At 41.9% G+C, this 144,179-nt stretch overlaps 3 protein-coding genes across 4 annotated transcripts in view; all 3 read left to right on the top strand.

The window, feature by feature from the left end:
* The window catches only part of adam19a (ADAM metallopeptidase domain 19a), a 139,030-nt gene extending 125,033 nt beyond the window's left edge, over positions 1-13,997 (top strand). For both annotated transcript variants that reach the window (XM_084042497.1, XM_084042496.1), the window contains exons 17-23: positions 379-456; positions 6,874-6,982; positions 7,620-7,761; positions 8,766-8,868; positions 9,630-9,878; positions 11,367-11,578; positions 13,384-13,997. In XM_084042497.1, coding sequence (XP_083898623.1) covers positions 379-456; positions 6,874-6,982; positions 7,620-7,761; positions 8,766-8,868; positions 9,630-9,878; positions 11,367-11,578; positions 13,384-13,435 — 945 coding nt within the window. In that variant the 3' untranslated portion in view covers positions 13,436-13,997. The remainder of the gene's footprint in view (positions 1-378; positions 457-6,873; positions 6,983-7,619; positions 7,762-8,765; positions 8,869-9,629; positions 9,879-11,366; positions 11,579-13,383) is intronic.
* A 38,151-nt stretch (positions 13,998-52,148) lies between these two features.
* On the top strand, positions 52,149-87,007 carry LOC311034503 (uncharacterized protein; the record flags this gene model as incomplete). The annotated part of the gene is made up of 28 exons (XM_084042382.1): positions 52,149-52,500; positions 55,345-55,602; positions 58,135-58,274; positions 62,289-62,418; positions 62,783-62,922; positions 63,277-63,406; positions 64,623-64,759; positions 74,460-74,589; positions 74,955-75,094; positions 75,265-75,394; positions 76,537-76,676; positions 76,851-76,980; positions 77,810-78,076; positions 79,379-79,657; positions 79,799-80,101; positions 80,194-80,454; positions 80,591-80,833; positions 81,310-81,417; positions 81,903-81,918; positions 82,018-82,115; positions 84,665-84,762; positions 85,226-85,279; positions 85,436-85,451; positions 85,555-85,652; positions 85,931-85,981; positions 86,106-86,159; positions 86,251-86,308; positions 86,390-87,007. The coding sequence occupies 28 exons, from the start codon at positions 52,149-52,151 to the stop codon at positions 86,470-86,472; spliced, it is 4,044 nt and encodes a 1,347-aa protein (XP_083898508.1). The 3' UTR covers positions 86,473-87,007.
* A 5,126-nt stretch (positions 87,008-92,133) lies between these two features.
* Positions 92,134-110,597, top strand: LOC311034609 (CD276 antigen-like). Its single transcript, XM_084042498.1, has 11 exons — positions 92,134-92,167; positions 102,670-102,705; positions 102,802-103,143; positions 103,865-104,128; positions 106,162-106,449; positions 107,717-107,995; positions 108,533-108,835; positions 109,057-109,317; positions 109,448-109,690; positions 109,909-110,025; positions 110,464-110,597. Exons 1-11 carry the CDS (start codon positions 92,137-92,139, stop codon positions 110,481-110,483), a joined length of 2,184 nt encoding a protein of 727 aa, XP_083898624.1. The 5' UTR covers positions 92,134-92,136; the 3' UTR covers positions 110,484-110,597.
* Positions 110,598-144,179: the final 33,582 nt, after the last annotated feature.

Raw genomic sequence — 144,179 nt, 5'->3', positions numbered from 1 at the left:
GAGATTCAATATACACTTTATTGCTAACAGAAAATATGTTCAAAGGCCATTGGACAATGAAATATGTTGACGGTTCTCTCGTATGCACAAACCTGAAACCCACACTGTTATGAAAGATTGTCAAGAGAAATTTTCAATACATTCAATAACTGTCCAAACACGTGCACTGAGGGTCTGTGGTTCACCTCCTGTTTGTTTCACCTTCTGCCTCCTAACATCATTATATCACATATTCCTGCTGCTCCTGTAGATGCTGGAAGTTCACCTTTCCCCCCCCGAGTGTCAGTGTGTGTGTGTGTGTGTGTGTGTGTGTGTGTGTGTGTGTGTGTGGTAATGTGCGCCACAGTGTTTGTGATCATTGTGTTTGTGTCACCACAGGTGTGCAGAGATCGCCGTTGCCAAAACGCCTCTTTTACTGAGCTGGAAACCTGCATTGCACGATGTCATGGAAACGGGGTATGTGTGCACACACACACACACACACACACACACACACACACACACACACACACACACACACACACACACACACACACACACACACACACACACACACACACACACACACACACACACACACACACACAGAGAGCTCTCTAATCTTCTTGTCACAATGTGTCCTTGGGCCAAGGTAGATCTCAGTGCTCTCAGCCAGGATCTTGTAAAAGACAAGAAAATGTATTAACTTCTATTTATTGCAGTGTTACAACCCCCCCAGGGCACATAATGTAGAGTTATTCAGTTCATGAGCCAATAACCCAAGTTGAGGTGTAAAATATGTTGGGTTTAAACTGCAGTTAATATAACATTGGAGCAGATTTAGATTGGGGTTGTTCTTCAGTGGGTTCTGAGACGACCCCTTGAGTAGCTGCTGGACGGACTGACCTTATACATTGAATATCAGTAGCTGACAGTTAATAATTTTGGACCCAAGCTGTTGTTCCTTAGAAATGCAGTTCCACCGACAAGAGACAAAGTGATGACTCAGAGTAGAGAGAGTGTTCCATGATAGAACAGCAATGAGACATCACACTGACTCATGTCCTTGTGTCCTGTCTGAATAAGGTAAAACAGGAATGTGACATCACACTGGCTTGTGTCCTTGTTGCCTGGGTGAATAAGGTAAAACAGGAATGTGACATCACACTGGCTCATGTCCCTGTTGCCTGGGTGAATAAGGTAAAACAGGAATGTGACATCATACTGGCTCATGTCCCTGTTGCCTGGGTGAATAAGGTAAAACAGGAATGTGACATCACACTGGCTCATGTCCCTGTTTCCTAGGTGAATAAGGTAAAACAGTAATGAGGCATCATACTGGCTCGTGTCCCTGTTGCCTGGGTGAATAAGGTAAAACAGTAATGAGACATTATACTGGCTTGTGTCCCTGTTGCCTGGGTGAATAAGGTAAAACAGGAATGAGACATCACACTGGCTCGTGTCCCTGTTGCCTGGGTGAATAAGGTAAAACAGGAATGAGACATCACATGGGATCATGTCCTTGTTGCCTGGCTGAATAAGGTAAAACAGGAATGAGACATCACATGGGAATCATTGTCCTTGTTGCCTGGCTGAATAAGGACAATAGTTTATAGATATACTGTACTGTTGTATGTGCCTAGCCTGTAAGCCTTATCTCATAAAGCGCTTTTATAATCCTTACTGTACATCCATGGCATACAGCCACACTAGTGTTTCAGCTTGAATGATACTGCTTATGAAAAAGATAACAAACAAAACTTCAAGGTCATTCTATGTCTTATCTGCTTCGGCGTGGAATAAACTCCCATTACACCTGAGACAGGCAGCCTCTGTAGATAGCTTTAAAGCACAGCTCAAGACCTATTTCTTCACTCTTGCTTTTAGTTGATTTTTAAATCTCTGTGTTGTTATTCATGTCCTCACTGTTTTGCCTGATTCACTGCCTTTTTTTTGCTAATACTTTTTCTGTAAAGCGCTTGGGCTTTATTCTTGCTCTGTAAAGCACTTCTGAGCTGCATTTCATGTCTCGAAAGGTGCTATACAAATAACGTTTATTATTTGTATTGTTATGGGGGATTATGTAAATGTTGAACATGAATTTGAACAGCTAATCAGGTTTTCTAACAATGTGCAAATCTAATGAAATTACCACAGTTCTATTCGCTTTGATCACACATGAAAACCTCTGGCTGTGGGATCAGAATTGTACACAGACTGGATACAATCCACTCACATTGTTTGAAGGAAAGAGAAGGAACAAATGAAAGAAAAATAAATGTCAGCACATGACCATCCATGAGATAGTTGGTATTTTCAGGCCATGCATGGAGACACAAAAATGAGTTTCTTACAAGACAGCTCCCAGTACAGCATTAAACTGTGGTTGTACTGGACAGCTCCCAGGTGTTAATGTAACTGTGTTAACCCATTCAGACCTGAGGCAGCGTCTAAAAAAATTCAAAATCCTAAAAATTATTCGGAAAAAAATATTTAAAAATATTTTTCACGATTTTTCAAAAATAGCAGATCTACAAGCTCGTAGCGCGGCACTCGGTGCCGCGCTATGAGCTTGTATATCTGCTATTTTTGAATAGCCAAAGACATCTAAAGTGACACAGATGCGTTCCAGGTATCAATGGGTTAAATAAAGGTTAATTATAGTTATAGACAGGGGTGCACATAACTGGTGCGCAGGTGCGCATGCGCACCCAAAATAAAAAATGCGCACCACATCAGGCAACGCGAGGCGCTTTTGCGCACCAACAGCTGGGACAGGAATTTCCAAGCTTTTATTTTTTAGCAAAACTAAAAAATAAAAGCCTGGAGATCGAGGCTAGGAATTTACTTCCTGAAGCCACACCCCCCCCCCGTTGACAAAACTGTCCGGTGGGCACCGTGCTGAACCCCCCCCCCCCCGTTGACAAAACTGTCCGGGCTGAACCCCCCCCCCCCCCCCCCCCCGTTGAAAAAACGGGACGGGCTGAAACCCCCCCCCCCCCCCCCCCGTTGACAAAACGGGACGGGCGCCATGCGCACCAAGTCACATGTCCAGGTGCTCTTCTGCGTACCAGACCTAAAAAGTTATGTGCACCCCTGGTTATAGAAGCCTCCCTTCCAGTCGACCATCAATGTTCTCCAGACAGTTTAGTGTAATCACACTCATTGTTATTTGATTAGAATTTGAAATGTTACGAGACAGCAGGCCAGGCGCTCTCCCCCTTTCAATCCCCCCTCGTTCTTTACTGTGTTTAACGGGGATTGTTTGACCCTCTCTTGTTCGCCCTCTCCTTCAGTTTACTGTTTTTTACAGTTTTACTTTGTTTAAAGGTAGGGTAAGTGATTTGCGTTGGTTAAAATAATTGTTAAACAGCTCTATATTCTGATAGTACTCATTGCTATAGAGTGTTTGTTCAGTATTAGGAGTCTCCTTGTCTCTCCACCTCTTTATTAAACAGAAAATGCATTTTCGTTTCAGTTTCAGTTTCATTTCCAATTTTATCCAACCAGGACAGAGAACTCAATCAGGATATAGATTAAACAAGTGAAATTGGAAGTGATGACACTAAGAAATGAGCAGACAAAATTGGAACGGGAACACTATACAAATTAAGCTTAAAAATGGGTACTTTCTCCTGATTGGCTGAGATTTTGACACCTACCGAAAAATGTATTTTCTGTTATTAAAGAGCTGGAGAGACAGGGAGACATCTGTTACTGAAAAAACACTCTATAGCAATGATTACTATCAGAATATAGTATTTTAACCTTTTAACAAAATACTTTTTGTTTTAACCAAAAAATATCACTTACCCTACCTTTAATGGACATTCTGTCTCTCTCAAGGCAGCAAATAAGGAAAATGTCTCTGCGTAGAGATGATCTAAAAAAAAAACAATAATAAATAGTGTGGGCTTCGGCCATGGGCCATGGCCGAAGTCTTGCACTGGTGTCTTGCACCAAGTAACAACTGGATGTGCACAACATAGCTCTGATGGTGCGGTCACACGGGCAGATTAACCCATTGAGACCTGAAGCCGATTCTACATGTCTCCTAAATCCCAACAGTTTTCTGAAAAACATACGTTTCTATATCAGTGGTGCTCAATCTTTTTCATGTCATGGACCCCCAAAATGATATGTGTTTGGCCGCGGACCCCCATCAAAATATTTAGTTCCGGGGACCCCCAGAAGCAACGATTTGAGTTAAAAATGTTTGCTTTGAAAATATATATATTCAGAAGATTTGCACACATTTTCACGATTTTTCAAAAATAGCAGATCTACAAGTTCGTAGCGCGGCACTCGGTGCCGCGCTACGAGCTTGTATATCTGCTATTTTTGAATAGCCCAAAGTGTAAAATAATGCTTTTTAGCTCAAATCTAAAAATGGCACAGTTCCAGGTCTTAATGGGTTAAAAGATACAAAGATACAAAAATACACAGCATCTTTGTTTCTTTGTATCTGTGTTGCTCAACGTGGTCGCTGACGTCATCAAACGTGTGGACATCGGAGCTACAGTTGTATCTTTGTATCTGGAAGTTGAACCCAGCTCAACTTGAATTTGTAGCTTTGTACCTTTGTCGCTAGAGCTACAGCTTCAGGTTCAGGTCTCAGCTAACAATGTCGGATGTATCTTTGTATCTACATGTCGCTGGTTTCCATTGAAAATGAATGGTAGCATGTATCTTTTAATCTGCCCGTGTGAACGCACCATCATACAGTAGAATTGTGCTCAGAATTGTAGTAAATTTACTACTAAACAAGGGAAGAAAGGCAGACAGACAGAGCTTCCTTGCATGCTGATTTGAACAGATAATCATTCATACATACATCAAGTGGTCTGATTAATAGATGTGTTGAAACAAAAGCCTTGTTGTGTTGTTTTTAGCCTTTTTTGGTTAAATCAATACATTTCATTTCACGGTCAGTCACTTCATCCTGGTGCAGTAGGCTATAATAGTTGGTCAAATATTAGCCTTGTGCCTATGCACACAGCCTGAGGGGTTGGGGGGGATGCGCTAATATAGCAAAACTGGACACCTTCAGTTCTAAATTGTCCTCTGCGCCCTTGTTTGTGTTGTCTGTTCACACATCATTGTATTGCTGATAGCCATTTTTTTTTTGTTAGAAATTGGACTTGTGAGAGTGGTTTTAATGCAACGCATTTCACTTTTACTAAAGTATGTTTGCGACGAAAATGTGTTACTTTACATTTGGGCCAAATGTAAACGCGTACAAATAATGTTTTTCAAATGATTTGGGTAATTCCACCTGTTATGTTTATTGTTTAGCCATTTTCTATTAGATGCACCTTCTATTGTTTCATTCTCCTAGAAAGAGAACTTCAGAGTCTTGTGTATTGCTTTATTTTTGTTTTAGGCCATATTTGAACTTCCGCATGACTAGCTTATAGTTTATTTCTATTGGACAAGCACTCATTTGATATTTTAGACTTTTCAATTAGGTTCTAATTATTTAAACAATACATTAAATCAGATGAAGTAACTCAGTACCCCAGTAGTCTTTTGATAATAATTACTCTAGTAATTATTTGGATGACAAAGTTTACGTCTACTTGGGTCATTATTATTTTACTACAGTTTTTAGCTACTCTACCTTTGGTTGCAATGCTCACTATAGATAAATCTTGACTGTTGTGGGTCCATTTCAGACCTTCAGGATCATGGATTCAATCATGACCAATCAAATGATCTATTTTCATGACCTTTAAGAGTGCTTCAGTGTGTTCAGTACAACAGTGTTTGCCACAGTCAAAAGTCCCCCGAAACACGCACTCGCGCACACACGCACGCACGCACGCACGCACGCACACACGCATGTGCCCACACACGCACACACACGTGCACGCGCCCACATACACACGCACGCACACACACGCACGCACGCACACACACACACACACACACACACACACACACACACACACACACACACACACACACACACACACACACACACACACACACACACACACACACACACACACACACACACACACACACACGCGCTATCAACAGCACATTGGTGTGTGAAACAATTATCAGCCAACAACTTGGAGCCTTTCACGATGTCTGAGTCATTAGGAGATAAATAGGCGTGTTAATCAGTGATGTGGTTAATTACATCTTGACGTAATTGTAGTGAGTCATCACTTTATCCTTCATTTAGGAGGTGGTGTGGTTATACAGTAGAGAGATTCATCAAACAGAAAACACTTTATCTACAGAAAAACATTTTCAATTATAACGCAAGACCATTTTCAGACACTTGACGTCATTGATTACTTCATGTCATGTGGCAAAATAAACTGCTTTTTCTTTCATTTGTATGTCTCCCTGTGTTTGAATTTCCATCTCTGTTCAGCAGCTAGCTAGGCTTTGACTTTTGGTTTCCAGTAGGAGATATTTATGCGACTGCACAGATGAAATGGAATAGATGGGGGAGGCTTTATTTTCTACTCATTTTCAGAGCTTCTGAAGTTCACACTGTTAACCCCTAACCCTAAGTAAAAACATTAGAACATTTTGGGAGCCAACACGTGTACAGTAGAGACTGGTAAACAACATGTCTGCCTTGAGATACAAGTAAACAACATGTCTGCCATGAGAGACTTGTAAACAAGCTCCACAAATGTGTCTGACATTTCCTTCAGGCACGCTTGCTGTACAACACTGTTCTGAGACTCAGCACGTACTGTGTGTGTGTGTGTGTGTGTGTGTGTGTGTGTGTGTGTGTGTGTGTGTGTGTGTGTGTGTGTGTGTGTGTGTGTGTGTGTGTGTGTGTGTGTGTGTGTGTGTGTGTGTGTGTGTGTGTGTGTGTGTGTGCGTGTGTGTGTGTGTGTGTGTGTGTGCGCGCGTGCGCGTCTGCAGGTGTGTAACAGCAATGGGAACTGTCACTGTAATGGCGGTTGGGCACCCCCGTTCTGTGAGAAACCCGGTCTCGGAGGCAGCGTGGACAGTGGACCAGTCCAATACAACAGTGAGTCTCTCTCTCTCTCTCTCTCTCTCTCTCTCTCTCTCTCTCTCTCTCTCTCTCTCTCTCACACATAAAGAGCACGACACAAGCGTACAACTAAGTGTAACTCGTGCATAACTATCTCTAAACCTAACCTAAAACTAACCCCCAACCTGAATGTTTTTTCTAATTGTAAACGTATCCCCCCTAGCCTGACACTCAGCCTGAATTTTCATTTCGTTTCACTCCATTATTCAGTCTGAAAGCCCTCTCAATGCAGCCGGTTGCTGAGATGGGGGCGTGGCCAAAGTTTTTTTTTTCAAAGACTCTTTGGCGATTGGTTCGTACTGGATTATCCCGATCCCGATTCGTCGATCAGATTTTCAACCGAGGCTGAGACCTCCTATGAGAGCGTCACCAGACCAGAATCGCCTGAACATATTTTTTTAATGGCAGTGGCTAGCGATTCACGGGCTGGAGCCAGGCTATATCCCCCCCCCCCAAAAAAAAGATTCTAACATAAAACAACCATTCCTCTTGTGAGGGCCAGGAAAATGGTCTTCACAATATCTATTTCTCAAATTCTACTGTACTTTTGGAGACGTTTGGTCCTCACAAGTATAGTAACACACACACACTCTGTCCCTGTATGTGTTCTCAGGTCAGGTGGGCATGGTGGTGGGTCTGCTGTTCACCTTCCTGTTCCTGCTGCCTGCCGTCCTGACGCTCTTCTACTGCTACAAGACCAAGAGCTCCTACCTCCACAGGTGGCTCTCACAGAGGGAGAAGAGCAACAAGACCAGGTTACAGCAGTGGTTCTCAAACTTTTTCATGTCAAGGACCCCCCCCCCAAAATGATATGTATTTGGCCGTGGACCCCCATCTCAAAATATTTGGCAAAGATTTGAGTTACAAATGTTTGCTTTAAAGAATATATATTCAAAGGTTTGCGCACATTTTCACGATTTCTCAAAAATAGCAAATCTGCAAGCTCATGGCGCGGCACTCGGTGCCGCGCTATGAGCTTGTAGATCTGCTATTTTTGAGTAGCCAAATTTAGCTGAATGTGCAGAATTGGCCACCGTGCCTACTTGAGTAAAAGTATAAAATGGACTCGTATCATAAGTAAAAGTACTCATTATGCAGAATGTCCCATTTCAAGTTTTCAAATGTATAAAAAATCTTTTGAAAATAGCAGATCTACAAGCACGCGCATGTGTCTCTCTTTAGGCTCGCCCACCTGTACGCAAAACTAAGCGCCCCTGCCTAGGTGGGGTTGGCGAAAGGGCCTTTCTGTGTGGAATTTGCATGTTCTCCCCATGTTCTCTCTATACTGCCTCCCCCTGGTCAGCCGGGGCGCCTGATGGAGGGGAAAGAAACTGGTTGGAATAACGTGTTCCTTCCACGCGCTACGTCCAACCGGGGAAACTCCCCCCTGTCAGGTGATAAGAAGCAACTTGCTGGCTCCTCATGCATTGAAGGAGGCATGAGCTCAGTTCTGGGCTCTCCCTAGGCTGGCAGAGGGAGAGTAGCGCCCAGGATTACATAGGCAATTGGCACTGGGTTGAAAAAATGGGTTACAAAATCATGGGATCAAAATTTAAGAACAAAAAAAAAAGGCACTAATGTGAATGCTTATATTCTCACTATGAGCCCACACACCCCGAAGAAGAAAGATACTTCTGGGGGAGTATTGGCTGGCTGAGCTACTTTCATTGAAATGAGTGGGCAGGGATTTGTTGTGCCCTCTGCAGTTCTAATGTAGCTCAATGATTATGCCTGTCTCTCACTCTCTCTCTCTCTCTAGACTTGAGGGCTCTGTGGAGAAAGAAAAAAACGGTCATTTGAATCCTGCCTTTCACCTCAAAGTGGTCGGTCCCATCAACAAAGCCAGCAGCAGCCATAAGGGGGTGAGTGCAGAGCCCTGCGTGTGTGTGTCTGTGTGTTAGGGCTGTCAACTTTCCTCAGAAATGATATTCGAATATTGGTCTTAAAAATGGCAGATATCCGCATATATTCGAATATTATTATTATTATTATTATTATAAAAAATACAAATAAAATATATATATATTTTTTGACAGAAACAATACAAAAAACAATGTATCGGATCCAATTAAACATATATTTTGTTTGTTTTTATAACTTGATACATTGTTGTTTGTATTGTCCCTGTCAATGTTTTTTTTATATTTGAATATTAATTTTCATATTCAAATATACGTATTCAAGGAATATTCAATATTCGAATATTAATTCACCAGCCCTAGTGTGTGTGTGTGTGTGTGTGTGTGTGTGTGTGTGTGTGTGTGTGTGTGTGTGTGTGTGTGTGTGTGCGTGCGTGCGTGCGTGTGCGCGCAAATCTGCTTGACATAACTTCATTGACATTGGTCCATCACCATGGCTACTGCCTCCTACACATGACTTGTGAGCTGTGTTGACGATATGTTCATGGTATTGTTTTCTTTTTAAAGATAATATATTTAGGGCTTTTTCTGCCTTTATTTATAGTTTGTAGTAGAGATGGACAGGAAACAGGGGGAGAGAGAAGGGAAGAGACATGCAGCAAAGACCGTCGGGAACGGGACTTGAACCCGCGGTGCGCCGTCAGGTTACTTATGAGCCTAAGTGCCTGTGTGCCTGGTTTTTAACCCATTCCATCTCCCACCAGCTACCTCACACCAGCAAAGAGGTGTTGCCCCTCCGCCCCGCCCCTCCGCCCAACACCACCCAGCCCGTCAACGTGGTGCGTCCGCTGCGGCCCGCTCCGTCACCGCAGGACCTCAAGGCCAATCCGGTGCGACCGCCTTTGCCGGGCAGCAAGCCCCCCGCCGGCCCACCCAAGTCTCCCGCCACCCAGCCACAGAGACTCACCCCACCCAGGAAACCTCTCCCCCTCAATCCCACCCGCTCCCCACTGGTAAGACTCCTCTAACAATCACCCCCCCACCCCTGCACGGTTTTCAGGATTCAATGAACGGCTGTAGTATAAAGCTTAATATCCATAGTAACACAGTTTTTGCTTGCTGAAAATGTGTTGCAACGTGACCTTTTCTTGAAGTTCTCTTCAGCAAATGACACTGTTATGCAAAGGAGTGTAAGTTAAACTTAACACCTAAAACTGTCACCATTTGTTATATTTAAAATGCTGAAATGTTTTTGTTGTCGTCATTGTTAATTTAATCTATGCTATAAATGTAGACCATGAAATGACAGTCAAATAAAGAGTTATTGTATGGTCATAATACATCATCTGAACCTAAATAGGAATATTAGCAGTCAAACACATAATTATTAATTATATAAAATGGAACAAAGACAAGCATTCACATCTTATAAATGAAAATTATGATTCATTAATGACCCATTCAGTGTTGGGCAATATTACTTACGAAAGTAAAATATGACTTAAAAAGATTTAAAAAGTAATAATATTATATTACTTATTACTTTGTATGAATTTTATTAAAAGAATATGGTTCCATATTGGAACAATACATATCAAGATTCAAGAGATTTCATGTCACAAGTATGTACGATGAGTACATGCACTGTGAAAAACTTGGGGTGCTCCATAATACACAATAAAAACAATAGCCTACATAGTCCGCCACACTCACATCCATGACTCCACAACAGCCACTTCAATCCTCTCCAAAACCAAGACGAGCTTATCCACAATGTTAATAATGCCTCCATAGCCATCCTGGATCCCATAGCACCCCTCAAAGCAGTCAAGTAATGATGTAGTCCTAATGTTTTCATATTGCTGGATATTAAATTATGGATAATATTAATATTTTATATTGTCTGTGTGCATGGTCGGAAGTGCCGCATGGGCTTGTGATCTTACGCCGTCTGTGTGTGACCGAACCTTCTAGACACACACACACACAAACAATTTGACATTGGTCTGCTGTTTGTGCTGCTGTTTGTGCTGTTTGAGACACAATAAAACCACACAGGCCATTGGGCCGTGGTGGATGAGGAGATTTAATGTACTACAGGCTCTGTGCATGACTGTAGTCAACGCCATCTTCTTTTCCAGAAGATGGCGTTTCCTCTTCCGGGCCTGTTTTTCATAGCTTCATTTGATTGGCTCAGCAGCAGATTTAAACTGGAAACACACGACACAGACACAGAAACGGGAATGCCAGCTCCTGGAAGAGGAAACTACAGTCATGCACAGAGCCTATGTTCTGGCTATTAATCACATTAACACACTATATAGGTACTTAGTTATCCAGGGTCTCCCTGGGGTCTGTACTTGGCAGTTATTTTTCCCTCTACACCAAATATCTTTGCCCGGAAATAGTCAATCTACAAGCTATGATGACTGCCTGTCTGTCTCTATCACTAACCAACTGTCTGTCTGTCTGTCTGTCTGTCTGTCTGTCTGTCTGTCTAGCTGGTGTCAGAGCAGCAGTCCAGACCCTCTCCGTCTCCTCCCCAGAGGCCCCTGCCTCTCAGCCCGGTCAGGGGGGCTCTGGCCACTGTGAGCCCGGGGCGGGACCCTCCCCACAAACCCTCCACCGGCGGCCTGCTGGTCATGATGCCTCCGGCCGTGGGCCCCAAGCCAGTGGGCAAAGTGTGCGCCTTCCCCCCTCTCAAAGTGCTCAGGTGGGACAGTGTGTACTGAACACACACATTTATCTGAAATGACCTTCAGTTGGCCTAGTTCCTTCTGTAACCCTTGACCGTTTGACTTAATCCTAGCAGCCAACTCAAATCCCAGTATCTATAGCAGTGGTTCTCAAAAATGTTTGTGCTAAGGACCCCCAAATTGATATGTATGTGGCCGGGACCCCCCCACCTGCCAGGGACCCCGAGAAGCAAAGATTTGTGTTAAAAATATTCGCCTTTAAAAAAAAAAGATTTCAAGATTTGTACACATTTTCAAGATTTTTCCAAAAATTGCAGATCTACAAGCTCATAGCGCGGCACTCGGTGCCGCGCTATGAGCTTGTATATCTGCTATTTTTGAATAGCCAAAGTGTAAAATATGGATAAAGGGGTTCAAATGTATGTGACGCTTTATTAACTAATTTAGCTGGGGACCCAGCAAAATGAGTTCTATAGATTCTAGACTCAACAATTCACTTTGTTTTAAAGTCCAGAGAGTCAATGATGGCAAGCCGTGACTCGTAATGCATGTATATGCCCCATGTATGTCTATGGAAGCAGGATGTCTCTCCACCACTAAAATCTTCATACCTCGCTGACTTCTCAATGTTCAAGCAGTTTGGATGAGGAGATTTAATGTACTACAGGCTCTGTGCATGACTATACTGACTGATAATACAGGGTACTTGGTTAAATTAAAACTATGCGTTTTCATACCAAGAGACCTTATCTTACGTAGATAGTAACAGTAATGGTTCTAAAACAGAATTCTTGTTTAGTCTTATACTAGACTCAGGCATATTTCTATTTCCACAGCTTAAATTTGAGCACCACAGTTAAATTATTCTGTATTTTTTTTTTATTATTTAGTTATTCTTTTTTTTACAATAGAAGATGGTTCCATCTTATGTCTCATATTTGTTGACATAATGTTATAATACACATAATTATTTTCATAAATCTTCAGACAATTCATATTTAAACTAGACAGAGTTTAACACATGTTTAACACACGTTTAACAAAACCGTATTAATTCGGTTTTGCAAATACACCCGTGGAGTGCCAACTTTCCTAAAAAACGTATATATGTTTTTTTTTATCTTTTTGTTTTTTTCGTTTATTTACATGCGGGACTGGCTAGAGCAGCTCTGGCATCACCCTAGGCGATTCTGAGAAGGAAGGGCCAGATAGATCACCGTGTCAAAAACATGGCTCCCCACCCGCTTCCGTTCTATTTCCTTCTCTAAAACCCCTATAACTCCGAAACGTTTTACGCTGGGGAAAACAACTCATTTTGCATCCGCGATCGCTCCGCCATTGTTACTCGCTTGAGAGATGTTATCGTTCCAGCCGTTAGCCAGGCCCATCGGGTAAAATGGAGGCATGCTTTTTTTTTCATGGATCGCTCGTCATGGAGTCTACAGCTTTAAACAGCACAATGGAGCTTAACGGTGAGATTCCCGGCACCGAAGGTATTCTGTTATTATGAAATTCTGGCACCCAATGTGTTAAATAGGAATTGTCTCAAGACTTCTGAAACAATTATGTTGTATGTGTATTATACAATTATGTCACAAATATTAAAGATATAGGCTAAGATGGAACCATCTTCTTTTGTATATTTTTTGTAATAATAATATTAAATACATTTTGAGCATCAACTTTTTTCACCACCACTGCTACAGCTTCATCCTAGGGGAAACACTGCGAGGCTACAACTTTGTAGCCTCGATGGCCAATCTACGTATTCATGTCAATAGTTGACCGTTGTGTTACACTTCTCTTTGTCGCCCCCTTGCAGGCCGGTCCCGGGAGCCAAACCAAACACAGCCTCGCCTCCTTTCTGTAAATGACCTCCTCCCCTTCCTCTTCCTCCTCCTCTCCTCCTCCCCCTCCTCCTCCTCCCAGTGGAGGAGGAGGAGGTGGCAGATAGCCTATTTGCACTAAAGAGACCTCAGAGGATGGACGGTGGCACGCAGAACACATCAGAGGAACAGGTTGACCCCTCCAGGAGATGAGAGCAGAGGAGAGGGAAAAAAACGGTAACAGGAGAAGTGGGCACTAAGAATAAGTGGGCACTTTGATGTAAAATTGTTTATCTCATGTTATGTAAAGCATACATGATTAGAACATGCCTGAATATTCGCCAATTAACCCCATTAAGGCCTGAGGTTCCGATTCTACAAAATGTCTTCTAAATCCCAACAGTTTTTTTGAAAAAAACGTATGTTGCTATGTCAGTGGTTTTCAAACTTTTTAATGTCAAGGACCACCCAAAATGTATATGTATTTGGCTGCGGACCCCCATCTCAAAATATTTTGTTCCAGGGACCCCGCCAGAAGCAAAGATTTGAGTTACAAATGTTCGCTTTAAAAATATATATTCAAAGATTTGGACACATTTTCTTGACTTTTCAAAAATAGCACATCTACAAGCTCGTAGATCTGCTTATATATCTTATATAGCTTATATAGCTTATATATCTGCTATTTTTGAATAGCCGAAGTGTAAAATAACGCTTTTAGCTCAAAGCTAAAAATGACACAGAAGTTGAAGGATACATTTAGGGCTGATAATGATGTACCATGCATGTTCAAATCATGTATACTTTACATTACTTCAGACCATTTTTCAAATATTAAATGTTTTAACATTCCGGACAAAAGAGCCAATTTTAGATCAAGATGCCCTCTCCTCCTTAGTGCCCACTGTTCGTGTATGCAAAAAAAAACACCTCATTTATACTCCGTAGTACGAGGGTGTTAAAAAACGCCTCATTTATACTCTGTAGTACGAGGGTGTGGCTTGTTGAAGATAACGAACAGCTGGCATGGTGCCAACATGGAGTATCAATTCATCTAAATGACCTCCACCTTGACCCCGCCCCCCCCCAGCGCGCGCCAACATTACCATGACGACCACGTTGTTGTTGCACTGAGGCCTTGCAGACTGAGAGACGCTGGGGGACACTGGGTCACACGTTGACCATTCTAAATCTTTGTATTTTTACTGAACCTTTACTGAATTTTTATAATTATTGTTGTGTGTTTACAGTGTTTGTTTTGTTTTGTTTTCATGGCGTGGCACCTACGGGTGAGCCATCTAGAAGAGGGTGTGTGTGTGTGCGTGTGTGTGTGTGTGTGTGCGTGTGTGTGTGTGTGTGTGTTAATCTCACAGGCCACTGGACCGATCAGCACCAGATATCCGTGCACGCTGCCAGCAGGCCAAGGAAGCAAATCCCTGAATGTTTTTCCACATATTGAAAGTTTTTTTTTTCTCCTTTAAAAAAAAAAAACGTTCTAAACTTTATTTTACATGTATGAAATAGTATACTGGAAGACAATGGAGGTCAGACTCCAGAAATGTTGCCCAAATATGGAGATGACTGACATCATACTGTAGTATTGACGTCATTGATTGATTGATTGATTGATTGATCGATCTATAGATGATGATGTGGATCTCTGACGTCACAGACTGGTCACATGACATCACAGATGATGTTGTCACTGACCTGTGACATCACAGACTGGCCACATGACGTCATAGATCCACAGGAAAGCCATGCCATTATTAGATCCCTGTCTTGTTCTAATTATTGTTTGTTTACAATGTGTTTGTTTTGTTTCGTTTACAGTTTGTGTTAATGTGCCAAAGAGGTGTTTGTACACCCGGGGGGTGTGTCCTGAATGCTCGTCAAACATTTGATGTCAACAAAAAGCCTTTGGAATCGAACGGACGTGTTAAATGTAACAAGTAGAGTACTGTACCTGGATCTTTCCTGTGTTTCACGCTTACTGCTGTTGCTGCTACAACACCTTAAAGCTAAATTACTCTTTACTAGAGGATTTGGTTGTGTAGTTACCTTGACAACATGGAACTCCAAATATTGGTGAGAAATCTTCATTAGTTGATATTCCAAAATAGTCTCCTGGTTGACTTACATTGCACAGTGAAACAGCTTCTCTTTTAGCACATAAACACATGCAAACGAAGCAGATTCTGACAGTTTTTAACTATATATTACAAAACAAAAAAAGTCAACGTTCTGTTGATTTTACTGTTGGAAGATCCAGTCTACATCCTACTATAATTCTAGTAACCTCTGTCTGTAGTGGTGAGTAGGTGAGTACGTGAGTACGTGAAGCTACCCGGTTCTCCTCAGTGGCTGGACCAATTGCTCTGATTTTGCACACAGCCATTGACCATTACCATCTGAACTTAACTGTGAAGCCCGTTTTTCAATTTCATCAAATCTCAGCTTCTTATTAGCGTTTTTGTGTCAAACACTGTCGCCATGGTTACGGGGCTGCCCAGCTATGGGACGAACTGCCTCCCGGGTTGCCAGATCATGTGCGCATATCCCCCCACGGATGCGTCCACCGGGTATGGCCTAGTCTTCATTCTAATTCAAATAGTAAATTCAACAGGACGTTGACATTTTATTTTGTTATATGCCATTTCGGACTTGAATTGAATAATCTATACTGACACCAAAGTATATTTTCTTATTTTCTTATGCTAAAAGAGTGACTTTGAGAGATGTGTCACTGTTCACAGTCAATTTTGGAATATTCATTTCTAGTCAAATGAGGAACTATTGAAGATATCTCACCAATATTTGGAGTTTCATTATAGCAAGGTAACTACACAACCCAAACCTCCACCAATTTTAATTTCTCCTAACGGTGATCAATAAAGGTCTATCTTATCTTTGTATAGTAACAGAGATCCATAAAGGTACATTGTGGAGAATGTGATCAATGCATAGAACATCTGGAACACACCCCTGGTCGATCATTGTTTGAATGTTTTTTTTGCAGTGTGTACGACTTTTTAATTGTTACATTAAATAATATTTTTTTCTACAAACATAACCTCTGGGTTGTGACTGAGACACAGCGTAACTTTGTGATCAATACCGTAGGTGTTTTCCCACAGTGGTTCTCAAAGTGGGGTCCGGGGACCCCCAGGTTAACATGCAAAATCAGTTAATATAGCATCAAAGTCAGTTTAAACACTTTAACCCTATGTCATGCTTTAGATATTCAAAAACTGCAGATCTACAAGATAGCTTATGATGGTTCTGGTTTTAGCTGGTCTTAACTGGACTTAGGCTGGTTTAGCGGGTTTACCAGGCTGGTCAAACTGGTCAGGCTGGTCTTGCTGGTTTGTCAGTATAGTTGGTCAGCTGGTCACCAAGTCAGGCTAAACTAGATTCTGCTGGTCGGCCAGCTGGCTGGCTGGAATGACCAGCAAAGCCAAGCTGGTAAGCAAAACAGTACAGACATGAATAACAACACAGAGATTTAAAAGAAAAAATCAACTAAAAGCAAGAGTGAAGAAATATGTCTTGAGCTGTGCTTTAAAACTGTTCACAGAGGGTGCCTGTCTTAGGTGTAATGGGAGTTTATTCCAAGCCGTCGGACCGTAGAAGCAGAATGCTGCTTCGTCGTGTTTTTTATATGACATTTCAGGCACTTTGAGTAGGCCAGCACTAGAAGACCTGAGGGGGCGGTTTGGAACATATCTAGGGAGGAGGTCATAGAGGTAGGAGGGGGCCAGACCATTGAGAGCTTTATAAACGTTAAAAAAAAAAACATTTTTAAATGAATCCTAAAAACAACGGGGAGCCAATGTAGTGATGCTAAAACTGGAGTAATATGTTCTCTCATCTTAGTTTTAGTTAAAACTCTGGCTGCCGCATTTTGAACTAGTTGTAATCTGTCGGTTGTTTTCTTTGGCAGGCCAGAGTAAAGTGCATTACAGTAATCAAGTCGAGAGAACACAAAAGCGTGGATCAACGTTTTTGCATCGTCCAATGACAGATAGGCTCTAATGTGTGCAATATTTCTCAGATGGAAGAAGGCAATCTTGATAACATGACTAATATGTGTATTCAAATTCGGTGTTGTGGTCTAATGGTCTGACTTTAAGCACGGACAGTCCATTTAATTCCCAGGCCTCCTATAGTGCATTGCTTGTGTACTCTGACATTTTCTAGGCTAAACTCAAAAGCACTAAAAGACAAATCCAGGGTAAACAGGAAAGTTAAAGAACACTTCAACAGTACTAAACACAGATGTGACACAGATGTGGCTGGGTGGTGGTGGTGTGGTCTAATCATCAGACTTTCAGCGAAGAGTTTACATTTTCTAGTCCCAGTCCTCCTATAGTTCAGTGCTGGAGTGTTGCAACTTAACTTTACTAACTGAAGGCTAACATACTCAATGTTCGAGTAATTTGGAATTTTCATGGCTAAAATGCAAATACAACGAACGCTTCAACAACACTAAGTGACATATGCTATAATTCCCTGTGAGGTACTGTAGTATAGTGGTCTAATGATCTGACTTTCAACACCAAGGTTCCATGTTCAAATCCTTGTCCTCTTATTCACCTGTTTCCTAGGCTGTGTGTTTTCCACTTCCTGTCGATTTGATCCAATGAAATCCAATGAAACTGGTCAGATGACCAATGATATCCAATGAAATCAACAGGTAGTGGAAAACACACAGCCTAGGAAACAGGTGAATAGTTTAATGTTAAATAATTACTCAAAAGCATTAGAAGACACCTGCTGAGGGCCCAAAGGTGCCTTGGACCATCGGGGGTATGTCCCTCCCCCTGTTTCCTGAGAAGTAAAGGGGGGGGGGTTATGTCTGAAATAACTCTGTCCAGCTGAAGTTTTACAGAAAGAAATTCCATAATATTTTCACTTATTCCGTTATTATTGTTTTGATAAAATAACACCTGTCTAGGCTGCCTATAGACGAATCCACAGTGCGCTGTGGTGTCAGACTCCTGCTGCAGTGTGCATTCTGATACCACAGTTATGTTTTTACGCCAGGGGAGCGCTCTGTGGATTCGTCTATATATAGCCTACCTGTAGGCTGTATAAAGTAACCTGCTGGAAGGGAAACAGTTACTTAAAAACATGAGGATTAATTAAAATAAATAGTCTTCTTCTTCTTATAACACACACACACACGCACGCACGCGCGCGCACAAATATTTGGTACATTTGTCATGTAATACCAACTGACATATTTGCCACCATTCCTCCAAACATTCTATCAATATTGAATAAAACCAGACATCCTAGACTATAGGTCCTCAAAAACAAAATATGCAAGTAACTTGTATGTTCATTTTTTTTTATTTTGTAAACCTTAACCATTATGGACACAAAAAAGCATTGACTCTCTGATGGCAGACCCCTGACCAGTGCTTGTGCCAGGTTTGGTGCAGATCGCAAGTCTGGACATTACGTTTGTGACGTCCACCGTCCAGCCAATTTTTCTAGGCAATTTTAACCAAAACATATCACTTACGTTGAATTGCCATAGCCAAAACCACTTTTCCTTTTGTTTATCCATTCAGTGAAAACATAAAGTCATCATGACATTAGGTCTACTATATAAATAAGACAACGAATAGCCTTGTGATTTGCATTAAAAAACCCATTAAAAAGTCTATGCATAGTGGGCCTAAACAGCCAGGGGAAGAATTCAGCAGAACTGACAGATCATGGTTGTTTTTTAGTTTAGTCGTATAACAGTAATAATTGGCGAAATAAAGTTTTAAACACTCAGACAAACCCTTTGAATAATTAATTTGCCTTTTTACTCTGCCTGCTGAATTGAAATATGATAATAATGGAAAAGTCACATTCACTGAGTCTTCAGTGGTGTTGTTCTGCTCTTCCTGGCAGCAAACTTAGCAATTAAATGTCCTGAAGTACTGTACTTAAGTAAAATGTTTAGGTACTTTTACTTTACTTGAGTATGTAATTGTTTCAATACTTTATACATCTACTTCACTACATCTCAGAGGCAAATATTGTACTTTTACTCCACTACAATTATATGAAAACTCAAGTGACCATGTTACTTTGTTGACTTTATTACACATACATTATTACAACACATACATTAACCACGTAGGCCTGATATATTGTCTCTGTCTGGTGGAAACCTCATACTGTACAGTATGTATGTACAAAACGGTTACTTTTCAGGATTCAAATTCAAAGTAGTAAGGTAGCAGATCTACAAGCTCAAAACGTGTCGCTTTGCGCCGCGTTTCAACTTTGCGGATCTTCTACTTTTGATGCTTTTGTGTGACCCTGTTGTATGAAAAAAAAAAGTTAGAATATGGAGATAAGAGGTTTCTGCCCGACAGTGATGATATACTTAACTACCAAAGTAAAAGTACTTTTCTCCTGCACTCACTGAATAATGAATGTGGGTTTTACTATTTTTCACACTTTTACTAATATGATATTAATGATTATGAATAAGTCACATTCACTCAGTCTACAGTGTGATTGTTCTGCTCTGCCTTGCAGCAAACTTAGCAATTAAACTTTCTTTACGAGTCGATCCCAGGAACCTTTCAATCTGGCATGCGTCTAAGGTCTTTTTCTGGATTATTTAAAACGTTTCACAGTGGTGAAAGTATTGAGATTTTTCTTTACCTAAAGAAAGCTTTTTTCAAATTAACTTGAATAAAATGTAATTTTGTCCAATCTGTATGGTAGAGTATGTTAATACAATATATCTTATACAATTTGGGTGGTTGTATTTTGTCTCCCTGCTCTTCTATTGAGACATTTACATTGCGGTCATGTCTCACCTAGACACATCTCATCTGACACAAATTCTGATGGTCAAGATTTAATTTATCCCCCAAGCTAGCAAATATGGGATACAAGAGGAAAGTTACATGCAGTGCAGTAAAAGTAACAATGCCACAATGTAGATATACTCTGTCACAAGTGAAAGTCCTGTAAGCCTGTGAGCGTGTAGATTATTTTTGCAATATTTTGAAAATCTTCGCGTGGCTGAATCCGCCATTATTTAATCGGGTGAAACAACACAACTTTCATCATTGTAATTGCATTACGGAACGTACAAATTGTTACATTTAGTGGGTTTATTTCGTCATAGCGCAACATTATGGGGAAGTATAGTAGTGCAGGTCATTGCAACAATCACAGATCTTGTGAAAAATGAAAACGGGAGCGCACAATATTCTAAGCTTTCCGCGATTCTGCCAATAATCATATATTCTTTGAGACACACATCCAGGTTTTTGACGGTTTAAGAAGGAAATCACGTGACGTTGATCCCGTTCCCCTATTCGCTCAAACTAGGACATGACGTATGTGTAGGCAGAAGAATACATGTATACTTATACTTGTTTCCATTGTGGTCCTATGTATTCAATTCATCAACATAGCATAAAAATTACAAAATAATACTGTCATCAGCAAATACAAAGGAGAAAAAAGGAACGGAAAACAGAACGGGAACAGTTTTGGACATGCAAGGTTTCCACCCGACGTGGACGATACGAGACGCACACTTGACAAACAACAGCGACTTTACGATGCTCTTTGAAGTAATAACCTCCATCTTTTCATATACAAATAATATCTATTTGATGGACATTTCAATGAAATGGGGAGCACTCTAATTGAATCACACCTGGCTCTGTGCTTTCTGTCTGTACCGTACTGTCATCATATCTCTCTCCTCAAAAGGCTTCAGCTGTCACCAGACTAATAAAAAGAATATTAGGGGCTTGGTGGAAAATGAAAGGTGCTCGGTGGAAAAAATGAAATTTCCATACATAGTGTGTATCTTGATGTATTCTGAATCGCTGCTTTCAATAACACATTTGGTGTGTTTTCCTCGGCCTCTTTCCTCATGGTCGGCTTCTGCACAAAGTCAACTTCTACTACAGTAGTGAGTGCGTCTGTGAGTTACGGAGTGACAAATGTGCCCGTCACATTTTTTCAGTTTCAAAATCGTTTATCTTCCCAAAAAGCCATATTGACATAAATAGGTGTGTAATTTTACTTCTATCCCAGGTGTTACCAACTAATTCCTGGTTGTGTTCCATTCAGGTCAAACAAGAGTCAGGGTAGAAGACAGAGTACTGCAACTTGTAATGGGTCTGGTCTTTAACCGGGAAAGCATCTGTGTCATTTTAGATTTGAGCTATACATACAGTATAGCAACATACGTTGCTTATAGGATTTAGAACAGTGGTTCGCAAAAATAGCAGATATACAAGCTCACAGCGCGTCCCTTTGTGCCATGCTGCGAGCTTGTACATCTATATTAGATTATTTTATTTTTTTAATAAAGAAAATCAGATATAGTCCGCGGCCATATATATATATATATATATATATATATATATATATATATATATATATATATATATATACATTTGGGGGTCCTTGGCACAATGTTTTTTTTTGTACTACTGCTTTAGAAAGCATTTGTAGAATCAGCCTCATGTCTTAATGGTTTAAAATACTAAGAGGAACAGTGCCCATGTACCTGTATCTACTTCTCTAGAGTGAGACGCCAGAGATGTTCATAACACCAGAGGGAGCTCCTCTGACCTAGTTCCCCCCTAGATTTGACACGAACATGGGGGAAAATGCATTCTACCACCAATTTGTGGAATGCCCATAACAACAGCCTTTAAAAGTCTCGATTCCCCATCCACTTTTAAAACTGACCTAAAGACATGGCAAAGGTATTCTTATCCCCAACTATCTTGCCCCCAGAGAGTCAAACAACTCACTCCCTCAGCGAGCTCCACGGAAAGAGGCCCATGCAATGGGGGTGGCATCCTCTGCCCCTCGCCCCCCCACACCACTTCATTCTGTAAATATACCGTTGCTGTCGGGCAGAAACCTCATATCTCCATATTCTAACTTTATGTGTTTTTTCATAAATTAACGCCCTACCTGATCATACTACAGCGTCACACAAAAGCATAAAAAATAGCAGATCTACAAGCTCGAAATGTGGCGCGAAGCGTCTGGCTTTGAGCTTGTAGATCTGCTGCTTTTGCTATTTTTGAATTTGAGTCCTGAAAAGTTTTTTTTGGACATATCAGTTTTCCAGAGTTGTTTTTTAGTGTTGTTGTTGATATGTTGTTGATGAAATTGAGACAACATGCATTGTGCATGTTGAAAACAAGCCCCCTGGGGCTACACTAATGGAGCAGAACCTTAATTAATATCATTGGTAACACCTGTAAGTAACATTACACACATCGTTTCTGTCGGGTGGAAAACTCATGTCCAAACAGTAACTTTTCAGGATTCAAATAAAAAAAATAGCAAAAGCAGATCGACAAGCTCTTTTCGGATCTGCTATTTTTGATGCTTTTGTGTGACGCTGTAGGATGTATGGCGTTAATTTACCCCAAAACACACAAAAAGTTTCAGCATTAGCCTACATAAGCTTTAGTGGAGGAGGTAGAGCAGCCGCTTGTTAACCGATCCCGGGCTCCCCCAGAGTTGGCATCGAAGTGTCCTTGAGCTAGACACTAAACCCCTAATTGCTCCTGATGAGCAGTATGGTGCTTTGCATGGTTTCCTCCGCCGTCGGTGTGTGACTGGGTGAATGTATATAGCGCCTTGAATAAAGGCGCTATATAGATGCACCATTTACCATTTTATATTTCTTGCAATGCAGTTAAGGCAAGCGGGCCTAACATGGAATACAGTAGACGATAGTCATGTCTCTCTCTCAGCTTTCCTAACTGTGCCACAATATAAAGTAATACTTAAAAACAAACTTTTCCCGTTAGTGCAAACTGTTAGTGCATTTCATTTTTATGTTTTATATATTTTGCCAAGTGATGGGAAAGTGGATACAGCCCGGTTCAGTGACTCGCGGAATCTCATTATATCCAAGGATATCGAGCTAGACTTGAGGGATGAAAATGTTTCGCTTAAAGCCTTAAATGAAAATCTTTGCAAAAATAATTCCACTGTTGAGTGCATTACCCGTCTCAATTATTGGACCTTACCACCAATCCTGTCACCGTTCCAATATGAATCACCAACCTAAAGTCTTTGAATTGGTTCTGAAATGCAGTCATTTATTTTTTTAAATCTCTGAATTTTTTCCACCTAGTTTTACAGACATTTGCTGCGTGTCACTCCCCGTCTCTCTCACCCTGTATTCTCTACAATATAATATCAATTCAAAAGGCAAAAAAGCCTAAAAACATATTATTTCAAAAGAATAATCAAATATTACGTAAGAAAGAGGAAAACATTTAGAAAATATCTGATCGGCTATTTTGTTATCTGTGGAACTTGCTTGTCAGGGTGGGGGGTCCTCAGTTCAAATATGATTATTTTGGGGGGGGTCGGGGCCTGAAAAGTTTGAGATCCACTGATCTACTGTAGCTCAGGGGGTAGAGTGGCCGCTTGGGGAAACTAAACAGAAAGGTTCCTGGCTAGATCCCCAGGCTCTCCTCCTTCAGTTAGGGTCAAAGTGTCCTTGAGCAAGACAATGAACCGATCTCCTACTTTGATATTTTTGAATATGAATCCTGAAAAGTAACAGTTTTGGGACATACTGTATGAGGTTTCCACCCGACAGAGACGATATGCAGTAAACGCACCATTTTTTTTTTTTTTTTACATTGGATTTAGATGTCACTAAACATGGTGGATGTAAAAGGCCAATTACCAAAAGTAAAAGTACTAAAATGTTTGAAAACAGCAGATCTACAAGCTCACAACGCGTCGCAATGCGACGCGTTGTGAGCTTGTATATCGGCTATTTTCAAATAGCCTAGGTATAAAATAGGCCTAAAGTGGTTAAAGTATGTTTTATAATATAATAATTAATATCTGCAAAGTAACTTGTAAATATAGCTGCAAGCAGCGATAATACGGGGCCAGTGAATAGAGAGAGAGAGAGAGACATGGAAACGGAATAGATTGAAGAGAGAGAGAGTGACATGGAAACAATAGATTGATGAGAGAGAGAGATGGAAACATAATGGTTTGATTGGACATCTCAACCTACTGCCATTAACAGGATTCGAACTCTCAACCTTCAGACTAATAGGCTGCAACACTACCTATAGTGCTATAGCTTTGTCCAGGCTGATATTGTCTGTTGACGATCATAAACTCTTGCCTTCTTTCATGAACCAAGCCCCTGTTTCACTAACACTAAGATCACTTGTTCACAAGCCATTTACCAATGAAGAAATTGTACATCTCCTCAGAACCAAAACTAATGAAAGTAGCCGATCTACAAGCTCACAAACCATGAAAAGTTGTGAGATTGTAGATCAGCTATTTTCAGAATGAAGTATGTCATACGTAAAAAACGTACTCTCAAATAAGCATTTCAGGTTATCTGTACCATTTGCACATGTATTCATTGATACAGTCATGTTGTTTGCAATTCAACTTAAATTAAGTCTACATCAAGTGAGGCTTGAACTGGCGACCTTGAGATTGTGAGGCATTCATTTAAGGGAGACGCCATTGGCCCAACAGACAAGTAACTGTGAAAAAGGAGATCACACAGATGATACAGTTTCACGCAAATAGCTGAAAAATCCTGGGTTTAAGTGTTTTTCAAACTGCTCAAAATTGCGGACAATCTAAGGGCGGAGCTTAATGGTCAAATCGATACGTGTGTTCCTCATGAGTCAAGGCACATGTGTAAGCAAGTTTCACGACTTTCGGCCAAACGAGGCATGACTTATGCCTGTTTAAAGTCTGCATTTTCAAAAAATTGCTATAGCGCCCCCTTTTGGCCAATTGGAGTAAGATTGGTTTCAGTGATATTTGGAATGACCCTGTACATTTCTGCAAAGTTTCAAAGAAATGTGAGTCTGCATGTATGTTTTAGGCACAGATGAATAATTTTCATAAAACTGTAATAGTTAAAATCTATCTCCTCCTGGGATTTTTGAGCAATCTGCACGAAACGTTTACCACTTGAACTTTGGACCTCTGCCTACAAATATTTCCAACGGATTTTCCATAAGTGAAAAAATGCAGAAGTTAGGAGCCAATGACTGTTTTTCATATAATTCAAAATGGTGGGAGATCTAAAGGTCAGAGGTCAAAAGTCAGACCACGAAAGTTGTCGGGCATGAAGAGACGCATGTGTGTATCGAAGTTTCATGGTTGTAGGTCAAACAGGGCATGAGTTGTACCTGTTCAAAGTTGGCACTTTCAATTGAGTGCTATAGCGCCACCCTTTGACGAATGAGTGTGAGAATTATTTCTTGGTAGTTTTTCATGAGCATCTACCATATGGCCGAGTTTCGTAAAAAGCGTATGCACGGTTAAGCCAGAACTGGCAAAAACAAGTATTTTTCAAACTGCTCAAAATTGCGGAAAATCTAAGGGCGGAGCTTAATGGTCAAATCGATACGTGTGTTCCTCATGAGTCAAGGCACATGTGTAAGCAAGTTTCACGACTTTCGGCCAAACGAGGCATGACTTATGCCTGTTTAAAGTCTGCCTTTTCAAAAAATTGCTATAGCGCCCCCTTTTGGCCAATTGGAGTAAGATTGGTTTCAGTGATATTTGGAATGACCCTGTACATTTCTGCAAAGTTTCAAAGAAATGTGAGTCTGCATGTATGTTTTAGGCACAGATGAATAATTTTCATAAAACTGTAATAGTTAAAATCTATCTCCTCCTGGGATTTTTGAGCAATCTGCACGAAACGTTTCGTACTTGAACTTTGGACCACTTTCTACAAAAATTTCCAACGGATTTTCCATAAGTGAAAAAATGCAGAAGTTAGGAGCCAATGACTGTTTTTCATATAATTCAAAATGGTGGGAGATCTAAAGGTCAGAGGTCAAAAGTCAGAGTGTGAAAGTTGTTAAGCATGAGGAGACGCATATGTGTATCCAAGTTTCATGGCTGTAGGTCAAACAGGGCATGAATTGTACCTGGTCAAAGTTGGCATTTTCAATTGAGTGCTATAGCGCCACCTTTGGACGAAAGATTGTGAGAATTATTTTTTGATCGTTTTTCATGACCATCTACCATATGGCCGAGTTTCGTAAAAACCGACAGCGCGGTTCAGCCAGAACTGCGAAAAGTGGCAGAAGAAGAAGTGACAGAATAATGCGAATAACAATACGTGTCCAGAGCAGAGCTCTGGCCCCGTAACTAAAGTTTTCAAATAATTGTAGTGGAATAAAAAGTCCAATATTTGCCTTTGAGATGTAGTGGAGTAGTTAAAAGTATTGAAAATTGGAGATACTCCAGTAAAGTAAACATACCTCAAAAAAACATCCGTCCCCCAGCCCTGAAATCAGAGGTTAAAACTTGTGAGGGAGGAGGAGAAGAGAAAATAAATCAGTCTCAGAACACAGAACGCCAGTGTGTGTGCAGACTAGAGCGGGGCTAAAAGGCTCTTGAGACAAGCGTTTCAAACTGCATTTCTGTCCCCATTACCTTGGTGTCTCGCCCCCCCGAGGCCGACATATTGGAGTCGTTGTCTGGCACCGGAGAGCAGTGAGGATTTACCATGGCAAACAGGTTGTTTGTAAAAAAAAAAAGCACAGAGAGAGAGAGAGAGAGAGAGAGAGAGAGAGAGAGAGAGAGAGAGAGAGAGAGAGAGAGAGAGAGAGAGAGAGAGAGAGAGAGAGAGAGAGAGAGAGAGATGTGTTAACATAAAATACACACAAAAAATACCCACCAGTTAAGGTAAACGTGAGGTAATAAATCAAATGCATACATACAGTAGTAATCTACAGTAGGATCAGTACACCTGCCTGTAGATAAAACAGGGATGGGGGCAGGGAAACAAACCTACCTTCTATGATGTCAGTGAGCATCCTGAAGGTACCCAAGGACCCACCCACCTCAGACATCAGCAACATTATGAAAATCACATCATAATTACAATTGTTCGGGTGAAATTCACCCATGGTTAGTGTTCTAGGGTAGACCAAGAACCTATCATCAGTCTAAACAGTATAATATTAAACAATTTATATCCGTACATTGAAACTATAAAGATGCCAGGTTAACAAATGAACCTGGCATCTGTCTAAATAACATGCTATCTAAATTACATTTTAACCTTTGCATGCTCGTCAAGGCTTGGGCAAGTGCTACGGAGAGTGCTACGGGCTAAGGTGGAATCTTTTTGGTGTTCTTCCTGTTTGTTTTGGTAGCCCAAAAACATCCCTGTCTACCAAAACAAACAGTGAAAACGCCAAAATACCAGCCAGAGGGCAGTGTGTAAACACCACCACACTACTCCAGTGGCTGATGACTGCTCGTAGAGAGAATGATTGGAATATATATATTTATTATTTTATTGTGTAAACACAGGGCAAAGTTGCATACTATAACTTTAATGTACACATTAACACTGAGGATTTTATACAGCAGCAAACATACAAAGTACACAAACACAGTCTACTAGTGATGTGCGGGTCGGTTTTTTCATGACCCGCCCCGCCACGGAACCCAACCCGCCTCAACCCGCCCCGCGAACCCATATATAAATCTATGGCTCAACCCGTCGTACCTATAATTCTGTAAAATCATGAAGGTTAGAAAATAATTAAGTATACACCCCAAGTGTATTCAAACTGTTTTATTGTTATTATTCTTATTAGGAATAAAGACAAAACAAGAGCATGTGATTTATTTATTTTTTTTGCGTGTGAGAGCGGCTGACCCGCTCACCCGCAGCGCGCATAATTTCCTCTGAAATCCTGACTTGACCACCCACGCCGCGGGTTGACCCGCGGGACCCAAGAGAAAAACATCTTTACATCTGTATAAACTCCAGAATTCTCATTCTCATTGGGTATCGTATAAATATTACAAAATACAACAGTATTTGTGTGTTGCGAACATAGACTGTATAAATGAGATGGACAAACCCACTCCGCTGCTTTCTACAGACCGAAAATTAAGCCGATTGTTCCAAGACTGTAGGTCCGCCATCTTTCAATACGCGTCAGAATGAGACCAGACCATTATTGGTTGGGTAGCTTGTCAATCAAGAGCGGGGGGCGGGGAATGAATGCTATTGGTTGTGTAGCTTGTCAATCAAATCATCCCGCCCCTCCTAGAGAATAGCCTACTTTATCGTCAATTTTATAATAAATAGGACCATAATTTGGCAAAACGCATATCCTGATGATTGAAAGGAGACTTTAAACTAGCGACTGGAAGCATATAGAATTTATGACAATTTTTATTACAGTAAGAAAATCTAGTCTAAAGTTTGTCAAAAAACCCATTCACTTGCGTTAAAATAAATTCTTTCTGACACCGCAGGTCGGCGCAGGGTAAAACAGCGCCACTCTGGCCATTTTGTCGGCCTCATCGTAAATATCTAAGACTTGCCCCTTGGTTGCGAACAACGAACATCCTTTTAAGAATATAAACTGGGTCTAAAGCCAGTGGTTGTAGTGTAGTGTGGTTTGTTTATGCTGCTACACTTTTATTTTTGAAATGTTTACAAAGTTCATTACGACAGCTGGGCTCTTTTATACGCGTTGTGAGTTTAAAGGAGTAGATCACCCCCCAAAATTAATTATTTTCCATCAAATACACACCCCATGAAGCCTTGAATTTATGGAGATTGTAATAATTTGATGGTCATCAATCAGTAGTAGATTCAGTAGGAGACTGCAAGTCTCCTACTGGAGACTCCGCCGGTCATCACATTATTGGCTTCGGAATGCGACAAAAACAACAACAAAAAAGATCTCCATGAATTCAAGGCTTCATGGGGTGTGAAATTGATAGAAAATAAGTCATGTTTTGGGTGAACCACTCCTTCAAGGTTGTGACAGAGATCAGGGCCTCTCTACATGACAGCAAAATTCCACATGAAATTAAATGTAAATCCCCCAATTTAGTTAAAGCTGCGATCTGGGACAACAATTTTTTTTTTTTTAACCAATCCATAAGGTGGAGTATCATTGGCTCTTTTGGGCTACATTAGTTGGGTTCTGTGATTGTTATTTACGCTCACGAAAAAGTGTAAATTGCCGATCTAGAAGTTCACAACGTGTTGCCGGGTAGGACAACTACTTTACTCAATGGAGTTGAGTAATGTACTTTAAGCATCACGGTATGTTGCAATTTCCGTCGCACAACGGAAATTGCTGATCTACAAGCTCAGAACAGATGAGGAAGAGTTACAAAGACACCTTACACAAAGAGAAACCCTTTAAACGCTCCATGTCTTTCCAACTCTAAACAATTGACTATTGACCAAGCTAGTCTGTCTACCTGTGTGTGCAGTTTTAGAAAAACGATCCAAAGGAGAGCTTTTAGGAGGCAATTAACCGTATTACATTGTTCATTTAAGTTGATTACCCAAGGCCTCTGGTCTTTGCAACAAGCACTGCTGCAAAAAAAAAACTAATAATCTAACAAAACAAAGAAACAGAAAGGTCATGCAGTTCACACAATAATAAGGAAAAACTAAAAAACGTAATACATAATTTAAATCGGTCGTTTACATGTATGCAGTCAAGCAAAAAAACATAACAGGCTGTTGTTTTTTAGTGGGCGATATCACAACAGGCAAAGAAAGAATGTATACACACAAGCTTAGAAAAGAGTCTCTGTCTGTTAGACAAATGTGACAATGCTGCCCTCCGCTGTTCAACAGTTAACATTGTAGATATACTGTTTCTCTCTCTCTATATAAAACAAAGCACACACTCTGTGCTGTGAGTGGTTCTCCATCCATCTTGGTTAAGAGGCACTGTGTCATCTGCTTTAAGTGGCCTACATACAACTGAAGGGTTTCGTTTACATTATTTGCACACAGTGTTGCACTCTGGAAACAGCCGATCTACAAGCTCACAAACGCGTTGTAGATCGGCTATTTTTGGCATGCGACACCGGGCGCGTGACTATGTATGAATCGGGCCTTGACCCTTTCAGCGCCACAGGTCTCTGAAACGCTCCACATTTAGATCAAATTCACAGTTCTGTCTGGTGCAACTTAACACAGCTTTCTTTCTTTAGTTCATTCCCCTCTGATCCACAGGTCAGGTTTTTGAGGAGGGGGGAAGGGGGGTGGACATACTATAAAAAACGTGCTGTGCATTGACGAGTAAAAGCTAAGCTAAAGGCTAAGGCAGGCAGGTGTGTTTGGGGAAGGGGGAAAGGGGGGCAAAGTTGTCCTCTCTTCTCGGGTTCTTTTTATTGTAATGTTTTTACCTGTGTGCGCTCTGAGCAGGTAGGTAGGTAGGTAGGTAGGTATAGGTAGGTATGTAGGTAGGTATAGGTAGGTATAGATAGGTAGGTAGGTTAGGTAGTAGGGTTGGGATCCCTTAGGATTTTAGCGATTCCGGTTCCTTAACGATTCTTTCTTAACAGTCCGATTCCTTAACGGTTCCCTTTAAGGATTCCTATAAATTGCATACCATAGGTCTTCTTCCAGAGATTTACAGGCACAATTTGCACAACGGTACCAAAGATGGATGTCAAAGTTGCAGGACCCATGCTCAGGTGACAGCCATGGTACCAGGGCTGACACCAAATAATGCGTAATCTTCATAACGGAACACCAACTGCACTTGCCCTATTGCACAGGCCTTATCCTGAAGGGACAAACGTGGCATATTTCCATGGGAGCAGTGTTGCTGCTTGGAGCATAAACAAACTCCACAAAGTTGCAAGACCCATGCTCAGGTGCCAGTCACACACCTCTCAGGTGTGTTGGGAAAACACTGCCCTATAGGCTATTAGGACAGATGCGTCCTGCCTTCTGTCCTATAGGGACACAACGCCTCACATTGCGAGGTGTGGCTTGTACTGTAGATCTATTTTCACATTATTTATATGTTAAATGCAATGCCTCAACTCCTATATTCGAAGTGCTTATCAGGGTGGGGGGTCCCCAGTTCAAATATGATTATTTTGGGGGGTCACGGCCAGGGGTGCATTGTGTGTGTGTGTGTGTGTGTGTGTGTGTGTGTGTGTGTGTGTGTGTGTGTGTGTGTGTGTGTGTGTGTGTGTGTGTGTGTGTGTGTGTGTGTGTGTGTGTGTGTGTGTGTGTGTGTGTGTGTGTGTGTGTGTGCGCACGCGAGAGAGAGAGAGAGAGACACAGAGAGAGAGAGAGATTGTGTGGTCAATAGCTGTCAGTGGTGTAAAGTAACTAAGCACATTTACTCAAGTGCTGTACTGAAGTACAATTTTGAGGTATTTTTTTTTCTTTACTGGAGTGTTTCCAATTTTCAGTACTTTTACTTCTACTCCACTACATCTCAGAGGCAAATATTGTACTTTTACTCCTCTCCTAACTTTAGTTACTAGTTACTTTGTAAAGCATACATTAACCACTTCAGCCATGGCTATTTTCAAAGGAGTTTTATACATTTGGAAACACGTGAAATGGGATAGTGTGCATAATGAGTACTTTTGCCTATAGTACTTAAGTATATTTTGACGCCAATACGTTTGTACTTTTACTCAAGAAAATTCTGAATTCCGGACTTTTACTTAACAGAGTATTTCTACATTGCAGTTTTGATACTTTTATGTAAGTAAAACATGTGAGTACTTTTCCACCACTGATAGCTGGTAGACACAACATCCTTGTTTAGAGGATGTGACGTGTGTGTGGTTGATCATAAGCAGTAAAGGGACATGTTTACCTATAAAATCTAAACCACAGAACCAGTACCAGCTATAAAGGAATGGGTGATTTTGTGCAATTTACACATTTCTCTCTCTCTCGCTATTTTCAGCATGTGATACCACCATACGACTGTCGACAGTCTGTTCATTTAATATTTGAATGTATGGCCTGTCTAACGGTAACAGTGTTAGCAGAATATGGGTCAGTTGTTCTGACATGGTTCTGCCCATTCAAAAGCATTCAATATGTGCACTGTTATTGTTAAACGCTCATTCAGTATGATATAAAACCAGTTTGATGTATACAATGTAATATGGTACAGCAGATGTTAACAAGATAAACTGTTCCAAAGTCATTTTAACATAATAATATACCCGTATAACACAACAGATGTTCTTAACAAGATAAACTGTTCAAAGCCAATTTAATGTATAGAATATATTACATGGTACAGCAGCAGGGAGATTAGCCTAATATTAATGGTTGATGTGAAATTCAGATAAATGATGATTATCATCAGTAAATGAAACTGTTTTGTGGTTTAGAGATGTGCAAACGTTCTGTATCTGAGCCTCCTATAAACCACAACTCTTTCCATCAACTACGACCATACTTGGCTGTTCCACACACCCCCCTCTGTTATGATGGCAGTTCTTCTACAGAAGATGACATTAAGTTGTGTATTCAATCATATATGGCTGTTCCACACAACCCCCTCTCGAATGCAGTTATTTTTATCCAACATCACAGGAAGTTGTGTTTTCATGTCCATGCCCCCTAATGTGCTGACAGAGCATTCTGTTATCTACTCTATCAACAGAGTTTAGCAGCATTCTGCACTAAACTGTGTGCGTGCACATACATGCTATACTTTACATCACGTTGTGAGCTTGTAAATCGGCTATTTTCAGTGAAGATACTTAGTGTATTATATATATATATATATATATATATATATATATATATATATATATATATATATATATATATATATATATATATATATATATATATATATATATATATATATATATATTAGGGTTGTCCGATATTGGCTTTTTTACCGATAACCGATATACCGATATTGTCCAACTCTTAATTACCGATACCGATATATGCGGGGATTATTGTGATTAGGGTAAGCTCAAATTTCATATCACACACACCATATACAGTAAGAACTCCTGTAACTTATTTATAAAGCAAAAAAAAAAAAAAAAAAATCTTTTTTTTTCAAAGACCGATACCGATATTTTCCCGATATCAATTTTTATGCTAATATCGGACATCCCTAATATATATATATATATATATATATATATATACTTAGTGTGTATATATATATATATATATATATATATATATATATATATATATATATATATATATATATATATATATATATATATATATATATACACACTAAGTATCTTCACCGAAATCAAGTTGCAATGAGTTTTGAGCTTGTAGGTCTACTATTTTCGCTGAATGTTAGTCCCATAACAGGGACGTTAGGGTTTAAGTGGTAAAATGTGTATATACTGTATGTGAATATGTGTCCATGTAGTAACTTATTGCCTCAGAATGAGCCCTGAGCTCCTGTTTGAATGTTAAATGTCTGCTTGACCTGAATGAACACTGGACCTGTGATTATAAAAAACAGTGTTGAGGTTCCAGGGACATGCACACGTTTGTCTGTTTCATTTCATCTCTGTCCTCTTTTGCCGTTCTGGCCATCACTCAGAACAGATCTCAGGTTTTTCAGTGAGAGTCTCTCTGGCTGAGCTGTGAAGTCCAGGAGAACTCCGTCCCAGAGGGGAATGTTTCATTCAATGGGGACATTTATTTTTTTTGGGGGCTTTTCTGCGTTTATTTATATATAATGATATATTTATAGTGGAGATGGACAGGAAACAGGGAGAGAGAGATGGGGAGAGACATGCAGCAAAGATCATCAGGAAGGGGACTCGAACTTGTGATGCGCTGTCAGGCTACATCAGAGCCTAAGTGCCTGGACCGCTAGGCCAGCGGTCGGGGCCCAATGGGGACATTTCTGAGTCTGTCCCACAGACTGGGGACAAATAATCACATCCCACCGTGTCATCGGAGACCTGCACCAAGATACTGGAGTGTACTGGTGCCTGTCTGGACTGGCCATCGGCAGATTGGGAACATTTCCTGATGGCCTGCCTGTGCAATCACTGAAGTGGCCTGCAGTCATAGCATGTCAGCCGAGAAACATTATGACTACAGGGCACGTCAGTGAACGCGGCTGGCCATGAAAGTTTTTCCGTATTTTGTTTTGCTGTGGCTGGGCGCAGGTGAGAACCACAGCCTCATTTAGACTTCATCTTACAACAGTGTCCCGGACTCCCGGTCGAACGCTACAAGCTCCCAATTCACCCACGACCATGAAGCTGTCAGAGAAAGAACATGTCACACCCTTTGTAGCGTCAGAAAGTCCTATACTTTTTAGCCACTACATGGATGCCTGTGGCCAGGGGCGGCCTTAATGATCTGGGGGCCCGTTTCAAGAGCTCATATGGGGGCCCCATATGCTACCCCCCCCAAAAAAAAAAAAAAAATAATAAAAAAAAAATTTTTTTTTAATTAAAAAAAAATGTGTGGACTGAAGTTGGTTTGCTTCCACAATCCATAATGATGCATTTTCGAACTAAATTAATTAGGCTATCTGCACTTCCACCATGGACAGACAGCTAAAACAACTCACTCACATGATTCACTTGAGCTGAGCCCTGATTCAATCAGATCTACATCATCTTCTTGTATGAAATTCTTGGACGTCGGCCAGCCACAGGCGGGCCCCGGACTGGGATGCGAGTAAAAAAATATAATTTTAAAAATAATTTTTTTTTTTTTTTTTTTTTTTTTTTTTTGGGGGGGGCCCCCTGAGGTTGGGGGCCCGTTTCAATTGAAACGGGTGAAACATAGGAAAGGCCGCCACTGCCTGTGGCCAGGTATTAAGTTCAGACGTGCGCTCTGTAAGAAACTGAATTCCAAACCGTACTGTTGAGTTTAACAAAGGGGGTAATTTATTCTCCGTCACTGTCAGCATACAAAGCATAAATGTAACTTAAATGCAAGGAAATATACGCCAAACAGTCCTCTCAAACATGGCTCTCAAGAGCACAGTATAAAACTGTGTGCCTCTGCCACAAGCAACACCTGCGCTTGATTACAGAACGTGTTAAATACCATGACAACCCTTGGCCTTGGCCTTGACCGCGCCCCGCAGACGCAGTGACGTCATCAAAAAAGTAAAACAACAGAAAACGTAAATATGGCTCTAACACACCAGCCCCTAATTGCTACTGGGGGAGAAAACAGAGCAATTAAAAAAAAAAAAAAATTCACAAAGAGCCATAAACCAAAACACAAAAAAACGTTCAGGTTATAAACTCAGGCAATAGTCACAATTGCAAAACCCAAACTCAAAATTGGTTTAAATCTGTATCGGCAGATTTTAGTTTGAGTCACTTTTCAACCCATTTTTATTATTTGTTCTCCCTTCAGTCTTCTGTTTTGAGCCCTTTCTTTCTTGAGCTCTGTCATCGTCCTTTGTTCCTCCTTCTTTGCCTTTTAGCTGCTGCCTTCTTGGCGGCAGGCTTCTTGGCCTTCTTTGGCTTTTTGGCCATGTCGGTTACTTTGTGCTCTTCTGCGTTGAGTGGCTCTTGCACCACCCTGTTCAGCTCGGGCTTCTTCCCCATAGCCGATTCTTCCTTCTGGCCTTTTTTCCCAGAGGAAGAGAGCACTTCACCAGCTGGTGGGTCATTTGTATCGCCTTGATCTTTGACCTCACTGACAGCCGCTGTCCTCCGTTTCTTCTTCTTTTTCGTGATAGTTGAGTCTACTGATGGTTCATTGTACTGGCTACTGACTGTGCAATTAACAGTAACTGCGGGGCAACCACTCCCACTATGCAGGTCCTTACCCTGTAAAGGACCATTGATTATCCACCCCAGTAGGGTTCTGACAGCATAGGGTCCCTCCCCATGGCTGTTAACTACCTCCCTCGGTTCCATTAACTTGGAGGTATTGGTACCGATTAACAGGTCCACATTAGCTGCTATTCGAGGAATCTGGATACCTTGGAGGTAAGGCCACTTATCCAGCTCCTCTTCACTGATCAGGTTGTCAGTAGACACAGGCATTTCCTTTTGGGTGAATACGTCAGGAAGTTCAAAGAATAGCCTGCCAGTAAAAGCAGATACTTGCAGGCCATTAACCATGTAGCTAGGTACCGTCTCACTATGACCCACGGTGTGCAAATTGATTTTTGTTCTTTTGCCTTCCATGTTCAATTTGTTCGCCAGCTGTTCCGAACAGAAAGTACCTGTGCTTCCTGGATCCAGAAAAGCATACGTCTTGACAATTTTGCTGCCCTTTGAGCATTTCACTTGTACAGGCAAGATGGGAAGTATGCCGATGTTGCCAGCCCCTGTATGGCCACAAGTGGATGTTGTAATGCAACAATCTGATATTATTGTTGGCACTTCGGTATCTTCAAGGCTGCTCTCCACCTCCCTTCTCTCCATATGTAGCACACTGGGGTGTGTTTTGTTGCAGTGTGAGCAAGTAATGCGCCTGTCGCAATACCTGCTCATGTGCCCTGTACACAGGCAACCGAAACACAGGCCTTTTTCTCTTAAAAAGTCCACCTTTTCCTGATGGTCCTTCTTCCCCAGTTGTGGGCATTGGTCCAATACATGCCCACCTGTGCAATACAGACAGTTGCTAGGAAACTTACTCTGTGGCTCTGTTTTAGATTCGTCAGTAACTGCCACATGAGTTGCAAAACTGTTTTTGTACTGTGACTTTATTTGAGGTTGGGTTTTGGGTTTAGTTTCTCCTTTAACCAGAGGTGTGTCTTGGATGTCACCAAAGACCGGATCGGAAGTAATTTTGACCTGTAGTTCAATAAACTTGACAATGTCTCTGAAACAAGCTCTTCGTCTTTGCTTGTCAATAATGTCATATGCTTTGCCTCTCCACTGCTCCCTGAGTTTGTATGGGAGTTTCTGTATGAGAGCTTTCATGTTAGCCGGCACGTTTAGCTCCTCCAAATACTGTAGCTCCCCCATGGCATTAGAACATTGACGCAAGTACAGTGCGTAGGCTTTAAGACCTTTCGCATCCTCTGCCTTGACATTTGGCCAAGCCATGATTTTGTCCATGTAAGCTGCTGTTACTTTTATTGGATCTCCAAAGTGCTCCTCGAGTAGGTCTTTAGCCAGAACGTAACCTCTCGCAGGGGGCATATGAAGGCAACTGCGTACCAGGTCCCTTGACTGTCCCTTAGTAAACTGCTCAAGGTAATACAAACAGTCACCCTGGTCACTGGTTTTAGCCTCCACACAATGCTCAAAGGCCTTTATGAATGAACGAAATTTTAAGGGATCCCCATCAAACTCTGGAATTTGCCTGCGTGGTAGGAAGTGAGAGGCTTGAGCTTGCACAAGGAGTGCCATCATTTCATTTTGTTTTTGAAAGAGATCTCCTGATGGTTGGTTGTAGTTTGGAGATGATGATAGAGTTGCATGGGGTGATTTTTGCCTTGTTTTCCTTTCCACAGGCCCCCAAGTAGATGTGCGAAACAGTGGCTTATTTTGGCGAGGGTTGAAACGATCCTTATCTTTGTGATGCTCGGATGTGACAGACATTAGTGGTGGCTGAAGCTGTTGTGAGGACTGCTGTAGGCCAAGAGTAGGCACTGTTTTAGGTTTAGCACCCTTCCTAAAATAGGACTCCATGCCATCAGATTTCCTGCCAGTAACACTGCTACTAGCCTCCCGGAAGACTGTTATTTTAGCATCGGAGGCTGCTATTTGAGCGTTTAGCTCCAGCTGCTCCTTTTTCCTCCTCAGAGCCTCAGCCTGTTCCTCCCGTGTTCTCCTCAGAGCCTCAGTTTGTTCCTCGACTGCATGCACCTCCTTTAGCGCAGCAGCACGAGCTACTAGTGCGGCCCTTTCCGCCTCCGCTTTTATGCGTGCAGATGAGGTGGATGATCTTTGGCTCGACCTTGAAGCGGTGGATTTATGGTGTTTAGAATAAACTTTGGACGTAACATTTGAAATGCTGTCATGGGGCTCAATAGTAACCTCATCAACATTTCCACCATCATTGGTGGCAACAAAACACTCATTCGCATTTTTACCTTTGCCGGCGGCAACAAAACCCTCATTGTCAACCTCACCATTGTCATCATCATCATCAAAATCACCATCATCATCATCATCATCAAAATCACCAGGGGAACCTTGTACCTTGCATGTAAACCTGCCTTCATTCACCGCCTCGATAAACCCATCAAAATTCAACATTTTTGCATTATACCATGTTTGGTGTTTCTTTGCTTCAGCCTCAGGCAGCAAACCCATTAAAGTACCTTGAACCTTTTTGGCTTCACCATATAACCCCATAAATGATGTGCGAAATGTACCATTTGCCTCATTTGCATTTTGCTCCTTAAACAAGGCAATGATGTCTTCCTTAATTTTCAAAAGTTTATTCAGTTTAGCCTTTCGCTCCTTCTCCAAACCATAAATTTTCTCCAACAATGCTTTAGGTGTCATTTTTACCGTGCGTTTTCCCAAAGCCCCATCCCCACCAACGTCAAGTTCCACCTCTTCATGAGCGCAAGTTTGCGGCTCCTCTTTCTCCATAATAAATAAATAAAGTCAATGCTCCGTGCTCCACCCGCAATACAGTCTAGTCCAAACAATACGCCTTAACGCGCAAAAGTCTTTTTAAGGCGCTTGTTACCAATGCATTGGATTTGTTTATGTTAGTGTGCACACATGTTTACAATGGCCATTGTTTTATTGTCTTATCGGCGCTGCGCCGCTAATCGTAGGCTACCACTAACCAAAACACTGACGTCCGTCAGCGTACGAGAAGGTGGTGTAGGTCGGAGATGGTGCGCACCCGACGTGCGGTCCGGTCCAGTCGCGCTCACCGCTGGGCTGGCTGTTGCTGGCGTGCGGTGTCGTCTGTCGGATGTCCCCGGTTCGCTCCTGTAGCTCCGGTTGGCGATCCCTCACAGTACGACACCTCGCAGCTGACCGCCCGCTGATGGCCCGCTGTCCGCTGATCGTCCGCCGTGGGTCCCCGTCTCCGCCGTGGCTCCGTCGCCGGTCGCCTCCGTCCACACAAACACACACGGCACGGCCTGTCCGTGCGCGTTCCTAACGAGCCTCGCTGATGTGATTTGCTCCCAATAAACAAATCACCCCGAACTGAGGCAGTTTTATACCTAAATGTAGCGTCAGAAAGTCCTATACTTTTTAGCCACTACATGGATGCCTGTGGCCAGGTATTAAGTTCAGACGTGCACTCTGTAAGAAACTGAATTCCAAACCGTACTGTTGAGTTTAACAAAGGGGGTAATTTATTCTCCGTCACTGTCAGCATACAAAGCATAAATGTAACTTAAATGCAAGGAAATATACGCCAAACAGTCCTCTCAAACATGGCTCTCAAGAGCACAGTATAAAACTGTGTGCCTCTGCCACAAGCAACAGCTGCGCTTGATTACAGAACGTGTTAAATACCATGACAACCCTTGGCCTTGGCCTTGACCGCGCCCCGCAGACGCAGTGACGTCATCAAAAAGTAAAACAACAGAAAACGTAAATATGGCTCTAACACCCTTGTCATGTATCGCAGTCAGTCCAGTGTTAGTTCAAATATCATGTAGGGAGTAAGGTCCTTGAACTATAAACCCTGATGTTTGGCACCTACTGTGAATTCATAACTTTTGGGAGGGTTACTTTATTTGTGCAACAAAGGGGAGTGACCTAACTTGTCTGTTTCATTTGATGTATGTTAAATGAGATTTAGATATTTTTGTATAATTATAGTTTCTCTTTACAGGAAATTAAACTTGTGTATTAAATGTGTGTGTGTGTGTGTGTGTGTGTGTGTGTGTGTGTGTGTGTGTGTGTGTGTGTGTGTGTGTGTGTGTGTGTGTGTGTGTGTGTGTGTGTGTGTGTGTGTGTGTGTGTGTGTGTGTGTGTGTGTGTTGGTTCTGTGGTTTCGATTTGATAGGTTACCATGTACCTTTACACACACACACACACACACACACACACACACACACACACACACACACACACACACACACACACACACACACACACAATTTTTAATTTCATATTTTAGATCTTGTAATTAAAACATGTCAGGGTGCTGAAATCATGTTTTCAAATGTAATAGCACTGCTGAATTCTTGACTATGTTTTTCAACAATAATAGTAATAGTAATAACATCAAAAAGACTCAAAGGACTGTTACAAGGAGAATACATACATTAGACTATAAGTACTTTAAATGTAGAAGGGAGTGGTGAATCAACCATTCCACATGGTGATTTGGAGTCCATGGGGGGTTACGAGGGTACAGCCTGGTGGGTACTAAAAGGAAGGACATGCAGGGTGTTAGAATGGGAAATCAGAGGAAGGCTGATAGCTCATAATCTTCATTCAAGCCGTCTGGCTGTAGGGTCCTTAACTGGTAGATCCAATATGCTTCTCTTCTGTCCAGGAGGTTATGCATATCACCTCCTCTGCGTGGTAGAAGAACCTGCTCTATACCGATATATCGGAGTTGTGCTACATTATGTCCCATCTTACTGAAATGTTGGGCTACCGGACTTTTGGGGTTTTTAAGTCGGATATTGGATCTGTGTTCACTGATGCGTGTTTTTAATGCTCTGCTGGTTTGGCCAACATATGCGAGGCCGCAGGGGCAGGTTAATAGATAGATGACATTATTGGTAGAACAGGTTATAGTTCCCCTGATTTTGATCTCCTTGCCCGTATGTGGATGCTTAAAAGATTTACACCTTGTAGTAAAACTGCACTGTGCACAGGACCCACATTTCAAATTTCCTTTGGGAAGGTCATCAAGAAATGTACGTTGTCCCGGGGGGCTGTGTTCAGATTTGACCAACCAAGATCGAATATTGGGGGCTCTTTTGTACACTATTTGTGGTGGTCCTTCATAAGCTGACTTAAAAGCATTGTCAGTCTGCATAATGTGCCAGTGTGTTTTTAATATCTTTTCTATTTCTTTGCCCACCGGTGAATAGGTCATAAAGCATCTGGGTCTTTTTTGAATTGATTTAGTCCGGGCCTTAGTTTTTAAACACTCTGTCTGAGAAATGTGGTTCACCTTTTGTCTGGCATCTTGTATCCATTGGTCAGGATATCCTCTCTGCTTGAACTTCTCCTCCATCAGTTGACTTTGTTGTTGAAACGACTCCTCCGTGCTGCAGATCCTACGGACTCTATTATATTGGCTGATGGGCAGGCTCCTTTTTAGAGCTGTAGGGTGATAGGAGTCACAGCGAAGGATGGTGTTACGATCGGTAGGTTTACGGTATAGGTTTGTGGTGATTATATTATCCACTTTGGTTACCTTAATATCCAAGAAGTTAATCTCATTCGGGTCTGCATCCATAGTGAATCGGAGGTTTTCATTGCAGCTATTTAGGTAGTCATGGAAACTTGAGAGTTCATCTCTGGTCCCTGTAAAGATTAGGAACAGATCGTCCAGAAAGCGTTTAAAAAACCTTATTTGCTGATGGAATGGATTCAGAGGGTTCAGTATGAAGCTGTTTTCGAATAAGCCCATGTATATATTTGCCAGTTGGGGGGCCATCTTGCTGCCCATAGCGCAGCCCTTCCTTTGTAAGTAAAAAGTGTCTTTAAACAGAAAATAATTATGGTGTAGTACTATAGCAGTCAAATCCATAATGCACTTAGTACGGGGAAGAGTATCACTGGGCCTTTTTTCTAGAAAATATTCAATGGCTTCTAAAGCTCCTTGATGAGGTATATTTGTGTATAGGCTCTCGACGTCAAACGTGACCAGCCAATCTTTGTCACTTACTGTTCCAACATCATGGAGTTTCTGGAGGAAATCTCCAGAGTCTCTGATGTGGGAGTCTAAGGCTGTTGCACTGGGTTTCAGATGATGATCTTTCAGATGATCAGATGATGTAAGAGATCTGGTACCTACAGTATATTGCAACATTTTATGTCTTTTCATAAATTAATGACCTACTTCGCGAAGCACAAAGGAGTGAAAATAGCTGATCTACAACCTCACAACACGTCTCATTGTGACATCTACAGCTTGTAGATCTGCTAAACTGGTTAAGTCTGTCTGAGCGACTGAGCGTCTATAAATAATAACTACAGGTTATTTTTAATCAAGAACAAATGTGTTGATTTTCATGAAACTTCTCGAGAAGACAAGATGAGGTTTGATGGAGCCACGTAGAAATGTCTGTCTGTCTTGTCTGTCTGTCTGTCTGTCTGTCTGTCTGTCTGTCTGTCTGTCTGTCTGTCTGTCTGTCTGTCTCTCTTTCACTCTTTTTCTCTCTCTCTCTCTCTCTCTCTCTCTCTCTCTCTCTCTCTCTCTCTCTCTCTCTCTCTCTCTCTCTCTCTCTCTCTGCTTCTCACAGCTATTAGTTCACTGTGAACAGGAAGTAGAAAGGCATTTCAGTGTCATTCAACACAGGAAAGGATGGGTCACATCTTGCGCTGCGTGATCATCTGTGAGTATATCACTAATATTACTAGTATGTCTAATGAACTAGTGTTTCAACCATTTCAATGTAATATGTGTATTTAAACAACATTTTTGTTCAAGTTAAGCTGCTGAGTTTGACCTTGCATTTATTTATTCATTAACAAATTATTACCTAACTACCTATAGCTGCACATGTTTGTTGGATATCAGAATAGTTTTACAAATAATCATATTTACATTTATTCTTCTACAACATCAAGTCTGAAACTAACGTTAATGAGCAGTCTCTCAAAGTCTAAGCTTGTTATTGTCATCATACTTTATGAAATGTTTTCAACATTTACCCTTAACCACTTAAACCCCATATGGGTAACCGGAGTCCCTCAGGGCTCCTTGATCTGCTATTTTCAGCGAAAGCTTTCCCCACACACACACACACACACACACACACACACACACACACACACACACACACACACACACACACACACACACACACACACACACACACACACACACACACACACACACACACACACACACACACACACAAAAAAGCAGAAGGCAAGAAGGTGCTAATTAGTTTTCTGATTAACACCTTATTGCTCAGCTGTCTATATTGGTCAATTATCATTTCCAATACATAATAAAACATTAGCACAACTTGTTATTTGTTCTTATTAAACTTGAGTCAACTGTAGCTGTCTATGTTGGTTTTGTGTTAATTAGAAATAATTAAAATTCCCTTAATTAATGCTTATCTTTATAATATCTAACCAATCTTTTTTCAGTGGTGAGTAGCTTCTTTGGACACAGTCAAGGTGAGAATAGATTTTCTATCTATTCTCTTCATTCACTCAGTGAAGATCATATTTCCACCTGTCACATACTTCATCCTTTACATTATGACTTAATATTTCTGTCAGGACAACGGGTGATCGGGTCGTCTCTGCCCGTGCGGGCCATAGAGGGGGATGAAGTGATCCTTCCTTGTCACATTGAGCCACCTGTCGACATGGCGGAAGGGACAGTGGAGTGGACGAGACCTGACCTGAAGCCGCCGTACGTGTACGTCCTCCAAGAAGGACGTGACATGTTCCGCCATCTTAACATGCATTTCAAAAGGAGGATGTACATGTTCGAGGATGAGCTCTCTCATGGTAACATCTCAGTGAAGCTGGCCAGGGTGCAGTTCTCAGACGAGGGGACGTACAAGTGTTTTGTTCCAGCCCTGAGGAGCAGCAGTTTGGTCCAGCTTCGTGTTGGTAAGGTTTAGTGGTAAAAACATGTTTGTGAAAACAACAAGAAAGCTTTCATTAACTCTCTAGTGCAGGAGTAACCAACAGGTCGATCGCGATCTACAGGTCAGTCGTCAAAGCCGTCACAGTAGATCACATAAAAAAAAATCATATAATATTATTTTTTTCAAAAAGGTTTGAGAACCACTAGAGTCTTAGTGGTTCTCAAACGTTTTCATGTTAAGCCACAAACCCCCATTAGAAAAAGTTTGTATTTATTTTTTGCCAGGGATCCCCTTAAGAAAAGATGTGTGTTAAAAGAAAGTTTAAGAAAAAAGTAGATCTACAAGCTCACAACGCGTCGTGATGCGATGCGTTGTGAGCTTGTAGTTCTGCTATTTTTGAATAGCTGAAGTGTAAAATAGGGTTACGGTATTTTAACTGTTTGTGATGCTATTAACTGATTTAGCTGGGGACCCCCTGGAACCCCTTGAAGGACCCTGAGGGTCCCTGGACCCAACTTTGAGAACCTCTGCTCTATGATATGCCTTTTTTTATTTTGAGGGGGTAAATATTTCAACCAATTTGTTTGAAACTTAGGGGTCCCTATAATAATATATCCCATTCCTCCTCATTAATTCAACAGTTAATGGCCCAGGGTCCTATCCAGTGAGTCAGGCTGAGTACGAGGGCCTTCATTCAGCCTAAGCCACGACTATAATGCACCTATGGAAGTTTTAGAACCACCTCAAACAGACACAGACTGTCTGCATTTCTCCTGTGTGTGCGTGCGTGCGTGCGTGCGCGGGTGCGTGTGCACATGCGTGTGTGTGTGAGATAGATATTTAGACAGACAGACAGACAATCATGTGTATTTGTTTTTTACAGGGGCTGTGTCTCAGCCAGTGATGTCTTTAAATGGACCAAATGATGGTGTATCTTGGACATGTGATTCTCGGTGCTGGTATCCAAAACCTGAGGTGTCTTGGCTGGACAGTGAGGGAAACTTCCTCCCTGCTGAACCCTCAGTGACAGTCAAACATTCTCAAAAATGTTACACTGTCCAGAGGAACGTGACAGTGAGGAAACCAGTATACATGACCTGCAGAGTTAACCTACCACATTTCACCTACACTGTTGACATACACAATGACATCACAGGTAATAAATGTTTCCATAATATCATTCTTGAAGAACATCTGTAAACACCTGTGTCATGCTGTAAGACAGTATTCATATAGTGTGACATACTATAATGGCAAGTTTCTGTAAATACTACAAAAGTGAAAAGAACGACAAAGACTAATATTGTGACTAATACTTCTATTTGTCAGACTAGTATCTCATATATGATGTCATATTATCTTTTTACTACAGTAACTTAACTCTAGTGTGAAACCAGAGTAAAAGGCGTGAACCCTTCCAGCCATGATTAGCCTATACAGTTATGCATGCCTAGTTCACTGCAACCTTGTGTATTCTGTATAATGAATGTGTCCAAGTTAAGATGTGTGTTGAAGTCATCTTTCATAAGATTAACGATCAGTACTAGTGTTGAGACCAGCTCTGTGGCCCTGATTTGATCTGATTTTGGTAAAAGATATACAAGTAAAATCACAATATAACTTAGACCCAGGATAACACATTAAAGCGTAAACAAATGTGTTTCCAATGTGGTCCTGCCTTGTGGTTTGAGTGTCTGCTCTGAGATTGGGAGGTTCGGGTTCGATTCCCTGGCCGGTTCATACCAAAGACTATAAGAATGGTACGCAATACCTCCATGCTTGGCATTCAGCATCAAGGATTGGATTGCGGGTAAATCTATGTGACATACTATGACCATGTCCAGGGGGTGTACTTATACATCATGGCTGGGGATGTACATCAAGGCACCTGATGTTACAGGAACAGGAGATAGGCTCCTGCCTTATAGGCCAATTAGCTCGGCAAAGCTTACTATTACCAGTGTTGAGACTCACATGTTACAAAATGATATATCACTATATTATAACGGTACATCACATATGTTACACATCTACTCTACTTGCTTGTTAGTGTGATTTAGTGACAGACAAGACTGTTTGGTTTGATTTTACTTGTGTGTTTGTGTTCTGCTGTATGTATTTGTGTTCTATAGCAGATGCAGTTCTGATGCTGGAGCCCAACAGGTCCCACATGTTTACTGAAGAGAAGTTTACATTCATATGTCACATGAGAGAGGGAAAGAAGACTGATTGGCTTTACACTATGGAAAAAGATGGTGTTACATTAGTCAGACAATCTGATCAGAATACATTTAAATACCAAGCAGAGCCAGCCCACAGTGGTAGATACAAGTGTCTTGGTTTTAAAACGGATCAACAAGTTGTAAAACAAAGTAAGCATGTCACTTTGATTGTATCAGGTAAGTCATCATGTTATAATACCTACTTTCTCATCACTACCATTATGTTTGTAAGATGATTCATAGCACTCATATAAGCACCTTTTAATTATGGTTTCTTAGCCTTTCTCCGTAAGACACTCACTATGGGATAACAGCGCCCTCTGGCGATGCACAGAGCTACATACAATACACTCCCGGGGCCAATATCATTGGCTGAGAGGGTATGTCACGCGGCCGGAAGACCGGGGGGTATAAAACCCCTCGCGTGACGTAGGCAAACCCTCTTTCAGCTACTCTGCACTACATGTGACACGGTTATTATACTACAGTGATAAGATCTATACCGATCAGAAAATCCAGCTCTAACCCACAGTGTAGATACCTGTATCCCCCACGGGCTTTTCTTTTCGTAATCTTCTCTAGCACGCTCCCGCGGCTATTTTTCTATCTTCTATCTTTCTATCTTCTTCAGATTTCCTCCTCGTTGTCCAAGCTAGCTCCAACTAGCAAGTTAGCTGCTAAGCTAAGTTAGCTTAGCCTAGCTTAGCTTAACACTCGACACTAGCCTTACCACGATGGAGGCTCCTCGCAGGTGTGGGCTCACGGGCTGCGCTCACTTCATCGCCAGCGACGACCCTCACCAAGTTTGCATCTCCTGCCTCGGAGTACAACACGCCTTCTCGGCGAGGTCATACCCTGACGAACCAGGCTACTGCATCGACTGCACCTTCTTCTCGTTGAAGCCCCTCGACTCCCGCCTGGCTAGAGCGAGGGCTCTCGCTGGATGGACGAGCGGTGAACAACCGAGCGGTGAGGCCTCGTCTGCCGCCGGCCAAGCGGCACTCTTCGAGACGCACTGCCTGGACGACACTGGCCCAGGGGCCGCGAGTGGTGGCGCCCACCACGAGCGGGCCCAGTCCATGGGCCCACCGGCAGCAGTGGTGCCTCCGGATACCGTTGCTAGCTATCCGCGGCGCCGCCATGCTACCAACCAGGCCATCGCTTCTGTGAGTGGTGGGACCCGCCACTTGCGTGTGCTACGGCTACGGCACACATCGCCCACTGCTGCTGTGTCTGGTGTGCCCCACCAGATGCAGCAGTCTAGTGGCGTTCCGTCTCCCTCCTCCCAGCCTCCTCCTGCTGCTCAACCGCCACCGAGGAGCAGTGATTGGAGCGCCTCGCCAGCGACGAACGTCTACTCCGACGAGGAAGACGACATGGAAGAGGGAGAAGAGGAAGGTGAGATCCCTTCCTACCAGGAGGAATCCAGGGAGGTCGCCATGTCAAGCCACGATGATCTCCCTGGGACCTCCAGGGATCCTCCCGTTCCCCAGGAGCTCGGGGACGATGCCTCCGGCGCCGTCAAAAAAGACCTCAAGCCTGTGTCAGTGGTTTTTGAGAGGGCCATCGCCAGGTGTGGCCTCAAGCAGCTGATGGAGGAGCGAGCCTCCTCCTCCGCTGCTCCCATCCCAGGCTACCAAGGTCTGGCTCCCCAGGAATCACGCCCGACCAGGTCCAGGAAACCTCCCGCCGCCAATGGTTTCAGGGAGGTCCTGCACTTCACCTGAAAGGACCACTCCAAACCCCCCAAGATGCCGTTCGCAATCGATGTGGCGTGTGCTTGGAATGTCCCGCACTGCTGGGATAATCCCTTGGCATGTAATAAATCCAGTGCAGGGAATAAAACCGGTGTCACCCCCGTCCACCAGGGGGCGCTTAAGCGCCAGTGTACCAGGGTCATGCCGGTTTTGCCTCCCGCCCACCAGGGGGCGTCAAAACGCCACTGTGGGACGGGAGTCTCGCAGGTTAGTCAGGCGGGCCCCAGTTGGCGCCAAGATGGCGGAACGGGTGGCCCGTCTTGTTTTCAACCATAAGTGCACAGTACAACACTCGCCTCTGGAAGGCAGCAGAACGCCTCCAACGGGGAGGGCAGTTTTGTCAACACCTCGAGCCTTGCCGACTGGCGTAGACAAGATGGCGGCGACAAGGGTAGGCCGGATGTTGACATTGTGGAAGGCTCCCGTGTCCAGTCAAGTGACTTCCCCGAGTCTCCTGAACAGACCGTTGGTACCTTTACTGTCCCTAGCGGGCGCCGCACGTATGGCCGTTGGGTCAAGTAACAACGTCACTAGTCCCCATGGAAACGACAACCTGCTCCGCGGGGCCGATGATGTCAGCAGCCCCCTCGCTCGGTGTCTAGCTCAGTGGAAAGCTTGCAAGCCAAATCCCTGGGTGTTACACACCATACAAAAGGGCTACAGGCTGCAGTTTTCCACAAAACCTCCCATGACAGACAAAGTGTTGTTTTCTCATGTGACGGGCCAATCAGCCAGCACTCTGAGAGAGGAAGTTATCGCTCTCCTGAGCAAGGGCGATATCAGGGAATTATCTCCGAATCAGAACCTAATAGGAGTTTTTTATTAAGGACAGTTCAACTGAGAGACTGAGCAAAATGTAATACCTCAACTATCACCTCATTAGTCCTGCTCCAATCAGATCAGCTGAGCTGATTGACAGTCATTTAAAATGACTCCTCCTTCCTTGTCTCACTCATTCTCATGCTCTCTGTTCAGGCAAACACACACACTCACACACACAGAGAGCTCAGCTCGGCTCACTATTTCACTAGCTTTTCTCAAACAAGCTCAACATTAATCTTTTCATGACTAGGCTTCAACCAGCACAAGCCTGGTCCTGCAGCTTTTCAACGTGTAGCTTCACTTCTCCTGGATGCACCGATGGCTGCCTCGCCTGCGTTTGGCCCTGCATGCTTCCAACAGATAGTTTTACTGTTACTGCTTTTACTAATTAGAATATTATACAACTACAGCTAATCATGGTTGCTATAATGTTACTGCTACATCTAATTCCATGATCGTTAACACTACTGCTTCAATTCATGCTTGGCAACTTGCTTCTAGTGCTGTTGTCTCTGTGCTACTAAGTTTAGCCACCAGCTTAACTGTGTGTCCCAGTAGACGTTGGTAGCCTCACTACTTCTCAGATTTGCTTCTCCATGTAGCTCGTCAAAACTACATCAGTACTTTATTCTTAGGTATGTAAAGGGCACAACACATTTGTTCAGAGTACACTTTTTCTCTTCAGCAAGCATGTAGGTGTGCTCTGCTCCGTGGCATATAAACACAGAGCCTGTACACACAGAGCCTGCAAGTGGCAGGTCTTTTCTCAATCATTGTTAGGGTGAGTTAAGTTAAGAACTGGTGCTTTTGTCAATTAAGGATTTTTCACCACTCCTTTGTTGATTACTAGGCTACTTCAGCAAACACCAGCCTGGTTCTGCAGCTTAATGGCTGCCTTATTCCCAGCTTGTTCCATCAGTGAAGTGCAACCGCTATCATGAATGCTTTTAATTCTGCTAAAAATGCTGGCTGTTGCTTCAGCTAATGCTACTTCCATTATAACTATCAGCTAATGTTACTGCTGTTAACATGACAACTATGCTATATCAACAGCTGCTACCATGACTTTAATCTTAAATGCTAACTGCATTACTACTAAAGCTTCAGCTAGCTACTTTTACTCAGTCTGCTGCTATAATGAATGTAATCATTACATCTGCTACTTAATTTCAAATGCTGCTCCTGAGGTTAATCATAATGAGTAAGCAAACGCTAGCTGCATAGCTACTAAAGCTTCAGATAATGCTACTTTTACTCAGTTGCTGCTATAATGACTGTAAACTTTACAACTATTTTACTTGACAACTGCTGCTACCATGAGGTTAGTCATGAGCCTGCTTATGCTGACTGCTTGCTACTGCAGTTTCATCTAATGCTACTACAGTTTCACTAATGCTACAACTGCTGCAAACATGAGGCTAGCCTTGAGTATGCTAACACTGTTTACTGCATTGCTACTGCAGCCTCAGCTATTGCTACAACTATTGCAAACATGAGGTTAGTCCTGCTAATGCTGCCGACTGCTTTACGCTACTTGGTAATTGCTGCTATCGTGATTCATTATTAGGCTAATGCTATGCTTCAACTGCTACCATGGACCATGACTGCTAATAATGGCAGCTAATGCTACTTCTACTCAAGCTACTGCTAACATGACTGCTAATCATTACAGCTAATGCTACTTTTACTCAGCATGCCTCCATCATGACTGCCAAACAATACAGCTATATGCTACTTCAACTGCTGCTACCATGAGGTTAGTCATGAGTCTGCTGCTTATGCTGACTACTTGCACTACAGCTTCAGCTAATGCTACAACCATGGCTACCATGAGGTTAGTCATGAGTCTGTTAACACTGTTGACTGCAATGCTACTACAGTTTCATTGCTGCTACAGTGAGTTAGTCATGATGATGCTAAAGCTGCTGTACTAAATCTGCTGCCATCAACACGATGGTCATCATTATGCTTAAGTTGCTGGACTAAATCGATGCCATCAACACGATAGACATGATAATGCTAAAGATGCTATCCAAATCTGCTGCCATCAATACGATGGTCATCATAATGCTAAGTTGCTTGACTAAATTGCTGCCATCAACACGATGGTTATTTTCATTCTAAGCTGACTGTTTGTTGGACTGTTACTAAGCTGACTGTTACTAAAATGGGAATTTGTTAAAAATTAACACTGCAAAGCTCCTTAATCGGTGCACTACTCCGGCTAGTCCTTCATCAGATGCTCAAGCACATCAGATCATTTCACACGTCTTCTCATGGGTCACATTGGTGTCGGAACATTCTCCTCCTGCGTGCCTTCTGTCGTGAGGGCTCCTATAGCAGCAGGAGCAGTTAACTTACCTCCTGCGAGCCTTCAGTCGTGAGGTCTCCTATAGCAGAAGGAGCAGTTCATTTACCTCCTGCGAGCCTTCAGTCGTGAGGGCCCCTATAGCAGCAGGAGCAGTTAACTTACCTCCTGCGAGCCTTCAGTCGTGAGGGCTCCTATAGCAGCAGGGGCAGTTCATTTACCTCCTGCGAGGATCTGATCAGGACGGATCTGATATGATTCTTCTCCTGCGATGGGGCCCGCGCCAAAGTGTTAAACTTGCATTATCTAATATAATTGTATTACTATTCATACATGCATACTAGTGCATTCATGTCATCATCTGTATTTATCAATAAATATCATTGCATTCATCTTATGGTGTGAAGTCTCTCTTAAGTTGACCTCAAGGATGCGTATTTCCACATTCCGATTTACCCTCCGCACAGGAAGTTTCTGCGCTTCGGTTTCGAGGGGAGGGTGTACGAGTACACGGTCCTTCCCTTTGGAATGTCGCTATGTCCAAGGGTGTTCGTGAAATGCACCGAGGCGGCCATAGCTCCACCGAGGCGGCCATAGCTCCACTGAGGCGCCAGGGAATCCGCCTGTCGACTTACATAGACGACTGGCTACTGGCTCGAGTGGGGAGGTGGCGCGGCACGGACGTGGCCATTTCTCACCTGACGTCGCTAGCTTTCACCATCAACGTCCAAAAGAGCGTTTTGGTCCCGTCTCAGCGGACCACCTTCATAGGAATCTCTCTGGACTCGACCACGCTCATGGCGCGTCTGTCCCAGGACAGGATAGAAGGCCTCTTAGCCTGTGTGAGGTCTTTTCGCGTGGGGCGTCAAGTCACTTACAGGCTATGCATGCAAGCAGCGGGTCTCATGGCTTCGGCTATACACCTGATCCGTTTGGGCAGGCTACACATGAGACCTTTTCAGAGGTGGATACGGGCTCTCAGAGTCCCACCCACCATGGGTTCTCGGAAGGTTATGGTGTCTCCTCGTGCGTGGAATCACTCAGACCGTGGTCGCAAGCAGCTTTTCTGTCCAAAGGGGTCAGTATAGGCGCTGTGATCTTGCGGAAGGTCATCACCATGGACGGCAGCCTCACGGGGTGGGAAGCCGTCCACGAGGGCCGCTCAGCCAGGGGGGTGTGGGACCGCAGTCTGCCCAAATCAATTACCTGGAGCTGATGGCTCCGGTGCGCAGCGTCCTCATTTTCCTGCAAAGCCGGTTAAATCAGGGGCTGTCTTTCTCAACGGTTAAGGTGTACCTGGGGGCCATTTCCGCTTGTCACAAGGGTTTCAATGGCAAGACGGTCGGCCAGCATCCTTTGGTGCGTCGTTTCCTGGGCGGCGCCAGGCGAGCCAGTCCGGTTAACAGACCTCTGTTCCCAGCTTGGGGCCTGGCTGTGGTGTTGGACGCACTCTGCCGCCCTCCGTTAGAGCCTTTTGAGTCTGTGGATCTGAAGATCGTTGGTCTCCAAACGGTCCTCCTGGTGACACTGTCTACGGCTAAACGGGTCAGTGATATGCACGCTCTCTGTGAGTTCGGAGTGCATGAGGTTCTCGAGCGACGACAGGAAGGTTTTGCTTAAACCAAACATGGCGTTCGTTCCCAAGATCGGGGTGCAAACTGTTCTTCTCCGTCGACCTTTGCAGCTTTCTAAAGCCTGGACGTGGCGTCGTCGTCAGTAGCGCTCACAGTCCTGGGCGTAGCGGCTGTCTCTAGTTAGAGGGGGGAGTTGAACAGGGGCTGAGGGGCGTGCTGGCCTGTGAGGGTTGTATGGCTTATAGCCCCTGGGGGGTTTATGAATCCCATAGTGAGTGTCTTACGGAGAAAGGCTAAGAAACTCAAGGTTACGAAGGTAGCCCCGGTCTCTTTACTTTCGGAGTAAGACACTCACCTAACACCCCTTTTTGTGTGCATCTGCGTACAGAGAGCTGTTGTTAGATAGTTTGCCTACGTCACGCGAGGGGTTTTATACCCACTCGGTCCTCCGGCCCGTGACATACCCTCACAGCCAATGATATTGGCCCCGGGAGTGTATTGTATGTAGCTCTGTGCATCGCCAGAGGGCGCTGATATCCCATAGTGAGTGTCTTACTCCGAAAGAAACAGAGGTTACCTTCGTAACCTTGAGTTCTGTACCCATAAATATATTAATATCCTGTATGAAAAGACCAGGAGACCTGGTTCTGCCAGACCTTCACATGACATGTCAGCCTGTGTCTATGCCTAACCCTTTGTGTCTTACAGAATATATATCATCTGTATTTGTACTTGTGACATAATAGTGATGTCATGAGTATGCCTATTTACTCATGCAGAAGAAACCTAACCACAACCGGACATGAGTCATGCCTATTTACTCATGCAGAAGAAACCTAACCACAACCGGACAGAAGAAACCTAACCACAACCGGACATACCATGTATGGACGAAATGGTGACAAAGGCTCATGTAGGCCATACCTTTCAGGTCTGGCAACAAGACCAGGAGACCTGGTTCTGCCAGACCCAGAATAAATTCCTAGTACTTTATAAGATCAGAGCACTACATCACGCCGGTCTTCGCATGACGTGTCATCCCTTTTATGCCCATGTATGGAGAAGAAAGGGACAGACCAAGGTCCCTTTTATGCCCATGTATGTAGGTAGGCTGTCTGTCCCTTTTATACAGCCGGTCTTTTTCGCCCATGTATGGACGAAACGTTGCAGAGCCTCATGTAGGCCGACCCCCTGGTCTGGCAAAAAAGACTGGTAAATGGGACTTGATAATATAGATATGCATTATCATAATTATATTAGGTTACTACTATTACTATATTAGGCTTTTTTTTGCCAGACCTGAAAGGTATGGCCTACATGAGCCTTTGTCACCATTTCGTCCATACATGGTATGTCCGGTTGTGGGAAGGTTTCTTCTGCACATGGAATGTCCGGTTGTGGGAAGGTTTCTTCTGCACATGGTATGTCCGGTTGTGGGAAGGTTTCTTCTGCACATGGTATGCACAAGGTTGTATGTCCGGTTGTGGGAAGGTTTCTTCTGCACATGGTATGCACAAGGTTGTGGGAAGGTTTCTTCTGCATGAATAAATAGGCATAGACTACTCATGACATCACTATTATGCCACAAGTACAAACACAGATAGTATTGAAGTATCCTTTCAAACATAAGAACAGGTATTTCTATGATTCCATTGTAATTGATAAGCAGTTGAAGGTTTGTAGAATTGAGTTTGACCTTTGGTCAGATAATATAAGCCAGGGAGAGATGTCACTCAATTTTGTGTGCTCAGCTGTGATGCAATCAGTCAAGAAGTTTTGGCCACTGTGCTAAGTTTTTGAACCCCCGGTTAGAAACAACACCTCAAATTGATTGACAAAAGAACCTTGTATTTGCCTACAGGAAAGAAGCCTTTGTCCTATGGTATATATTCTGTTTGAAGCTCACCCTCCTACCGTGCAATAACTATGACTTGTGCTGTTAACAAAGTGAAATGCCATTTAAGGAAAAGATTCAGTCCTGAAGTAACTGCTGTCTTTTAGATTAATTGTATTTCTAACTGCTGTTTGCAATCAGGAATGTATCAAGTTTGTGGAATCATTTTAAAGCTGAAGAGATGTTGGACAAAGAATACTATACTAGCCTTTGTGTAAAAGTAAAGTTTGACAAGTGGAAATATTACAAGATTGTTACACTGTAATAACAATGCTAATGTGTGATACCAGGCTGTGGGCGGGGAATCGGGCCACAACTTCCCTGAATGAATGTATTTGATGTGTGATAGGTTTACAGAAATTGTGGGCTGGGCTTAAACCACCTAGCCCCTCCTTTTGTTGCAGAAAGTGAAACAGTATAAGTAATGTGTTTTGACCTATGACTGCGCGCTGCTGGATTGGACTTAACATGGCAGTTGCCAGTCAGGCTGAATAAAAGATGCTGACCTGAAACCCTTAGACGGGACTTTTCTCTACTTTAAGCCTTTTCCCCCAGGAAACCTGATCATGCCCACTCTGTCTCCAGGAAAATATACTACAGTATATATACTGTAAGACACAAAGGGTTAGGCATAGACACAGGCTGACACGTCATGTGAAGTCCGGCTTAGCCTGGGTCTAGCAGAACCAGGTCTCCTGGTCTTGTTTAACTCTGCCAGGCCGAAACTGCCGGGGCGGGAATTATCTTTATATGTCTCTCTGTCTGTCTGTCTGTCTGTCTGTCTGTCTGAGGTTCAAGGAGGTGCACCCACGAACAAGGCACCCACTGACCAAGCCATGCTTATAGCCCTGCTGCTAGTGGGGATACAAATCATTCAGTCTAGGTATTATGTTACAGATGATTTGTTCTAGTTTTAAGTGTATCTTCCTAATGTGAACAACAGATAAACCAAAGGCCATACTGAAAGCTGATCAAACAGACATACCAGTAGGGGGCAGTGTTACACTGAGCTGCTCTGTGGAGGACCCATCTGGATGGAACTACTACTGGTACCAACATAACAAGGACTCACTGATCATGCAAGATGGTGTTCAATACTCTACTGGACCAATCAGTGTGTCTGAAGGTGGAATCTACTGGTGCAGAGGAGGGAGAGGAGAACCAGTTTACTACACTGACTACAGTGATGCAGTCACCATGGGTGAGTCATACATTTAACTTGCAAAAAAATCACACCCAGTGTGAAGTGGGCGGTGTGTGGTCATCACATGACTCACTTAAAAAAAAACATAAATGTGTTTTTTTTAAGTGCCATAGTCCTATTCATTTAGGGCTGCACATGTGTCATGTGTTTCGCTAGCCAATCACAGTCCTGAATAGAGTCAACCAATAAAGTCAGCCAATCACATTACAGCTAGTGGTCATCACACTGATGGAAGCTCACTTAAAGAAAAGTATAGATTTGCATTGAATGTCTACGGGTTAGGGGTGTAGACTGGTATTTGCATTGAATGTGTAGGGGTTAGGGGTGTAGACTTGTATTTGCATTGAATGTGTAGGGGTTAGGGGTGTAGACTGGTGGCCAATCACGGTGCAGGATTAGTCAATGTCCAAACCTCACATATAGGGGGCGGTTACACCGCCCCAAAAAGATCTACAAATGTAAAGTAGGTCACGCTAGGGTGGTGCAGTGGTAAAGTGCCTGTCCACCAGGGGTGTATTGGTGATTTCTTTCCAGCCGAACGGTAATTTAATGACGTCACGCTTATGCGCACGCACTGCACGTGCACACATTTTATTTTATCTTAAATAGTTTACATTTTTGAATAGGAAATGTTTTTTAGCCTATTTTTAGTCTTTTTAACAAATTCAAGCAATGCCATGAATTATATAGCTGACACTAAAAGTTAGCTTTAAACGAGAGATAGGATACTGGCAGCAGCGGCTACTGAAGCCAAGATGCTGTGTTGCTTACCGTGTAGCCTATAGAATAGATGCAAGGAGTGAGGATACATTTTCACACTCACTTGTAAACCTGTTATGCAAAGTAGCCATTTTGGTACTTGGCTTGTGAATCTGGGGGCCACCATTACACCACTGCTGCCCACGACCACAGAGGTCATGGGTTCATATCCACCATGGTGCATCCGGTGTATCCGGCCTTGGTTAAAAACTCTCCCTGTCTCTCCAGCTCTTTAACCCATAGACCTGAGGCCTGAGGCCGATTCTAAAAACGCCTTCTAAATCCTTTTGTTTTCGGACAAGATCGAGCTGATGTTCCTCCCGGGGAAGGGCTGTCCGCACCGAGACATGGCCATCACCATTGATAATGCTGTGGTGACGTCAACTCGGACTGCGAAGAATCTGGGTGTGACCCTGGACGATCAACTGTCGTTCTCGGAAAACATCGCATCAGTGACACGGTCCTGCAGATTCCTCCTCTACAACATCAGGAGGATTCGCCCCTTCCTCACGGAGAAGGCAGCCCAGGTGCTCATCCAGGCTCTTGTCATCTCCCGCCTGGACTACTGCAACTCCCTCCTGGCTGGTGCTCCGGCATCTGCCATCAGACCTCTGGAGCTTGTTCAGAAAGCTGCAGCTCGTCTGGTGTTCAACCGCCCCAAGTTTTCCCACACAACTATCCTTCTCCGTTCTCTACACTGGCTCCCCGTAGCAGCTCGGATCCAGTTTAAAACCCTGGTGCTAGCCTATAGGGCAGTGAAAGGAACAGCTCCTTCCTACCTCCGGGCTATGGTTGATGCCTACACCCCTGCCCGACCACTTCGGTCTGCCACCTCAGGGCGACTGATCGCCTCGTCACTCAAGGGTCCTTCTGGTCGATCGACACGGTCACAACTTTTTTCTGTTCTGGCCCCACAGTGGTGGAATGAACTTCCCACTGAAGTCAGGACAGCAGGGTCACTGCCCATCTTTCGCCGCAGGCTGAAAACCCACCTCTTCAGGAAACACTACCCTTCCTCTTTGTCTGGCTTACTTGTTGTTAACTAGTTGTACGAACTCTTGTTTTATTGTTGTACTGTTTTATTGGATTTATTTATTGTTTAGTCGATACACTTTTTGTATTAGCTTGTGCTCATTTGATTTTGCTATTTTGTCTCATCTGTTTAAGAAAGTAGGTAGCTGATATATAGCACTTTTACCTTAGCGCTAGGTATACTCTTGGTTGCTTGTTTTTCGTTCCCTACCTATGTTGAATGCACTTATTGTAAGTCGCTTTGGATAAAAGCGTCTGCTAAATGACTGTAATGTAATGTAATGTAATGTTTACTGAAAAACTTCAAATATTCATAAAAAAACTTCAAACAATTACATTTTAAAAAATAAATAAAATAAAAAATGAAAATTTGAGTTAGCTGGTTTCTGCCAGACAGTGACGAATATTCTTTGCTGTATGGGAGCAATACAGCCTTTTTGTTTTAGTATACATTAAAGGAATTATCCAGATCTTGATATGATAAAGAAAAAAACTAACAAAAACACAAGCAAATCTGGTCATGAAAAGTAATTTATATAACATTAATAAAGAGTCTGTTGATCAAAATATCAAGGATTGTGTCCTTAAAAGATTCCTTTTTTTCTCCCTTTCTTACAGTGCATCTGCTATAATGAAATATGACTGAAATATCTGCATGGTTGTAATTATGGTGTGTGTGTGTGTGTGTGTGTGTGTGTGTGTGTGTGTGTGTGTGTGTGTGTGTGTGTGTGTGTCCAGTGGCAGATGGACCTCCCACCTACCTGGTTGTGTTCAATGAGACCACCACCACTCTGAATGCCTGGTGGAACCCCGCACCGGGCCGGGTCCAGAACTACAAGATCACCTACGTCCCTACTGCTGGAGGCGGGACCCAAACTGTAGCCTAAGAATACATTCACATATCGTGGCTGAGATATCCTATCGCCATATTCTAACTTTTTGTGTTTCTTTTCCCTACTTGATCATACTACAGCTTCTCACAAAAGTGTCAAAAGAAGCAGATCTGCAAGCTCGTGGCGCTTTTGTGCAGCGTTTCGAGCTTGCAGATCTGCTATTTTTGCTGTTTAGGAATTTGAGTTTGAAAGTTACCGTTTTGGTCATAATGAGGTTTCCACCCGACAGAGACGATAAGAACGCACGTCGCACACACACACACACACACACACACACACGCACACACACACACACACAGTCTGAGTCAGTATACTGAGACAATAGCTGGGAGGGAATTTGTAAAAATCGTGCACTTGGTGACATGTTTTTGGTTTTTGGCATGGTGTTAGGTATGGGCATAAGGTTTTCAAAAAACGTTGCAAGCAAGTCGGCTTCGCCCCCTGGTGGTCTGTTTGCAATGACTCCAATATTAGATAGGTATGGTTGAAACCCCAAATAATTGATAGAGGAGATTTTTCAATGGATTATGTTACTATTGGGTATGCTAAATAACATACTAAAAATGTAGGAAAATCAAACTCCTGTCAATGCATAATTTTCAAGATGGCGGGAGCTTAAAATGCCAGGAGCTTAAAATGCATTTTTTTTTGTATGTTATTTAGCATACCCAATAGTAACAGAATCCATTGAAAAATGTCTTCTATCAATTATTTGGGGTTTCAACCATACTTACCTATCTAATATTGGATTAATTGCAAACAAACCACGAGGGGGAACTTGTTTGCGATGGTTTTTGAAAATCCTATGCCCATACCTAACAGCATGCCAAAAATCTAAAACTTGTCTCCAAGTGCACAATTGTTATGATTTTTTACATATTCCCTCCCAGCTTATAGGCATTTTAAGCTCCCGCCAGCCATCGTGGACCCCATCTTGAAAATTATGCCTTTCCAGAAGTTTGATTTTCCAGCATTTTTATTATAATGCTTATTTAGCATACCCAATAATAACAGAATCCATTGAAAAATATCTTCTATCAACTATTTGGGGTTTCAACCATATTTAATATTGGATTCATTGCAAACTCACCACTAGGAGGCGAGCCCGACTTGCTTGCGATGGCTTTTAAAACCTTATACCTAACACCATGCCAAAAATCAAAAACTTGTCACCAAGTGCTCGATGTTGATGATTTTGGCCAAATTCCCTGCTTTTATGGAAACACCGATAAGCAAGGCTGGCTGTCATTTAAAAAAATAAATAATAAATCAAGCTATTGTGCATGTGTAGAGAGTACATACAGTATGCATATATATATCGACTGGAGGAAACCTGGCTGGGCTGATTGCCTGGGTGATATCACACTAAAAAGCGAGATTTAAGGAAAACTGGAAGCTACAAACGTCTGAGCCTGGCCCAAGTCTTTGGTTCACTGTTGGGACTTCAACACGTGTAGCGTGCCCAGGCGGCCTTGCATTGTTTCATCTGAGACAACCAGGATGTTTTAGGAAACGGCCTGACACACACTTTGGGCTTCTGTACGAGTAAAGTTGTCATGGTACCGAATGACAAGGCTTCCGTGCCGCTGTTTTCTTAGAATCTGCTGATAAGGCATTTCTGCAGTCGCTTGGCGCATGCAACGATCCATGGAGGAGTAGAAAAGACACACTATAAACACATAATTATGTTGACATACATATGCTTTAAGGTCTGTACACTCTGGGGTCGTTAATTTCATAAATAGTGACCAAATTTGACTGGGAGACAGTCATCTAGCATTTTTGTCTCCGCCAGGCCGAAAGGCATGGCGAGAGAGTATGTTTTACCCCCTGTCCGTCCGTCCGTGTGTCCGTGTGTCCGTCCGTCATTCGATCTGTCTGTGTACAGCTAATCTCCGGCACCGTTGGCTTGCTCGCAGCCAAACTGTGCACACACAGTCCCTGGATACCAGAGCAGAACCTCTGCCCCAAATTTTTCACAGGGGCCTGTTATAGCGCCACCAGGAGGCCGATTTGTGCAAAACACATTTTTTGACAGTACTCCTACAGATTTTGTCCAAAAATCCCACAAATCGGTACACAGTATCTCTGCAGTCATTAAACGAAACGGGTCTTTCAGATTTCTCATATTCCATCCTGATTGGCTAAAAATGTCTTCCAAAGTTTGCAGGAGTGCTCCATTTTGAACAAAATGCCTCAAATCATGAACACAGCATGCACTTTCCGTGAAATTTTGCAAGCACATTCCCATTAGGCCGAGGAAGAACTACCATTTGAACATTTTTAAATCAGCCTCATGGTGGCGCTATAACAGGCCGATTCGTGTTTTTACCTATAATTGCACCGATCTGTGTAAAACTTTGTATGCACACTCCCTAGAGGTCAAGGAAAAACCTTTGCCCTGCATTTTTCACATCTGCCTTTTATAGCGCCACCAGGAGGCCGACTTGTGTAAAACACATTTTTTTATACTACTCCTTCCAATTGTATCCAAATTTCACGCAAATCGGTACACATGATCTCTATAGTCATGTGATCACGACGGATGTGTTTGATTTTTCATATTCCATACTGATTGGCTAAGATTGACATCTAAAGTTTTCATTATTGGCTTGTTTTGAACAAAATTCTGCAAATCATGAACGCACCGTCCAATTGCGCTCAAACTTTGCACGCACATTCACACTATGTTGAGGAACAAATGCCACCCTTTTAACATTGGCCTGTTATAGCGACACCAACAGGTCTAATTCAGCAAAACACGTTTTTGACAAAATGCCTCGAATCATGAATGCAGTCAGTGTCCGATTGTCGTGCAAGGCCTAAGAAGAAATGGCACCCTTTTCACGTTGGCCTATTATAGCGCCACCAGGAGGCCACAGTAGCCTACCTGACCTGGCGGAGACCTGTGCTCCGAGGAGCACTTTTTCTAGTTTCATTTTCATTTTTTCATGTCATATGAAAGCAGGAAATCATAGCAAAATAATGATATATTGGTTAATAAGATTGAGTGAATAGTTTTGAAACTACAGCTTATAGAACTGAAGTCAAGTTAAATCAAGATAAAACTCTTGAGTAGAGTAAACACCATTTCAATGGCTCTCATTCAGAGTAGCACTACTGGGCTATCAGTCCCATCATGCATAGCGGGGCATGCAATTCTTTTTTTTTCCAAGGGTCTCTTTGTTCTGTATGCTCTCTGAGACAAAGCATTTGCCACTGCCCCCTGCTGGAACCGGCCCAGGAGGACAAACAGAGATACATTTTCACAACAGTTTTAACAAAATATGATTGTTAATACATCTTTATTTGAAATTTACATTAGACACAAGCCAACAGACTAGTGATACCTTTCAAAAATAATCGGGTAGAAATAGCGGATTTTACCGTGATTTTGCGATGTTTGGATGGAAACTGAAGGATTTGGTTAGCAATGCTAGCAAATGCCTTATATTTTACTACATGTTTATGCATTTATTTCATATTTACATGTCGATTTAAGCTCTGAAATTTCTGTCAGACATACTCTAGTATGTGAAGAGTCTAACTGGGCTATAAACTCATTTTGGATAAAAGAAAAAAAAAAAAGAAGAATGGGCACCAGCAAAATGACTGTCCTCCAGTCAAAAAGGGTCACATATTTTTGAACTGTTGTTTATGTCAGGACAGGTTTATGTCATACAGAATATGAATACTAAGGCAACAAAATCTTTAATCGGAACAGGGTTGACTTTTCTGAGCTTCCGCTCTGCAAATATAGGCATCAACCTGTATGGATGAGGCATCAACTATAAGAATAGTATTGAGGTGATATATTTGCTGCCAAGTATTTCATATTTTATAACCCATTATCACCATGAAATGAGACGTTAGATAGGACATCTTGGGACCTCTTCATCATTTGAAAGAGTCAAATGTAGAATATCTAATCAAGAGTAATATACTGTATATCAAGGAGGTTAATCACCCCTTCTCCCACCCCAACTCCCACAGCACCAGACCCAGATCGGAGGAAAGAAGACCACAGTCCTGCTTCCCAAGCTGACCCCTGACACAGAGTACTCCATCACTGTGGTAGCAGTCTACGCCACCGGAGTCAGCAGTGAGCTGAACGGCCTCGGCAAGACCAGTAAGTCGTTTGTTTTAGTTTTTTCTCTCACCGATATTTGGACAGATGTGCAAATATCTCATGAAGAGTTGTCTTTTGGGAGCGTTAAATCATTCTAGCTAATGATACATGGATTAAAGAGCAGTGCCTTTGGAGAATGAACGTGCAATCAGGCTCTGGGGGAGGTTTGACTGAGAGGAATTGCTTAGTCAGAGGAACTTGAGTGCTTTTAAGACATAGAAGATGATGATTTAAAGGTGGTGCCGCTGAGGATGCACAATTAAGATTGTGATACAGAAAGCTGTTAATGTAGTTTACTGTTAGCCGAAAGACAGCTTAGTGTAGGTTTTTTATCCGCATGTAAATGAATCCTACCTCATTCCAGAGCCCCTGGGTGGTGTGAGGAACCTGCGTGTCACAGACCCCACCACCACCACCCTGAACGTCCAGTGGGAGCCCGCTGAGGGCAACGTGCGTCAGTACAGGATCTTCTACGTGCCTGTGGCTGGAGGAGCCGAGGAGATGGTAGGCTGGAGACACCTTCCATGCACTGTAGTGTAGTTTAACACCGGCTTTTCTACTTGTCTTCTTTGTTCCCCTTCCTTTTTTTTATCCAAGAAAACCCCAAGCTGTAGAGACGATGTTAATTCCTGTACAAAGGGACGTGCTGGGCACTGGGAAATGTGGGACAATTCCATAAAGGCCTCTCCATTCCATAAAAAAGACAGTGTGAAAAACGGCCTAAATTAAGTAAAAAATCCGGCGCACAATTTACGGGCCTCTCTATCTGAGATTCCCAGGCTGAATTAGGGGTCCAGCACGTCCCTGTTCCTTTACATAACTTTAAGACACGGTTTCTGTGTTTGCTTGTGGCTCCAGGCACAGGTATCTGGTAACACCTACAAGACCGCCCTGACCAACCTCCAGTCGGACACCGTCTACACTGTGACCGTGGTGCCTGTCTACTCTGCTGGAGAGGGACAACGGCTGTCAGAGAATGGCAAGACGCGTAAGTGAGCTATAGAATACATTCATGTGATAGTGCACAATTGTAGTCCGTGGTAATGTTGAGTCCGTGCTCTATGCTATAGAGTTGTTACGGCACAGCAAAAATGGCAAATGTTTTAGAGTTTAGAGTTAATAAACATGTGCAGATACTGTAGGCTATACTCAGTACAATGGTAGCATTTTTGGACAGGTGTCAGGGTCGAATCAGCAGGATACAGAATTAGAAGGCTATGAATTTTTTGAGAAAGACACATTGACAAGGCATTGACATTTTCTTTCTTTTCTTTCCTTCGCTGCACCCACTTTTTTACTTCTTTAAACCTGTGATGTGAAAATAAATCTGATTCTGGAAACCAGCCCATACTGCAAAGAAAAAATAAAAACATTTCACATGTATGTTTAAGAATAATACAAAGTTGCATTGGGCAAATCATTTTTAAATGTATTTTGGACCCTTTTCACAGATTTTCTGAGATGTTTTTGCCACTTAAAATATTGTTATCCTAATGTTGGTGTCCAAAAATATGTTTTTGTATATTTTTAAACATGTCAAATCTCTGCTGTCAGGCAGAAACCAGCTAACTCCAAAATGTTCATTTTTTAGGAAATGAAAAAGCTAAGTTGGAGTTTGGAGGTTTTGTCCATCATTGATAAGAACAGCTGGACCTCCAAGCTCACAATGAGGTTGGAGGTCAAAAGGGTGTGAAGCCTGGATTCAGCAAATCAGCTAACTCCACCCCCTTTGGTGGAGTTAGGGGGTTTAGCAGAAAGTTTGAGGATCCAATGAAGTTGTCAGAAGCGCTTTTTAATACTTTTCATTCAATAACATTTTTAACCAACACACAGACGTAAAGGGTGTTCAATAGCACTGATTTATGAAAAACAATTAAAAAGCAGAACAATTTAGTTAGCTGGTTTCTGCCAGACAGCGACAAATATTCTTTGCTGTATGGGAGCAATATAGCCTCTTTTTTTTTAGTACATTAAAGGAATTATCCAAATCTTGATATGATAAAGAAAAAAAACAACAAAAACAGGAAGAAAATCTTGTCAAGTAATTTATATAACATTAATAAAGAGTCTGTTGATCAAAATATCAAGGATTGTGCCCTTAAAAGATTCATTTTTTAAAGAAATCTACCGTGCATCTGCTATAATGAAATATGATTGATTCAAATATCTGCATGGTTGTAATTATGACATGTATGTGTGTCCAGTGCCAGAGCCTCCCACCGACCTGGTTGTGTTCATTGAGACCACCACCACTCTGAATGCCAGGTGGAACCCCGCAGCGGGGCGGGTCCAGAACTACAACATCACCTACGTCCCTACTGCTGGAGGCAGGACCCAAACTGTAAGAATACACTCACATATCATCACATATCCTATCGCCATATTCACAATTTTTGTGTGTGTTTTTTCTCGTAAATTAACGCCCTACTTGATCATACTACAGCAGCACACTAAAGTATCAAAAGTGCGCGCGTGTATGCGTGTGTGTGTGTGTGTGTGTGTGTGTGTTTGTGTGTGCAACCAGATCTGCAAGCTCGAAACGTTTCGATCAAGGATTTTACCTAAAGTTCTTCTGCTAGTTGCTAGCAGTGTACCAGCTGTATCGTAGAAGAAGGTTATTCGTGGACAATATAGCCACATTTTTTGTTTTAAACCTCTTATGCTGATGGATATTTCTGATTGCTTTTATGGAACCATCGATAAGCAAGGCTGGCTGTTATTTAAAAAAAGAAATAATAAATCAAGCTACTGTGCATGTGTAGACACCCACACACACATGCATAGGCGAGCTGTGTCTCCTGCTATTTAACAGCCCTGCATGTCGTTGTTATGCGATCTCAAGAAGATTATGATCTCCCCTTTTACCCATCCAGGGAACTGAGGTCAAGCATTCTTCAACCATCACTGAGTTTACAGGATGTGAAGAGTTGCTTAACAGAGACATTCAGAGTCCCACCTTGTAAAGGTTCAGATAAGCTGCTTTAATAACTGCTGAGGGAAACATTGACCAGGCACTTGAGAGATTTGTGTGTGTGTGTGTGTGTGTGTGTGTGTGTGTGTGTGTGTGTGTGTGTGTGTGTGTGTGTGTGTGTGTGTGTGTGTGTGTGTGTGTGTGGGCGTGTTTGTGCGTATGTGAGAGTACGGAACGGAGCGGTGTGAACGGAACGTGATTATCGGTGCGTTTTTGTCTGGATGCACTGTCGTGTTTTATGTTTGTGTTCCTTGCGCAGTACAAGATGGAATGCTGAGACCTGGCAGGGATCAGTGTCTGTTTGTGTAACAGAGTAGAGTCTGGTGCCTTGGGGACATATTCTGAAGATAGTAGCAGTGTTGCACAAAACTGTGATGCACTTCAAGAAAGGCTACTTGCGTCTGTTTGTTCCCCTGTCAGTTTTGTATTTCGTCATGTATGGCCCAGACGTTCATTCCGTTCCAGCATAGGTTCTACTTCATGCCGAAGATTGCGAAAAAAACTCAGCTTTAGTCCAGCTGGCTGTGTGGAGGTCACGCGCTGCATGCTGACTGACCACCAGCTACGAAACCCTTTAACACAGGATGGAAGGTTTTCATATTTTGGACTGGAGGAAACCTGGCTGAGCTGATTGCCTGGGGGATGTCACGCTAAAAAGTTGAGATATTGAAGGAAAACTGGAAGCTACAGAAACGGCCGCACCTGGCCCAAGTCTTTGGTTCACTGTAGGGATTTCAACAAGTGTAGCATTCCCAGGCGACCTTGCATTGTATGTTTTAGGTAACGGCCCAACACACTTTGAGCTTGTTTACAAGGAAAGTTGTCACAGTGCCGAATCACAAGGCTTCCGTGCCGCTGTTTTCGTAAAATCTGTTGATAAGGAATTTCTGCAGTCGCTTGGTGCATGCTGTCAAGAATTACAACGATCCATGGAGGAGTAGAAAAGACACACTATAAATAATAATTACTGTATGTTGACACACACATGCTTTAAGGTCTGTACACTCTGGGGTCGTTATTTTCCTTCATAAATATATATTCTTGAACTGTTGTCTATGTTAGGACTACATTCATACAGAATATTAATATAAAGACAACAAAGGCAACAAAATCTTTATTCAGAACAAGTTTGACTTTTCTGAGCTTCGGCTCTGCAAATATAGGCATCAACCTGTATGGCTGAGGCATCAACTATAAGAATAGTATTGATGTGAAATATTTCCTGGCAAGTATTTCATATTTTTGTATTATGTTTTTAGTCACTTCCCTGGTGTGCACACACACACACACACACACACACACACACACACACACACACACACACACACACACACACACACACACACACACACACACACACACACACACACACACACACACACACACACACACACACGCATGCACGCACACATAGAGTTTCTCAGCCCTTCTGGTATTGCATCCCCACTCCCAACCTACTGTACAGCATCCCTCTAGCCTAGCCAAACACAGCGTAGTAAATTGACCCTCCACTAATGCCTGTAATGGCAAGACATCCAACTGTTTTGGACATTAGGGTATATATTTACCATGACCGCTGCACACCCTAGTAACTCCAGAATCCAGAATCCTGGAATGAGTTTTGTGTCCCATCTTAGACACATATCAACTCCCTCCCCCCAGTGTCTCCCAGAATTCAAAAGAACATTGAAATTCAGTTCATTTAGACACTTCAGCTCAGAAATAACCACACCATTAATTAACCATTTACCATTTATTAACCATTACCATATTAACCATAACCCACCCATATATGCAATGATATTGCATTCAAGTTTGGCGGTGTGACTCTGCTCATGTGATATACAGATTCCTGTGCAAACATGTCACAGATCTTCAATCACAAACCCCCAGAGCAGAGCATTGTATTCAATCCAATCAATGCATAAGCATAAAATACATTTTAACATAACATTGAACCTTCAATGCATAATTAAACAACCACAATCATAGTACAATCCATAGAACACAGTACAATACACAGAATCATAGAACCACAGTACAAACACAGAATCAACCTATAACGATAACTAGAAAAAGTGCTCCTCGGAGCACAGGTCTCCGCCAGGTCAGGTAGGCTACTGTGGCCTCCTGGTGGCGCTATAATAGGCCAACGTGAAAAGGGTGGCATTTCTTCTTAGGCCTTGCACGACAATCGGACACTGACTGCATTCATGATTTGAGGCATTTTGTCAAAAACATGTGTTTTGCTGAATTAGACCTGTTGGTGGCGCTATAACAGGCCAATGTTAAAAGGGTGGCATTTGTTCCTCAACATAGTGTGAATGTGCGTGCAAAGTTTGAGCGCAATTGGACGGTGCGTTCATGATTTGCAGAATTTTGTTCAAAACAAGCCAATAATGCAAACTTTAGATGTCAATCTTAGCCAATCACTATGGAATATGAAAAATCAAACACATCCGTCGTGATCACATGACTATAGAGATCATGTGTACCGATTTGCGTGAAATTTGGATACAATTGGAAGGAGTAGTATAAAAAAATGTGTTTTACACAAGTCGGCCTCCTGGTGGCGCTATAAAAGGCAGATGTGAAAAATGCAGGGCAAAGTTTTTTCCTTGACCTATAGGGAGTGTGCATACAAAGTTTTACACAGATCGGTGCAATTATAGGTAAAAACACGAATCGGCCTGTTATAGCGCCACCATGAGGCTGATTTAAAAATGTTCAAATGGTAGTTCTTCCTCGGCCTAATGGGAATGTGCTTGCAAAATTTCACGGAAAGTGCATGCTGTGTTCATGATTTGAGGCATTTTGTTCAAAACGGAGCACTCCTGCAAACTTTGGAAGACATTTTTAGCCAATCAGGATGGAATATGAGAAATCTGAAAGACACGTTTCGTTTAATGACTGTAGAGATACTGTGTACCGATTTGTGGGATTTTTGGACAAAATCTGTAGGAGTACTGTCAAAAAATGTGTTTTGCACAAATCGGCCTCCTGGTGGCGCTATAACAGGCCCCTGTGAAAAATTTGGGGCAGAGGTTCTGCTCTGGTATCCAGGGACTGTGTGTGCACAGTTTGGCTGCGAGCAAGCCAACGGTGCCGGAGATTAGCTGTACACAGACAGATCGAATGACGGACGGACGGACACACGGACGGACGGACAGGGGGTAAAACATACTCTCTCGCCATGCCTTTCGGCCTGGCGGAGACAATAACTAGATGCCACGGGGAGGAGGCCGGGGAGGTGGAGGGAATTTGAAAACAAGCAGCTGTACACACCGCTTAGACAGCGAAGCACGTATACTGAACAGAGAACAGAGCTGCTTAAATGAACCGCCCTGTTGCACTGTGGGTATTAGGGCATAAGTAATTAGCTTGGAGCGAATGAGAATGACAAGAGGTTGAACGTACTGACTTAAAGGAGTATGACTATAACTGATAGCGAATGGGGGGGGGGGTCCGGGGAGTGTGAATGAAGTACATAAACATTCTGCCTTCCGTGTCTACATGAACTATCGTTGCACTGAATTTCATTTAGACACTTCAGCTCAGAAATAACCACACCGTTAATTAACCATTTACCATTTATTAACCATTACCATATTAACCATAACCCATATATGCAATGATATTGCATTAAAGTTTGGCGGTGTGACTCTGCTCATGTGATATACAGATTCCTGCGCAAACATGTCACAGATCTTCAATCACAAACCCCCAACACGCGCTCACTTGCAGTGAGCAAATACAGAGCCACACCTTAATCTATATGAGAATGTTTATCAGTTAAAGCATCAAAGTGACGCAATTTCATTTAAATCCATTTGATATAAATGAAATATGCTACATGAATTAACTATGTGAGTGTCGGCAATGACACATTTCCTTTAAATGCATACCGAAGATGCCCTCACATCTAAAAGCCGATATCAACTATTAGATGCACATTTGGCAAAACACTACCGTGTTCTGATGTTAAAGGAAATAAACTATGAATTATTAATAACTATGTGTATAGACAGCAATGTCTAATTCCTTCTATATGATGGCAGCAATGCGAACCCTATTAGGCAAGTCGCCCGAGCGGTGACCTGATATAGAAGGAATGTATTATTAGTGAATAACCCATGCTAAACCTACCATCATCTAAACCACCATTAAGCAGCGTGGGACCACCACGACCCATGCTTAATGGTGTACCATACTGAGCACAAGTTACAACCAATCCCCAACATGCGCTCTCGGCAGAGAGCCACGCCTTAGCATATATGAGACTATGTATCAGTAAAAGCATCAAGAGAGATGCAATTTCATTTAACTCCATTTGATATAAATGAAATATGCTACATGAATTAACTATGTGAGTGTCAGCCATGACACTTTTCGAAATAAACTATGAAATTATGAATAACTATGTGTATAGACAGCAATGTCAAATTCCCTCTATATGATGGCAGCAATGCGAACCCTATAAGGCAAGTCGCGCTTGCCCAAGCGGTGACCTGATATAGACGGAATATACTATTTAGTGGATTACCCATGCTAAACCTACCTTCGAAATCTAAACCACCATTAGCAACGTGAGACCCAACACGACCATGCTTAATGGAATACCACTGTAGCAACGTGAGACCCAACACGACCATGCTCGTGGCGACCATACCTACCATTAATACCACTGTAGCAACGTGAGACCCAACACGACCATGCTACTAGTGGCTACCATACCTACCATTAATACCACTGTAGCAACGTGAGACCCAACACGACCATGCTACTAGTGGCTACCATACCTACCATTAATACCACTGTAGCAACGTGAGACCCAACACGACCATGCTACTAGTGGTTTACCACCCATCATCAATTTACCAACCTACTATTCTAGTACCACAATTAAGCATACGTGAGACCAAACACGACCAATGCTTAGTGGTTTACCATCCCTTACCTGACCCCCAACCTGCGCTCTGACAAGAGCAATACTTAACGCACGATCAATTATGCAACTCCTGAATTATCCCATAATTGATCACACATAACACTCATAGCTTTTTTGAGCTGCAAGAATTTCATCCGTATTTAAACGAATATATCGTCCGTAAGCAGCAGATGACCAGCGACCCATGGCTTTTAAGTGGATGAAGAAACCAACAAAGCTGCGGTTGCTGCGCCGATCCGAAAGAAGTGAGGAGTATACGCGTGGGGCAGGGTCCACGTCGCTGGCACACAGTACGCAGCCTGGCAGCAAACCATGCCCTTGACATGCCTTCCCATCATCCATGACGAACAGATAATTTCCTCCAGGATTAACCGCCATTTCAGGTAGCAGGACATAGAAAAGAACGGACAAAAGCGGTATCAGTTCTTACAATAAATGATATTCCATTAGATGATTACTGATTTAGAGTGCTTAATTGAACGTGTGAGCTTTCAGTGCAAGCAAAGTATTTCCCATATCTAAGAACCCATAGAATGCTGATAGAACTAATTCCAAACAATATCTACATTAGATAGTTCCTTTCTCCACTTAGTAAAAGCTTAATCCGATAATCAATGTGTCCTGCAATTCACATAACTTCTCACAGTTAACTGCGTTCAACAAAGCATGAACCGAGTGATCCACAATATCACAACCCCAATGTGGAAAGTAGCGATTTGAACATCCATGAAATTAGCTCAACTTAGATATCCAATATCACAAGTAAGACGCGCGAACGCTGGAAGCGAACGCAGCTCGAAAATATTGTATATTTACAGACTGTGTGTGTGTGTGTGTGTGTGTGTGTGTGTGTGTGTGTGTGTTTGTGTTTTGACTGTAGCTGCACTCTGGCGCACTCTGTTGGCCGCACCCAGGCAGTGCACTGCACACAGACACACACACACACACACACACACACACACACACACACACACACACACACACACAAGCCGAGCAGACTTTCATAGTAAGCTCCACTTGGGCGGAGGCGCCTCCTTCCGCGTTCGCAATTAAACAATCCATACCATTTGACATTTATACGCTGAATCCTTTTAGAACATGAGTGAGTGGATACGCAGATCAAGCAGAGAGCAGCCAACAAGGCTTTCAGTAGACTTAACCAGAATGAGTTTTAGATTTGATTAATGGATGACCTGCCTCTCATGGCTTCAGCAGATGTAGATCTAGTATACCACCGAGGTGATCTTGATTACTGCTGTGCAATGACCATGGCGCTGCAGTAAAGATGAAGACTGGCAGCAACCCAAAACCTGAGGATTCCCAGCATCCATGGTGGACAGAAGGTCATGCCATCATCAACCTTGGATCACCATAATGGGCAGTCGCTCATGAAACAGAGAACAGAAGCAGAATGAGATCAAGCAATGAACAAATATCCCTTACAATGACATGGTTAAGCTAAAAGCGAAGATAACATTTACGTTAATTCATTCGTGCTTCATTAATATAATCACAATCCAACCTAATGAATAATTAGTGCCATGTTCTGACCTCAACGCGTGTGGAGGTACACAAATATACAGCTAACAGTAGCTTGAAGAGACGATAAGAAGCAGTGTAAAGTTTGAATGATTTCACCTCTCCAAACCAAGATTACAACCAGTTTTATAAACTGAAACAATCATGAGGGTTAGCGCCAATAAAATGCTCACTACATACATACAATTAAATAGCACAAGCATAAAGCTACAAGGAATGGAAACTAGCATTAGCTATTATGAAACAAACAACCTGGATGCTAGCATTAGCCCAGTGCCAAAGTGCCAAACACAACTCTGCATTGGGGAAATCAAGATAATCAAACGCCACATGGCTACGATGCACAAGCATCTCAGCATAATGATTGCAAAAAGGTAGCCTACTCACAACGATACTTCCAAGCACATTACTGAATTGGGAAGATAAGCCGATGCACTGGGACCACATGGTATAAAGACTCAGACTAAACTGAATTTACTAGAACAATTAGAGTGTCCCCTAGGGGCGCAAACCCACAACAGAAAGGTACAATTACCCCAGTCTCACTAGAGGGGGCCAAACTACAAACAAAATTCGGTTCTAAAAAGACAGTGCCTTAACACCTATACATTTTTAAACCTCTAGGACCTTAACCTTTAAACACTACTACCACCTTAAACTTTAACGCTTTTACCACAATAACTTGACTCTATAAAGGTAAACCTTTACCACTACTAATACTTTACCCTTTAACTCTATTCATTATGTAATACCAATTACCTAATAAAACATCCTTAGAGCCTTTAAACCTTAGAACCCTAGAACCTTTTAACTATTAATACTTAACTCTAAAACTTTTAACACTACTAATACTTTAATACCTTTAACACTACTAATACTTTAATACCTTTAACACTACTACTTTAATACCTTTACCATCGATACTGAACACTATAAACAACCTTAGATATCCCACACAGTTTCTTCAGAACAACACTTCTAGTATAAGAACTTATTACACTGACCTTGGAAAACTCCTCTAAAAGCAAACTCGGTGCAACAGTAATAATCTTGTTGAGCATCTACAAACTAATCCCCCATCATAGCTACCTGTAATTTAAGACAAATGAGTTGAATAACCCAGCAGAAATGATCAACATCTTCACTGAGTGGATTATATACTTGAATATCCCGTTTAGTAAGTACCTACTTAACATAACACTGCCTAGTTAACATAACCATAATACCTGCAAATTCCACCATTCAGTTAAGAATCACTCTTGCCCCTTCACATGACTCTAACACACAGTAGAATTAAACTAATCCTAATATAGCCTACTATGAAAGCGGTTGCATGGACTACAATACCCATAGTGCTTTACTGAAAGCCACTTCCTGGATACTCCCAGCGTGGTCTAGTGAGAGAGTGACGACGCTAGCATAGACTCCCATACTAAGAATGGGAAGCAGAAAGCTCTGACTATCTCAATGGGGACATTCCAATGATTGGAACTATAGCAACCCGCTTCGCAGCGGGATCAAATAGTGACGGAACTCTCTCCCTCTATGGTTCTGGTTACTTCACGTTGACTTGTCAACAGTTTGTGTGTGAGAATGTGTGTGCGTTTAAACCAAACTCCGTCTGCCTGACCCGACAAACATGATCACATGCACAAGAACCTTTATCTCCATAATGATCACACACAGAGAAGATTAATAGCATCACCTGGCATGAGAGATCATTGAAGACGATCAGGAAATAACTGCAGCAGCTTGGATGTGGCTGTGTTCACAGAATGACCGCAGCGCAGATCCGCCTCGATGTCGACTTGTGTTGATAATTACCAGGATACGTTTACAGACTTAAAATGAACCATTGACGTCCACCTATGAACCGCGCTGTTTAGCGTCGTGCCCCACCTGATCTTCCACCCAAACACAACTGCTACTCATGATCAGAACGGCACTCCTGCAGCTGAATTCAATGACAATAACGAGCACGATCCGTGATTACTGGTGAGTTGCAGCAAACAGGTTAATGAAAAGTTTGAAAACAGCTGAGACCACCCGCACCAATGTGAAATTTGAAAACAAGCAGCTGTACACACCGCTTAGACAGCGAAGCACGTAGACTGAACAGAGAACAGAGCTGCTTAAATGAACCGCCCGAGATGCACTGTGGGTATTAGGGCATAAGTAATTAGCTTGGAGCGAATGAGAATGACAAGAGGTTGAACGTACTGACTTAAAGGAGTATGACTATAACTGATAGCGAATGGGGGGGGGGGTCCGGGGAGTGTGAAAGAAGTACATAAACATTCTGCCTTCCGTGTCTACATGAACTATCGTTGCACTGAATTTGACGGAATACGCCACTGTATCTGTCACCCCATTTAACTAGTGAGCCATTATTGCTGCAAGTTGGCTACTACTGTACAACTACATTTATAACTGCTCTAACCCATTATTAGCATGAAATGAGACATTAGATAGGACATCTTAGGGACCTCTTCATCATTTGAAAGAGTCATATTTAGAATATCTAATCAAGAGTAATATACTGTATATCAAGGAGGTTAATCACCCCTTCTCCCACACCACCAGACCCAGATCGGAGGAAAGAAGACCACAGTCCTGCTTCCCAATCTGACCCCTGACACAGAGTACTCCATCACTGTGGTAGCAGTCTACGCCACCGGAGTCAGCAGTGAGCTGAACGGCCTCGGCAAGACCAGTAAGTCGTTTGTTTTAGTTTTTTCTCTCACCGAAATTTTGACAGAAATGCAAAGATCTCATGTAGAGTTGTCTTTTGGGAGCGTTCGAGCATTCTAGCTAATAATAAATGGATTATATAAAGAGCAGTGCCTTTGGAGAATGAACGCTCAATCAGGCTCTGAGGAGGTTTGACTGAGATGAATTGCTTAGTCAGAGGAACTTCAGTGCTCTTAAGACATAGAAGATGATGATTTAAAGGTGGTGCCGCTGAGGATGCACAATGAAGATTGTGATACAGAATGCTGTTTTATGTAGTCATACTGTTAGCCGAAGGTTAGCCGAAGGTTTTTTATCTGTATGTAAATTAATCCTACCTTAATCCAGAGCCCCTGGCTGGTGTGAGGAACCTGCGTGTCACAGACCCCACCACCACCACCCTGAACGTCCAGTGGGAGCCCGCTGAGGGCTACGTGCGTCAGTACAGGATCTTCTACGTGCCTGTGGCTGGAGGAGCCGAGGAAATGGTAGGCTGGATGACACCTTCCATGCACTGTAGTGTAGTTTGACACCGGCTCTTCAACTTCTTCTTTCCCCTTCTTTTTTTTATCCAGTAAAACCCCAAGCTGTAGAGAGAATGTTAATTCCTTCCTTTACATACCTTTGACACAGTTAATGTGTTTGCTTGTGGCTCCAGGCGCAGGTATCTGGTAACACCTACAAGACCGTCCTGACCAACCTCCAGTCGGACACCGTCTACACTGTGACCGTGGTGCCTGTCTACTCTGCTGGAGAGGGACAACGGATGTCAGAGAATGGCAAGACGCGTAAGTGAGCTATAGAATAAATTCATGTGATAGCCTAGTGCACAATTGTAGTCCGTGGTAATGTTGAGTCTGTGCTCTATGCTATAGAGTTATTACGGCACAGCAAAAATGGCAAATACCCAGTACAATGGTAGCATTTTTGGACAGGTGCCAGGGTCGAATCAGCTGGATACAGAATGTGAAGGCTATGCATTTTTTGAGAAAGACACATTGACAAGGCATTGACATTTTATTTATTTTCTTTCTTTCGCTGCGTGCACCCACTTTTTGTCTCCGCCAGGCCAAAAGGCATGGCGAGAGAGTATGTTTTGCACCCTGTCGGTCGGTCCGTTGGTCCGTCCGTGTGTCCTTTTGTCCGTCCGCCTGTGAACAGCTAATCTCCGGCACCGTTGGCTTGATCGCAGCGAAACTATGCACACACACTCCCTGGCTACCAATTCAGAACCTCTGCCCCAAATTCTTCATATGGACCTGTTACAGCGTCACCAGGAGGCCGCTTTTTGCAAAACACTTTTTTTGACAGTACTCCTACAGATTTTGTCCAAACATCATGCAAATCGGTACACAGTATCTCTATAGTCATTAAACGAAACTGGTATTTCAGATTTTTCATATTCCATCCTGATTAGCTAAGAATGGCTTCCAAAGTTTGCAGGAGTGCTCCGTTTTGAACAAAATGCTCAAATTATGAACACAGTGTGCAATTTCCGTGAAGTTTTGCACGAACATTCCCACTAGGCTGAGTAAGAAATGCCGAAATGCCACTTGAAAATTTTCAAATCAGCCTCATGGTGGCGCTATAACATGCCAATTTGTGTTTTACCTATAACTGCACTGATCTGTGTACAACTTTGTATGTGCACTCCTTAGAGGCCAAGGAAAAACGTTTCCCCTGCATTTTTCACATCTGCCTTTTATAGCGTCACCAGGAGGCCGACTTATGTAAAACACATTTTTGGATATTACTCCTTCAGATTATATCCAAATTGAACGCAAATCGGTACACATGATCTCTATAGTCATGTGATCAAGACGTTTCTGTTAGATCTTTCATATTCCATCCTGATTGTCTAAGATTGACATCTAAAGCTTGCAGGAGTGTTTTTTTTATCCGTATGTAAATTAATCCTACCTTATTACAGAGCCCCTGGGTGGTGTGAGGAACCTGCGAGTCCCAGACCCCACCACCACCACCCTGAACGTCCAGTGGGAGCCCGCTGAGGGCAACGTGCGTCAGTACAGGATCTTCTACGTGCCTGCGGCTGGAGGAGCAGAGGAGATGGTAGGCTGGACGACATCTTCCATGCACTGTAGTGTAGTTTGACACCGGCTCTTCAACTTGTCTTCTTTGTTCCCCTTCTTTTTTTATCCAGCAAAACCCTAAGCTGTAGAGAGAATGTTAATTCCTTCCTTTACATACCTTTGACACAGTTAATGTGTTTGCTTGTGGCTCCAGGCGCAGGTATCTGGTAACACCTACAAGACCGTCCTGACCAACCTCCAGTCGGACACCGTCTACACTGTGACCGTGGTGCCTGTCTACTCTGCTGGAGAGGGACAACGGATGTCAGAGAATGGCAAGACGCGTAAGTGAGCTACAGAATAAATTCATGTGATAGTGCACAATTGTAGTCCGAGGTAATGTTGAGTCTATTTAATTTGCTGTGAAAATAGATAAATAATAGTGAGCTAAGAAAATATTTTACAGTGTGGCTGAGGCCTATAAGCTGAATAGTGTTTTGCACTAAGCAGAATAGGTCAGTATCATACTATCAGGTAGGATGGTTATTAATTTTAATAACAGTTCCATCATGGCATATAGGAAATTACAACCAAGACCACAATTAAGTCACTTCCTGATTATTTCCTGTAATGTCTTTGGCAATGTGTCAAAGTGTCCCTGAGCAAGACATGTATATATATATATATATATATATATATATATATATATATATATATATATATATATATATATATATATATATATATATATAAATATATATACTGTATATATACTGTATATATATATATACTGTATATATATATATATATATATATATACTGTATATATACAATATAAATATATATACTGTATATATACTGTATATATATTTATATATATATATATTTATATATATATATATATATATATATATATATATATATATATATATATATAAATAGCACTATTCCCATTTGGCTGTATAGGAGGCAAGACTGTCACCACACTAGTTGACGTCCCCACAAACGGCCAGTTCATCAACGTGACAACGATTTCATCTGGATTGGGTAAAGGGTGGCTTTGCCACTTTTAAAGTAACTAATGATATATGCAAAGCTACAGCTTTCCGCTAGCCCACAGTTTCTCCAGGAAGCGCCGGTTCTAGTTTTAAATGTTCTTCTTAATCTGAACAGATAAACCAACGGCAATACTGAAATCTGATCAAACAGACATACCTGTAGGGGGCAGTATTACACTGATCTGCTCTGTGGACGACTCATCTGAATGGAACTTCTACTGGTACCAACATAACAAGGAGTCACTGATCATGCAAGATGGTGTTCAATACTCTACTGGACCAATCAATGTGTTTGAAAGTGGAATTTACTGGTGCAGAGGAGGGAGAGGAGAACCAGTTTACTACACTGAATACAGTGATGCAGTCACCATAGACGCACTTGGTGAGTCATTTAATTTGCTTTGCTAAAGAAATATATAACGAAAAAACATCACATGGATGCACCTGGGACGTATCATCAGTGTTGTAGCCTGGGGTCATAGGATGTTTCGGGTCTCGCAACTTACACCCTCGCCCAGGTGACCCAGCCAGGGTTGATCAAGCCCCGACTTACGTCCCAGTAGCTACCCACGGTCAGTCCTAAATAGGGAAAGACAGGGCCACTCAATACGCTTGTCCGAAACTACTCTGCCAGGAATGGGGGAGAGGAATTGCTGGTACGTGGAGGGGCTAGGCTCTGTGGATGGCCTCCTGGCCGGGCTCCTCCTCCGTCTCACCAGGTCCAGGACCTGTGCGTTGCACCAGACTCCCCCGCTCCAAACATTTCATTCTGGTGTGATGGTGTCTTGGCCCGTGGTGGTACTGCAGGCTCCCTTAGCGGCTTGCTTGAATGGCCCTCCTAAAGGCCTCACCGTGGATTTGTTGGGCTTCTTCCTCACGGAAGACACAGACTGGGGCGCCAACCCAAACTGCTCCCGGATGCCGTCTACATTCCGGCTGTCACCGGTCTCTCCGGTGGTCACCAATCTATTCCTGGTTGTCACGTAGTCTATAATAATATATATATAGTGAGGCAAAACATGATTTTACAGTGTGGCTGAGGGCTAAGCTGAATAGTGTTTTTTTATTGTGTTTGTTTAAGTAGAATAAGTCAGGATCATTACTGATTTTAATAACAGTAGCAAAGCACATGCTCCATTATGGTATACAGGCAATTACAACCAAGACCACAACAAATTATTTTAGGAAGATCCACCATCCTAATCTTCACCACTAGCAATCTTCGCCAGCTGACTAGCGCCATCTGACGTCAGATCCTGCGAACGTCCTTCGATTACTGTTGCTAGATCTTGCGAGCGTGTTGCTGGGACAGAAAAGGGTTGATAAGTTGATTTTCTCCGGATTCGTTTCTGAGAAATGCCATTTTAGTGTCAGAATGTTCAGAAAATGTATGGCTTGTGAAGAATGCGTCCCATATTTAGTTCAGTGACCATTTGGCTAAAGAATGGGTCAGAAGCTGTATTCACATTCACTTCTCTCTCTGGAATTAATACTCACAACCTACTTCTGGTCTCCTAAAAAAAGCGGAAAACTACATCACAGCTACGGGAAGTAAACCGGAGATGGTGGCTCTTGCTTTCCTATTGTTTGTCTTGGACCACAAGTCACTTCTTGCTTCAATTTCCTGTAGTGAAAGACAAGTGAAGTTTTGTATGCTAATTTGTATTGTATTTTATTTGAACAGAGGGCAGGTCTGTTTTGATACTGCAGCCCAGTTGGTCTCACATATTCACAGGAGAGACCATCACTCTCAAGTGTGAGATACTGGGGAGAAGTGACACAGATTGGAAGTATGAATGGATCACAACAAGCTTAGCTTCATACAAACCAGAAAACCAGGCTGAATTCAGAATCAGCAGTGCCTTTGTTTATCACAGCGGTGTCTACGTGTGCAAGGGTCGTGCCAAAAATGACCAGCAGTCTTCAACAGGGTGGAGTCATGCTGTTAAATTGACTGTGTCAGGTAAGTCAGAATATAACTCCTTTATAGAGAAAATGTAAAGAGAATATTGTGAATTGGAGTGGTAACTTGTACGACACATGAAATATCTACAACAGACTATCAACAATGTTTACAAATTCAAAGAAATGTGTTTTCCAACAGCCAAACCCCAGCCTGTTCTGGGTTTGTCTCCTTCATGGTCGAGTGTTGGGGATTCAGTGACTCTGAACTGTAATGTTACAGAATCATCTAAAGGCTGGGGGTTCTACTGGTACAAGGCTGTACCTAAACCATCAGACAACTCCTACACTTATGAGCTCTTACCTGGTAGCCACAATGGGACTGTAGACGGTTCCTACATCATTCATGGTCCTACAGGCACAGGAGGATATGTGTGTAAAGCTGGGAGAGGAGACCCAGTTTATTACACTGAGGACAGTGAAACTCAGTTTGTGTGGTCTGGTGGTGAGTGTGACTCATAATTCATCATTTATAAAGGTTGTTTTCTCACATTCAAACGTACTTTGTTTGACCTCTGATCCTGCATTGTGTTTTAGATCTCCATTCTTCAGCTTCACTCACAGTGAGTTCTAGCAGAACTCAGCACTTCATTTACGAGTCTGTCTCACTGAGCTGTGAGGGAAACTCTACTGAATGGAAAATGAAGGGTTATAATGATCGAGTAAAAGAGTTATCATCTGGGCTATTAATAAATGAATCTGCATGGACGAGGAACGTATCTACAAATGACAGTGCAGTGTACTGGTGTGAGTCTGTATTGGGAGAGTACAGCAATGCTGTCAACATCACAGTACATGGTGATTCCAGTTCCTTCATTCACTATACCTAACAATACTGCAGCATTCCATCAACTCATTAAAAACATGCTTTTGTATTTGTTCAGTGTGAAACCTAACATCGTGGACTGTTTTAAAACGATGAACTGTTTTACAGATGGTTCTGTCATTTTGGTGAGTCCTGTTCACCCTGTGACCGAGGGACTTTCTGTGACCCTTGGCTGCAAACATGAAAGAGACTTGTCACTCTCTAACGTGGACTTTTATAGAAATGGAGAATTGGTCCAAACTAAAACCAATGGAGAGATGATTATACCTGCTGTATCTAAGTCTGATGAGGGCTTCTACAAGTGTAAAAATTCTGGAGAAGAGTCCCCACAGAGCTGGATGGCAGTGGCATGTGAGTGTACTGATATTTGCTTTTTTCATTTATTTGAACAGTCAGTATACCCCTTTAAAAATGCCTATTCTTTGTCCTAATTCTGAGTTACTTGTATGGTTTATTTTTAAACGTTTTACTCAGGCATAATTGTACTTAATCCCATTCCCAACTTCACGCAGTTGTTAATGTACACAGAATAAAAGTTAAAAAGACACTAATTTAAATTGTCTTAATTATATGAAAGATTATTGAAAGGTTATTATGTAAACTATTACATAATAACAGACATGACTGTGGTCTCCCAGGTTTATAACAGCAGTTTAATCATGTTTTGGGACCTACGTATACTACAGCCTACAGTACAAGCTAAAAGGAGTTGTTCTAATGCTGCTAATCTATTTATTTCAAACGTAATTGTCAATGCCGTCATAGTGTCTATATAGACTAAATGCTAAAATGAGTTATTTATTTCAAATGTTGTTTTCATCCTTCAGTGTCTGGGCCTGTGGAACAGATTTCTCCACTTATAATTGGACTGATTGTAGGACTTCTTGTTGTGATTCTTCTGACCATCCTCCTGTGTCGATACAGAACATCCGAAGGTGAGAACGACTACATTAGATGGATCACATCTACCATAGATTATAATCACTGAACAACTCTCCATAAAATATACTGAGGAGGTTGAGGTTGTTCTGTACCCTAGTCACCTTTTTATATATCTATATAAATTATAATTATCATTAAGACCATAAACATTATTTTGTAATAATTGTGTTATTTAAGATAACACAATAAGATTTTCTAAAGGTTTTTCTTTTTTGCCATAATCTCTTTTTATTTATTTTATATATTTCTTTCATTGTGATCTTTATTACATGCTGCTCTTGTTCTCTCTGTATCTAGAAGAACTGCTACTGTTTACCGTCGACCAATTCCCCTTAGGAATGAATAACATTATCTTATCTTCTGTCTTTTGTTAAGTCTGTAGTCAGATTATAATCTCAGAGCAACTCTCCGTGAATCACGGCATAATAATAGTAAGGTTCAAGTATGTATGGTTAATCTAATTGTTTTTAATTTACAGGTCGATGTTATGTCAGGTAAGTACAGTATTGATATCTGTCTATTCATCAACATGACAGCAATGGATTCCATCTTGTGTTCTACATTTATGCCAAATATTTACCTTTTAATTACAGGACCATTCAGTCTCAGGAAATCAATCGGGGCTCAGCTGACTACCAGAACACCAATCAAATTGGGGCTCCTGATGATGTGCACCTCCCACTGCAGCACGGTCAGTCTGATGAACCAATCATGTTCTCGCAAATTCTTCTGATTAGGACAACTGATTCTAATTTAATCTGAATTAATTTATTAAAACATGAGTGTTCTTTTTGGAAGCACATTCCATGCCAGCGTTTAATCTCATAATGTACTCACCAGTGCCAGCGTTTTATTGTTGTTTTTTTGTTTTTTTCATGTCGCCACAGACCTCGCTAAATCCGTTAAAAGTGCGCGTTCATTTGGTTCTAAAAACACAGGGGATCTGTGTGAGACGAGCAGTGAAGACCGCTTCGCTTTGCAATTCGCCATCTTGAAGCTACAGCGGTGAACGCTAAACAGTGATCAGCGAGGAGAAAAACAACAACCGAGATAATCGACTTTTAGGTTTCGTTCTAGACAGGAAACGGATACGATCGGAAAAAACGGAACCCGGATAATTCCATTTCCGGTGGTGCTACCGGAAACGGAAGTGTATCGAAAATAAGTGCAATGTGAACTTAAAAAAAAAAAAAAGACCAGTTGGCGTAGATCTACGCGACTAACACGTGGCGGCTTTAAATAGGTTCGCGTAGATCTACGCGACTGGCACTCAATGTGTTAAAGTCACTTTGTTTTGTGTATTTCCCAATTAGCAGAACAATTAACTAAACCATGTTTGAAAATAAGCACCACATTAATGCTTATGTTTATCTTTAGATGACAACAGCATCTATGAAGTAATCCAGCAGCCACATGACTATAACAATGGTACAGTATACTTTTTAAAGATCCAATCCAATTATTGTCTCCGCCAGGCCGAAGGCATGGTGGAGAGTATGTTTTCACTTTGTCCGTCCGTGTGTGTGTGTGTGTGTGTGTGTGTGTGTGTGTGTGTGTGTGTGTGTGTCCGTCTATGAACACCTAACATTGGTCAAGCTTCACGTGACATCACAACATGTAATATAAATAGGTAAGACAGAATTAATCAGGAACAGTACTTTCTATTACCACCTCGCCTGGCGGAGACCTGTGCTCTGAGGAGCACATTTTCTAGTTGTAATCTAATTTTATTTTTGTTTTAATGTGGAATATGAATGTTAGGAATGTATTTTTCTCAGGTTCTGGTGTATCACTTGATTTGTTAGAAATGTTTTATCGATCCCTGCTGAGTACAGTAACTTCTCAGTGGTTTGAGAGGGCATGGCACCCTGCCAATTGCTCTGTTCACGGGACAGTTTTGTTCAGTGTGACATTGTCACCACCGCGTTAACAAGCTTTCTCATGAAGGAGAAACTGACAAACAATTATGCCTGTAGGTTTGTATATTTATGTTATATATTTATTTATTTTCATTCACAGATCCAGGTCGTTTCAGGTAAGTACAGTATTGACCTCTGTGTATTCAACATGGCAGCAGTAGATTCCATCTTGTTTTCTACTTCATTTGTGAAAAATATTTACTTTTTAATTACAGACCCGTTCAATCTCAGGGAATCAATCAGAACTCAGCTGACTACCAGAACACCAATCAAATTGGGTCTCCTGATGATGGGCACCTCCCACTGCAGCATGGTCAGTCTTTGAACCAATTCGTTCTCACATGTTCTTTTGATTAGGACAACTGATTCTAATTGAATCTAAATGTATTATAACTTAAAAATACGTCTTCATTTATGAAAACATGAGTGTTCTTTTTGGAAGCTCATTAAAGTCAGTTTGTTTTCTGTCTTTCCTAATTAGCAGAACAATTAACGGAATTGAAACCATGTTTGAAAATAAGCACCACATTAATGCTTATGTTTACCTTTAGGTGACAACAGCATTGATGAAGTAATCCAGCACTCCAATGACAAAGACAATGAAAATGGTACAGTATACTTATTAAAGATCCAATCCAATTATTTTCATTTTAATGTGGAATATGAATGTTAGGAATATCATTTTTTCAGGTTCAGGTGTATCATTTATTTGTTAGAAATGTTTTATCGATCCCTGCTGAGTACAGTAACTTCTCAGTGGTTTGAGAGGGCATGGCCCCAGTACCGCGGGGCCACCGCAGGTACCCCCCCCCCCCCCCCCCCATCAAAAAAAATAAATTATTTTTTTGATAGTAAATTGGTAAAATCAGGCAAAAATATGAATTAAATAACATAACTCTAACCTAACCCTAATCCTAACCCTAAAACCGAAATAAGGAAACCAAAAACTGGGAAAAAAACAAACCCAATCCACCCAGAACCGCGAAAAAAATGCGCGCACGCGCGGGGGTCCTCATGCACGCACGCTAAAAGGTCTTCCCGCGGCTATGCATGGCCCTTTGTCAACTGTCTGTTCACAGTTTTGTTTACAGTTTGACATTGTCACCACCGCATTGACAGGCTTTCTCATGAAACTGACAAACAATTATGCCTGTAGGTTTGTATTTGGTTCAAATATTTATGTTATATATATTGTTTGATTTACAGATCCAGTTCATGTCAGGTGAGTACAGTATTGACCTCCGTCTATTCATCAACACAACAGCAATAGATTCCATCTTCTTTTCTACTTCATTTATGATATGTAATCTTTTAATTACAGACCCGTTCAGTCTCAGGGAACAAATCAAGGCTCAGCTGACTACCAGAACACCAATCAAAGTGGAGCTCCTGATGATGTGTACCTCCCACTGCAGCACGGTCGGTCTGAGGAACCAATCATGTTGACTAAGGACTTAGGATATATCTGACATGTTTTCTGACAAGGACAACGGCTCCTAATTTAAATTTAAATGAATTATAAATGAATAGCTGAACATAAATCTCTTTCATTCGTTAAACCATGAGTGGTCATTTTGGAATTACATTAAAGTCTGTCAGTTCAGTGTTTGTTTTACCTACTAATTCACAGAATAATTACAACATTTTTTCAATTGTGTTTAAAAAAAGTCCACTTTATTGTGTATTTGTTTACCTTTAGGCGACACAAGCTTTTATGAAGTACTCAAGCGATCTACTGACTATGAAAACGGTACAGTATCTAATGTTTAAATATTCTCATGCAACACTGTTGTACAGAGTTATTCATATGTTTAGGCCAAGTGGTTGTACATTTCCAGTAAGCAGATATATCAGTGATTGTTTTCTTTTTTTTCTTTTTTAGATGGAATGGGAATTGAACTCGGTGAACAACAAAACTCTGGCAACCAACTTCAAGGTGAATACGCCAACAGATTCATCAAACTGTTCAAATATGACCCTCATATTGCAAAGCTTCTAATTGTCTCATGAAGGAGAAACTGACAAACAATTATGCCTGTTGGTTTGTATTTGGTTCAAATATTTATGTTATATATATTTTTTTGATTTACAGATCCTGCCTGTGTCAGGTAAGTACAGACAGTATTAACCTCTGTCTATTCATCAACACGACAGCAGTAGATTCCATCTTTTTTTCTATTTCATTTATGATATGTAATCTTTTAATTACAGACCCGTTCAGTCTCAGGGAACGAATCAAGGCTCAGCTGACTACCAGAACGCCAATCAAAGTGGAGCTCCTGATGATGTGTACCTCCCACTGCAGCACGGTCAGTCTTTGAACCAATCATGTTGACTTACACTGTAGGATACTTCTGCTAATTTGGCTCCTAATTTGAATTTGAATTTAAATTAATTATAAGTTCATAGCTGAACAATGAACATAAATCTCTTTCATTCATTAAACCATGACTGGTCCTTTTGGAAGTACATTAAAGTCAGTCTGTTCAGTGTTTGTTTTACCTACTAATTCACAGAAATATTCACAGAACAATTTTCCGATTGTGTTTAACAAAGTCCACTTTATTGTGTATTTGTTTACCTTTAGGCGACACAAGCTTTTATGAAGTACTCAAGCGATCTACTGACTATGAAAACGGTACAGTATCTAATGTTTAAATGTTCTCATGCAACACTGTTGTCCAGAGTTATTCATATTTTTAGGCCAAGTGGTTGTACATTTCCAGTAAGCAGAGATATCAAGATATTGTTTTTTTCTTTAGATGGAATGGGAATTGAACTCGGTGAACAACAAAACTCTGGCAACCAACTGCAAGGTAAATACACCAACAGATTCATCAAACTGTTCAAATATGACCCTCATTCTGCAAAGCTTCTAATTGTCTTTCAACTCATTTTCACTTACAGAATCATCAGGAAGGCATGAGTCTACATAAGAGGAAACACTTTGATAATGGATGTGGAGGTAATGCTGAGTATCATAATCCAGAGAGTTAATGAAAAGTGGCGTTCTATCCTGTTAATGTTTACTGTTGCTTTGTTTCAGGTCCTTGGATAGAAACATGTAGGACAACCCAACTTGGAAAATGGTTTAGATGTCAAATCACCTTGGAAATAATGAGGGACTGACTGTCACTTTTATACATCAAATGTTTTTTTTTTTGATAAACCTTCCTCTCAAACAGTAATTTGAAAGTGGCGAAAAATGAATTGTTTCTATATAGACAACTGGCTTCAAAATTATTTGCATTTCGTGTCTAAGGAGCAAGCAGCATTGCTTCCTCAAGATCTGCACAGTGACCACATGGACTCTTTGAGTTTAAACATGACAGTTTTGAACGAAAATGGTAATAAATTAGAATTCACATATAGAATTCACATTAATAATAACAGCGAGGAGAATAGGAGTCCTTGTTCTTTTTTGTTTTCTGATCCCCATTCCCCATTCCCTTTAATTACAATATGTACAAATGTATGTGATACTTTAAATTATCATACTTGGTGCGGGTGGGTGCTCCACAAGACCATATTGATAATTACTATATTATGTTGTATATATACAGTAGGCTTATAAAATCATATAGTTTTTTATATCTGTAAATCTGTAAAATGACATTTTTTAATCTGTGCTTCTGTGTTAAACATTCCATGAGGACTTTTGCAACACGTTTGAAGATGTGTTGTTATGGTTTCCATAACAATAATCTTAAACGGGTATCTCAGAAGTACTGTAGGACAGTGGTTCTTAAAGTGGGGTACGGGGACCCCCAGGGGTTAATATAATAGCATGACAATCATATTAACCACTTATCCATATTTTATACGTTGCAGATATACAAGCTCACAGCCCATCACTTTGTGCCGCGCTGTGTATCTGCTATTTTAGATTTTTCTTTTTCTTTTAATCACAAAGATGTTTGGAAGATTTAAAATAATTTAGATTTTTTTTTAGCACAAATGTTCTCTTCTGGGGGTCTGCAGCCAACTACATATACATTTTGGTGTCCCTGACATGTAAAAGTTTGAAAACCACTGCTTTAGGACATTTTATGGTCTGGGAAACTAAAGGCTTTGTAACATCTTACCTGAGGATCTAAGACTAGCAAAATCATCTTTTACATCTCTTCTGAAAACTTACTTTAATTTGTGTATTTGATTGTCTTTTATCCATTTCCTTCTGTGCCTTATTATATTTTTTATTGATATTAATTTAGTTTCTGGTGTGATATTTTATCTTGTTTTTAATTAAGCAATTTGTATCCCCTTTTCGAAAAGCGCTTTGAAATAATGTTTTTATTATTAGTTTTTTAAATATATATTTGAATGTATAGTTTTTATTTTAACATTTTATGCTTTTTGAAGTGCGTTGTAAGACTTTTTTTTTTAAAAGTCCCATAAAAATACATTTGTTTTCATTATTATTATTATGACCAATCTATTCCTTTCTATCTAATTATCTCATAATCAGTAGGTCTAAATGCAGAGTAAGAGATTTATACAAGGCACAATATTCACTAATAAATGCAGGTTTGTTATGTGACATGTTATAAATCAACAAGGGCTATCACCGTCTACGCCCCCCCATTTCCAGTGAGGGTTTGCATGTGGTAGCACCACATTCATGGTAAAGTTTATTGTAGGTCAACATCATTGCAATTAGCTGTCTATGTCAGGAGAGGGAGACACACTAACATACAACTTGGAATGTAGTTTAAGCATGGGGAAGGTAGCTAGGCTATGTTCTACAAGCTTTGTGTTTGTTTTGGTTGTTGGTAATGTAAAGTATTGTGCTTGCAGATACTGTGTGTGTGTGTGTGTGTGTGTGTGTGTGTGTGTGTGCACGCGCGCAAGCGCATATGCAACCTATCAAACAACAGATTTGAAACATATCAAATAACATATCGTCACAGTTGGTTAGAAACCCCTGATCTCCATATCTCCACTTTTTAATGTTTTTTTGCAGATGTATGCCCTACTTCATTCAGTTTTGTACAAAAGTTGTGAAAATAGCAGATCTACAAGATCAAAATGTGTTGCATCGCAACAGCAGCGATATGCAATAGAAAACAAATTCAAATGTACTGTCAGATTGACATGAAGTGAGTGACAGGTCAGGGACAGGTCACTGAAAATAGCCAATCTACAAGCTCACAATGCGTGGCGGATGCAACGCGTTGTGAGCTTGTAGATCAGCTATTTTCAGCATGTGATACCACCATACGACTGTCGACCAGTCCGTTCATTTAGTATTTGAATGATCAGACTGTGGTATGTCTGACAGTAGCACTGTTAACAGAATATTCATAAGCATTCAATATGTCCACTGTTATTTAGAAACAAACTACACTCATACATTAGTGTGAATAAACCAGTTTGATGTATAAAATATGTAACATACAGTAGCAGATGCTAACTATAGATAAACTGTTTCAAAGTCAGTTTAACATGTAAAACATATAACAGGATACAACAGATGTTCTTACCCAGATAAACTATTTAAAGCCAATTTAATGTATGCAATATATAACATGGTACAGCAGTAAGGAGATTAGCCTAATATTAATGGCGGATGTGTCTGTTTTGTGGTTTTGAGATATGCAAACGTTCTGTATCTGAGCCATCTATAAACCACAGCTCTTTCCATCTACTGCGATCATACTTGGCTGTTCCACACACACCCCTCTGTTATGATGCCAGTTCTTCTACAGAAGGTGACAGCAAGTTGTGTTTTCAATCATACATGGCTGTTCCACACAACCCCCTCTCTTATGATGGCAGTTCTTTCTACACAACAGGAAGTGGTGTTTTCATGTCCATGCCCTCTAATATGCAGAGCATCCTGTTATCTACTCTATCAACTGAGTTGACATGGAAACAGCAGCATTCTGCACTATTGTGTGTACGTGCACGTCATGCATACACACTATATATATACAGATACATACACAGTACACTGCTACATGTACAGTATTTGTTTGTTGGTTTATCCACGTATATCAAATACTTAGTTGAACAGATTCCCAAGGGCTTTAAACTAGGCCCCCTTCTGTTTTCGCTCTACACAAAATATCTTCACTGAAAATAGCTGATTTACAAGCTCACAACGCATCAAGTTGCAATTAGTTGTGAGCTTGTAGATCTGCTATGTTCGCTGAATGTTTAGAATAGGGTTTAAGAGGTTAAATGTGTATGTACTGTATTGTGAATATGTGTCCATGGCATGTATAATACTGCTTCAGAATGTTCCCTGAGTGTTGATGTCTATGTCCTGTTTGAATATTAAATGTCTGCTTGACCTGAATGAACACTGGACCTGTGCTTATAAAAACATTGTGTGTTGAGGTTTCAGGACATTGAAATGTCTGTCTGTCTGTCTGTCTGTCTGTCTGTCTGTCTGTCTGTCTGTCTGTCTGTCTGTCTGTCTGTCACCAGTCTGGGTTCAAAGTGGGTCACTCGACCGAGACTGCCCTCCTGGCAGTGACGGAGTCGCTCCATGCGGCTAGAGCGAATGCTTTCTCCTCCGTCCTGATACTCCTGGGCCTGTCCGCAACGTTCGACACGGTGAACCATCAGATCCTCCTCTCCACCCTTGAGGGGATGGGTGTCTCAGGCTCTGCACGCTCCTTGTTTGCCTCCTAGGGCTATGGTCGATGCTTACACCCCTGCCGACCACTTAGGTCTGCCGCCACGGGGCGACTGGTTGCCTCATCGCTCAGTGGTCCTTCTGACCGTTCTACACGGTCACTGCTTTTTTCTGTTCTGGCCCCACAGTGGTGGAATGAACTCCCCATTGATGTTAGGACAGCAGTAATCTGAGTTCCCAGAAGTTTTCGCCAGCTCTCGCATACAAACGGGAGGGGCGAGGAAACTTCTGGGCCAGAGCCCTGGTATTTGTGGACGGGACGTAACTTACGCTCAGCATCTGAGCGGACACGCCTCTTACCGGTCTGAGAGCTGTGCAACTCGTCTAAACAGTCCGACGAGAGGCAAACAGCAGTACACACCAATGGAGGCCGCAATTTCTCAAGGAGAAATTGCTTCGCGTCGCTCCTATTTACATGCAACACCCACTGCATGTGGATCCCGCCCACTTTAATGCTAAGTATACTCTTAGTTGCTTGTTTTAGAAGAGAATGCACTTAATACTTCTGGTGATTAGTAGTTTTGTTCCCTACCTATTAGTCCATGAGCCAGACAAGATTTCATTATCGAAAGAGTGGGCAAAACCATACCTATATTAAATTGTTCATAGGGTCAATACGAGTAAGGAGTAGCTTATTCATGGTTATCACACACTTTGTTATTTTCCCCATACGTACATGACAAGCGAAAAAATGTCAACATTTAAAAAATGGTTGTCATAATGAAACTTCCTGAGTTGATTTCTTACATGAAGACAATGATTTATCGTATTACAAGTTTTCTGAAATTGTATATTTAAATATGCAAATTAGGCATTTAGTCCATGAGCCAGAGCACCAAAATTGAGCCAGATATTGAATATTCCCTCGTTAAAAACCTTTGACTCCAACATCTTAACAAAATGAAATAAGTATGTTGACTCTGGCTTTGTCCAATGTTGCAATGTTGATTCTGGAAAGTTATGAAAATGTGGGCGTATTTTCCTAATGCCTAATTTGCATATTTAAATATAACATTTCAGAAAACTTGTAATACGATAAATCATTGTCTTCATGTAAGTAATCAACTCAGGAAGTTTCATTATGATAACTTTTTTTTTAATTTTGTAATTTTTTCACCTGTGATGTACGTATGGGGAAAATAACAAAATGTGTGATAACCATGAAAAAGCTACTCCTGTGGAAAGGTTATCATATATTTATTTACTCGTATTGACCCTTTGAACAATTTAATATAGGTTTGGTTTTGCCCACTCTTTCGATAATCATTGCTAAATTTTGCGGCTCTGGCTCATGGACTATATGTTGAATGCACTAATTGTAAGTCGCTTTGGATAAAAGCGTCTGCTAAATTACTGTAATGTAATGTAATATAAATTATACATCACATATGTTCTTTTTGCCCGTCTGTCCCAGGCCCCTTCCAAATACTCTGCAAGTGCGTGTGTGTGTGTGTGTGCGTGCGTGCGTGCGTGTTAACTTCACTAGCCATCACACTGAGACCACTTTGACAACCCCTGCTTCACTAGAGCTGGCGTACCAGCCGAAGCCGACACCAGCCACCCAGCCAACGTACCAGCCGCAGCCGATGCCAGCTTCCCAGCCGACGTTTCAGCCACACCCGACGCCATTCTCCCAGCCAGCACCACAGCCGATGCCACTATCCCAGTCGACGTACAAGCTGCACCCAACGCCAGCCATAGCGCAGCCAGCCTTCCAGCAGCACCAGCAGACAGCCTCCGCGCACCAGGTGATAGCCTCAACGCCACCAGATTCTTCCTTGCCTGACATCAGTCAGTTAACCTCTTCTTGCAAACCATTTGGGAAGGTGACCTCTCAGGCCCCGTTTACACGACGACGGTCTCTAGAGAAAACCCCAAAATAAAATATCAGATGTGCCGTCCGTTTAGACGGCAACGGTGTTATCAGGGGTTGAAAACGCAATAAAGTGAAACGTCTCCGTGTAAATTCTGAATAAAAAGAAAGAGACACCGTTGTCGTTTAGAGCAGGCTTATTTCAGGCACACTAATTTATCTTAGGACCCAGTTTTCTCTCTCTCTCTCTCTCTCTCTCTCTCTGCTTCTCACAGCTATTAGTTCACTGTGAACAGGAAGTAGAAAGGCATTTCAGAATCGTTCTTCACAGGAAAGGATGGGTCACATCTTGCGCTGCGTGATCCTCTGTGAGTATATCACTAATATTACTAGTAGGTAATGAACTATAGTGTTTCAACCATTTCAATGGAGGAGTACGTGTACTTAAACAACACCATTTTGTTCAGGTTAAGCTGCTGAGTTTGACCTTGTTGTAGATGTATTATTTCAACAAAAATATAATTTATTATTAGCAATAACAACACAAACTAGAAAAAGTGCTCCTCGGAGCACAGGTCTCCGCCAGGTCAGGTACGTTATTCTGGCCTTCTGGTGGCGCTATAATAGGCTTATGTGAAAAGGGTGCCATTTATTCTTAGGTCTTTCATGGCAATCGGACACTGCATTCATGATTTGAGGCATTTTGTTCCAAAAATGTGTTTTGCTAAATTAGACCTGCTGGTGGCGCTATAACAGGCCAATGTGAAAAGGGTGCCATTTCTTCCTCGGCCTAGTGGGAATGTGCGTGTGAAATTCCACGGAAATCGCAAGCTGCGTGCATAGTTTCAGGCTTTTTGTTCAAAACGGACCAATCCTGCAAACTTTGGAATCCAACCATTGGCAATGAGGATGGAATATGGGAAATCGGACAGATCCGTGTTGATCACATGACTATAGAGATACTGTGTACCGATTTGCATGACGTTTGGATAAAATCTGTAGGAGTAATGTAAAAAATTGGGTTTTGCACTAATCGGCCTCCTGGTGGCGCTATAACAGGCCCATGTGAAAAAAATTGGGGCAGAGGTTCTGAATTGGCATCCAGGGAGTGTGTGTGCACAGTTTGGGAGCGAACGGGCCAACGGTGCCAGAGATTAGCTGGTAACACACAGACAGGACGGACAGACACACACACGGACACACACACACACACACACACACACACACGGACGGACGGACGGACGGACGGGGTGGAAAACATACTCTCTCGCCATGCCTTTCGGCCTGGCGGAGGCAACAACACACCAAAGTACAACAACAATGATGATGCCACTATACCGAACAGAGACGGCCTCTTGCAACCACTCCTAGTATAACATTATTTATTTTAGTTTTTTGTTTGTTTGTATGTTTATGTATGTATGTATGTATGTATGTATGTATGTATGTATGTATGTATGTATGTATGCATGCATATGCATGCATGCATTCATTCATTCATTCATTCATTTGTGTATTTACACATTAACACATTATTATGACTACTTACTGCACAATGTGTGTTGGATATCAGAATAGTTCCAAATCATATTTACATTTATTCGTCTACAACATCAAGCCTAAAACTAACATTAATATGCAGTCTTTCAGAGTCTAAGTTTGTTATTGTCATCATACTTTATGAAACGTTTTCAAAATCTACCTTTAAACCACATGTCTACACACACATAAAAGCAGAAGGCAAGAATGTGCTTAACTAGACGCGTCGCAATTTGCAATTGCAAAGTGTGGTTGCGCCGACGCCGGTCGCGGGCTGCGGCCGCCGGGACTTGAGGGATACGCTGGGAGGAATACCGTCGTACGCTGCGCCAATTACATTGTCACGTCTCTCATGAGATTGCTTGCGTTTCATTTTGAAAGGATCGATCCACCCCGAAATAATGTTTTTGCATCAAACGGTTACATTTTGCGCATTTGTGGCGCCCCCTATGGGTCAAAGTGGAAATGCTTTTTGGAATTTGTTGAGTAAACCACCCTCGACATGTGATTTAAATTTGGGATTAACCGGACGTTTGGTTCGTGATTTCTGGCATTTTTGGTAAAACAGGCCCCTCCCGCTAACTTTGGAAGCCATTTACAGACGAACGGTAAGGACTATGAAAATGCCGTTTGGATATGTTTACCGCATGGGCCCAGAGATCATGTGTACCGATTTTTGTGAAATCGGGACAAAATATGTGGGAGGAGGAGCTAAAAGTGTGTTTTTTAGAAAATTCAAAATGGCGGAAAATCTATTCAGACGGAAATGGGCGTGGCCTATATGTGGAGTTGCGTCGTGACCCAAGGAATCCAGGGGAAAATAAATTTTGATTTTACGACCTACGGTTCAAGAGTTATAGGCCAAAAGGTAAAGTGGGCTGTTATAGCGCCACCATGTGGCCGACTGGTGTGATTATTTTCATAATAATTTTGCAAAAAACTATTAACCTCCCCTCCAAGTCTTGTAACTGTAGGCCTTACGGTTTCCGAGAAAAAAATACTTGAATGGGAGTTTTTGCAATTCCCATTAAAGTGGATGGGGATATTTAATGCACTAATAAATCAATATAAAAAAATCTATCCAGACGCAAATGGGCGTGGCCTATATGGGGAGATGCGTCGTGACCCAAGGAATCCAGGTGAAAAGAAATTTTGATTTTAGGACCTACGGTTCAAGAGTTACAGGCCAAAACGTAAAGGGGGCTGTTATAGCGCCACCATGAGGCTGAATGGTGTGACATTTGTTAAAATAATTTCGGACTAAATTATGAACCTTCCCTCCGAATCTGGTAACTCTAGCCCTTACGGTTTCTGAGACAAAAATACTTGAATTTGAGTTTTTTCACTTTAACATTAAAGCGGATGGGGAAATTTAATGCACTAATAAATCAATATCAATTAAACCATGCAACCAATCTCTTAGCCTTATGCAAGTGCACGATTCCCGGTCAGACCGGTCATTTTGACATATAGCACTAAATTGGGAATAATAAACTGTGGGAGGAGTAGCGGCCCGAAGTATTGTTTATCTATAAATAAATAAACAAATAAAGTACTAGACGCGTCGCAATTCAGGGCAATTGCAAAGTGTGGTTGCGCCGACGCCGGTCGCGGGCTGCGGCCGCCGGGACTCGAAGAATACGCTGGGATGAATACCGTCGGAGGCTGTGCCAATTACATTGTCACGTCTCTCATGAGATTGCTTGCGTTTCATTTTGAAAGGATCGATCCACCCCGAAATAATGTTTTAGCATCAAACCGTTACATTTTGCGCATTTGTGGCGCCCCCTATGGATCAAAGTGGAAATGCTTTTGGGGATCCGTTGAGTAAACCACCCTTAACATGTGATTCAAATTTGGGATTGACTGGAGGTTTCGTTTGTGATTTTTGGCCTTTTTCGTAAAACGGGCCCCTCCCGCTAACTTTGGAAGCCATTTACGGACGAACGGTAATGACTATCAAAATTCCGCTTCGAGATGTTTATCACATGGGTCCATAGGTCATGTGTACCGATTTTTGTGAGATTTGGACAAAATATTTTAGAGGAGGAGCTAAAAGTGTGTTTTGAAGTAAATTCAAAATGGCGGAAAATCTATCCACACGGAAATGGGCGTGGCCTATATGGAAAGATGCGTCGTGACCCAAGGAATCCAGGGGAAAATAATAATAATAATAAATAATAAATAAATTTTGATTTTACGACCTACGGTTCAAGAGTTATAGGCCAAAAGGTAAAGTGGGCTGTTATAGCGCCACCATGTGGCTGACTGGTGTGATTATTTTCATAATAATTTTGCAAAAAACTATTAACCTCCCCTCCAAGTCTTGTAACTGTAGCCCTTACGGTTTCCGAGAAAAAAATACTTGAATGGGAGTTTTTGCGATTCCCATTCAAGTGAATGGGGAAATTTAATGCACTAATAAATCAATATCAAAAAATCTATCCATACGCAAATGGGCGTGGCCTATATGGGGAGTTGTGTAATGACCCAATGAATCTAGGGAAAAATAAATTTTGATTTTACGACCTACGGTTCAAGAGTTATAGGCCAAAAGGTAAAGTGGGCTCTTATAGCGCCACCATGAGGCCGAATGGTGTAATATTTGTTTCAATAATTTGGCAATAAACTATGAACCTCCCCTCAAAGTCTGGTAACTGTAGCTCTTACGGTTTCTGAGAAAAAAATACTTGAATTTTATTTTTTTCACTTTTCCATTAAAGTGGATGGGGACATTTAATGCACTAATAAATCAATATGAATTAAACTATGCACCCAATCTCTTAGCCTTATGCAAGTGCACGATTCCCGGTCAGACCGGTCATTTTGACATATAGCACTAAATTGGGAAAAATAAACTGTGGGAGGAGTAGCGGCCCGAAGTATTGTTTATCTATAAATAAATAAACTAGACGCGTCGCAATTGGCAATTGCAAAGTGTGGTTGCGCCGACGCCGGTCGCGGGTCGTTGCGTAATGACCCAAGGAATGTATGGAAATTGAAATTTTGATTTTACGACCTACGGTTCAAGAGTTATAGGCCAAAACGTAAAGTGGGCTGTTATAGCGCCACCATGTGGCCCACTGGTGTGATTATTTTTTAAATAATTTAGCAATAAACTATTAACCTCCCCTCCAAGTCTTGTAACTGTAGCCCTTACGGTTTCCGAGAAAGAAATACTTGAATGGGAGTTTTCGCAATTCCCATTAAAGTGAATGGGGAAATTTAATGCACTAATAAATCAATATCAAAAAATCTATCCAGACGCAAATGGGCGTGGCCTATATGGGGAGTTGCGTAATGACCCAAGGAATCTAGGGAAAAAGAAATTTTGATTTTACGACCTACGGTTCAAGAGTTATAGGCCAAAAGGTAAAGTGGGCTGTTATAGCGCCACCATGAGGCCGAATGGTGTAATATTTGTTTCAATAATTTGGCAATAAACTATGAACCTCCCCTCAAAGTCTGGTAACTGTAGCTCGTACGGTTTCTGAGAAAAAAATACTTGAATTTTATTGTTTTCACTTTTCCATTGAAGTGGATGGGGAAATTTAATGCACTAATAAATCAATATCAATTAAACTATGCAACCAATCTCTTAGCCTTATGCAAGTGCACGATTCCCGGTCAGACCGGTCATTTTGACATATAGCACTAAATTGGGAAAAATAAACTGTGGGAGGAGTAGCGGCCCGAAGTATTGTTTACACATAAATAAAGTAACAAACAAAGTTTATCTATAACGATAGTCTGGTTGCCCTGTTAGGGCAACCACACTAACTAGACGCGTCGCAATTTGCAATTGCAAAGTGTGGTTGCGCCGACGCCGGTCGGGACTCGAGCAATACGCCGGGAGGAATACCGTCGGAGACTGCGCCAATTACATTGTCACGTCACTCCTGAGATCGCTTGCGTTTCATTTTGAAGGGACTGACCCCCCCAAAAATCATGTTTTTGCGTCAAACGGTGACATTGTGCGCATTCGTGGCGCCCCCTATGGGTCAAAGTGGAAATGCTTTTGGGGACTCGTTGAGTAAATCACCCTCGACATGTGATTCAAATTTGGGATCGATTGGACGTTTCGTTTGTGATTTTTGACATTTATGGTCAAACGGGTCCCTCCCGCTAACTTTGGAAACAATTTACGGAAGAACGGTAAGGAATATCATGATGCCGTTTGGATATGTTTATCGCAGGGGTCCATAGATCACGTGTACCGATTTTTGTGAGATTTGGAAAAAACAATTAGGAAAAGGAGGAAAAAGTGTGTTTTGAAGAAATTTCAAAATGGCGGAAAATCTATCCAGACGGAAATGGGCGTGGCTTATATGGGGAGTTGCGTCGTGACCCAAGGAATCCAGGGGAAATGGAATTTTGATTTTGCGACCTACGGTTCAAGAGTTAAAGGCCAAAAGGTAAAGTGGGCTGTTATAGCGCCACCATGTGGCCGACTGGTGTGATTTTTTTCATAATAATTTTGCAAAAAACTATTAACCTCCCCTCCAAGTCTTGTAACTGTAGGCCTTACGGTTTCCGAGAAAAAAATACTTGAATGGGAGTTTTTGCAATTCCCATTCAAGTGAATGGGGAAATTTAATGCACTAATAAATCAATATCAAAAAATCTATCCATACGCAAATGGGCGTGGCCTATATGGGGAGTTGCGTAATGACCCAAGGAATCTAGGGAAAAAGATTGTTTTATTTTACGACCTACGGTTCAAGAGTTATAGGCCAAAAGGTAAAGTGGGCTGTTATAGCGCCACCATGAGGCCGAATGGTGTAATATTTGTTTCAATAATTTGGCAATAAACTATGAACCTCCCCTCAAAGTCTGGTAACTGTAGCTCTTACGGTTTCTGAGAAAAAAATACTTGAATTTTATTTTTTTCACTTTTCCATTAAAGTGGATGGGGAAATTTAATGAAAATAATAAATCAATATCAATTAAACTATGCAACCAATCTCTTAGCCTTATGCAAGTGCACGATTCCCGGTCAGACCGGTCATTTTGACATATAGCACTAAATTGGGAAAAATAAACTGTGGGAGGAGTAGCGGCCCGAAGTATTGTTTACACATAAATAAAGTAACAAACAAAGTTTATCTATAACGATAGTCTGGTTGCCCTGTTAGGGCAACCACACTAACTAGACGCGTCGCAATTCCGGGGAAATTGCAGAGTGTGGTTGCGCCGACGCGGGTCGCGGGTCGCGGCCGCCGGGACTCGAGGAATACGCCGGGAGGAATAACGTCGGAGGCTGCGCCTATTACATCGTGTCGTCACTCCTTAGATCGCTTGCGTTTCATTTTGAGAGGATCGATCCCCCCAAAATAAGGTTTTTGCATCAAACGGTTACATTTTGAGCATTCGTGGCGCCCCCTATGGATCAAAGTAGAAATGCTTTTGGGGATTGGTTTAGTATACCACCCTCGACATGTGATTCAAATTTGGGATTGACCGGACGTTTCGTTCGTGATTTATGGCATTTTTGGTCAAACGGGCCCCTCCCGCTAACTTTGGAAGCCATTTACGGACGGACGGTACGGACTATCAAAATTCCGCTTGGATAGGTTTATCGCATGGGTCCATAGATCACGTGTACCGATTTGTGTGAGATTGGAAAAAAATTGAAGGAAAAGGAGCAAAAAGTGTGTTTTGAAGAAAATTCAAAATGGCGGAAAATCTATCCTGACGCAAATGGGCGTGGCCTATATGGGAAGATGCGTCGTGACCCAAGGAATCCAGGGAAAAAGAAATTTTGATTTTACGACCTACGGTTCAAGAGTTATAGGCCAAAAGGTAAAGGGGGCTGTTATAGCGCCACCATGTGGCCGACTGGTGTGATTATTTTCTTAATAATTTTTCAAAAAACTATTAACCTCCCCTCCAAGTTTTGTAACTGTAGCCTTTACGGTTTCCGAGAAAAAAATACTTGAATGGGAGTTTTTGCAATTCCCATTAAAGTGGATGGGGAAATTTAATGCACTAATAAATCAATATCAAAAAATCTATCCTGACGCAAATGGGCGTGGCCTATATGGGGAGATGCGTAGTGACCCAAGGAATCCAGGTGAAAAGAAATTTTGATTTTCGGACCTACGGTTCAAGACTTACAGTTCAAAACGTAAAGGGGGCTGTTATAGCGCCACCATGAGGCCGAAAGGTGTGATATTTTTTTCAATAATTTCGGACAATATTATGAATTATCCCTCCAAATCTGATAACTGTAGCTCTTACGGTTTCTGAGAAAAAAATACTTGAATTTGAGTTTTTTCACTTTTCCATTAAAGTGGATGGGGACATTTAATGGCACTAATAAATTAATATCAATTAAACTATTCAACCAATCTCTTAGCCCTATACACGCGCACGATTCCCGATTTAGACGGTCATTTTGATATATGGCACAACATTAGGGGATAAAAACTGTGGGAGAAATAAAGTTTATCTATAAAGATGGAAACTAGACGCGTCGCAATTCCGGGGAAATTGCAGAGTGTGGTTGCGCCAACGCCGGTCCCCCTATGGGTCAAAGTGGAAATGCTTTTGGGAATTTGTTGAGTAAAGCACCCTCGACATGTGATTCAAATTTGGGATTGACCGGACGTTTCGTTCGTGATTTCTGGCATTTTTGGTGAAACGGGCCCCTCCCACTAATTTTGGAAGCCAATTACGGACGAACGGTAAGGACAATCAAAATGCCGTTTGGATATCTTTACCGCATGGGTCCATAGATCATGTGTACCGATTTGTGTGAGATTAGGACAAAATTTGAAGGAAAAGGAGCAAAAAGTGTGTTTTGAAGGAAATTCAAAATGGCGGAAAATCTATCCTGACGCAAATGGGCATGGCCTATATGGGGAGATGCGTCGGGACCCAAGGAATCCAGGTGAAAAGAAATTTTGATTTTACGAGCTACGGTTCAAGAGTTATAGGCCAAAAGGTAAAGTGGGCTGTTATAGCGCCACCATGTGGCCGATTGGTGTAATTATTTTTCTAATAATTTTGGACTAAATTATGAACCTCCCTTCCAAATGTGGTAACTCTAGCTCTTACGGTTTCTGAGAAAAAAATACTTGAATGGGAGTTTTTGCAATTCCCATTAAAGTGGATGGGGAAATTTAATGCACAAATAAATCAATATCAAAAAATCTATCCTGACGCAAATGGGCGTGGCCTATATGGGGAGATGCGTAGTGACCCAAGGAATCCAGGTGAAAAGAAATTTTGATTTTCGGACCTACGGTTCAAGAGTTACAGGCCAAAACGTAAAGGGGGCTGTTATAGCGCCACCATGAGGCCGAATGGTGTGATATTTTGTTAAATAATTTGGGACTTAATTATGAATTATCCCTCCAAATCTGATAACTGTAGCTGTTAAGGTTTCTGAGAAAAAAATACTTGAATTTGAGTTTTTTCACTTTTCCATTAAAGTGGATGGGGACATTTAATGGCACTAATAAATTAATATCAATTAAAGTATTGAACCAATCTCTTAGCAAAATACAAGCACACGATTCCCGATTTAGACGGTCATTTTGACATATGGCACAACATTGGGGGATGAAAACTGTGGGAGGAGATCAGGTTTGAAAAAAGTTTATCTATAAAGATGGAAATAAAGTGTATAGAGTACTATAGTCTGGTTGCCCTGTTGGGCAACCACACTAACTAGACGCGTCGCAATTTGCAATTGCAAAGTGTGGTTGCGCCGACGCCGGTCGGGACTCGAGTAATACGCCGGGAGGAATGCCGTCGGAGACTGCGCCAATTACATTGTCGCGTCACTCCTGAGATCGCTTGCGTTTCATTTTGAGAGGATCGATCCCCCCAAAATAAGGTTTTTGCATCAAACGGTTACATTTTGAGCATTCGTGGCGCCCCCTATGGATCAAAGTAGAAATGCTTTTGGAGATTGGTTTAGTATACCATCCCTTGACATGTGATTCAAATTTGGGATTGACCGGACGTTTCGTTCGTGATTTTTGGCATTTTTGGTCAAACGGGCCCCTCCCGCTAACTTTGGAAACAATTTACGGAAGAACGGTAAGGACTATCATAATGCCGTTTGGATATGTTTATCGCAGGGGTCCATAGATCACGTGTACCGATTTTTGTGAGATTTGGAGAAAACAATTAGGAAAAGGAGCAAAAAGTGTGTTTTGAAGAAATTTCAAAATGGCGGAAAATCTATCCAGACGGAAATGGGCGTGGCCTATATGGGGAGTTGCGTCGTGACCCAAGGAATCCAGGGGAAAGGAAATTTTGATTTTACGACCTACGGTTCAAGAGTTATAGGCCAAAAGGTAAAGTGGGCTGTTATAGCGCCACCATGTGGCCGACTGGTGTGATTTTTTTCATAATAATTTTGCAAAAAACTATTAACCTCCCCTCCAAGTCTTGTAACTGTAGGCCTTACGGTTTCCGAGAAAAAAATACGTGAATGGGAGTTTTTGCAATTCCCATTCAAGTGAATGGGGAAATTTAATGCACTAATAAATCAATATCAAAAAATCTATCCATACGCAAATGGGCGTGGCCTATATGGGGAGTTGCGTAATGACCCAAGGAATGTAGGGAAAAAGAAATTTTGATTTTACGACCTACGGTTCAAGAGTTATAGGCCAAAAGGTAAAGTGGGCTGTTATAGCGCCACCATGAGGCCGAATGGTGTAATATTTGTTTCAATAATTTGGCAATAAACTATGAACCTCCCCTCAAAGTCTGGTAACTGTAGCTCTTACGGTATCTGAGAAAAAAATACTTGAATTTTATTGTTTTCACTTTTCCATTGAAGTGGATGGGGAAATTTAATGCACTAATAAATCAATATCAATTGAACTATGCAACCAATCTCTTAGCCTTATGCAAGTGCACGATTCCCGGTCAGACCGGTCATTTTGACATATAGCACTAAATTGGGAAAAATAAGCTGTGGGAGGAGTAGCGGCCCGAAGTATTGTTTACACATAAATAAAGTAACAAACAAAGTTTATCTATAACGATAGTCTGGTTGCCCTGTTAGGGCAACCACACTAATAAATAAAGTATAAGGAGTACTATAGTCTGGTTGCCCTGTTAGGGCAACCACACTAATTAGCGTTCTGATTAACACCTTATTGCTCAGCTGTCTATATTGGTCAATTATCATTAGCCATACATAATACAATAGCACAGTGGACAAAGTATTTTTGCTTGTTATTAGTTCTTATTGAACTTGAGTCAACTGTTGTAGCTGTCTATGTTGGTGTTGTGTTAATTAGGAGAGTAATTAAAATGCAGATATGCATATGCTCAGCTTTATAACATCTCATCAATTCTTTTTCAGTGCTGAGTAGCGCCCTCCGCTATGGATACAGTCAAGGTGAAGATTGATTTTGTATTCTCTTCATTCACTCAGTGAAGATCATATTTCCACCCGTCACATACGTCATCCTTTACATTATGATATTTCTGTCAGGAGAACCTCAGGTGATCGGGTCGTCTCAAGCCGTGCTGGCCAAAGTGGGGGATGATGTGACCCTTCCTTGTCACGTTGAGCCACCTGTCGACATGGAGATGAGCATTGTGGAGTGGACGAGACCTGACCTGAAGCCGGAGTTCGTGCACGTCCTCAAAGATGGACGTGTGAATACCCAATATCAGAACCCATTGTACAAAGGAAGGACGTTCCTGTTCAATGAGGAGCTGTCTCATGGTAACATCTCACTAGGGCTGTTCAGGGTTCAGCTCTCAGACGAGGGGACCTACAGGTGTTTTGTTCCAGCCCTGAAGAGCAGCAGTTTGGTCCAGCTCCTTGTTGGTAAGGTTTAGTGGTAAAAACATGTATGGGAAAACAACAAGAAAGCTTTCATTAACTCTCTATAACAGTGGTTCTCAAACTTTTTCATGTTAAGCCACGGACCCCCATTTGAAAACATTTAGTTTTTTGTTGTTTTTTGCCAGGGACCCCCATAAGAAAATATTTGTGTAGTTCACAAAAATAGCAAATATACAAGTAACTTGTCGTGATGCGACACATTGTGAGCTTGTAGATCGGCTGTTTTTGAATAGCTGAAGTGTAAAACAGTAGTTTAACTGTTTGTGATGCATTTTAACTAATTTATCTAGGGACCCCCTGGAATTATTTGTTTTATTTTGGGGTGTAAATATTTGAAACTTAGTGGTCCCCATCATACTATAATTCTAGTAACCGTCTTGAGTAGGTGAGTAGGTGAAGCGTAGGTGAAGCTAGCCGGTTCTCCTCAGTGGCTGGACCAAATGCTCTGATTTTGCACACAGCCATTGACCATTACCATCTGAACGAAACTGTGAAGCCCGTTTTTCAATTTCATCAAATCTCAGCTTCTTATTAGCGTTTATGTGTCAAACAATGTCGCCTCCCGGGTTGCCAGATCCTGTGCGCATATCCCCCCACGGATGCGTCGACCGGGTATGGTCTAGTATCAATAATAATAGTATATCCCATTCCTCCTCATTAGACAGACAGACAGACAGATAATCATGTTTATTTGTTTTTACAGGGACTGTGTCTCAGCCAGTGATCTCTTTAAATGGACCAAAAGATGATGGTGCATCTTTGACATGTGATTCTGGGTGCTGGTATCCAGAACCTGAGGTGTCTTGGCTGGACAGTGAGGGAAACAACGTCACTGCTGAACCCTCAGTGACAGTCAGCCTTTCTCAACACTGTCACACTGTCCAGAGGAACGTGACAGTGTTGCAAGCAGGATCTGTGACCTGCAGAGTTCACCTCCCACATATCAACTACACTGTTGACATCACAGGTAATAAATGTTTCCATCACTTCATCCTGTAAACATAACAAATTGTTTTATATTATTTAAACTTTTGGCTACTAGTTTAGTGGAAGCATGTGTCAAGGAGAGATGCTTGCCTAAATTGGAGTTGCTTTGGACAGACGTGGACAAACGCTTTTCCCGGCACACTGTGCACTTCACATGTACATTCTTTCCTTTCCTTTCAATAAAGGTGAAGTAGTGCTTGTACCGCCAATTTGTGAAAGCCATCTTGTCCGATTGCTTGTGACTCGCCATCTCTTCTCTACTGGTTGTTAAAGTTAGTTTTTTTGTGTGTGTGCGCCACGCTGGGTTTGTGTGTAAAAAATACCCATGAAGATATCAATACCAAGGATTCGTCAGTGATGTCATGTCACATGTCAGTCACTGCTTAAACAGCGTCGAGTCTGTGTTACTTCCAGTGAAATCTCAAATAAATAAATAACACCTGTGTCATACAGTAAGATCGGTCAGTGTGACATCCTGTACAACAGCACAATAGTGTTGCTCTCCAAAAGGAGTAGATCTACATGTACATGTTCACAACGCATCACATGGCAATGCGCTGTGTGAGGTTGTACTGTGGATCTAATGTAGTTATTGGTTCCACATTCTTTTGTAATGCACTAACACTGAAATGTTTGCTCAGTAGAAACCGCTTATCTCCATATTTCAGCTTTTTGTGTTTTGTGTGAAAATGAATGCTGATGATGAATGAAAGAGAAAATATTATATCAATACATTCACCATTGTCAGCTAATAATGGTGGCAATAATATTGGTTGCAGTTTTCCATTTCACATTTTGTGTGCATTGTGCAAGTGAAAATGTTGGCATTAGAGGATAGGCCATTGGGTCACCAAGCCAGTAGGGGCAATCCAGCTGGTCATTTTAAAGATATTGTAACGCGGGAACAAATGTCAGCCTATCCCCAGCATCTGTGTTGCTGCCAGCCTATTGTGTGTGTGCTGGCAACCAGAGGTTCTGTTGTGTATGTGTGCAGCCCGCCTGTTTGAGTTAGTTGTATTCCGGTTTCCAAAGTGTATAGACGTTTGAGTGAATTATCCTCCGCCTCTACTCGGGAGCCACGGACTGACAACCAAAGACTGTATTACAGTTACTGTGAGTTAAACATACCTGTACCGCGTTATTGTGCTGATGTCCAGTAAACCTGTCATTCCGCAAGTAAAGAAAGTACTGGATATCCTTGTTGTGGCATCATTACCCACTCGCCTCCACCATAAGAAATATAATCCATCAAGTGTCAACAGCACAGAAAAGTAACCTCGCCACAATATGTTGTTTGGGAGTATGATGTGTGTGTAAGTGGAAGATTTGTCTTAATTGTGGTGCTAGAGGAAGCATAATATGGTGACCACTATCCATAGGAACCATCGTCTGGGTTTCATGCCGGAGGCCGTCAGTCAGTTAAACTATGCCTAAACCTAACCCTAACCTCAGTAAAACTATGCCTATGCCAATGCCTAAACCTAACCCTAACTCAACCTAACCCTAACCTCAGTAAAACTATGCCTAAGCCTAACCCTAAACCTATCCTCAGTAAAACTATGCCTAAACCTACAGTAACCCTAACCTCAGTAAAACTATGCCTAATGTGATCAACAAATAAACCTACCCAGAGAACATTTGTTTACCTTGTTCGCTCCATTTCTGGCCCTTCGAGAGTCGGGGCTTGCTCTTGTCCACTTCTCGCCAATGAAATCGACTGCCTCCACTTCTCCCTCCCGTCGAGTTCTTTCCATTGAAACATCCTCTGTCACCTGTCCAGTTGGCAATGGTGGGGATCGAACCCACGTCTTTTGGATCCTCATCATGCTCTCCAAAATTTCATCTCTACTATTTCCATTAATCTGTAGTTTATAAAAAGCATTACTTGGACACTGGGTAGCAAACATAGCCTTTTTCACATGTTCCGCGTTTGTTTTCTTTGTTGTTCTCTCTTTCTCCTCTTTTTGTATCCTTCCCCCTTCTCCGCCTTTTCCCCTCCATTCCCCCACTCAGAAAGGCAAATGTTCACTGACCTTAAACCAAAGGCCATACTGAAAGCTGACAAGACAGACATACCTGTAGAGGGCAGTGTTACACTGAGCTGCTCTGTGGAGGACTCATTTGAATGGAACTACTACTGGTACCAACATAACAAGGACTCACTGATCATGCAAGATGGTGTTCAATACTCTACTGGACCAATCAGTGTGTCTGAAGGTGGAATCTACTGGTGCAGAGGAGGGAGAGAAGAACCAGTTAACTACACTGAATACAGTGATGCAGTCACCATAGGCTCACTTGGTGAGTCATTTAATTTGCTTTGTCAAGAAAAAAGTAGTGAGACAAAAATGTATTTTACAGTGTGCCTGAGGCCTAAGCTGAATAGTGTTTGTCCATGCTCCATTGCTCCATCATGGCATACAGGCAATTACAAAAAGACCACAAGTCACTTCCTGCCTATTTCCTATAGTGCATTAGCCCCACAGCATCACCTTATGGTATAATGTAGAATAGAACAATTAACTGAACACAACAGGCATGTCTATAGACGCCTTAACAGACAACGTCACACTGATACGAAACAGTATGCGCGCGCAGGTCGGCAGCAAAAGAACCCCACCGCTCATAAGATGCAATGTAAAAGTGGTCACAGTCTCACGTGTAAAAATGCATCCCATCAAACTTTCAGATCCTGTTTTTCTCCCAGTGTGGAGGAAGAATGCTTAGGATTTTTACTGTGATCTCTCGCTCTTGAAATATATAATCCTTGGTTTCTGTTGTGTGTAAACAATAATAACAATTCAAAGCAGTTGTCCTCAAAACTCCACCTCCAGTGGCTGTCATAAGAACAGAGGGAGCGCTCTATGATCATGGCACCAGAACCTGCTTGGCTCGCACAGCTGCAGCCCGTCAAGACTAATTTATGCTCCGTCCCGCGAAGGTGTCGCGCGCAGAGCCTAACGGCCGAGAATAGCAGATCTCTAAGCTCACAGCGGTCACATCAGTGACGCGGTTGTGAGCTTGTATGTCAGCTGTTCTCGTTGCGCAATACCGTTACGCGATGAAGTATGTATGTGTCGCCAGGGCGCACCCCACTAGCCTACACACAGAGGAGGTTGAATGAACTGAAACAAGCTCACCCTAAAACAGCAGGTTTGGGGATCTGTTGGGAATTGATTACATGAAACAGTCACCTGTGCGTCCAGTCCCAATGTTTGTAAACAAATAATTGGTCTATATGTTAGTCCCCACAAAAGTAGACAGTTGACAGTCTGTACATGGAAATGGCAACGTGATACTTTGCATGTAAAAATTAGTTCACCGCAAATGTCTTAGTTAGATTGTTCGTGCACTACAACGACTCTTTACATGTGTGTGGGGGGCCAGTGGAGAGGAGAAAATAGAAAGAACAACTTAAATTGTTAGCTAAAGATTAAACATGCAGGACAGGCGGTTACTAGACTCTTATGTGGTTGTTTTTCTGTTTAGAATCAAACCTCTACATACAGACAGATCTCTGCAGTCATTGTGTATGCTAATTTAGATTTTTATATTTGTATTTGAACAGAGGGCAGGTCTGTTTTGATCCTGCAGCCCAGTTGGTCTCACATATTCATGGGAGAGACCATCACTCTCAAGTGTGAGATACTGGGGAGAAGTGACACAGACTGGAAGTATGAATGGATCACAACAAGCTCAGCTTCATACAAACCAGAAAACCAGGCTGAATTCCGAATCAACAGTGCCTTTGTTTATCACAGCGGTGTCTACGTGTGCAAGGGTCGTGGCAAAAATGACCAGCAGTCTTCAACAGGGTGGAGTGATGCTGTTGAATTGACTGTGTCAGGTAAGTCAGAATACAGATGTGCCACTTCAAAACTTCACACGTTACTGTTCTTTCCCTGATAGTGCCCTGAAAAGGCATTTTTTCCTCCCTGTTCTGCCCTTAAAATTGCACTGTTTTGCCCCTGAAAAGAAGTTGTCACTACACACCCCCGTTTTTCCCTTCAACAGACACCCATATACATGAGAACAAAAGAATGGTGTCAGACTCATTATGAGGCGAAAGGTGATTTGAAGAGGTCCTTGACCAGTTGCTCAAATTAATTAGCATCATAAAAGCAGTGATCATCAAAATAATTCAGCATTTTAAATGCCCTTCTTTGTCCCTCTTATTGCCCTGGGAATCCCCTGAAAATGTACTGTCTTGGCGATGGCAGGACATGTGAAGTTTCGAAATGGCACATCTGTATATCTCCTTTATATAGAAAATGTAAAGAGTAGTGTTGTAGTGTTGTAGTGTTGCGACTGCATGAAACATCAATATCAGACGATAACGGGCTGTGTCAACATATGTTTATAATTCAAATAAATGTGCTTTCAGCAAAACCCCAGCCTTTTCTGGGTTTGTCTCCTTCATGGTTGAGTCCTGTAGCCTCGGTGACTCTGAGCTGTGATGTTAAAGAATCATCTGAAGGCTGGGGGTTCTACTGGTACAGGGCTGTACCTAAACCATCAGACAACTCCTACACTTATGAGCTCTTACCTGATAGCCACAATGGGAGTGTATACGGTTCCTACATCATTCATGGTCCTACAGGCACAGGAGGATATGTGTGTAAAGCTGGGAGAGGAGACCCAGTTTATTACACTGAGGACAGTGAAACTCAGTTTGTGTGGTCTGGTGGTGAGTGTGACTCGTAATTCATCATTTATACTTTTTCTAGGTTGTTTTCTAGCCTTCAACCTTCAGGACAGATCCAGTGAGTGAGTGAGTGAGTGACTGAGTGAGTGAGTGAGTGAGTGAGTGAGTGACTGAGTGAGTGACTGAGTTTATTTCACTCATCATTATTTCAGTCATTGTAACAGTGCTCTTTGTTTGACCTCTGATCCTGTGTTGTGTTTTAGTTCTTCATTCTTCAGCTTCTCTCACAGTGAGTTCTAACAAAACTCAGCACTTCATATCCGAGTCTATCTCATTGAGCTGTGAGGGAAACTCTTCTGAATGGAAAGTGAAGGGTCACACTGATCTATTGGATGAGTTATCATCTGGGCTTTTAATTAATGAATCTACATGGATAAGAAACGTGTCTACAAATGACAGTGCAGTGTACTGGTGTGAGTCTGGATTGGGAGAGTACAGCAATGCTGTCAACATCACAGTACATGGTGAGTCCAGTTCCTTCATTCACTAACAATACTGCAGCATTCCATCAACTCATTAAAAACATGCTTTTGTATTTGTTCAGTGTGAAACCTAACATGCTGGACTGATTTAAAACGATGAACTCTTTTACAGATGGTTCTGTCATCCTGGTGAGTCCTGTTCACCCTGTGACCGAGGGACTTTCTGTGACTCTTGGCTGCAAACATGAGAGAGACATGTCACTCTCCAAAGTGGACTTTTATAGAAATGGAGAATTGGTCCAAACTAAAACCAATGGAGAGATGATAATACCTGCTGTATCTAAGTCTGATGAGGGCTTCTACAAGTGTAAATATTCTGGAGAAGAGTCCCCACAGAGCTGGATGGCAGTGACATGTGAGTATACTGATATTTGTATATAGTTGATATTTGTCACTGGAATGCTTCTTGCAGTTGAATCATGTTTTGGGACGTATACTACCACCTACAAGTAAAACGGAGTTGTTCTAATGCTAAACTATTTATTTAAAATTCAATTTCCATTGCTGTCAAAGTGTGTGTAGACTAAATTCTAAAATTAGTTCTGTATTTCAAATGCTGTTTTCATCCTTCAGTGTCTGGGACTGTGGAACAGAGTTCTCTACATGTAGTGGGACTGATTGTAGGACTTCTTGTTGTGATTCTTCTGACCATCTTTCTGGTCCTGCTGTGTCGATACGGAACATCCGAAGGTGAGAGCGACTACATTAGATGGATGACATCTAGATTATAATCACTGAACAACTCTCCATAAAACATACTGAGGAGGTTGAGGTTGTTCTGCTAAGTCACCCTTTTTATATTATCATGAAGACCGCCATCAGACCACAATTTGTAATAATTGTGTTATTTATACGATTATTTTTTGTTGCCTTTATCTCTTTTTATCTTTATGATATATTTCTTTCATTGTGATCTTTATTACATGCTGCTCTTGCTTTATCTAGAATGACTGCTGCCATTTCCCCCTAGGAATTAATAGACGTTATCTTATATTATCTTGTCTGATTGTATGTCTGTAGTCCGATTATAATACCAGAGCAACTCTCCATAAATCATGCTGAGTACAACGGCATAACAATATTAAGGTTCAAATATGTATGGTTAATCTAATTGTTTTTAATTTACAGGTCGATGTTGTGTCAGGTAAGTACAGTATTGATCTATGTCTATTCATCAACATCACAGCAGTAGATTCCATCTTGTTTTCTACTTCATTTATGCCAAATATTTACCTTTTAATTACAGGACCGTTCAGTCTCAGGGAATCAATCAGGTCTCAGCTGACTACCAGAACACCAATCAAATTGGGGCTCCTGATGATGTGCACCTCCCACTGCAGCACGGTCAGTCTGATGAACCAATCATGTTCTCACAAGTTCTTCTGATTAGAACAACTGAATCTAATTGAATCTGAATTAATTATATCTTTAAAATACGTCTTCATTCATGAAAACATGAGTGTTCTTTTTGGAAGCTCATTAAAGTCAGTTTGTTTTGTGTATTTCCTAACTACGGGGGAGGCTGTGGCTCAGGAGGTAGAGCAGGTCGTCCAATGATCCGTGGGTCGGTCCGTCGGTGGTTCGAATTCTGGCTCCTCCTGTCCACATGTCGAAGTGTCCTTGGGCAAGACACTGAACCCTATATTGCCTCCAATGAGTTGATTGGCATAAGCTTGCCACCATTGATGTGGGAAGTGAGGACACTGGCGTTGACTGTTCCCCGCTTCATGTATGAATGAATGGACAATTGTAAAGCGCTTTGAGTACTTAGAGAAGCGCCACAAAAATGCAATCATTATTAATTAGCAGAGCAAGTAACTAAATTGAAACCATGTTTGAAATAACTAAAATAAGCACCACATTAATGCTTATGTTTACCTTTAGATGACAACAGCATCTATGAAGTAATCCAGCAGTCACATGACTATAACAATGGTACAGTATACTTTTTAAAGATCCAATCCAATTAATGTAATCTAATTTTATTGAATTTTAATGTGGAATATGAATGTTAGAAATGTTTTTTTATTTTTATTCAAGTTCCGGTGTATCACTTGATTTGTTAGAAATGTTTTATTGATCCCTGCTGAGTACAGTAACTTCTCAGTGCTTTGAGAGGACATGGGCTTCTGTCAACTCACAGGACAGTCTTTATACATTGTGACATTGTCACCACCGCGTTAACAGGCTTTCTCATGAAGGAGAAAACTAACAAACAATTATGCCTGTAGGTTTGTATTTGGTTCAAATATTTATGTTATATATATTTTTTTATTATCCACAGATCCAGGTCGTTTCAGGTAAGTACAGTATTGACCTCTGTCTATTCAACATGGCAGCAGTAGATTCCATCTTGTTTTCTACTTCAAAATTTTGTGAAAAATATTTACTTTTTAATTACAGACCCGTCCAATCTCAGGGATCAGTTGACTACCAGAACACCAATCAAATTGGAGCTCCTGATGATGTGCACCTCCCACTGCAGCACGGTCAGTATTTGAACCAATCATGTTCTCGCAAGTTCTTCTGATTAGGACAACTGATTCTAATTTAATCTGAATGTATTATAACTTAAAATACGTCTACATTTATGAAAACATGAGTGTTATTTTTGGAAGCTCATTAAAGTCAGTTTGTTTTCTGTTTTTCCTAATTAGCAGAACAATTAACTAAATTGAAACCATGTTTGAAATAGGCCTAACTAAAATAAGCACCACATTAATGCTTATGTTTACCTTTAGATAACAACAGCATTGATGAAGTAATCCAGCACTCCAATGACAATGAAAATGGTACAATATCCTTAAAGAATATCCTTTTTCAGGTTCTGGTGTATCACTTGATTTGTTAGAAATGTTTTATCGATCCCTGCTGAGTACAGTAACTTCTCAGTGGTTTGAGAGGGCATGGCCCTCTGTCACTGTCTGTTCACAAGACAGCCTTGTCAAACCCTGACAAACAATTATGCCTGTAGGTTTGTATTCGGTTCAAATATTTATGTTATATATATTTTTTTTTTAAATTACAGATCCTGCCTTTGTCAGGTAAGTACAGTATTGACCTCTGTCTATTCATCAACATGACAGAAGTAGATTCCATCTTCTTTTCTACTTCTTCATTTATGATATGTAATCTTTTAATTACAGACCCGTTCAGTCTCAGGGAACAAATCAGGGCTCAGCTGACTACCAGAACACCAATCAAAGTGGAGCCCCTGATGATGTGTACCTTCCACTGCAGCACGGTCAGTCTTTGAACCAATCATGTTGGTTATGGATACTTCTGACATGTTTTCTGACAAGGACAACGGCTCCTAATTTGCATTGAAATGAATTATAAGTTCATAGCTGAACATAAATCTCTTTCATTCATTAAACCATGAGTGGTCCTTTTGGAAGTACATTCAGTCAGTTCAGTGTTTGTTTTGCCTACTAATTCACATAACTATTCACAGAACAATTTTTCAATTGTGTTAAACAAAGTCCTCTTTAATGTGTATTTGTTTACCTTTAGGCGACACAAGCTTCTATGAAGTACTCAAGCGATCTACTGACTATGAAAACGGTACAGTATCTAATTCTTTTCATGCAACACTGTTGTCCAGAGTTATTCATATGTTTAGGCCAAGTGGTTGTACATTTCCAGTAAAGCAGAGATATCTGTGATTGTTTCTTTTTTGTTTTTTGTTTTTTTTAGATGGAATGGGAATTGAACTCGGTGAACAACAAAACTCTGGCAACCAACTGCAAGGTGAATACACCAACAGATTCATCAAACTGTTAAAATATGACCCTCATTCTGCAAAGCTTCTAATTGTCTTTCAACTCATTTTCACTTACAGAATCATCAGGAAGGCATGAGTCTACATAAGAGGAAACTCTTATAATGGATGTGGAATTAATGCTGAGTATCATATAATCCAGAGACTAGAGTTAATGAAAAGTGGCGTTCTATCCTGTAAATCTTTACTGTAACTTTGTTTCAAGTCCTTGGATAGAAATGTATTGGACAACCCAACTTGAAAGATGGTTTAGATATCAAATCACCTTGGAAATAATGTATTATGTGCTGGCATAACTGGGGACTGACTGTCACTTTTATACATCAAATGTGACAATTAGAGTTAAATGTTGTTGTTTTTTGGATGAACCTTTCTCTCAAACAGTAATTGGAAAGTGGCGAAAACAGAATTGTTTCTATATAGAGAACTGGCTTAAAGATTATTATTAAAGATTATTTGTATTTGGTGTCTATGGAGCAAGCAGCATTGCTTCCTCAAGATCTGTGCAGTGACAACATGGACTCTTTGAGTTTAAACATGACAGTTTGGAACGAAAATGGTAATAAATTAGGATTTACATTAATAATAACAGCCAGAGGAGAATAGGAGTCCCGTTTTTTTTCTTTACTGATCCCCATTCCCCATTCCCTTTAATTACAATATGTACACAACATGTATGTGATACTTTAATGATCATACTTGGTGCAGGTGGGTGTCCACAAGACCATGATGATAATTACTATATTATATTGTATATATACAGTAGGCTTATAAAATCATAATAGTTTTTTTTCTGTAAATATGTAAAATGAAAAATCTAAATCTGTGCTTCTGTGTCAAACATTCCATGAGGACTGTTGTAACACGTTTGAAGATGTGTTGTTAATCCTCAACGGGTCATCTCAGAAGTACTGTAGGACAATGGTTCTCAAAGTGGGTTCCGGGGACCCCCAGGGGTCCCCAGCTGAATTAGGTAATAGCATCACATGCACCTTAACCACTTTATCCATATTGTATACATTTAATTGCAGATATACAAGCTCACAGCGTCGTCAGATGGGGGTGTTGGGGGGAGATCAGCAGCCAAATACATATGCATTTGGGTGTCCTTGACATGAAAAAGTTGACCTATACGCTTTGTAGCATCTTACCTGAGGATCTAAGACTAAAGTCACTCTCATCTTTTAAATCTCTTCTGAAAACCTACTTTAATTTGTTTATTTGATTGTCTTTTATCAATGCTTATTTCCTTCTGTGCCTTTTTATGTCTGTTTTTATTTCATTTTCCTTCATATTTTGTGAATTTACTATTTTTTTCTGGTTTTCTTTTATGTGTTTGAGCTTGTTTTTAATTAAGCAATTTGTAACCCCTTTTCAAAAAGTGCTTTGAAATAATGTTTTTATTATTCGTTTTTTTTCTTTTCTTTTCTCTTAAATTTGTATCCCTCGATTTTGTAACCCTAATTTCACCCGGTGCCAATTTGCTAAGTGATCCTGGGCACTACACTCCCCCCACCAGCCTAGGGAGGCCAGGGCCGAGCTCATGCCTCCTTCAACGCGTGAGAGCCAACTGACCTTCTTGTCACCTGACAGGGGGGAGTTTCCCTGATTGGACGTAGCGCGTGGAAGGAACACGTTATTCCAACCAGTTCCCTTCCACTCCATCAGGCGCCCCGGCTGGCCAGGGGGAGGCAGTATAGTGACCAGGATTACTACATGTTTTTGTGAGGGTATTAACTACCCTAGGAGACATGGGGAGAACATGCAAACTCCATATTATTCATTTTTTTTAATATATTTTTAATGTGTAGTTTTTATTTTGACATTTTATGCTTTTTGAAGTGCTTTGTAAGACAAGACAAAATAAAGTTTATTATTATTATGACCAATCTATTCCTTTCTATCTAATTATCTTATAATCAGTAAATGCAGGGTAAGACATTTATACAAGGCACAATATTCACTAATAAATGCAGGGTAACTGTTTTATATGTGACATGTTATTAATCAACAAGGGCTATCGCCTTCTATGGCGTAGAAACCTTGTATCTCCATATCTCAACTTTTATTTGTGCCCTTCTTCATTCAGTTTTGTACAAAGGTAGTGAACATAGCAGATCTACAAGATCAAAACGTGTTGCACCGCAACAGCAACGATATGCAATATAAAACCAATGCATGGGAATGTACAGTCAGATTGACATGAAGTGAGTGACGGGTCAGGGACAGGTCACTGAAAATAGCCATTCTACAAGCTCACAATGTGTGGCGGATGCAATGCGTTGTGGGCTTGTAGATCAGCTATTTTCAGCATGTGATACCACCATACGACTGTCACCAGTCTGTTCATTCAGTATTTGAATGAACAGACTGCAGTATGGCATGTCTGACAGTAGCAGTGTTAAACAAATATCGGTCAGTTGTTCTGACATGGTGCTGCACGCCCATTCATAAGCATTCAATATGTCCACTGTTATTAGAAACAAACTACACTCATACATTAGTGTGAAATAAAACCAGTTTAATTATAAAATATGTAACATAGCAGATGTTATGTTGCAAAATCAGTTTAACCTATAGAATATAACAGGGTACAACATATGTTCTTAACAATATAGATGAACTGTTTAAATTCAATTTAATGTATAAAATATATAACATGGTACATGAGGAGATTAGCCTAATATTAATGGTTGATGTGAAATTAAATGAAACTGTTTTGTGGTTTTGAGATGTGTAAACGTTCTGTATCTGAGCCATCTATAAACCACAACTCTTTTCATCTACTGCGATCATACTTGGCTGTTCCACACAACTCCCTCTGTTATGATGGCAGTTCGTCTACAGAAGATGATGCAAGTTGTGTGTTCAATCATATATGGCTGTTCCACTGGCCTCTCTCTTGATGGCAGTTCTTTCTACACAACATCACAGGAAGTTGTGTTTTCATGTCCATGCCCCCTAATATGCAGAGCATCCTGTTATCTACTCTATCAACAGAGTTTAGCAGCATTCTGCACTAAAGTTTGCATACTTGCACATACAGACTATACATACTGTATACATACACTGTACATTACAGTACACTAATAATGTTTTGGTTGGTTTATCCACATAAATCCAATACTTAGTTGACCAGATTCCCAGGGGCTCTAAACCATAGCCCCCTCCTGTTTTCACTCTACACTAATATATTCAATGAAAATAGTCGATTTACAAGTTCATAACGCATCACGTTGCAATGAGTTTTGAGCTTATAGATCTGTTATTTTCGCTGAATGTTAGTCCCAAAGGGACGCTAGGGTTTAAGTGGTGAAATGTGCATGTGAATACTGTATGTGTCCATGTATTAACGTTTTGCCTCAGAATGAGCCCTGAGTGTTGATGTCTATGTCCTGTTACAAATGTTAAATGTCTGCTTGACCTGGATGACCATCACTCCAAACAGATCTCAGGTGTTTCAGTATGAGTCTCTCTGGCTGAGCTGGGAAGTGCAGGGGAACTGAGGAAGGTTTCATTCAATGGGTACATTTCTGAGTGTCCAACAGACTGGGGACAAATAATCACCTCCCACCGTGTCATCGGAGACCAGTACCATGAAGATACTGGAGTGTCCTGGTACAGGTCGGGACTGGCTAACGGATTTGGCAGATTGGAGACATATCCTGATGGCCTGCCAGTGTAATCACTGATTTAGGCTTACAGACCCGCTGTCAGAGAAATAATAGGCACTTCTCAGTTGTATAGCAGTTGATCAAATTGTCAGTCCAGAATATCATGTAGGGTGTAAGGCATCAGTCCTTGGGCTATAAACCCCATGTTTGGCACCTATTGTAAGTGAATCACTTTTGAGATGGTTATTTTATTTGTGCTACAAAGGGGAGTAACCTGACTTGTCTGGTTCATTTGATCCACAGTATGTTAAAGAGGCTGTTATTTTTTTATTTTTTTTGTTAGTTACCCCAGAGTTAGTGCCGAAGTGTACTGAACGGACCCCTAATTTCTCCCGGTCTCAGTTTGTGAATGTGTGGGTGAATGTAATGCACATTGGAAAGTGTCTTGGATAAAGGTGCTATATAAATGCACCATTTATCATCGCACAACAGGTGTGCAGTCACACCCAGCTCCAGGACCGGCGACAGCCGAGAACAGAGGAGGGGGCGGGTGGCAAGCTAAATATTATTTATTTTGAGTTTTGACCTAAATATATTAAATCAGGTGTCTTTGAGATTGACAGTTGTAGCGCTGCCACACATGTGTAAAAGAGGATTTAGTTTTATAATGGCATTTAAAAGTGTATGAATTAAAATATTCCTTAAATTAACGCCATCCTTTAAGGGTAAGGTCCATATCTTTTGTGATGGTTATGTTTTCATTTTGTTATTGTTTTGGGGGGTTTATATGTTTATGCTTTCATTTTGATGTATTGTGATGGATTGATTGACATTGATTGATGGGTCTGTGGATGACGGACGCACCATATAGTGTGCGGAAGTTGCCGGCCCTCGGGGGGGAAAAGAAATGACAGAGACAAACCGTCAGGGAGTCCACGGGAGACCTGGTTTAGTTTGATTAAGTATTTGTCTGTTCCTCTAAGCTATTAGTGGAAAATAGCAAAGGCCACATTATCTGTCAATACTCACCGTTAAAGGACAACTTTGGTTTTTTGCAACCAGGGTTTATATTTTACCTTGTAATTAAAGTAAATAAAAGATGAGTGTTAATTTTTTTTTATTTACTGCTTTCTATAGTTTTAGCAATTTTCGCGATATTTTTTACAGTGTGTGTCTAGTGGGCGGGGGCATTCTGTCCGGTGGTTAAATATGTCTTTTTTTACACAATAACCCAGCGTTTTCTTTATTAGTATTTACAGAAGCTTGTTTCTAGCCCCCAATAACTCACATCTGGCCATCAAAGACCACAGGACCTTTTTTTATTGTGTAAAAAAGGCATATTTAGCCACCGGACAGAATGCCCCCGCCCACTGTAAAAAATATCGTGAAAATTGCTAAAACTATAGAAAGCAGTAAATGAAAAAAAAATAACACTCATCTTTTATTTACTTTAATTACAAGCTAAAATATAAACCTTGGTTGTAAAAAACCAAAGTTGTCCTTTAAAGGGAAGAGACGCTGAGGACATTCTTCTATTGGTGAGACCGTTTATTTTGTGTTTATATCCAGCGTGGATATACTTTTCTTTTCTCCGTGGAGATCTGACGTTTCTTTGGATTATTCCGCTTCTGGAGAGGATTACTTTTGCTTTTGGATTTCTTTTGGATTAACCTTTTTTCGTGCTGTGTTGGGGGAGCGTTTGGGAGACGCCACAAGGAACTATATTGGAACTATAGGCGCGTGCGCGCGAGCGTGGACTTTACCGTCGGGCGGACTTTACCGTCGGGCTTCACGATCTGCTACTTTTGCAATGCATGTATTATTTTCCTGTCATTTGATTTAGATAAAAGGGTTAAATTGACCACAAACTTTCGTGCTTTATTTCTGGCTGTGTTTATTTGTTGTTTATTTATTCTAGTGCACTGCTCTCAACATAATCAATTGTATCTTTAAAGAGATCATTCAATACCCGTGATTTAAAACAGTCAAATATATAGTATCTGACCGTTACACAGTGTCGCAGAGACATGGTGGATATTTACAACCACGAACAGCAGCTAAAGTCCTTGTCATGTCTGTCTATCCCCCCCCGTAATAAACAACACGACTGACCACTTTCTATTGGTCACCAGACGTATCGACCCGGGACAATTCGACCCGGACAGGTCGACCCGCTTTCGACCTGCTTGGACCCGACAATTCGACCCAAATTCGAGAGAGAGAGAGAGAGAGAGAGAGAGAGAGAGAGAGAGAGAGAGAGAGAGAGAGAGAGAGAGAGAGAGAGAGAGAGAGAGAATAATATGTACATTGATTTACCAAACAATTATTATTTGTCTGTCATTTATATTGCATATTTCATCTTACTTACATTTTGTTTACAAGGTGAATATGTAGGCTACACAGCATATGACCGTGTCCTTAATCATGTTTAAGGAAGGATAGGCTATCATAAATGTTTAGCTTCAGCCATTTCCTTTTGATCACCTCAAACACTGATGGATGTAAGACTTGTATACATGCTTAATGTCCCTTTAAAGTTAAAACTGTATATAGAATGCAGCTATATGCAGAGAAACACAGAGACACTGGCCATCAACAACATCAATCACATTCCTAAGGCTAGCAGCCATCATCAGCACCATCATCCATCCCCATAGCAGAGTATGACCTCTCCTAGGGGTTTTGTGAATAATCACATGAAGTATAAAAGTCTGATATATAAGAAAATATATAACTATTTTTGATAGTTTGATAGTATGACTGAAATAGTGCACATTCGATCAGACTCAGCCTTTTTGTAATATACATTTTATTTCACATTTTTTTGTATATACTACTATTTTTGACCTTTTTTTCAATAATTGAAATTGTTTTACACTGCCCTGTTTTGTCAAATAAAATAACAGTTACGTTAATTCATTTCACCTCTTGTGTTGTGTTTAATGATGGCAACTAGTGTAGATCTGCTACTTTCAAATGATTTTAGAGGAGAGGAGGACAAAACAGACAACATTACAATAAGGCATACATTATTATTTCATTTAGAAAAGAAGGTTTACAAAAACACTTCTTAAAAAAAGTATGCAACTGGGGGAGCATGCTTACAATATTTACTCTTAAATATACTATAAATATACTCAGGACCTCCCTCACCGTCACCTTGTACCTTGTACTCTACTACCCTCTAGGGGTTACACAGAGATACTACTTCAGACAATTAGACCTGGTCGATTTGGGTCGAGCTGTCTCAAATTCGCGGCTGGGCGAATTGTACTGGGTCGAGACGTCTGGTGACCTTTCAATTTATGCCGAAGCACGTCCGTGTATTCCGTGCCTTATTCATTAAAAAAGTACCAGAAGATTACTCTTCCTTTCTCCGTGAGACACTCACTATGGGAAACAGCACCCCCTGGTGATGCACAGAGCTAACACAATACAATCATTGGACGACCGGATGTCCCTCATACAGCCGGAAGGGTTATAAAGGCCCTTGCGTGACGTAGTATTTCCTCTTCAGCTACTTTGCACGCATTGCAACAGCTACTAAAACACACACAGTATTATTAAAAGACAAGTCCTCGAGAAAAGAACCAGCTTTAGCCCAAAGCGGCGATTCGGACAAATCGCCCGCGGGTTTCTCCTCGTTGTCTTTCTACTAGCACGCTCCCGCGGCTATTTTCCAGTTACTATCTATCTTCTCAGTTTTCTATCACCTCGTGGGTGAGTTAGCTTGACCGAGCTAAGTTAGCTGCTAAGCTAGTTTAGCCTTTTGTCCAGCCCAGTATTTGTTAGCTTAACGGCTAATTAGCCTCGCTTAACAACCGGCGTTGTTTAGCTTCACCATGAGCAGCATGCCTTCTCGTCGATGTGGCCTCCCAAGCTGCGAGGCTCTGATCTTCGGCGACGATCCTCACCATGCCTGCGTCTCCTGCCTTGGAGTAGCGCATGCTTACAACACGCTGGCGCACCCCGAAGATGCGGGCCACTGCGTCGCCTGCTCTCGGTACTCAGAGAAGTACCTCAACACCCGCTTCCAAGCAGCGAGAGCTCAAGCAGGATGGCAGCCCAGCAGTCTTCTTTCGTTCCCTACAGTCCACCTGGATGAGCCACACTGGCCCTCCCAAGCTCGGGTTTAATTTGGACGTCGCTGGCGCCGCCGCGTTGGGCATCGTGGCCCTTCCCCCCAGGGACCCCGTGCTGGCCCGGAGTATCCATGACCAGCAGAAGAGTAGCAATCCCATCGCCCTGGCCCCCAAGCCGGTTTTCAACGACCACAAGGAGAAGGCCACCTCCATGGCGTTAGAAAGGGCCTACAAGGCCTCCGCCCTGACGGACCACCCTCAACGCGGCCACGCTGCTCCAAGGCTCCATCAGTGTTCGGCTGGAGGAGCTCAAGCCTAAGCTGGGCGAGGATGCAGAGGAGTTGCAGCGGCTAGTTCAGCTCATCATCCAGCTGAACTGCCACGCCACACAGTGGACAGGGCGGGAGATGGGTCGGGAGATGGGTTGGAAAGAGCAAGGTGGCTCGTCCTTGCAAAATACAACCACAACGCTGGCCAGGACGCCAGAAATCACCTGTTGGGCCTCCAGCTGGTGCCGGAGAACCTCTTCACGGGTGCTGCGGAGTTCCTACACCACTCCAACGAGTCGAGGAAGGCCCAGAAGGAGGCAGCTTTGGGCGTCTTTGAACCTACGAACCACTTCTAGGCCCCGCACAGAGAGGTCCACTGCCAGAGGGCGCTCCTCCTCTCGTCATACCAGGGCCGGCCACTCCCGCACCCCTTCAGTCCCGGTAGCCTCCAGAGAGAGCCCTCAGGACGAAGGGGACAGCCGCAGACAGTCTCACATGCGACAGGCAAAGCAGCCATGACTCTGAGAGAGGAGGTTCTCTCTCTCCTGAGCAATGAGAACTATCTCCGAATCAGAATCGACTGGGTTGCTATTCGAAATATTTTCTGGTGAAAAAGAAGGGTCTCAAGAAATACCTGACGGTTTTCAAGTTTCGGAATGTTGACGACCTCTGCTGCGGACGGTGCGACCTTTCCGGAGGTGGATGCGGGCTCTCCGAGTCCCGCCCACCCGAGGTTCTCAGAAGGTCCTGGTGTCCCCACGGTGCGTGGACACACTCAGACCGTGGTCAGACGCAGCCTTTTTGTCCGAAGGGGTCAGAATGGGTGTTGTGGTCTTGCGGAAGGTCATTACCACGGGCGCCAGCCTCACGAGGGCCGCTCGGCCAGGGAGGTGTGGGGTCCCAATCTACAGACGGCCCACATCAACTACCTGGAGCTGATGGCGGTCTTTCTGGCGGTCAGACATTTCGAGGCTCGTATTCGGGGCTGTCATGTCATGATCAGGACCGACAACACCACAATCATGTGCTATGTCAACAAGCAGGGAAGCCTGGCCTCTTTGGTGCTGGACAAGCTGGCGTGCGAACTGACGCTTTGATGCGACTCGCGTCTTGCGTCAATAACTGCCTTATATGTACCAGGCCTCCTGAACAGTGGAACAGATCTGTTGTCCAGGGGCAGGTTTCGGTGCACGGATTGGTCTCTCCATCCCGAGGTGGCGAACCAGATCTGGGCCAGGCTTGGCCGACCGCAGGTCGATTTGTTTGCCTCCGAGGAGAACGCGAAGTGTTCTCGGTTCTTCTCGGTGAAGGGGACCCCCCCCCCCCCCCCACTGGGCTTGGATGCTTTGGCGCGCAGTTGGCCGAACAAACTGCTTTATGCATTCTCGCCACTGGAGCTGATCCTCTCGACGGTGGAGAGGGTCAGGCTCTATGGACTGTCAATGTTACTGGTGGCACCGGCGTGAGGCGCGTAGAGGTCGGAGATATCTCCTCTCCTCTAAGACGAGCCCTGGCCCCTCCCCCTGATCAGGGACCTGCTGCGGCAGGAAGGGGACGAGATATTCCAACCCCGCCCTCAGGACCTAGACCTGTGGGTTTGGCCCGTGAGAGGGCGACTCTGACTTTGTGTGGCCTGCCCCCTGATGTGGTGGCCACCATCCAGGGTGCTATGGCCAGCTCCACGAGAGCGGCAATCAACTTGAAATGGAACATTTCCGAGTCTTGGTGCTTGGAGCAGTCGCCGTCGGTGGTGGCTTTCCAGGCTCCGGTGCGCAGCGTCCTCATTTTCCTGTAGGACAGGCTAAATCAGGGTTTGACCTTTTCGACAGTTAAGGTGTACCTGGGTGCCATTTCCGCTTGTCACGAGGGTTTTGATGGCAAGGCGGTTTGCAAGCATCCTCTGGTGCGTAGTTTCATGGGCGGCACGAGGCAGGCCGGTTAACAGACCTCTGTTCCCAGCCTGGGACCTGGCGGTGGTGCTGGACGCACTCTGCCGCCCTCCATTTGAGCCTTTTGAGTCTGTGGATCTGAAGGTCATCAGTCTCAAAACGGTCCTCCTGGTGGCTCTGTCAACGCCCAAACGGGTCAGTGATATGCACGCGCTCTCTGTGAGTTCGGAGTGCATGAGGTTCTCTGGCGACGGCAGGAGGGTTCTGCTTAAACCAAACCTGGCGTTCGTTCCTAAGAACCTGGTGGTGGCCCATGCCCCAGTCGAACTGGTGGCTTTCCATCCACCTCCTTTCGATTCGGCAGAGGATGAACGGATGCATTATCTCTGTCCTGTGAGGGCCTTGAGGCTCTACTGTCAGAAGACGGCGGCCGACCGGTCGTCGACACAACCTTTTGTCACCTATGGCCGGGGTCGTCAGAGGAAGGTGGTTGCTAGGGCGACGCTTTCTAGATGGATCGTGGATGCCATTAAGCTGGCCTATACTAGTGGTAGTGCCGCGGTACCAGATGGACTGAGGGCTCATTCTACTAGAGGCGTGTCAGCATCCTGGGACCTCTCCAGGGGGGTTTCGGTTCAGGAGATATGCACGTGTGGGCGCGTGTATATTGGGGTACCCAAATCGCCGGAGTAAAACTGTGGAAAAGTAAAACATTTTTTTTTTTAAACTTAGAAGACAATTTATTTTTTATGTTGCAGGGGGTCCGCGGACCCCCTGCTGGTCCACGGCCCCCTTGTGGAGTGTTGGGAGGCGCGGGGACCCCCCTGGAACATTGCGGACCCCTTCGGTGTTTTTTTTTGTTTCATGAAGGTGGTTGCTTGTTTCTGGCGCTTGTTTTTAGAAAACGTGGCATGCCAACCTGGCAACCCTGTGTTGTTTACCCTTACCAGATGCAGTGACGCATCGCGCTGTAGTTGTTTTCCACGCTCGCGCTAATGAAACACTAAACGGAGAAGCTTATGATTGTGAGGTTGAGCGTGAATGTATTAGCATTGTAGTCACCTGAATTGAGCGTGGAAGCAGAAGACACGGTGAAGGGGAGGTGAAGGAGCCGCTTCTGTTGTTGTTCTTCTGGCGACGGAGAGAGCTGCGGAGTTTCAATGGCGGCCGTTCGTGTTGTTTCGGCGAAACCCGTCGCCGTTCGGTGTCGGTGGTACGCACGGTAAACGGTAAGAAAGTGTTGCACCTTCCGTTTTGTCCGAAATGTGGTGAGTGTAATAAATTATGTTGCGACGTGGAAACTGTGAAGTGAGCAATGATAGGTGCCCTACGCCACCCGTAAATTGTGAAAGTCGGCCGTGGCTACTGTGTTGGCGACATGTGCTGTGTCGGCGTTGTGTTTACTCGATTACAGAGCTGTGGCTATAGCGTCAGCGGCGCGCGGAAGTAACTTGCCGTTTATATAATTAGATGCAGCCTTCTAATGTACTGGCGGTACATTGATAAATATAGCACAGACTGTTTTGTTTGTACAAAATGCAATTACAGACGAACCTGGACTGGCTGGTCTTTGGCACGTTAGACTCTGACGGTGCTGGTGGTGATAATGGCGATTCATTGCTGACAGTGACAACAGGAGAACTTGGAACCGGGTCTGTGGCAGAGAGCGACAGGGCCGTGCTTGTGTTTGTTGTTGTTATTGTCGACACTCACCGTGCTAGTTGCAAGCCCAGGAACAGAGGTGGTTGCACTTGCAGCAGATTCTGTAATTTTTTTCATCCATTTCCGAATATGCATTTTGAAACTGCGCTCCTAGTCTACATTATCAACACACGATCAGCATGCGATGCTTCCTCCAGTATAGTATTCACCTGCGCGGGGGAGTTTTGTGTGTGTGTGTGTGTGTGTGTGCGTGTGTGTGTGTGCTGGGTTACCATGTACCACACACACACACACACACACACACACACACACACACTCACTCACTAGAAGGTGGCGTGTAGCAGTGTGGTTCAAGTTATGTTGGCACATTGCCTTTGAAATCCTCCTCATTTGTTCACTAGAGATGCTGATTTCACTCGCTATTTACACAATACATAATCATTCTAAAATATATTTACATATTCTAAAATATATTTACATATTCTAAAATATATTTTCATATTTTAAAACATATTTACATATTGTGGCTGTCGGGCAGAGATCTTGTACCTACAGTATATTGCAACGTTTTATGTTTTTTTCATAAATTAATTCCCTACTTCGCGAAGCAAGGAGTGAAATTAGCTGATCTACAACCTCACAACACATCTCATGGTGACATCTACAGCTTGTAGATCTGCTAAACCGGTTAAGTGTTTCTGTGATCGACTGAGCGTGACTAAATAATAACTACACATAATTTATTCTTGGACATGCAATATTTCCACCCGATTATTCTACAGCATGCTTGTGTATTAAATGTGATACTTTTACAGTTTGTGACAGGCAGAGTATTGTAATCACTCCTGTCAGTATTTTAAAAGTAATTCCTTGACACACCAGGTTACACTTAGTTGACTGGGGTCCCCCAGCGGCTTTACTAGGCCACCTCCGTTTTTCCCTCCACCAAACATAACCGATCTACAAGCTCACAAGTCACGTTGCGATGCGTTGTGAGCTTGTAGACTATTTTATTTTTATTTTGTATTTATTGTAGGCTATTTTCACTGAATAGAGATACTAGGGTTCAACAGGCTGAACAAGCATAATTCATACAACAGCAACATTTTAAGTGAGGGTTTGCATGTGGTATCACCAGTACCAGTTAATGAACACTACATGTTCCACCATCTTTATTGGCCCAATTCCAAACCACCCCCTCACTGACTCATTGACTTGAGTGCGCGTTCATGTGAGCTCCGTAAGGGCTTGAGGGTTGTTCCAAATGAAATCGGAAAGTCAGCCTGAAGTCAGCGAGGGCTCGGGAACGCCCCTTTCTGCACCCTTTCCGTAAGTCAGTACCTTTGGAGACTTTGGCAAAGAAATTGCCCACAATACACTGCAGCTCCGTTCCATGAGCAGAAATAGGACATCCGGTTTTCGAGCTAGCAGAAATAAGGTTTCCTGTTGCCTTCAAAATAAGATCAGATTTTGTAATGTTTTTTAAAAGACACAAATCTATTTTAAAAATACATTTATGATGTATGTCTTTTAAATGGCGCATACTAGATCACTTCTAAGTGCTAGGTTGTTCCTGATTTAAACTGGCTATTAATCAGTTTCTGATCCTGTTTTGAACTTTAACTGGATATTCATTTGTGTTTGTTACATATGTATTGTTTTTGTATTGTTTGTCCATTGTTGTAATAATGCTGCCTCTAGGCCAGGTCACTCTTGGAAAATTATCATGATATAATATTGTTTATTGCAGAAGAAAATAAACAATGATAAAAGCAACAACAAAATATGCTCCAAATAATAATAGTAGATAGTGCAGGTGAGCAACGTTGTCATCTGTCGTCAAGGTAACGTTGGACGTCACAAAGGGCTGTTCCATTGCTTTTGTACCCTTATGGAGCCCTTAAACCCTCCCACACTCAGGCACCTACCAGCTGACTTACCTTAAGCTAATGATGGTGCAGGGCTTGAGGGCTTAGGGCGGATTTTGTAGGTCAACATCATGGCAATGATGGGAGACAAACTATCATAAAACTTCTGGAATGTAGTGTGTGTGTGTGTGTGTGTGTGTGTGTGTGTGTGTGTGTGTGTGTGTGTGTGTGTGTGTGTGTGTGTGTGTGTGTGTGTGTGTGTGTGTGTGTGTGTGTGTGTGGGGGCGGGGGGGGGGAGAGATTTTGTGGGCAAGTACATTTGCTCTACTCCGCTACATAGAGGCAAATATTGTACTTTTACTCCTCTACAATTATTTGAAAACTTTTGTTACTAGTTACTTTGTAAAGCAAACATTAATCACTTCGGCCATGGCTATCTACAAACTCGCAATGCGTCGCTTTGCGACGCATTGTGAGCTTGTAGATCTGCTATTTTCAAAGGATTTTTATATATTTGGAAACATGTGAAATGGGATATTGTGCATAATGAATACTTTTAATTTTAGTACTTAAGTATATTTTGACGCCAATACTTTTTTACTTCTACTCAAGTAAATTCTGAATTCCGGACTTTCACTTGTAACAGAGTATTTCTACATTGCAGTATTGATACTTTTACGTAAGTAAAACATGTGAGTACTTTTTCCACCACTGATAACTGGTAGACACAACGATCTTGTTTAGAGGATGTGATGTGTGTGTGGTTGATCATAAGCAGTAAAGGGGCATGTTTACCTATAAAATCGAAACCACAGAATCAGTACCAGCTATAAAGGAATGGGTGATTTTGTGCAATTTACAAATTTCTGTTAAATTAAATAAAGACAAATAATAATAATTATATCACATGCAGTGTTGTGCAGTCTCTTGTGCAACATATCACATAACAGATATGAAACATAATTATCAAATATTGTCACTGTTAGGCAGAAACCTTGTATCTCCATATTTCATTTTTTTGGTCAATTGATGCCCTACTTCATCATTCAAGAGTGGCGAACAAAAGTAGTGAAAATAGCAGATTTACAAGCTCAAAACCCGTTTCATCACGAAAACAACGATATGCAATATAAATCGTCAGGTCAGGGAAAGGTGACTTTAAATAGACAATCACAAAGCGTGGCTGATGCAATGCGTTGTGAGCTTGTAGATCAGCTATTTTCAGCATGTGATACCACCATACGACTGTGGTACGACCTGTCTGATGGTAACAGTGTTAACAGAATATGGGTCAGTGGTTCTGACATGGTTCTGCCCATTCATTAGCATTCAATAATTATGTGCACTTTTATTGAGAAACATTCATTCAGTATGATATAAAACCAGTTTGATGTATAAAATATGTAACATGGTACAGCAGATGTTAACAAGATAAACTGTTCCAAAGTCATTTTAACATAATGATATACCCGTATAACATGGAACAACAGATATTAAACAGATAAACTGTTTAAAGCCAATTTAATGTATAAAATATATAACATGGTACAGCAGCAGGGAGATTAGCCTAATATTAATGGTTGTTGAGAAATTCAGATTATTATCAGTAAATTGTGTGGTTTAGAGATGTGAAAACATTCTGTATTTGAGCCTCCTATAAACCACAACTCTTTCCATCGACTGCGAGCATACTTGGCTGTTCCACACACCCCCTCTGTTATGATGGCAGTTCTTCCACAGAAAATGACAGCAAGTTGTGTTTTCAATCATATATGGCTGTTCCACACAACCCCCTCTCTTATGATGGCAGTTCTTTCTAACCAACATCACAGGAAGTGGTGTTTTCATGTCCATGCCCCCTTATATGCAGAGCATCCTGTTATCTACTCTATCAACAGTGTTTAGCAGCATTCTGCACTAACCTGTGTATGTGCACATACACACTATATTACATATACATACACTGTACATTACATTACTGTACACTAATAACTAAAACATTTTTTGTTGGTTTAACCACATAAATCGAATGTTTAGTTGACCAGATTCCCAAGGGCTCTAAACCATAGCCCTCCTCCTGTTTTCACTCTACACAAAAAATTCACTGAAAATAGCCGATTTACAAATTCATAACGTTGCAATGAGTTTTGAGCTTGTAGATCTGCTATTTTCGCTGAATGTTAGTCCCAGAATAGGGACGCCAGGGTTTAAGTGGTGAAATGTGTATATACTGTATGTGAATAATACTGTATGTGTCCATTACTTACTGTCTCAGAATGAGCCCTAAGTGTTGCTCTACTGTATGTCCTGTTTGAATATTAAATGTCTGCTTGACCTGGATGAGCATCACTCCAAACAGATCTCAGGTGTTTCAGTATGAGTCTCTCTGGCTGAGCTGGGAAGTGCAGGGAAACTGAGGAAGGTTTCATCAATGGGGACATTTCTGAGTGTCCCACAGACTGGGGACAAATAATCACCTCCCACCGTGTCATCAGAGACCAGTACCATGAAGATACTGGAGTGTATTGGTGCAGATCTGGACTTGCTATCGGATTTGGCAGATAGGAGACATTTCTTGATGGCCTGCCTGTGCAATTACTGTCAGAAAAATAATAGGCACTGCGTGTGTGCAGGGGCGTAGCATCAAATTCTGGGCCCTGGGACAAGGATTTGTTGTGGGCCCCCATATGATTTTTTCTCTTTAAAAACTAGGGCCCCTACCCGGGGCCCTAGTTACTCAGTCCCACTTACCCCTCCCCCCTGCAATGTGTGTGTGCGATCAACTCTCTCACACACACACACACACACACACACACACACACACACACACACACACACACACACACACACACACACACACACACACACACACACACACACACACACACACACACTCGAAGGTGGTGTGTAGCAGTGTAGTTTAAGTTATGTTGGCACATTGCCTCCTCATGCATTTATTCACTAGAGATGCTGATTTCACTCACTATTTACACAATACATAATCATTCTAAAATATATTTGCATATTCTAAAATATATTTACATATTTTAAAACATTTACATTTACAACACATAACATTTACATATTGTGGCTGTCAGGCAGAGATCTTACATACATAGGGCTACATTACACTATATTGCAATGTTTTATGTTTTTTCATAAATTAATGCCCTACTTCTCTCTCTCTCTCTCTCTCTCTCTCTCTCTCTCTCTCTCTCTCTCTCTCTCTCTCTCTCTTTCTGCTTCTCACAGCTATTAGTTCACTGTGAACAGGAAGTAAAAAGTCATTTCAGAATCGTTCTTCACAGGAAAGGATGGGTCACATCTTGCCCTGCGTGCTCCTCTGTGAGTATATCAATAATATTACTAGTAGGTCTAATTAGTGTTTCAACCATTTCAATGTAGGAATATGTGTATTTAAACAACAACATTTTGTTCAGCTGCTGAGCTTGACCTTGCGGTAGATTTATCATTTCAACAATAATATAATTTACTATTAGCTATAACATCCAAAATAACGGACCAAAGTACAACAGTGATGATGCAACTATACCGAATAGAGACATCCTCTTGCAACCACTCCAGTAGTATACCACCATTTTTTAATTTTTGTATTTATTTTTGTATTCATTCATTTTGTTCTGTATTCATTTATTTACACATCAACAAAGGATTACTACCTATAACTGCACAATATTTGTTGTTGGATATCAGAATAGTTTTACAAATAATCATATTTACGGGGCCAGAGATCAGCTCTGGACCTGTTTTGTTATTGGCATTATTCTGTTAATTCTGCCACTTTTCGCAGTTCTGGCTGAACCGTGCAGTCGCTTTTTACGAAACTCGGCCATATGGTAGATGGTCATGAAAAACGATCAAGAAATAATTCTCACACTCATTTGTCAAAAGGTGGCGCTATAGCACTCAATTGAAAATGCCAACTTTGAACAGGTACAACTCATGCCCTGTTTGACCTACAGCCATGAAACTTGGATACACATATGCGTCTCCTCATGCGTCTCCTTTCACCCTCTGACTTTTGACCTCTGACCTTTAGATCTCCCACCATTTTGAATTATATGAAAAACAGTCATTGGCTCCTAACTTCTGCATTTTTTCACAAAAATCCACTCCTATCGTTTTGTCGGCAGAGGTCCAAAGTTCATGTGTAAAAGGTTTTGTGCAAATTGCTAAAAAATCCCAGGATTCCATAGATTTTAACTATTGCAGTTTTATGAAAATTATTCATCTATGCCTAAAACATACATGCAGACTCACATTTCTTTGAAACTTTGCAGAAATGTACAGGGTCATTCCAAATATCACTGAAACCAATCTTACTCCAATTGGCCAAAGGGGGGCGCTATAGCATTTTTTTGAAAATGCAAACTTTAAACAGGCATAAGTCATGCCTCGTTTGGCCGAAAGTCGTGAAACTTGCTTACACTTGTGCCTTGACTCATGAGGAACACATGTATCGCTTTGACCAGTAAGCTCCGCCCTTAGATTGTCCGCAATTTTGAGCAGTTTGAAAAATACTTGTTTTTGGCAGTTCTGGCTTAACCGTGCATACGCTTTTTACGAAACTCGGCCATATGGTAGATGCTCATGAAAAACTACTAAGAAATAATTCTCACACTCATTCGTCAAAGGGTGGCGCTATAGCACTCAATTGAAAGTGCCAACTTTGAACAGGTACAACTCATGCCCTGTTTGACCTACAACCATGAAACTTCAATACACACATGCGTCTCTTCATGCCCGACAACTTTCGTGGTCTGACTTTTGACCTCTGACCTTTAGATCGCCCACCATTTTGAATTATATGAAAAACAGCCATTGGCTCATAACTTCTGCATTTTTTCACTTATGGAAAATCTGCCGCTTTTGTTTTGTCGGCAAAGGTCCTAAGTTCATGTGTAAAATGTTTCGTGCAGATTACTCAAAAATCCCAGGAGGAAATAGATTTCAACTATTGCAGTTTTATGAAAATTATTCATCTGCCCCTAACGCATACATGCAAGACTCACATTGCAGTAATGTAGAGAGTCATTCCAAATATCACTGAAACCAATCTCACTCCAATTGGTCAGACAAAAGTCATGCCTCGTTTGGCCGAAAGTCGTGAAACTTGCTTACACTTGTGCCTTGACTCATGAGGAACACATCTATCGCTTTGACCAGTAAGCTCCGCCCTTAGATTGTCTGCAATTATGAGCAGTTTGAAAAACACTTAAACCCAGGATTTTTCAGCTATTTGCGTGGAACTGTATCATCTGTGTGATCTCCTTTTTCACAGTTCCTTGTCTGTTTGTCCTATGGCGTCTCCCTTAAATGAGTGCCTCACAATCTCAAGGTCGCTGGTTCAAGCCTCACTTGGTGCAGACTTCATTTAAGTTGAATTGCAAACAACATGACTGTATCAATGAATACATGTGCAAATGGTAAAAATAACCTGAAATGCTTATTTGAGAGTATGTTTTTTCAATGTATGACATACTTCATTCTGAAAATAGCCGATCTACAATCTCAAAACTTTTCAGATAGCAACGTGTTTCTGAGCTTGTAGATTGGCTGCTTTCACTGTTTCCATCTCTCTCTCTCATCAATCTATTCCGTTTCCATGTCTCTCTTCAATCTATTCCGTTTCCATGGCGCTCTCTCTCTCTCTCTCTCTCTCTCTCTCTCTCTCTCTCTCTCTCTCTCTCTCTCTCACTCTTCCTCCAGTTTCCATCTCTCTCTCTCTCTCTCTCTCTCTCTCTCTCTCTCTCTCTCTCTCTCTCTCCGTCTCTCTCTCTCCAGTTTCCATGTCTCTCTCTCTCTCTCTCTCTCTCTCTCTCTCTCTCTCTCTCTCTCTCTCTCTCTCTCTCTAGTATCCATCTCTCTCTCTCTCTCTCTCTCTCTCTCTCTCTCTCTCTCTCTCTCTCTCTCTCTCTCTCTCTCTCTCTCTCTCTCTCTCTCTCTCTCTCTCTCTCTCTCTCTCTCTCTCTCTCTCTCTCTCTCTCTCTCTCTCTCCAGTTTCCATGTCTCTCTCCCTCTCTCTCTCTCCAGTTTCCATTACTCTCTCTCTCTCTCCAGTTTCCATGTCTGTCTGTCTCTCTCTCTCACTGGCCCCGTATTATCGCTGCTTGCAGCTATATTTACATTTATTCTTCTACAACAGCAAAGTCTGAAACTAACGTTAATGAGCAGTCTTTAAGAGTCTAAGCTTGTTATTGTCATCATACGTTATGAAATGTTTTCAACATTTACCTTTAACCACTTAAAGGGGTAACCGGAGTCCCTCAGGGCTCAATACTAGTGTATTTTCTGTTGTCTGTTATTATGGGGAAAGCTTTCGCTGAAAATAGCAGATCGACAAGCTCAGCTTGTGCTAGTTAGCTTTCTGATTAACACCTTATTGCCCAGCTGTCTATATTGGTCAATTATCATTACCCATAATAAAACATTAGCACAATGGACACATTATTAGTGTGGTTGCCCAAACAGGGCAACACACTATAGTACTTGGGCGACTTTATTAGTGTGGTTGCCCAAACAGGGCAACACACTATAGTACTTGGGCGACTTTATTAGTCTGGTTGCCATTACAGGGCAGGACAATGGCCCCGATTCATAAAGGGATTTACGACCATATTTTGTACGTACCGGCATTTAGGACAAATCCTAAACCCATGCAGTCGGATTCATAAAGGTTTTTTGGTCTGTGTTTTGTGCGTCAGGTGCGCACGTTCTCAGGTCAGCCCTGAGGCTGGCGTACCAGGGCTGAAATGTGCGTATGTCTTTCTCTTTAGAATGCTTTATTCTTCATGCCAAAATCAATTACAACAGTGGCAAACCTCAAATAAAATATATATGTGCCCAACATTTGTCAACACACATAATATAAATAAAAATCACACCCTGTGTAAAGGTAGCGGCGCCTTTGATACATTTTGTCATCAATATGTGTTTATAATGTATTTATAGCCATGTGTCACGTGAAGCTTGACCAATCACTTTGTTGACGGGTCTGACCAATCAGAGCGTTGACGGGTCTGACCAATCAGAGCGTTGACGGGTCTGACCAATCAGAGCGTTGACGGGTCTGACCAATCAGAGTGTTGACGGGTCTGACCAATCAGAGCGTTGACGGGTCTGACCAATTAGAGCGTTGACGGGTCCGGGTCTGACCAATCAGAGCGTTGACGGTGAACACGGACAAAGTCAGGTATAGAGCATCGCAGTTGCGCAGAATCCGGGTGCCGGAAGTAAATACTCAATGCATTTTTCCCATTGACTTTTCCAAAAATATTTATATCAATACATTTAAGCCTAGAATCAAGCCATCCAGGATTCTGGTGAATCATGACCATAAAACCTTTTTTTCTGTGATTCTTTCAATTTTATATTTAATGATATGATATACTATGTTTAATAAATACCCTTTGTTTTGCCGTTTTCAAAAAAGTTTTTTCACAGAATCAAACGTTTTATGGTCATGATTCACCAGGATCCTGGATAGCTTGATTCTAGGCTTAAATTAATTTATATAAATATTTTCGGAAAAGTCAATGGGAAAAATGCATTGAGTATTTACTTCCGGCAACTGGAAGTGGGCGGGAACTGCGACGCTCTATAGAGCAGGATCCGTTCTATACCTACCTAAAGGTATAGAGCGGCTAGCGCCGCTAAAAATCACACCCAGTGTGAAGTGGGCGGTGTGTGGTCATCACAACATGACCCACTTAAAAAAAAGGATAAATTACTTTTTTTAAGTCCATACTGCTATTCATAGGGCTGCACATGTGTCATGTGTTTCGCTAGCCAATCACAGTCCTGAATTTGCAAAGTCAGCCAATCACATTACAGCTAGTGGTGATGACACTAGCTGTAATGTGATTGGCTGACTTTGCAAAAGTGTAGATTTGCATTGACTGTGGAAGGGTTAGGGGTGTAGACTGCGTTGTAGACTATTGGCCAATCACGGTGCAGGATTGGTCAGTGTCCAAAACTCACTTATAGGGGGCGGTTACACCCCCCCAAAAATAAAAAATAAATGTCAAACGATGTATTGCTTGTAGCCTATGCATAGACATGATGTAGATTCCACCACTTTTTATTTATTTTCTAGGCTATCAATTCCATTTAGAGCTGAATTATTAGGTCCCTGTGTGGCCAGCGCGCCGTCTCAGCCAAAAAGTCATGTAATAATGAAAATAGGCTATCATGCCTTAATTAATGAAACTGCGGAGGGACTGACGCACCAGTGTCCGTGCCGCGGTATTAATTTGTAGGCTAATAGCCTACTGTAGGCTACTCTATTGTATATTGATCACATGAACGCCACACACAATAGCCTAATAAATGTTACCATCTGATGAGGAAACTATAGTGATGAAAGCTGTGTCCAGAAGATCCATTCCCCATTCAGACGTAGGACAGTGATATATTAATCAAAAATTAACTAATTTAATCAATAAGTAATCAATAAGCTCTGGTCCATAATCGGATAGCAGCGTTCCACTTGTATGCCCTGGATTTATTTTCAACATCATCTTTTTACCTGGTAAACGTGAGCAATGTTATATCCTTTCCAGGTCATTAGTCTATTATTTGCTGACGGGGTTAAACCTTGTAAACATTACACATTACGTTCAGCTGATCCATGCAATAATAGCGGGACTCGCTTCCAGACAGACCAGAATGATGTTCAAGTTCTCTGTCAGTGTCAAGGCATTGCAGCCGACAGCTTTAAGTTTGGACGAGAAGTTAAACTCCGGTGTTGCCAGATTTTGTGAGAGAAATAAGCAACCAGGTCTATGAAAATAAGCCCAAAAGAAGCAACTGGCACTTTGGCCATTATAAGCACTTTAATTAAACCGTTGTGAGCTTGTAGATCTGCTATATTTAAACAAAAATCTTGTAATAAAATGTGGAATATTTGGAAGATTTTTTAAACATTCTAACAACACAAATCTGCTTCCAGCTGGCACAAACATTTTCAGGCTTATAGGGATAAATTAGCCTACATATTAACTTCCCAGCTAGCAAAATATCGCACATTTCTGGCGTGAGGTCGTCTCCACGCCACGCCGACCGGGGCGTCCGCCGGGCGGGACACGCCGCGTCCACGCCGCGTCCTTGATCAGCGTGAGCCGCTAATCAGCCTCACTCCGGCGGAGAACGCCAACCGTGGCGTTCGTCGATAGCGGCCGGGTAGCGTAGCGCCGTCATATAATATGCTGTATATACCCCCCCTCCCTCCCTCCCTTTGGGAATCCCCCCTCCTCCCTTTCATCCCCTATATTTAGCGGCCATTGTTACACCCCCCCGCATTTGAGGTTTCTAAACATGTCAAGTAGCAATACAGAATAAGGTCCCCATCACACAGTTCCCCTGTATGTATCTGTCTAAGAGCATGAAATAATGCAGCACAGACATTAACTCCATTGTTATGGTATTTATTAGAAAAGGAAGGCACAGAAATAATAATCCTAAAATACAAATGTATCACTTTAAAATGGCAGACAGTGAGAAAAGTATTCCACATAAAAGTATCAATGATGTAATAATTTGTGTGAAGTCAGACTGGTAATCAATAGCCTACTTAAAGTAACAAAACAAGTAAACATACCCATTGAGCAGAATGTCAAGTAAAAAATGCATAAGAATATAAAAAAATAGGAGATCTATGGTCCATTTGTACACTCAGAGTTGCAGACCTGTAAGGGTCCATTTGGTTTCATCTGTACACAGACTTTCAGACATGTAAAGGTCCATTTTGAATCCATGTGTTACCGCTATAGTTTGTCCTGGTGTATGCCACAGACTCAGAGCCATATCAAAGCTACTGGAATGAATACAAAATGGGCCACTGTTCATTTAATTCAATTTTGGGTTCTGTGTGCTGGTGTCTGTGTCGCCCGCCTCTTTGACTCCTCTTCTTCCAAAGCCAATGCAGTTCCTTCATGTGGAACGCGTCACGTGAGCCACCCAACGAACGCCAACTGAGAGGGAGAGAAAGGAAATAAATTAGACAACGGTGGTGTTGGTACTTTAATAAGGACCCCCAATTTAACATGCTTCAGGTCTACAGACCCTGTTAATGGCATGGCTATCTCTGAGACCCCGATTTATATAGTGAAATGTATGTTAATTTAACTCAGTGTGTAGAAACCCTTGATACATTGATCAGTTCCCCTCTTCTAATGCCTCACTAAATTTCCACATTTAGTGACAATTCTATCTGAGATGTTTTACATCGAGTTGCATCAAGTCTGTGTGTCATGCAGATAAGGCCCAGTTTTAGCATTACTGTAGCTATAGAAATGTGTTGACGATCCAAGCGCCATTGTCCCATGGTGAATTTATTGTCTTTGTAGGGAAAACTAGTCAGGAAAAAACTACAAACAGTAACATACTAATATCAATGCAGGGTCTTAGCATTTTCTTGGGCCTGCATTTAGCTGCTAACCAGTGTTTAATAAAGTCATGTTTGTCGTTTTATTTTATGTAAAGGCTCAGCAACATCAGAACTCCACGATGAAAATATATAATCGTTGCCTTGTGCCTTCATACCTGAGGACAACTCCTCTTGTCCAAAATGGTACAGCTGGGTTCCATGATGCTAACCTGGAGGTTATGCTGCAGAGAGAAAGAAAAGAGAAGGAAAAAATACATTTAAGATTTCGGCTGTGGCATTAGATTGCAGATTGGCTATTTTCAGCAGCCAGTTCATTTAATGTAAAGCAAAATAATTAAGAAAATGAGCAGCCTTTCGTGTGTGTGTGTGTGTGTGTAAGCTTTTAGCTTAATTCTGCCTTATTCTAGCCTGAGCATGACATGAGCTTGGCGATCTATATAAATAAAATAAGTACAAGTATCCATAACACAGATTTACCTACCAATCCATCGATCAACAGTTAGTATCATAACTCTGTGACGTGATTAAAAGTAATGTGGGTAGCAAACAAGAAAAGTCTAGTCAGTTAGCTAGCTAGCCAGCTAGCATGCAAACAATGAAACAGACAGTGGGGGATGGGCTGTGCACCGTGCATAAACCTAAAATAAGATCGAATAAAACTATTATTACTGGCGTAAAAGTGAATTGACATATACATAAAGACACATAAAAGCTAAAACTCACCTCTTGGCTCGGAAAAATAACTTTGTTTGCAAGCTCTGGGCAGGAGTTACTGCCGACCGTCCACTGCAGTTAAAAAGGTCCGCCTTCCGTGTTGAGAGAGAGGGTGGGAGGAGTCGTGTGTGATACTTCTGTGTGACGAATATTACTCCGCATGTGTAGTCCTCCGTCTGAGTAGCCCTCCGCTGGAGAACATATCTTCCCTTTCTTTTTTAACAAAAATGTACTATTTAATTTGAACATCGATATATCAGCGGTGATTTTTCCCTAAGGCGAGAAGGGTCAGGGACCTGCTTGGTAGCAACCGGATGTCCTGTCGTTGCTCAAGGAACGGAGACAGTGTTGCCATGTCTGCTTATTATGAGCGACTTTGGGTTTGTTTGAAGACGCGTTGTGAGCTTGTACATCGGCTATTTTCAATATATATATATATATATATATATATATATATATATATATATATATATATATATATATATATATATATATATATATATATGTGTATATAGGCCATGTGGCCTATTAGTCGCCACATGACTTTAGCCAATACACAGTTTTGGGCTTGTTTTCATAGACCTGGCTGCTTATTTCTCTCGCAAAATATGGCAACACTCAGTCATTTGATGTAAGCATCCGTTGCGTATATCCGGTGTATACCGCCACCTACTGAACTGGAGTATATTGAGTCCCTGTAAGGCCTAAATAAAGTATGTTTAGTGCTAATAATGAATTATACAACTTGATAATAATAATAATAATAATAATAATAATAATAATAATAAGGGTAATAATAACAATAATAATAATAATAATAATAATAATAATAATATTGATAATAATAACAAGACACTTCATTATATATATATTTTGTTTTAAATAAGCAAATACATCAACTCTAAATTAGAATTAACAATGCAAGGAATAAATATAATAGCAACAGAATAAGAATAATAAAAACAACAAAGCTAAAGTTTAATTTAATTTCAGGGACCCCAGTCCAATGGCATTTCTATCTTTGGGACCCAAATTCATCTTTATCTTTAATTAAAATCATTGTTAATTTAACTCTGAAACACGCACAACGTACAAGTTTCACAGGTCCATTTGGTTCCTTCCTATCATTTAGCTGGGGACCCCCTGGAACTCCCTCAAGACCCATGGTGGTCCCTGGACCCCACTTTGAGAACCAATGGTTACAGAATGTATAGGGAAAATTCAAAGCGTGGCAATAACAGCGTCAGGACGTCGTGACGCTGGCTGCAGACCGCCGCAGACTCTTGTAAAATGCTACTCCGCCGGACATTTCGGTGAGCGAGACATCTCCGGCGTGAGGAGGGCGTGAGGAGGGTGAGCCTCCGCTCGGCGGGGCCCGCTCTGTCCAGGCCGGCCTGACGTCAGTTGCAACGCCGATCTGCTAGCTGGGTTGGGTCCATGACATAAAAATATTTGAGAACAACCGGTTAAAATAATTGAACAATTGTGAAGCAAGCCCAAATAATGAATTACACTTTAGAAACAAGCCCAAAAAAACGCACCCCACAGATACCAATATTTACAAGCAACTTTACAGAACAAGCCCAAATTCGCTTATAATAAGCGGACATGGCAACACTGTTCAGTAAAGTGACAGAGAGAAACTGCTGAGTCACGGTTCACGCCTTTTATGGTGCAAAATGGGGCGTGGAACAATGTAAATGAACCTCATTATAATATAGAACTGGTCATACGCACGTCTCTGTCATATACGAACCCCTTTTTGAATTGCACGTTCGTTTGTGAGTACCAAAAATACGAACTACTTTACGCACTTTATTTACACCATATTTACGACTCTCTTTATGAATCGGGGCCATGAGTACTTGTCCGACTACATTTTTCCGGATAAACTTTATTTTGTGCCGCTACTCCTCCCGCAGCGGCACATCTCGGCACATTCTCTATGTTGGTGTTGTGTTAATTAGGAATAATTAAAATGCACTTATTTAATGCTTATCTTTATAATATCTCATCAATCTTTTTTTCAGTGCTGAGTAGCGTCCTTGGACAAAGTCAAGGTGAGAATAGATTTTCTATTTATTCTCTTCATTCACTCAGTGAAGATCATAGCAACTAATGTTTTACCCTAAAAAATAATTTTAACACTACTAATACTTTAACACCTTTAACACCTTAAAACCTTCAACACCTTTAGAACCTTTAAAATCTTTTCAAACCTTTTCAAACCTTCAACACCTTACATATTTAGAAAAATATACGATCACAATATTTTTCAAGCTGTATCACGATAGACGAGATATTTATCACGATATGGTTAAGACTTTGACAGGGGACAGTTTGGAATTGCAGCCTCATGAAGGTGTTTTGTTAGGGCAGTTTTGAAAGGGAGTAGGGTTTCACATTCCTTTACTCCTTTTACAGTTTACAGTTTAGGCATTCAGCAGACGCTCTTAATCCAGAGCGATTTACAGTAAGCAAGGACACAAGATAATACATCATAATACACATAATACAGTACATCAAATGCATTAAAATAGTGATCTAATAATAAAGTAATACATTATTGGTAAACCAATAATCTAATAATAACTAATACGTAAACCAAGAACCTATCATCAGCCTACATTGAAACTATACACACTATAGGATGGGACAGGTCAACAATGACCTGGCATCTGATACATAACATGCCATCTAAGTTACATTTTAGCCGTTGCATAATCCTGCAACGTCGTCAAGGCTAGGGCAAGTGCTACGGGCTGAGGTGGAGTCTGAAGAGGTGAGTCTTCAGATTACGACAGAAGATTGGGAGTGAGTCTGCAGTTCTAAGTGCAATGGGGAGTTCATTCCATAGTTTGGGAGCCAGAAGGCAGAAGAGTCTGGGACGTGTGGAGCGTTGTCCCGGATGTTTTAGCGAAGGTTCTGACAGCTTCCCTGTGTTAGCTGATCTGAGAGAGCGGGAGGGGTTGTAACGTTGGATCAGGCTTTGAAGATACGGGGGTGCCATACCTTGGTTGCTTTGTAGGCCAACGTCAGTGTTTTGTACTCTGTGCGGGCAGTAACTGGGAGCCAATGGAGGGAGCGGAGAAGGGGGGTGACGTGAACATTTTGTCTGGTTGAAGACCAAGCGTACTGCTGCATTCTGGATCCTTTGGAGACGCTTAAATGCACATACCCGGAGGCCGGTAAGGAGAGAGTTACAAGTCAAGTTAGTCAAGTTTTGATATGACTGATGCCTGGATAAGGAGCTGGGCTGACTCCTGAGTCCTGGGTGAGGAAGGGTCTAACAGTACGTTTTAACAGCGGGCGACTCTCGGGCGATGCCGGGCGACATCGTCCAAAAGATAAAGAAAATCCATCTTTCATCGCCCCCCCGCCCACTTCGCCCGATCGCCGGCTCTCATAGACTTTCTTTATCTTTTGGACAATGTCGCCCGCGGTCGCCCGCTGTTAAAACGCACCGTAATACTTCGAATGTTATAGAGTGTGAACCTACAAGATCGAGTGACCGCTGTGATGTGGCTCTTTTGGTAGGGCATTCCACATTTTTGTTGCATAGCATGAGAACGAGTTCATTCCCTTGTTTGTGCCAAATCTGGGTTGGACATGATCAGTGGAGCTGCCTCTGGTGTTGTGATTGTGGACTTCATTTACGTTTTTGAGTACCGTCAGTCTGTTATGAACCTTAATAAAACTATTACTTTTAACTAATATTATAATAAACCCACCCGTGTGTGTGTGTGTGTGTGTGTGTGTGTGTGTGTGTGTGTGTGTGTGTGTGTGTGTGTGTGTGTGTGTGTGTGTGTGTGCGCGCGCGCGCGCGTGCGTGCGTGCGTCTGTTTCGAGAATAAATAAAGGTTTCAATCAATCAAATAACACTGTCACACATATTAGTCTAGTGGGAGTTCTGAAAAAAGGCCCTTCTATATGAGGCTAGAGGCATTTGGGGGTAAAAGTTGGGATCTATAGGACGACATGTTGCTTATGCTGCTGAGATATGAAATAAGCAAAAGACAATCTATGTTAAAATATGTGTTATTATTATCTCAATAAAAATACACAGAAACAGCTTCTGGCTTGTAAAAATGATTATGTTGTAGAATGTAGATCATTTTCAGTTCTTGTGAAATTTTGCGCTGTGCCAAACTACATACTTTAATTGGCCACTTTATACTATATTTATTTTACAATTCCTGATTAGTTTTACAGTGTTTATTCATTGTAATAGTTAGTTATCAACTTCACTGACCACAAGTCAAATGCTTACTTTTAAACTTGATGAGTTTGCCAAGATGACTACAGAACACTAGTTGAAGTGGAGCTTGTAGTAAACAGACGGGTCTGTTTTCCTTTTTCTGCTCTCTTCTTTTCTTTTGTCTTTTTTAAAGATCTGTGCTTACTTGTTTTTTGTTTTCACGTGTTTATGTTTTTGCTAGCCTTAGATCAAGACTATCGTCGATGTATTTTATCGAGTCCGACTTTTACTTTCGTATCTACGAGAGCCTTAGCTACCACCACCCAGTTTGCCCTGGAATGTCACCAGTAAAGCCTGTATTTCTCCAAACATGTACAAATGTAAATTATAAGGTGCTTACCCCATTTTTATGCTATCCCCCTCGTTTACTTCCTGTTTACCGGCTTTCACCGGAATTACACAATCGGCCAAAGACGGGATTAAAACACTTGAAAAATATGGACTAATGCATTGCACAAATTCTCCGGACACCTAGTTAACATTTGGGGCAAGCAGGTAAGCACCTTATATTTTGAATTAACATGCTTGGAGAAATACGGGCTTTACTGGTGACATTCCAGGGCAAACTGGGGGGGGGGGGGTGGTCGCTAAGACTCTCGTAGATATAACAATGTAAAAATCGATAAAATACATCTACGATAGTCTTGATCTAAGGCTATGTTTTTGCCATTGTGAGAATCAGATAGGCTACGTGTGCCTGAAACGTGTCTGATTGCAAGTCTCTCTCTCTCATTACCCCACTTTAGACCCGCGACCACGGAATGTGTCCATTGCCTTTGTGAATGACTTCTGTCTGGAAGCATCATGGGCCCCACCAGAGGGCATCGAAGGTTGCAAAGACCTTCAGTATGAATACAAAACCATACCAGGCCCTGAGGTTATTTACATTTCTACACTTTACAACTTTCTTATATTTGACTTGTTTCTAATTTAGCATGTTACTTCTTATGTGCGTGTGTGTGTGTGTGTGTGTGTGTGTGTGTGTGTGTGTGTGTGTGTGTGTGTGTGTGTGTGTGTGTGTGTGTGTGTGTGTGTGTGTGTGTGTGTGTGTGTGTGTGCCAGCCACAGCAACATTTATCTTTACATACATGTAGGCTCTGATCATGTGATGAATTCTCTCTTGAATAACTTGGGGCTATATTATTTTGAGGAGTCTATGTATTTCAAGTGGCACTAAGATAGAACAAAAGGTGCTATTAGGATTTATAATACTAACAGTGAAAGTATATTATTTTGTCTTTGTTCTCAGTACGACAAAATCAAAGTTGCTAAGACATCTTCTAATCCTATTTACCCGATGATAAAGGGAGGAACATTGCAATTCTCTCTTCAGACCATATGTCACAGAACACTTCAGGGTGAACCTGTGGTCTATAACATCACCACCAACCCAGGTAAATTATTTTACTAGGCATAACCCTCTAAAGTTCTATGATTCTTCTCCATAACTTTTGAAATGTCCAGGATTGATTGTGTTTTAATTGAAAAGGTTTGATTGAATACTTTATTAACCCATTGTGTGGACCGTTTTTCAAAAGCCATGCGTGGAGTGCCATAACGGTCTGGACCGCCCCCCCCCCCCCCCCCCCCCCCCACAAGGGGCGGGCTAGCGCAACTTTGGGATCATCCACGGAGTCTCTAAGAAGGAGAGGACAGATATGGCTCCATGCCAAAAAAAACGTCCTCTCGTCCACTCCCATTATAACTCCTTGATAAACATCTCTGTATCGCCTTACCTTTTTACAATGGTGAAATCGAGCCATTGTGCGCGATCACTCCACAATGGCGGGTCGTGTGAGAGATGTTATTGTTCCAGGCGTTAGACCGGACCATCCACCGCCGTGCACACATCCATTGTTTACATCCGCGTCCTCGTTATGGCTTCTACAGCATGCAACATGTCAACGTAGAACGGTAATAATGCCAGCACTAGATGTGCCCTGTTTTAATAAAACTCTGGCACTTAATGTGTTAAAAAGTTGAGAACAGTACAGCAGTACAGTTAAAAATAAAATGAAAATTTGCCTGGACCGTTGCCGTAGCGGTCCAGGCACCTAGGGCTCTATTCTGAGTGCAATTTGAACAAACCGCTAGTTACGGATTGCCGACTAGGCAAGAGGCGTTGCCCCGCAAAAATCGGTATTCTGTGGTACTCCCCCCCTCCCGCAAAACACCTGCGCTACCCGTTACATTATGCATAGGTGTGGTTTGGGCGTTACAATGATAAAACCAATCACCGTGCCAGAAGCCATTGCCTAAGAGAATACTGCGCAAGCCGTCATCCCCGATCCAATATATG

Source organism: Gymnoscopelus microlampas (assembly GCF_963454915.1).
Source record: "Gymnoscopelus microlampas genome assembly, chromosome: 19".
NCBI lineage: Eukaryota > Metazoa > Chordata > Actinopteri > Myctophiformes > Myctophidae > Gymnoscopelus > Gymnoscopelus microlampas.
The sequence above is the reverse complement of the archived record's forward strand: the minus strand, read 5'-3'. Positions and strand labels throughout refer to the sequence as shown.

What these genes read in the sequence shown, in the direction of transcription:
- LOC311034609 (XM_084042498.1), top strand. Translation starts at nt 92,137, where the DNA reads ATGGGTCACATCTTGCGCTGCGTGATCCTCT. An exon ending in CTACACTGTTGACATCACAG is followed by an intron (nt 104,129 to 106,161) that starts GTAATAAATGTT and finishes TCCCCCACTCAG; the next exon opens with AAAGGCAAATGTTCACTGAC. An exon ending in AGTCACCATAGGCTCACTTG is followed by an intron (nt 106,450 to 107,716) that starts GTGAGTCATTTA and finishes GTATTTGAACAG; the next exon opens with AGGGCAGGTCTGTTTTGATC.